Source organism: Perna viridis, chromosome 1 (assembly GCF_037379345.1).
Source record: "Perna viridis isolate PV_CMFRI_1.1 ecotype Kerala chromosome 1, ASM3737934v1, whole genome shotgun sequence".
NCBI lineage: Eukaryota > Metazoa > Mollusca > Bivalvia > Mytilida > Mytilidae > Perna > Perna viridis.
Window position 1 is genome coordinate 47,320,313 of NC_142445.1, and position 144,179 is coordinate 47,464,491.

General features: G+C 32.0%; 5 protein-coding genes and 1 long non-coding RNA gene across 19 annotated transcripts; 4 read left to right on the forward strand and 2 right to left on the reverse strand.

The window, feature by feature from the left end:
* Window positions 1-205: 205 nt before the first annotated feature.
* LOC148629065 (uncharacterized) lies at window positions 206-41,200 on the forward strand. Of its 4 annotated transcripts, none has more exons than XM_088543218.1 (43): window positions 206-396; window positions 2,734-2,846; window positions 3,276-3,417; window positions 3,655-3,774; window positions 5,632-5,858; window positions 6,394-6,494; window positions 8,571-8,621; window positions 9,463-9,717; window positions 9,898-10,080; window positions 10,365-10,615; window positions 11,116-11,953; window positions 12,268-12,449; window positions 14,529-14,594; window positions 16,573-16,647; window positions 17,079-17,296; window positions 17,747-17,921; window positions 18,407-18,632; window positions 19,060-19,169; window positions 20,113-20,339; window positions 21,065-21,232; window positions 22,013-22,237; window positions 23,075-24,642; window positions 25,120-25,209; window positions 25,711-25,942; window positions 26,494-27,471; window positions 27,959-28,086; window positions 28,450-28,519; window positions 28,692-28,791; window positions 30,302-30,411; window positions 30,720-30,837; window positions 31,340-31,479; window positions 32,395-32,666; window positions 33,401-33,545; window positions 33,965-34,158; window positions 34,354-34,497; window positions 34,802-35,042; window positions 35,615-36,155; window positions 36,628-36,918; window positions 37,278-37,427; window positions 38,139-38,255; window positions 39,279-39,383; window positions 39,742-39,893; window positions 40,786-41,200. In XM_088543218.1, the coding sequence occupies exons 2-43, from the start codon at window positions 2,766-2,768 to the stop codon at window positions 40,996-40,998; spliced, it is 10,020 nt and encodes a 3,339-aa protein (XP_088399344.1). In that variant the 5' UTR covers window positions 206-396; window positions 2,734-2,765; the 3' UTR covers window positions 40,999-41,200. The 4 variants fall into 4 exon arrangements, with proteins under 4 accessions (XP_088399344.1, XP_088399341.1, XP_088399356.1 ...); XM_088543215.1 differs by having other exon boundaries at window positions 207-396; window positions 28,689-28,791; XM_088543230.1 differs by lacking the exon at window positions 14,529-14,594 and having other exon boundaries at window positions 208-396; window positions 28,689-28,791.
* Window positions 41,201-42,259: 1,059 nt separating this feature from the next.
* LOC148629066 (3'-5' exoribonuclease HELZ2-like) lies at window positions 42,260-81,773 on the reverse strand. 7 transcript variants are annotated; one of them, XM_088543267.1, is made up of 19 exons: window positions 81,454-81,628; window positions 80,490-80,537; window positions 73,660-74,151; window positions 71,826-71,871; window positions 70,982-71,076; window positions 70,239-70,451; window positions 69,529-69,565; window positions 66,662-66,789; window positions 64,650-64,709; window positions 63,858-63,882; window positions 58,820-63,515; window positions 58,101-58,186; window positions 57,703-57,840; window positions 55,611-55,748; window positions 53,994-54,658; window positions 52,755-52,982; window positions 52,373-52,529; window positions 51,841-52,008; window positions 42,260-50,821 (listed from the first exon to the last, which is right to left on the reverse strand). In XM_088543267.1, the coding sequence occupies exons 3-19, from the start codon at window positions 73,966-73,968 to the stop codon at window positions 50,697-50,699; spliced, it is 7,314 nt and encodes a 2,437-aa protein (XP_088399393.1). In that variant the 5' UTR covers window positions 73,969-74,151; window positions 80,490-80,537; window positions 81,454-81,628; the 3' UTR covers window positions 42,260-50,696. The 7 variants fall into 7 exon arrangements, with proteins under 7 accessions (XP_088399393.1, XP_088399414.1, XP_088399363.1 ...); XM_088543288.1 differs by lacking the exons at window positions 80,490-80,537; window positions 81,454-81,628 and adding an exon at window positions 81,665-81,773; XM_088543237.1 differs by lacking the exon at window positions 80,490-80,537.
* On the forward strand, window positions 81,720-106,285 carry LOC148629067 (uncharacterized). Of its 5 annotated transcripts, XM_088543329.1 has the most exons (14): window positions 85,008-85,087; window positions 88,831-88,880; window positions 89,309-89,425; window positions 90,150-90,293; window positions 90,910-90,970; window positions 92,683-93,235; window positions 94,031-94,159; window positions 94,789-95,281; window positions 96,231-96,351; window positions 96,537-96,629; window positions 97,675-97,816; window positions 99,791-99,838; window positions 103,179-103,201; window positions 104,184-106,285. In XM_088543329.1, exons 2-14 carry the CDS (start codon window positions 88,874-88,876, stop codon window positions 104,200-104,202), a joined length of 1,950 nt encoding a protein of 649 aa, XP_088399455.1. In that variant the 5' UTR covers window positions 85,008-85,087; window positions 88,831-88,873; the 3' UTR covers window positions 104,203-106,285. The 5 variants fall into 5 exon arrangements, with proteins under 5 accessions (XP_088399445.1, XP_088399455.1, XP_088399427.1 ...); XM_088543319.1 differs by lacking the exons at window positions 85,008-85,087; window positions 103,179-103,201 and adding an exon at window positions 81,720-81,832; XM_088543301.1 differs by lacking the exon at window positions 103,179-103,201.
* Window positions 106,286-116,273: 9,988 nt separating this feature from the next.
* LOC148629068 (uncharacterized) lies at window positions 116,274-117,765 on the forward strand. The gene is made up of 2 exons (XR_015914855.1): window positions 116,274-116,530; window positions 116,646-117,765. It is a non-coding gene; the product is annotated as an uncharacterized LOC148629068 (long non-coding RNA).
* A 12,843-nt stretch (window positions 117,766-130,608) lies between these two features.
* On the forward strand, window positions 130,609-134,754 carry LOC148629069 (uncharacterized). Its single transcript, XM_088543404.1, has 6 exons — window positions 130,609-130,706; window positions 131,070-131,168; window positions 131,695-131,829; window positions 132,386-132,436; window positions 133,488-133,617; window positions 133,924-134,754. Exons 2-6 carry the CDS (start codon window positions 131,109-131,111, stop codon window positions 134,040-134,042), a joined length of 495 nt encoding a protein of 164 aa, XP_088399530.1. The 5' UTR covers window positions 130,609-130,706; window positions 131,070-131,108; the 3' UTR covers window positions 134,043-134,754.
* Window positions 134,755-139,495: 4,741 nt separating this feature from the next.
* Window positions 139,496-142,447, reverse strand: LOC148629070 (uncharacterized). Its single transcript, XM_088543403.1, has 6 exons — window positions 142,319-142,447; window positions 141,881-141,949; window positions 141,485-141,619; window positions 140,946-140,996; window positions 140,065-140,194; window positions 139,496-139,914 (listed from the first exon to the last, which is right to left on the reverse strand). The coding sequence occupies exons 2-6, from the start codon at window positions 141,938-141,940 to the stop codon at window positions 139,796-139,798; spliced, it is 495 nt and encodes a 164-aa protein (XP_088399529.1). The 5' UTR covers window positions 141,941-141,949; window positions 142,319-142,447; the 3' UTR covers window positions 139,496-139,795.
* Between the last annotated feature and the right edge of the window lie 1,732 nt (window positions 142,448-144,179).

The window sequence follows — 144,179 nt, forward strand, 5'->3', positions numbered from 1 at the left end:
ATGATGATGTCGCTGGCGGGGTCACAATATTGGTTACCTTTTAAGACAATTAGTATTTAAGCGCGCGCACACACACACACACACACACATATATAACGTCTCAGAATGTGACGACTCTTTGCTACACACACACACACACTCACACACATATATATATATAAACATATATATAAACATCCATACAAACAGATTGTTATTAACCTGGTCAGTTACTACAGTTTCGTTGTATTATATTACGACTTTCATATCTATAAATAGTTAATAAGCTATATTTATGACAGTCATTGTTGAAGTCGGGATCGTAAGCCAGATACTGAATTTTTCACTATATCAAAGAGTTATCTGCTCTTTGTTTACAGCGGTGATTCCGAACAAGCAGTGACAAGATCGAGAGATGTATGTTTTTTGTTCTTCTGTCAATGACAGCACTGTTGATTTAATATGAATAAGAAGCATGTAAAATCTATCTGTCTTTCATATTTAATGTTTTACATTTTGTAATTCATTCACTGCATATTTAACTGACATAAAATCACAATTTTTATCAATTTCAGTCAATCAGTGACAGTGTAGGAAAAAAAAAAGACATTTTTAAAGGGAAAGACCATGTTGTTGTGAACGTCATAAATATCGAACGTAATCTGTTAAATATTCATAAAAATTCAATTGGAACAACTTAATTTTCTTTTCTTAATTAATAAATCGAGATTTATAATTAGGAAATTTGAATTTCCCATGCCTATGAGCGCCACCATGACCGGTTGAACTATGATGTCACAAATTCGGTTTGTAAAGTGAAAGTAAATAGGTAATTGACTACGATGCCTGAAGAAATCGCAAATTTGGGACTTTTCCCCTACAATTTCAACCCAAAATGAATAGAAGAAGAGATTGAGGCACAACATGTATAAGCAAATGTCAGACATCATCGACAAACAATGGGATTTGTAGCCAGATGACTAATAATTGTAAGGAAAATCATATGGCTACTTTCGAAGAATGTTCATGTTGCTGGTAGAAAAAACTTCTAGAACATTTCTCTTTTATCATTCGTGCAATCATAAGCTTGACAAGTCATCGTGTTATGGTGATAAGATAAACATGATCGTAGAAATATTTACGGAATATTCTTTGTTTACATATTATTTGCAGTACTTGTATCAGTACCAAACTGACTTAGTGACGCCAATTGGAAGCTATTGGTAAAAATCATTAAAATCTGGCTATCATCTTCCTTCAGATAGGAGAGTTCTGCAAGATGGCTATCCCCTTATATTTCAAGGATTTCAAACTTTGCATAGCCTTGAGCATTTTATAAAAGCGCATTTTGCATTAAAGGTTATTTGTTTTTGTTTAAGTGGGTATGGTTTATCATAAGAGCCCAACTTAATGCAAAGGTGGTCTTTCCCTTTAATGAAGTGATATTGATATAACACATTAGACTACCATCGTTAAATTGTATTTTTGTTTAGTCATTGAATTTATATTACAAAAACTGCTAATTTCTAATAGTATTTACTTACATAAACATAAGCCTTACTAAAAAATTGTCCCAAAAACATTAAAATTATAATTTGGAATAATTATAGCATTATCTTATTTATTTTTTTTTTAACATACACAATTTTTATGCAAAAAGTACACATACAATAATTGTATACATTTATTGTTGGCAAGACTTGAATACATGTATTGTGATCGCCAAGTACAGGTGATCCTAATAAGATAATATGATTTAGGCTTTGCCTACGAGGGACAGAGCTATTGTACTCAAATTACATTTCACTTCATTGATAACGCACCGTTATATTGCTGATATCACAAGCAACAGAAATATACTAGACCTCTTATAAAAAATGATGTGCATCTGCATTAAAAGTTCAATCACATCCTAACTGCATAGCTCACTACTGAAGTACTCCACTCTTGACAGACAGAATTTGAGTCATTTACAAAGTTAATACAAAGAATCAACATATGCAGGATGTCACTGATGCTTTGTTCCTATAAGACAAATATACTGGTGTACATGTCTTTGCAGTTATACATAAGAACTTAACTTTGTTACAATCATGGAACCCATTTCTGTGTGGCCTATGTTTTTGCAAAACATTATATACACTGTTTAAAATACATGTAGAACAAAGCTAAATTAAAAAAAAAAATTGTTAAAATGGTAAGGAAAATCACTCACTGAAGATGTTTTCCTATAACTTCACTGATGAAATTAAAAAAAAAAAAGTGATTGTAAAAATCATCAAAATAAATTGACCTTCAATTTAAACCAAAAAAATTGAAATAATTTCTTTACTAATGCCTACATACAACATAATGCAAAGAAGCGATAAATACACTCAGGAACTCAACTCACAAGATCTATTACATTATGTGATAAGGCTTTGAATTTAATCAAAGTGGCTGCAGCATCTGGTGAATATAGGTCACAAATGGATTATTTGGGTATAAAGAAGAATTTTCATACAAGACTTTATTCTTAAAATTTACAGGACATCTGAGAGCTACAATAAGGATGAGTCATCTTTGAAAATTTGATTAAGCTAAACTTTGATGGAGTGTGTGGGGAATGCATTATATGCTTCTTTTGGATTATTCCCTCAAATTATCTTAGGTAAGAGGGACTGGCAATTTATACCAACAAAAATTATATTTTTGAGTCATAGGTTTCTTCAGTAAGTTCTAGATGTTTTACTTTTAAGGATTAATTTTCTACAGGTAGTCACCAAAATGTGCTTAAAAGATTGAAGATGAAGTTAGAGCTTGAAGTGTTAGCCTCAACTAACATCAAAAGGAAGAAACCATGGCCAAAGATATTTTGGGTCGGAGAGGTAGAATTTTTTTTTAGATACAGATGTTTTCCAGAGTACACTGATAAATGCAGACCACATTGAAGGCTCTTAATTCAATGCCAAGTTTTGGGTCATAAATAATGGGCTGGTATAAAGTTGCAACAAACATTATTTATTTGGAGGTTGTAAGTGCATGTATTTTATAGGACTAGTATCAATGAATAGCATCAATATTTTACTAGAATCAAATTTTTTTAGATGTAGTAATTTCTTAATTTGAGTTCTACACATTGTCTTTTTACTGTTTACACTCAAGTATTAGTCAATTAGTAAACTGTACCTCATAAATGCATTTGATAGATATGTGTTTATAAATATAATGAACTAGGTTAATCTTTGAAGTTCTCCCTTTTTATTATTTGGGTAAAATAGCAATTTTATGAATATATGAATTTTATATTTTAAAAGGAGAAAGAAAGCCTGCTGCTTCTTGATAATCAGTCCCACAGATTAAGTGTGTTGTATGTTCCTTCAGGAAACACCAAGCGGAAAATAAATAAGTTGTCTCCCTTGCTTGATAATGCAGAGATAATTACAAAGACAAAAAATGGTATTAATATGTAACTTATATTTGTGAATAAAGCATAAAGCTGTAGATAATTTCTGTACACATATATAGCATATACCAAAATTAACATCACAAAAACAGGATATTTAACTGAAGTCAGTAAACACATTTTTGAAATGTTAAAGTACAGTAAATGTCCTATTAAAGCATAAATTTATTTATTTTGTTTATAACACGTATCAACATGATATATCATTTAGGTTTTATATCTATTTTTAGGACGCTATGTTGTTGGCTTACTGAAGAATGGAAAAGTGTTTTTATGGCACAAAGACCAAGATATTCTTAAATCCATTCATGGCCTTGAAACCATTATTTCACAAGAGGATTTTGTTCATGGTAAACTATTATCTGCTCTTGTTTTCAACAGTTTGAATAGGGTATGTAAGTCTCGTTTTGTGACTGTGATTTCACTAGGATAGGGCCCCGTGCAGGTCCGGGTGTTAAAAGAATAGGCCATAGTGGTGCACCGTGTTGGGAAAGATGCCACGTTCCTCGCATGTTAAAGAACCCTACTATGGTATTCTCCCGGTGTAGGAACCATAGGGCTCCGCCACAGGAGGCTAAACTGCCCGACCCTACCCACCTCTCCCTATTTCCAGTGGCAATCAAAATTTATTGACCCCATTGTCCTTGTGTCCCATCCCTTTTTCATTTCATCTTCATTTTATCATCCATTTCATGTTCATCGTCTGAATATAGCTGAAATATTGCTGCTCGGACGTTAAACCCAACAAACAAACAAACACTAGGATAGGTCCTAGTCTACCATTTAAAGGCATGGAGATTTGTCATTTAGAGATCACTGACTTGAGTGTTAAGGGCAAATATCTTTTTGTGTAAAAAATACTGATAAGAAATGACAAATATCTATTTCTACTTGATAAAGGTTTTAAGAAAAATATAAAATAGAAGATTTTGCATTATTACACAGGGTTTCGATATGCTGGAAGTGAACAAAATGCTGATTGGTAGTTGGATTTCAATATGTTCTACATTGGTAATTTTGGTAAAGAAAATGAAACTAGAACAAGACTTGCACACCCTATTCCACAGATGGTTGAAGACAGGACTCTGCATTATACTCCCATAGCCCATCTAACATCATAATCATTTTTATTTTGATATTTACTTTATGTTGTTCATATGTATTTTGTCTATACCAATATATCATATATTCTCTGAAAATTTGCATACTGTTCCTTTTTTCCCTAAAGAGCATCATTCCCTTAAAAATATGACAAGAAAGTTATAAATGATGTGGTACTTTAAATTCAGAAATAACATTATTTTGATTTATCATTTTCTACAAATGTTGAGTAAAATGCTTGCAGGATCAAAAAGGGATTAATAATGCAAGTTTAAATTTTTACACAATTTTTTGAAGTAACATACTGTAAAATTTTGAAATAAAAAACACGTCACCAAATATAATTTGAATATAAATGAGCCTTATTGTAGATGATTTTTTAAAACACTTTATATAGATTCCATGCTTTTTTTGACTTTCACAAGATATTATAAACTGGTACATAGATTGCCTTAAAAATTTATATAAAGAACACTCATATGACATTTTTTTCAACGGGTCATAGTTTTCCTTTCCTCGTTTGTCTACCCCGGACTTGACTTTTTATGAGCAACTCGGCGGGTGATCTAGAAAAGCTTACCCTACCGGTGCACCTGGTCCATGCTCCCAGTTTTTAGTGGAGTCCGAGTTGCTCATTTACTTTTGTTACTTTGTATGTATGATTTTAGTTACTTTATGTTCTTTGTTATGTATGTCTGTTTTCCATGTCTGGTCTTTGTCCCTGGATTACATTCTTTTGATTACCGCTATAACCTTGGTTCCCTTGATTACTCTTTCATATTTCAAAAAGTAAATTGGGGGTCACCTAACTTTTTTTCTTTCAATATTAAAAAAACTTCAATTCCCATTACTTTTTCTGCCAATTATCACCCCCCAGAAAGACTTTTTAAAACAAATGGTTTTAATTTTACCATATATATATCTTACTGTCAAATATTCTTTTTATATAATTTAAAGATGATTTGTTTACATTATTTCAAAAACTATTTGCTCATTGAAAATACATATTTCTGTATGATTTTGCAAGATGATAGAAAAGAAGATTTGATCTAATTATATTGAGATATTACTAAAATGATTTAGTTAACTACGTTTTGTTATTATAGGCAAAAGTGCTATCTTTTCATCAGAAGATTGTGAGCACATTATTGTTATACTTGGAACTACACATATCTACATCTGGAACAGGGACCAAGTAGAATCTGTACTGGAATCTAGGGTACCAGAAGTTAGAGGAACCTGGAACCTAGTTACTGTTCCCCAAGAGGCTGGCATACCTAAACATGATGATTGCCCAGAATTTTGTGTGGAAGGAGTATTCTTTACCCATCAGGTAATAGAGTGTCATGATGTATAATTTGATAGATAAAACTTTGATATAATGAGAATGCTTTTAATTTTCTGGTTTAACGTTATCTCAATTCATAAAACTTGTTAAGTTATCTTTAGCTCAAATTTTACTACTATTTCATTCTTAAAAAAATCATTGAAAATAAGATTTTTTACTACTTTTCTATGACAGTATATGCTAATTTGTTGATTAAAAGCAGTTGCAATATTCCTGTGGATAGCATTGTTACTTTTATAATCTGCTTGTCAATTAAGGTGTAAATAAATATAGTAATATTACTATCTGTACTCTGTCCATCTGTAACATCCCTCTGAATGCACCAGAACTAACATTCTCCTATGATGTTGGAAGTTTTACTTGGTACATGATGCCTTTAGAGAAATCTATTTTCCCTTTTCAAAGTCAATGTCCAATGCCTTATTTTCATATTGCAAGGGGTGCAACACCTTCTGTGATCTTCTTATTATTATTTTTATTATATGAAAAATAACTTTTATCATTTTATTGAATGTTACAGAACTTGGGATACTGCAGCCAAATCTCATTTGTTTTCAACAAAGACAAAGGAATCAGTATTGTAACTGTCTTACTCAGCTTTAACACAGATGATAAAAAACGGTAACAAACATAGCATCACTTGTTTTACTTTTTAAACCTGGTGATCTTTGATAACAAATAAATATCTGACTACATAACTTGAGACATACTTTACTTACAGTAGGTTGACCATGACCTATGACCTCGTTGAACTTGAATTTCCCAATGTTTTAAGCTCCATTGTTACAAGTTCAATATATGAAATCATTTATCCAAACTGTTATTTACATTTACCTTGGATTATTCCAGTTCAACAAGTCAGAGGTCACAGTGAACTCATTGTAAGTAAGAAGAATTTTATTATCATTTTTTTTTAAGTGGCCTCTTCCCCATTTGATTCAAGGTCAATTTCATATTGTATCATATTTTTTACAAGTCTTACATAAGTACTAGAAAGTGCATTCAAATTGATACTTTTATATAGTGCAGGAATAGATATATCCACATTTGTTTTGTGCCAGTGTAGAAAACAATCTATTTTCCTGTTGTTTTCATACTCAACTCTCCTTCAATTGAAATGATGGAATAATGTAAAATTGTATTGTTTCTCTTATGTTAAAAGGTCATTCAGAGACAAATTCTGGTGTGAAAAAGTGAATATATATATATCAGTGATATTTGTGACTGAGAGTGAAGTTTATCTTAATCTTTAAAATCTTTTAAAGACGGCTTGATGGAAATTGATAAAATGAAATATATACAAAATATACATATACTTAATGTGAGAAATCATATTTTAAGCAATGAACTAGGTTGTGTTAAAGCACACATCAGATGATGTCACTTGGCATACAACTTCTACATGTTGTAAGCGTTATTCACACAATTCTATATTTTCTACTCAAGTGGTGTCATTATTTCAGAAAGTCATAGGTTGACATATGATTAGTGAATGTAACAAACTGTCTTAACAATTGTCCTCACCTTCTACTTAGGTAGTGCAGTACTTTTGGGAAGGGAAAATGATGGGTAAGGGTAAGGGTGTAAAGTAAGCAACATTCATCAAATGCATTTTGATTATTTTTGAAAGAAGACTACAGAACATGATTATTAAAAGATTTCTCTTGTTCTTGAATATCATTGGATATATGATACATGTATTTGAAAGCCTGCACAATTTATTTATAATAAAGAAAGCCTTTGTTTAAATTATTTCCGTCATTAAATAAATTATCTTGTTAGGAAATGTGATTAAATACGGTTTGGTTTATAGAGGGACTTCCACATGGAATTTTATAAACTACAGTGTGATGTTTACTCTGACTTATCTCCCTTTAATAAGTATCTCTTCCTTGATTAATGTTTCTGTTGATTTGTCTCCCCTTTTATCAGTTTTCTCTTTACGATTTTAATATTTCTCTTGTTCACACCCTTCATTAACACATTCATATTTCCAAACTGAGTTGTTTAGTTGTTATTTAAAAATAAATCTGAAGGCCACCTAAGTCACTAACTAACTTGTTTATTGTTTGACTGCAACATATTTAGAAATCTCAGTTACGATCTGCTATTTACAACTGAAAATATCAATGGTTGTTTTTTTTCTATTATCATATTTTATTCGAATTTATTTAGATATTGTTTTTTTTTTTGGTAAAGTTTAGTGAAAGATGGTATTTTATAAAAGTGGTTCAGTGTAAATAACATGACAATGTAAGCTTTGAATTTATTTGTAAAACAAATTACTGGTACTTATGTACATATTGCAGTGTCATAAACATGTAGTCAAAGTGTATCATAAGAAAAGCAAAGAAGCTACTTGAACAGTTTTATTTAAAAGTTCCACTGAATAAATTTTCTAACTTTGCAGAAAGCTTTTTGAATGCTTAAGTTACTCATTTGTACAATGAACTACAAAAATAGAACACTCAAATATAAATTAGTATCAACTATTGTTTCTTCCTTTAGACTGTTCTTAATTCAGCTTTAATTATGTTCTTAATTCAGCTTAAATTATGTTCTTAATTCAGCTTTAATTATGTTCTTAATTCAGCTTAAATTATGTTCTTAATTCAGCTTTAATTAACATTCACTATTTTCCTTGCCTTCACCATGTGTTATAGCTATATATACTTGTATTGTGATGTCTTTTGGCAGCATAATAATTCCAGGCAATACTCTACAAAGTGAAAATTCAGAATCTATGAGGTTTGGATAACACTGAGTTATCAGAATATGTATTAGAAGTGAATTATCTAATATGCACGTTTTAGTTCAGGTTTACATTTAGGGGGAGCATTGTTTTACTAACACACATAATTAGTTCTCTGTTGCACATATTACATGACTTTGACTGTGTTAGGTGTTAGTGATAAATATAGAGTTTTTGGCTTTGATTCTTTTCATTTAAGTAGATTTTTGTGTTACTTTTGTGTTTATAACATATGCATGTTTTCTGTGTTTGAATTTTATAGCACATTTTGTTTTTATCTTTCACTGCTTCACACCATTTGAACTTTGAATTTTTTGTGTGTTAATTTTAATTGACTAAATTAAAGAAATAAATATTAAGGTAGATAGTAAAATATTAACTTTTACTTACGTATCTGAAATACTAGCTATATATTAGTAACATTATGCTTTAGTTTTTGACCATTCCTTCCTTTTAATTTATGCTAACAGTTTATATTATTAGCAAATGCAGTAAAATCACTCATTTAATGAAGCATAACAGTCAGCTTGTTTTTTTTAACCAATGAAGTTTATTTATTTGTGGTATTTGTCATAGAAACCAAATTTATTAAATCAATATCATATCCTAAATTTATAATATAAATACAGCTGACAAGCTAGACTCAGGGGTGATTTTGTTGCCTTTAATGTACTGGTTAGAAGTATTAATCACATACAAATAAACTATTAATTTGCCTTTTTACCTTTGTGCACTTCGTTTAATGTGATATTTTTGTATTTTATTTTTTTTTGTGATTCAATATCATGCTTTAAAAGATCTCCTTTGTAAAAAAAAATCATTCATTTTCTATTCTAGTCTTCCACCAGTGAATGTAGAATGGACTGTTATCCAGTACCCTCTGAAGCTGATACACCCAAGCTGTAAACCAGTCTATACCCAAGGTTCATTTGTTGCAAAATATGCAAATAATGGCCAGGTGATAGCTGTTGCAGCCAATCAGGAGAATCCTTTACATACTGGTATCCTGTTTGCATCACCATTATGTGACACAGTACTCCCTGTTAGTCTAAAGGGATGTGGATGTAGGGATCCCTATACACAGTCAGGAAGGTATCAATAATCATGCTGAAGAAGTAGAAATTTTTCTGAAAGATATTTGTCTTACATGTTTTGCAACTGATATTCAAATATCCAGGCTGAAAGTTACAAATATTTTTTTTCATATTTAAAAAAGCAATTAAGATTTCATTTTACTTCAAACTTAAAAACATGTAGTTTTATTTCTTACAGGGATTTTTGGATATCAGACATGGAATGGACATGTGACAACCTATTTTTAGCATGTTCCATTAACAATGGATGCATCTGTTTACTAACACGATTAGGAGAACCTCTGATTATTCAGTTGATTGGGCAGTCCATGGACATGGGACCATCACATTTTCTACCCATTCATCCTCTCATTATTGTCAGGTAAATATCACATATGATGACTTAGAAATACTTTATTAAAGTCTTACCTAATGGTCTTTTATAAAAATACATTAGCCACTCATTAAAGAGTTATTAGAGATTACAATAACAACATCAAAATACTTAATATATATAAAACTTATGAATTTAATTTTGGATATGAAGATGTAAAAAAAAACATATTTATAGAGTTAGATTCATGTTTTATCCTTGAAGCAACTAATACATAAGTGTAATTGCCACCATTTTGTTACTATATGACCAATATCAATTTTCTGTTTTAGAGGAGAAGAAGACTTAGTACATTCCAGTCCACAAGCTCAGAAGTTCTCCATCTCCACCCATCCAAACCTTCCAATTGTTCTCTTCTCAGACGGGTTCATGGTGACAGTGGTACAGCTCAGAGCAGATGTTACTTGTATCAGAATGATGAAGAAATTTGTACTGTCATCTGCCAAACATTTGAAAGAGATATCTGAAATGGCTAACCTTGATGTGACCTTGACTGATGCTTTCAGGTTACCTTCTGAAAGAGGTACAGTCAATATCCTGTACTTATACTATTGCACTTATCTACCAATTTATATAAAATTCAGACATGGACAATGGTAGAGTTGATTCATATTGCAGAAAAACTCACCAAACTATGCTTTTTCAATCTACATACATGTACATCATATTTCTATGTACGGTAACTGTACTCTTTTCTACATACAGATCTTTACTTTGGAGGAAACCGATCAGTCATCTTGTTTCATGTACATTGTACAATTTTTATTTTTATCTCATAAGTGCAACAACCAAATAAAAAAACTAAAAATGTTTATGTGGTCTGTAACTGTTTCTAAATTAAGAATAAAAGTAAAACTTTGAGGGTGTATGCAAATCATAGCACATCAGACACAAATTGAAAGATTAAAACCTTTCTGTCTAGAATCACTTTTACAAACATGAATAAGTTACATGTTGTTACATCAAGGTAAAACATTTTGTATAAAGCACTGAAATTCTGAAATCTTCGATTATTATTTTCAGATGACATATCAGCCAGATCTGGAAGTAAAAGAAGACATTTTAAGTTTGAAGATGACCATGGACAAGATCTTGATAGTGATAACAGCTTTTTAGACCATGAGGATCCGTATACAGGTTTGAATGCTGGTAAAATAGAATTTTCAGAGGCAGGTCTCTCTGTTTTGGATTCAGGGGACTTCAGTGGACTTTCAAGGATAGAAATTTTATTGAAACATATGGAGATGGCAGAAAATGCTTTGTTTTCATCATGGAAATTAGCTACATCATATACAGATTCATGGCAGACTGATATAGATAAAATATCAAAACAAGTCTCTCATAATTTTATCAAGCTATTTACAATTCTGTTAGAATGTAGGGATATTGATACTATTCTTTCCCATCACAGAAATGTATCTGTAGCTGCTCAGAATCCACGTTTGTTTAGTGTCATAACAACATATAAACGTGCCATGGAACTTCTTAGATTTGACATCATTAACAAACATCTGATGCCAGTTTCTCTTAAGTTAGCATATGACACCGTCAATCTAGTGTTAACAAGTACAGAATTACAAAGAACTGATCCAAGACTTAAGACACTGTCAGGATGCTATGCATTGTTAAAATTTACTGAGGAAATGTTGAACAAAGTTTACACCTGGACCCATGGGGATGAGATTTACTCAGGATTACCTTTGGAATCACGATCAGATCAGAAACATGCATATCAACCAGCTGTTGTGACAAATCTGTCACCAAGGTCACACCCAAGAACCAATGAAGTGGACTATGCTGCTGTTGAACAGTTATCTGGAATTGTCTCCCCTAGACATGTAAAACAATTACCTGGGAATAGGTATGTTTCTCTTTATAAAAAATGGATTCAGAAGAATGAATTATTATGGTCTTTTATTATATAATTGTAGAACGTTCTTGTTTTCATTTCACCATTTTTCATGTGTTTCTGATTGTGTTTCTAAATGTACCTCCAATATTTTTATCATTGATAAAGTGATGACTACTTTGAGTACTATATGAATATGATTTGAAATGAAAACTTCTCACTAATAAATCAATTTCATGCTTTTAGCATGTAAGTTAAATGTATTTGGTGCATTGCAGTTAAAATGATGTGTATACTTTTCACTTATTTCCTATTTTTTTTTGTAGGCTTTGTGGTAGCTGGAAGTTATTGTACAGATCTTTAATACATTATCAGAAATACTTACAACAGACCCCTACCTCTGGTAAAGAGAAGGAGCAACTGATGAATCTCATGTTTGCTGTAGAACAAAACATCAAACAAAGTGATGGAAGTGTACCTAGTCCACGTACACCTAGAATTACTCAAGGTAAGTAGTGTATCCTGTTAGCCATAGGTGTTAAGTCTTAAGCTTTCAGCAGGGACCTCAAGATATTTCGTGACAAATTCATCATTCTCCTGCTTACCTGCCCATGTAAGAATGTGAGATTTATCTGCAATTTGTGGAATTTTCTCCTGTCTTATTTGAATTTTCAGTCTAAAATAGTAATTTATTACTTTCAATTCTTATAAAAACATTTTGCTTAAATGAAAACGCGAATGGCTCTAGTGAATTGAATATTTGAATTTGAAGTCTACTTCTGTCCATTGCTCCAATTTGACAGTGAACGACAGAAATGTAGAAAGTTACTTCCCTTTGCTTAAAATTATGAAAAAAAGAGTCAAAGTCAGGAAAATGAAAAAGGACTATAGGATAATTTTCATCATATTAGCATAAGGTTTACAGCCACTGAATCTCTAGGAGTAAGGTGTTACTCTTCCCTAGTATGCATATCATTGAATAAATAGAATATAAATTAAACATATTACCACAAACAATATTCAAAATTGGTTGTTTCTATACAGAAAAAATTGGAAAAAATATGTTTTTCACCTGATTAGAACTATGTAAATCTACATGAAAAACTCATGAAAATCATATGTAATCAGCTTAAAAAAACTCTCTCTCTCTAGTCCTTGTTATGCACGGGGGCACATAGGGCAACTACTAGACTTCTCCATTTTTCTCTGTCTTGAGCAGTTTTCTCCAATCTCCCCAAGTTAGGCTGTGATCTCTCATTTCCTTTTCCACAATTCTTCACCAGGTGTTTTTTGGTCGACCAGGTTTCCTCTTCCCTTCTGGTGTCCATCTAAGTGCTACCTTAGTTGTTGGCTGGTTTTCGTAGCACATGCCCAATCCATTTCCATCTTCGCTTTACAAGTAAAGTTCTCATATCGTCTGTATTTGTTTTTTCATGTAATTCTACGTTGGTAATCTTATTTGGCCAGAAAATCCTCATGATCTTTCTGAGGCATCCATTGTGGAAACTCGAAAGTCTGCATATATCTTTCTCTGTCATTCTCCAGCATTCTGCCCCATAGAGTAGTACAGACAGAACGCAGCTGTTATAGATTTTTATTTTTGTCTTTCTACTTATGTCATTTGTTTTCCATATGCTTTGGAGGTTGATGAAAGCACCCATAGCTTTACTTAGTCTGGCATTTATGTCTTTGTCCGCACCACCATCTGATGTAACTATGCTTCCAAGGTATGAGAATGATGTTGTGTTACTCAGATTATTTCCATCTATCTGTATTTGTGCTGGTTGTTTGGTATTTAAGGACATATGAACTAACATGAAAAACTCATAAAAAATCATGTTTATAACTAAACTAATTATTTCATGAAGAAACAAGTGAATAAAAAGTCAAATGGTTATTATGTACTTTTCATGGAACTTTGTACAATATGTGTACAAAATGTGTATACGAAAGAAGTATTGTTTTTTTTTCTGTTTTTATGCACACAAGAAAACTTATATTTCCACATTGGTCCTAATTATATATTTCTGTAAGTTTTTAAACATATGAAAACATATGTTATAACTTTTCCCAAAATACGTAGAATAATTGTTCTAATATTGAAACATTAGGTATTCCTGTTTTTTCAATTGCTTGGGGTGTAAAGTTAATTAGTTATGAAAGATTAGTTTTATAAGAAGAGCACCAGTAAGTGATATCTAAAAGAATCAATAGAATATGCAAAAAACTTCATAACTTAAAATTATAAAGTGCACAACTTTGTCATTGTATTTGTTATGGTCTGTAGAGATAGCCTTCAGAAGTATCTTAACAGATTCTGTATGCTGTTATTTTATCTTTGTTGAATCTTTTTAATGTCAGAAATCTTTGTTCTTTATAAAACCTGTACACATACTGTAAGGTATGACAGTTTCTATGTGTTAATATGGAAACTCCTAAGTGATAATTTTTGGAACATGTTTACATGCATAGAGCATGAGATACTTGTAGATTAATAAGCACTGTATGTTAAACAACCTTCCGGACACAGTAATGAAAATTATTTAATGTTTAAATAAAAGAAACTTGTTTTACATATTTATTACAGAATTTTTGAATCAGACATGGCCGCTATCTGCCAGTTCGAATTTGGTTGAAGAATTTTTTATTATTTGTAAGATGATTTGGGATTGGGGTTAGCTACAGATGTTTGTTTTGCACCACACTGTATATCTGAACTAGAAAAAAAACTTGTTACTTAATGTTTTGTGTTTGTTACATCTTTTACACTGATAAAACTTGCTTAAAAATGAATTGTCTGGATTCCAATATAAATTTCAACTGAATTGGGAAAATACTTTTGTGAAATTTAACATTCACTTTTCTCATTGGCTTTTTGTGAAACTTGTCATGAATTTCATGTGAACTCGTGTCAAGATATATCTGATTTGTGGTGACTTTTAAACATACATTTTAATTCATGTTAATGATGACTTTAACTTAATAAGTATTTAATTCATTTTTGTTATGACTTTGCTTTAATTCAGCAGGTGTTCCCTGATTATTTTTCTGGAAAAGTAAAGTATTTATTTCTGGTAACTTGAACTATTTTCCTAGAAAATTAATGCCAACTTTCAGAAACGTAAAACGCTGCCTAAAGAATATTGACAATGCACAGAAAAATTGCATTAATATAATAACTGATAACTTGAATAAAGTGACTGATGCCATGCACCGAGTGGATTTTTGTCTCTGTACATTATGCACTTAATTGGGTTTTGTGCGTACACATGGTTTTAGGAATTTATTTAGTTTGGTTAAGATGTATAAAATATTTATGGAAACGATTGGCAGTTTTTATCTGTTGTTAAAAACTTCAGTAACAATTATTGTTTTTTTTTCTTATTTGGCTATTGTTTAAAAATTATTTAAAAATTCAGAAACTTATCAATATTAATTCTGTTGATTTGGTGAAGTTTCTAGTAAAAAAAGATAAGAGGGCAAACAAGTAATTTAAGCTGTTGTTTCTTTCTTTAATATTAGAATACGGAAATAAAACAATTTAACAATGTCTTTATGAATTTTTGAAAAAAACATACAAATGTCTTCATTTGAAACAGACATATTTTTTTTTTATTATGGTGTTTTTTTTTGCTTGAAATGTCAAACATCAGATCGATAGTTACTCCATAATTTCAAGGTTTATTTCATCACCATCATATGTTATATTTAAGTGGCAATCTGTATAAAGATCAGACGGGAGCTGATTTATACATGTCAAAAACCTACCAAACTTGTTTTTATTTCTTGTTCAGAAACAGCTATAGACCACATAATCAGTCTTCACTTTTCATTTAATTGTTACACTTTTGAGATAAAAATTATACAAATTGTACATGATTTGGCACTTTGCAAGAGTTATTGTTCTTGATTTTGTTTGATTTGGTTGATTTTAGTGGGAGATAAATTTATGATTTTCTCAAAGTACAGATCTGAATACAGAAAGGACTGTCGTTATGTGAAAATATAGGATATGTAGATTGAAAAAGCATTGTTTGTTTGGTGGGTTTTTCTATACCATGAATCACTTTACCATAGGCAGTGCATGAATTTTATGTGGACTGGTACTGTAGCTAATTTCCATGATGAAAACAAAGCATTTTCTGCCATCTGTTTCAATAAAATTTCTGTCCTTGAAAATTTTGATATTGGTACTCCATAATCTACACAAATAACATTTAAAAAAAACTAAAAACATCAGAATTATTTCTCAAGTCACGTTTTCATTTTGTCTTCATATTGAATTGCATTATTCTTCATATACTATAAACGAACTTGTTTTCACAGGGGATTATTTTTAGCTAATTTCATCATGAAGAACAAATTGTGAATTAAATTGCTGCAAATAAGTTTCTTTATTACAAAATTACAGAACTGATAAGTCAAATGTAATAGTCATAGAAGAAAATCTATTGGTGTTAGACAGAGTGCAAGTCACAGAAATAAAAAGCAGGGAAATTTAAATTGATTTTCTGAAATGCAAAAATGGGTATCTGCAAAAATAAATTGGTTTATAGTACTACCAATTTTGTTAACTTTTGCCGAAGCCTAAATTTAGATTTAACAAAAAAATATTGTTTTATTATTAACAGGTGAACATTTCAGTCTTGGAGGAAAGCATACCATGGCAATAGATGCTTGGAGAGAAGAACTGAAAAATATATCAGGTACCCTATATCTCATAATTTATAAGATTAACACAATATTTTGTTTTATAACAACTAACTAGTATTATTTCAATTTAAGCATGTTTTGGCAACATATTTCATTTTCAGGTAAAAATTGTGGTATGCACAGAATTCAGTGTGAAAATTTATTAAATTGCTTCATCTTGACAGATAGCAATGATCTTGAAACACAAAATATTTTATTCACAAACAAAATATAATTACAAAAAACAAAACAAAAAAAAAAAAACTGCTTTATCAGATAATTATGTATGTATACATATATACACACTTTCATTTCATTCCCAAAATAATTAATATTGATAAATAAGTAAATATTGGCGATAAATATTTTTTTATTGTCCCTACAATGAACCCATACATATAGCATAGTAATTTCAACCTGACAAGCCAGTATTAATGCATTCCAGATCATCCAGAAGATGTAGAGAAGAAGAGTCAGGTACTACATGCTGTGTTATACACCCATCTATTGAAGGATCAGTTAGGTCAGGCTATTGACTTTGTAGATGAACTGATTATACACTCTAATGTAATGTCCTCACAGAATCTCAGACTGCCTCAGTTCAAACCTGGAGGAGAGAAACCCTCACTGATGACCATTGTTACTGATACCATGAAATCACAGGTACAGTATTCCTACTGATAAAGGCAGATTGGCTTTGTAGAAACATGGCACCCTTCTTTTGTAGAAAAATGTTTACATGTAATACTGTTTAAGGTTTGTCAACATGAACTCTGACCTTTAATAATTATTTTTTTTCAGTGACAATGATGTTAAAGTGAGGAGTACAGTCAAACTTGTCTAAGTGATCGTCTGTATTCATCAAGTACCTGTCTTATAAGAGTATGATTGAGTATGTAATGCATTCTATGTCAAATGAACCAATATATAAAGACCTCTTTTTTATGTGACCATGAGTTTGTTGTCCCTTGGGTGGTCACTAAATACAGGTTTGACTGTATGCATATAGCTGCAGAAAAGTGATTCAATATTTCCAGTCTTGTTTTAAAGTATAAAGGTTCCCTCAATTACACTATGGAAAATTCATGATCTTTTTCATATGTCTAATTTCAGCATTCAGATACAAAGACAATGGTTCCCTGTATACACGACAAGTCTGTACGTCAGCTGGTACAGAGCATGGCGCGATTTATGTGTTCCTATTTCTGTAACCAGTCTGTGTATATTTTTCCTCCTCACAGCCCTCAATCAATACCATGCATACACATGGGCAGTGATAGACAGAAAAGTAAGATGATTTCTTCTTTATTTATATTATCATGATATGTAACTAGAGCTTATTCAGATGGTTGATATGGAATCATATTTTGTTTTCTCAATGACTATTTATGATAATAATGGTCTCTGTTTTGTATGATACAGATATAAGATAATTTTGTTTAAAAGAAATATACTGTAAATTAAAAACTATTGCATACAAGTAACATTTATTATTGGGGTTTTGAATTTTTTTTCATATGCTAGAAAGGAACTTTAAACTTTATTTTTATCATTGCAATAATTTCTGAAGTTGTTGACTATTGCTTGCCTTACTTACAATTTCTGTTAATTTGGAAATTGTTGTGATTTGAGGAAAAAAAACCTGTATCAGTAGTGTGAGATATTCCATAATGTCAGTTTTAATTATTGTGATTTTAAGTAGCTACTATTTTTCAATAGTCATATGATTGCATTAATTTCTGAATTTTTAGTATCTGTACTTATGTTTTTTAGACAACAGAATAATACCTAAGTACCATGAGGACATTAACAATGTGATATCCAGGGATGGTCTGAGTAAAACATGGACTACGGACAGGGCCATGGAATACCTCTTACTGAGTGGACTGTTATGTGAGGCCACATGGTTTGCTGATAAGATGGGAGATTGGAAGGCAGGACTCTTGTTGTCTGTGGCCTGTATCAATCATAGAATAATGTCTCCTAAACTGTATAAAAAGTGAGTATCTTCCTGTCAGGAATCAAATTTGAATTTAATGAGGATTATACCCCACAACAAAGTTTTGAGGGGTATATAGGTTTCATGCTGTTTGTCTGTTTGTCCAAACTTTTGTTCAAGCAGCTTACAGCATTGTTATGAAACTTTGTGGGGTGTTATATAACCTCACGGATGTATGCACACTGTCAGGAATTTATATTTGGACAAAAATTGTGGAAATGAGGGATGTTGGACTTAAATGTATTGAATTTATATTTTATATTGTTAAGACTGCACTTCAGTAGTTCTTGATCCACAGATTTAGTGACTAATTAGGACAACTGTATTATAAATTGATTAAAAATGATTTAAAAGTTGATATAAAATTATTTCAGAACTATTTTAGATGTCACATGTATTTAGATTATTACAACTGTTTATATTGTAGGAAGATAAAGCCTTTCATGTTACCAGATAACCTGTCACCTGGTGCTATACTTCAGGATAAATTAGAGGCATTGATTCATCTGGAGAAAGAAACTAAAGAACAAAAACAAGGTAGCTGTACTGTGGCTTTCAATTATCAGAATTCATAAAATAAAAATGTCTTGTCAGTTCAGTTAGAATGACACTTTTATATTAATTCATTCATTCATTCACTTTTTTGATAATTTGTCTTTATTTAAAGCTGCATTAGCTGTCATTTTCGTTAAATTTTGTTTCTGTTAAAATATACCTTAACTTTGAATTATTTTGACTAAATTTACTTTTCCTGTATAATTTCATTTGATACCCACAAATAAAATGCATTAAATACATGAAATGGGTGTCTATATATTTATTATCTTGCAAGACCTAGATAAATTCATATGCATGTGACTTCTGTTGACCTTAACCCGTGCATGTGCTGTAAGGATCACTTCTTTAAAAACAAATCTGATTGCAAGGTGAAAGTGGTTATTCAACGGCAAGGAAGATTGACGGACATCGAAAGTTTGAATATAACGCAAGGATCCTTTTGAAATTTACATATTGTGATATAATGAGGCTCAAATATGGTCATTATTTATTTGAAAACTAATCAAGAAATAGATGGAATGAAATGAAAACAAGACACATGCTTGCCTGAGTATCCATTATTGTTATTTTTACCAAGGTTAAAGTATTTTTAACCCAGGTGAATGTCCTGTCTGCAATCTTTGGAAGAAATGGCGAAAAATAATTAGATCAGAGCTGTCGATCTTTTCTGATTGAAAAAAAAAAAAAATTTATTTTCACAATATTCTGTAGGTATTATCGACATTTATTGCTTCAATTACATTACTACAAACTTATTTTATTGAATCAGCAAAATTCAATAGAATCAGAACTGAACAAATTTGGCAGCTAATGCAGCTTTAAAGCTTTTATTTCAACAGTACTTTGATTTATGAAGCTTAGTAAAGTAACATTTTCTTTGTCTCCTATCTTTACTTCATTTATTGATTGATTTTGATTACAGATTTCATACCTATAAATAATGAGACCAACATAGTGCAGTTGTCAAAGACTATGGAGGACCTACTGAAGGCTGGGGTCATTAGTGGTGTAGAAATCATGCCATGGTTACTTTCTAGTCTGGTGGATAGATTGAAGGGAGTTGTAAACAGACTGCATCCTCTGGTACCTCAAGGCTTCTACCTCCCAGCACCACCACTATATTGCCCTCAACCGTCTGACACAAATGAGGTGAGAATTGGCAGGAGGTGTACTGCACCCTCAGGGTTTGACGTTAATATTTTCTGAACCTTGTCCTATCGGGCAAGTTGATGAAAATTCTACTTGCCTCAATTAAAATCTAGGTTGTCCTTTAGTAAATGAATGTTGAAAAATGAATAAAATTTGGTTGTCCTCTGTGCAAGTATAATTGAACTTTTACTTGTCCGTAGGGTAGTTTCACTTGTTCCAGGTAATAAGACAACCTTGATAATGTCATACCCTGACCTTCTGGTTCCTCAAGGCTTCTATCCCCCCTGCATCACTGTTATTCTGCCTTCAACTTACTGACTAAAATTAGTAATGAAGTAGGTGCTAGGTCAATAAATGACTTGATCCTAGAAACCTCCAAGGACAACTGTTATACTGTCCTCAATATTGTGACCCAGGAGCAGGATGAATGGAGGTTGTTAGTCTAGATTGAAAGTAACCTTCATCCTCAACTGCTCTAAGTTTACAGACACAGAAGAGGTTAAGAAAGCTGAATACACGTCATAACAATTTTCTAACTTTAATATCTTAAGAGTATCTTTTTTTACACCATCTTCACCTTAATCAACTTATAGATTCTGAATTAGGGTGAGTATTGCAGATTTTGGTAGATATAGTTAAAAAATTGTACTGCTCAGTTTTGATAAGCAGTAAAATAATTTATGTCTGAATGATTATAACAGCTGATGGATTTGATTTCATTACAGGAGTCTGTATCAGCTGATGTAGACATGGAAAAGAAGCTGAGATATGAGATATCTTCAATGGTCCAGCTGATTCTGGTCGTTCTGAATGCCTCACACGTATCACTACCAGCTACCAGGTGGTACATACAACAACTAGTCAATGTACAGGACAAGGCAGCACAGTTTAAGGTTAGTATGTGGAAGCCAGTAAAAAAATTTAGTGTCAATATCCAGAGCACTTAAAGCTAAATTTAAGGGAATATTGTGGCTCAGTGTAAAGTTAGTATACAGAAGCAAGTAACAAAATTAAATGTCAATATCCAGAGCACTAAAGTTAAATTTAAGGGAATATGGTGGTTCAATGTAAGGTTGGATTACTGAACATGACTGCACATTTTTGATTATGGGTACTTATAAAAGCATTCAGCACTCAATGTACAGAAGATTAATTGGCCAATATGGACATATTAACAAAAGTTATGGTCTGTAAACTGGGTTTTATACGGGTAGAATTGTTGGTCAGTTTATGTCAAATAAGTGAACAAAGCAGTTACAGTTTCAAAATTTCTGTGGCAAAGTTATATGCTAGGACTGAATTCTGCAAAACAAAACCAAAGCGTCAACAATGGGACAGTTCAAATATGTCAAAATCCAAGTGCATGACCTGAACCTGAAAACAGGAAACAAAGACGGTCTACAAACACAATCTAGTAAACTGAATAAAGTTGATTACATATTAAATTTGAAGCTAAAAGAACAAGACAAAACAACACAAAAAATAAAACAACTAAAGCACTAGCATTTTAAAAATCATTTGACAGAATACCTGATGACTAAAAATATGAAATGAAGAAGAGTTTTGATTTAAATTATCAAAGACTTTTCAAACAAACTGATCTTTTTTATGTGTTAAATTATATTTTAAACAATTACACAAGACTTACAATTTATTGTGTTTTTATGATCCAGGTAACAACAGAGGGACCATGTACAGAGTTACCAGAGATATTACAGCCATACAGTAACATACCCTCCTCCCTGTCAGAGGCTGAACCTGGTGTAGTACAGATCTTATCTGGCTATAGAGACTTTATCACTATACTCTGGTTACTGCATGCTAGAGACACATTGTCCAAGAAACTTCGTCAGAAAGAGAGTTATCTGAATGACATGAATTATCAGGATTATCTCAGGGTAATGATTATTTCTTAATGCTATAAACTGTATGTTGATATTAAGGACTGGTAGATATTGGATGCTGTATAATATTGTGTGGCAAGTGTAAAATTTTGTGATTTTGAGGCAATAAAGGTATTTGAAATATTTTTGGTTTATGATTTTGACAAATGCTGATTGATGCACTTAGTACTAGAGTAATTTTTTTGCAGAATTTATTTGGCATTTTTAGACTGACCTCTAAAATATGCCAAAATTAGCACCCCAAGAACAATACCTGCTATACAATATTTCTTTAAGGCTTCCTGATATTAGCATTTTCTTTTGATCTAGTTGTTTGAATGTCTCTATTTAATCATACAATTGGACAATAGTAAATCAAATTGTTTCTTGTGTTAATCATCTTCAGTTTGAATCACATGTATCAGGTAAAGGGTATTACAGTGACAATAGCTACCATGAAAATATTGACTGTGAAAAGAATGGTGAAGAGGTGTATATAGCAGTACAATGGGGGGCATTTTTTACAGAATAGAAGCAATTTTGAAGTTGAGACAGGAAACATCACAGTGAGCCTGTTAGGATAAGGTGTGATGTTCTGTAGAGACATTCAAAACTGACACTGTTCTGTTTATCAGGGACATCACAGCTGATCTGACATTACATTGTCATTGGAAATTGTCAATATTTTTCATTATCACAACAGTAGCCTGAAATAGAAATTAGCAGGCAGTAAGAACAATTGAAAAACAATAAAGTTGCCAACAACAAAATATTCTGCTACTAATAGTTGAAGCATTGATTGAATCAACATTATAAGAACCAATGATTATTTATTTAAATTCTTATTTTTAGGCAAGTTGGGATGATAAACAAGGAGACAAGTGGATGAAGGAATGTTTTACAACTCTGCAGTGGGCCATACATATGATTGCATTTAGTAGATTTCTACCTGAGGAGGAATGTGTCTATAAGATAGCACTTTCACTACTTCAAGAACTGAAGCCTTCTGAAGATACTGCTGACATACTGGCTGAGTACTTTTATGATGAAGAGAATCTTGACTCTGAGGTTCAAGATAAACTGAATAAGATAATTCAGGAGTGGCAAGGAGTTATGATTGAACCAGAGGATGATGGTAAATCAGCAAAGCCTGATCAAGACACAGCTGAAATGAATGAAACTGACCCTGACAATGAAGGGAGAAAATCAGTGACTTTCTTCCAAGCTTCTCCAAGAGGTAAAACTTTGTCTGTGTACTATTTCAAGCAGTGCGAGGTAGTGTGTAAAGTGCTAAAGAAGAGGAGGAAAGTGTTTGGTGGATATGAGGAATTTGTTTTTGATGGTAACACAAATCCAACTGATGTAAGTTCTAGTCTAAAAAATAATGGCCTTAATCCTGGCTCTAGGCCATTTGAGGCTAAGCTGTCATTCTTAGAGTTTCTTGATAACTTCATTGCTGTGTCTTTTACAAAAGTTTTTGATGATGAAAGGGAACAGAAGGTTGTTATACCTCCTTTGTTATTGCCCTTCTCTGATGACATTTGGAACATGGAAATGGAGAATCTTGTTGAAAGGTCCAATTTGCCAGATCAAGAAAAGAAACAAAGTTTAATTGTCATGGCATCACCTAGGGCTCAGGGACCTCCTAATAACAATGTTAGTCCTAGTCCACGAAGAGATGGTTGCGTAAGAAAAGGGTTGTTCAGAAGTGTTAGTGAATCAAATGATGTTGGGAAGAATGGGCAGGGAGGTTTGAATAGGTTTATGAGTGAAGGTGGAGGACTAAATCACATTCCAGAAAATGAATTAGGAAAGGAGTATAGGTCACCAGGTCATTCTCCAAATAGGATGAAAGGTAAAATGACAGGATTAGTATCAAGGTTCAGTGAATCTGAGATTGTACTATATCGTGATCCATCTCTTGATCAGGACACAGAATGGACATTAGATGTAGACTTTGGTAAGAGATACCATCACTTGCAGAATGTATTACATTGGTTCTCAGAGTGGGGTAAAAAGCATCATTCTCTCGGCCTGGAATGGAAAGGAGAGAAAGATTTATCATTTAGACCTAAGATGAAAATTGATGCCCCTGTTGAGCTTGTTGTACTTACTGTATGGCTGTTGGACAATAAGTATACACCTTATGGTAAATCTTCACAAAGATCATTGCCTCCACGGAGACAACAACAAATAAAAGAGGAAGTAGTTCAGGAAATGAAAGTATCAGCTAGTATGAAAGAGAGTGCAAAGATGTTACAAAGTAGTGGTGAATCTACACGAAGACGATGGCCGAAATCTAAACAAAAACATAATATTTCTTTGAGTCTTCAGAGTAACAATTCTGAGAAAGACTGGGAGAATGAGTATGATCAAGAAGCTGAGGAAGTCCACACAGAATATGAAAAAGTTCTAGATGTGTAAGTTATTAGTTGTTATAAAAGTGAATTAGAGGTGTAGGAAAATAATATGAAAATAAAAATACTTTGACCAGTATGGTACAATCAAAATTGGTGGCTAATCATTACCATGGGGATAACAAAAATTATTTTTGTATTAAGGATAGCATTATTTTCCTTTGAGATAGTGAGAAAGCAAATATTCAACATTCATCTATGACATACCTAATACCAAGACTTAGTATAAAAAGAAAAAAGACTTCAGTATTTAGATTGGAAAATTTTAAAACATTTAGATAGCTGGTGATATAACATCTTTTCAGATATCCGTTAAAAGTAAAAATTTGGTCTAGCTGTTTCAGTTTGTAAACGTGTATTAACTTTGTGGATGTCTTACTATATGTAACATAATAACTATATATGTAACATAATAACTAAATATATATTTTAACAGCAGTTTTTTAAATCCTTTCAAAGTTAATTTTGAATTTGTTACAGAAAAGAGGACAGCAGTTCATTAGAAGTTAGTTCTTTAGAACCAGATGAATATGATCCTTCTCTTAGATCTACTCTCTCTTATATAAAAAGGTAACTTATCAATTAATGTTATGATTGATTATAATTATTGATTATTAATATCACATTATTACTGTATAACTTAACAAGTAGCATCAAGTATTGCCACTTGTCTTGTTTATAGCTGGTTTAACTACCAGGAAGTACATTCTTATACATTCAAATATGTGGTGTGTCTTTCTATAAAACTAATTTAATTTAATGAAAACCATTGTGGGACTGTTTTTAGTACATTGTAATGGTATTAGCCTCATTGTTTTTGTTGGTTTAACCCCCAATTTGTTAAATTTTATTTGAAAGCACAGATGATTAAATGGCATTCATGAATAAAGAAAACTAGTAATGAAAGTTAATTGAATCATAAAAAATGATACCCACAATTTCCTTACATCTTACAGTACTAATTGAAATACATGTAGTAGTTTCTATAGACATTTGTTCTTGACATTGGGATGACAAACATTGGTAGGAACGCTAGACAATTACACAAGACGTGTACTAATTTAAATCCAGATCAGGTCAAGCAGGTGATCGTGGCAAAAGTCCAAGGAGAGATAGGTCTTCAGAGAGCAGAAGATATCCATCTGGTGATAGAAGACAGTTTTCATCTGATAGGAGGTCATATGACCGACAACATTCAAGGGAGAGATATCCTAGAGAGAGCTCATCCAATAATGTCATGAATGGTGATTTAGCTAATCAGTTACAAGACGTTGTTCGAGGTGAAATGAGAAAAATCATGGAGGTACAGACTATACATGGGTTTACATTTAAACACTTTGTTCAAATAGATAACAAAGTAGATAAACTGCTGTTGTCATATACATTTGTTGATACTTTCCACATATACTGTTCTATAAATGTATTAATTTTTGTGGTGGCTAAGTTTAGGAAGTCTATCAACTGAACATATTTATTGGTATCAATTTTGACAGTTTTGAAAAATGAAAAGGGTTTCACAGTGAAAAAAAAATTGTTCACACTTATTTATTCACTACAAAAAAAGAATAAAATCTACACTCGGAAAATTACTATGTTACAGTGTGTTATAATCTGAATCAAGAATACTATGATATTTCAAAAATAGTTCTTAACATGAACATAACACTGGACACTATTTATATATGAGACCTCATGGAATTATATGTTATATTGTTGGAAAACTCAGGCAAAAATGCTGTTAAACTATCATTATTGTTAATTAAGACAAGTTCTGTTTTTCAATTTAAGTGTTCATGGTGAAAACTTGTGCTATGTTACAAAAGTATCTAACTTGAAATTTGGATATATTTCAAGGCACAACACAGAAGTATGATGGCAATGATGAGTGCTTTAGATGGACACACACTGCCTCCAGAACAGCACTACTTTCACCTTCAGGGCAGAGGATATGATGGCTCATCAAGGGGTCATCATCATGATCAGAGACATCAAGATGGCTCGCCAAGGAGACATCAAAGTTCCCATGAGGCAAGTCTAAGGGGAAGAAGAAGTCCATCTAATGAAGGAACCAGAAGGGGTGCTTCTGAATCACCAAGAAGAAGAATGCCTGTAGAAGAACACATGACCAGGAGTATGGGGATGGATGAACTACATTATACTCCTAGTGGAAGGAAAAAATCCCCTGGAAGAGGCATATATAATGGTGCTTTTAAAGAACTTCAAAATCTCAAAGAAACAACAAGCAGACGGCAAAGTAAATCTCCACATGGTCATCAGTCTTATAGATCAGAGGTCAATAAAAAGAATTATGGTAGAATTGATCAACCAGAAAACTTCAGCTTTATACCAAAAATGTTACGCCTACAGGCTGAGCGGGATGAACCAGAATTCAAACTACCACCAATACCTGTTCCAGCTTGGGAAGAGAGACCACAACAGATGCCACCTCAGATAGGGAAGGACTTTGGTATGCCTCTTTTATCTGTCAATGCAGCTTATACTGAATCAAATCTCTTTCCTGGATATCACAGACTTCCCCAGGGACCTCCTCCTCCACCATTTGGTCTCCATTCCCAACCTCCTCCTGATGACAGGCCATTACCACCGATGTATCAAAACATGTTGCAGAGGATAGATAAGAGGGTTAGTGATGGTCCACCTAAAATTGATATGCCTCTGCTTAGTCTACCCAAGAATAAAGATTTGCTGGGTCCTTCAGATGTTGCATTTGGACGTCTTCTTGATCCCAACTTAATCATCAGTCATGAACAACAGATTAAACAGAAGGAACTTTTAAGGCATAAAAACAACTTGGACTTCTTAAGATCTCAGGTAAAGTATGATTACATATACATTTGTTAATACCATAAAACATAACATTGATGAAAACAAAGACATCCAATCTAATGTTAATTAATGTACGATAGATCCTGATTTATCTTACATGGTTTCATACAAGTTAACAAGTAGATTCACACTTTCTACACTTTAGATTTTTGGTAGTTTTGACCAATCAAATGCAATGTTTTTCACCGTGCCTGTTGTTCTTGATGAAAATCCTTGTAAGAAATATATTCTCTTGGCTTCTCCTCTCAAGAAAGGAATACTTCACATCCGAAAAGCTAGATTGTAAGAATTTTTAAATTCATTGTGGAGTGCTCCTCCTCTCTAAAGAAGGAATATCTATCATACAAAATAGACTGGATTGTCAATTGAGGCTTGAAAGAACCTTAATCTCTTCCTATTGGATATCTAGGTGCTGGTAATATTGTAACATGATAAAATATATTTTTAATCTACTGGTCTTTTGATAAATCAGGTAGAAAATTTAGAAGAGTTAGAGAAGGCGGAAGAGGAGAGGGGGAAGAAGCTTTTATCTGTTGATCTAAGGAGACAGGACATGAAAGAAAAACATGAGGTGGACAGACAAGAAAGGATGGAAAGAGGGTATTGACTCTTTTTTAGGAATAATTGTATTGTGAATAAATACTGTAAAGCCAGATTGTTCATAGGGGCAAGGTTTTTTTTATGTATTTAAATGCACACTGCTGCATTTAAGGTCTTATAATGAATGTGTGTCATGTATCATAACACATAGTTTTATTCTTTTAATGTTGTGACAAAATTTGAAAATTTTTTTTTAAAAAGGACTATTATGACTTATCCAAGCTTACATCAAAGGGAATCTGTTATTGAGAAGAAGACAAACCAATCGTCTTAGTTACAAGGATTAATGAAAAAGAAGCAATATATTCATAAGATAAGGTAAGACGAATAAAATAATAAAATGGATGTTCATATCCCTTTCAGGAGGACCAGAAGAAGGAAATCAAGACCCCAGAAACCTGCAGTGGCAGTGACTGATAAACCTTCTCATGAGGTAAATATACTTGTAATTAATTTTAAGTTAGTATAAAAACTTGACGGTTTTTCTCAATTATTCCTGCTGAAATCTGTGTTGAAATCCTTTTTTACCCATGTCCAAGTGCTTTTCTCCAGTTTAAACTGGAATTTTTTTTATAACATTATATTTTATGTGTCTATTTCAGCAGACGACAGATGATAGAGAGACTCCTGCAGATGGCAGCACTGAGGAAGTAGAAAGAGAATTATCTGAAGACCAGATACATGATGGATATGCCATTAAGCCAGGTAAGGATGTATGATTATTTTTTACCTTTGTGAGTGAACATAGTAAGAATCCGTAGGAATTGAATGGAGAATGTATGTTTGAACTGAAGCAGTAGTCTTGCGGTTGTATTTTGCTAAGATTTCTGATTCAATTTTGACAATTCTTTTTTAAATTGTGTTTCTTGAAAAATTCTGTGTTAAGAGCATTTTCAGTCTAAAGTGGGTCAAGGTGGGGCCATACCATAAAAATCTACTTTTTTAATTCTGGTATGATTTTGAATTTTTTTATCATAGGGTTCATACATGCATTGTTCGATCAGCATTGAATATTGCTGACCCTTTATTGAATAACACAGGATCAAAGGGGCCAAAACTTCATTTTTTGGAAAACTGTATTTAAAAAATTTTCATCTCACTTTAATGACTTTGTTTGTAAATTGTTCCTCTTGACAATAGCTATTAGAAATATGTATGCAAATTTTCTTTATCATTCATCATTTTTGAGAGAATGGGGTACAAAGTGATTCATGAAAGCCCTTTTTACATAATTGAATTTCAAAATATTGTGCAACTTGTATCTAAATGGTTGTGTCCATAATGAACTGTAAGTCCTTAAGTTAAAGAGTGTTAAACTAATATTGTGTTCACACTTGCACTGAGTGAACAGAGTTCAACTGGCTGTGGTCATATCATGCTGCACTCAGCAAATATTTTAATTGAGCTATAGTTTTTAAAATTTGGTTGGATGTTTTATACACTTTATGGAGATGGGCAGGGTCAAAGGTTTTATTTTCATATATATTGCCAAAATTTGAGTTACCTCAATTTACCTATTGAATTAGGTAAAAATAGATGATACATGGATTTTCTGACTGTATCTTCCAACAGATTGTGAGCTACAGCTTAATTTTACAGGATGTTTATGCACATTATGGAGGTGTGCAGGGCATTATTTGTTTGATTAATACAGTTTTCTCAAAATTATATCCCACTCATGGAATGGATGGTATATTGGAATTACCTTTTTTCCCTTGCGTATGTCATTTAGATCATCCCAGTTTATTTGCAATTATCTCAGCTCCCACTGGGTGGCTTTTTTCAAATTTTAGGCATTCGTAAGCAATTTTGGGTGCTGTCCGATATCAACTTCCTGTTTTGTGGGACTTTGCCATATTTCACTGTAATGAATAATTTTTAGTCACATAAATATTGGCTTGCAGCGGATGGATTGGTTTCAGATTTTGTGTGTTGCTTTATAAAGATGGGGCATATGTTGTAAGAGATTTTGGGTTATGTCCAATTTCAGCTTTCTGTGGGTATATCTAGCACTACACAGACAAGTTTCTGAGGTGGTCTTAATATAAGTTTTTTAAGGTTTTAAGTAAATCCCATGCTTGAATGTGGATGGATGGAACCATCTTCTTTTCTGGCGTCTTTCAGAAATGATGACAAATGTCTTTTTTACCTACTTTTTAAACAATTGTTTTTGTTAGTAATTTGATATGAATGAATCATTTCATTACTTTTGTAGGATCCTATGAAAACTATCTGCACATGGATGAACAAGTTGGATTTGAAGAAGATACCAATGCTAGAATACAATATAGAACAGCTATGATACTCAAAAAGCAGAGGAAAAAGGTATGAAAAATTTGTATATCATGAGAAATTTTATTAATCCAAAATGTTAGCATGTGTGTTTTGAATAATTAAATATTTTGTTGTTCTATTTAAGGCTTTTGTTGTATGGTATTACATGTAATACATTGACTATTCTATATTTACTACAGATAAAAAAAAATAAGCATGAACAGCTATGAAATTTTGTTTTAACATTCAATCAATTGACTATGTCATTTTCAAAGTAACTCGAAATTCTTAGATTCCTAGGGCCAATGGTAATTATTAAAAATATAATCTTTACTATTATGGTTAATTTACTGTCACAGGTTGATTTCTCGACCATGACCCACAATGTTGAGGATGTTGAGATGGAAACAGATCCTGCCATGGAGAGAGACTATGTTAGGACTGCAGAGGCTGCAACATCTATAACTAAAGATACAGGTTAGCTCTTGGATATTTTTCAAAGATTCTGTTATATATTGATTAAAATCTCAAAATTTATGAAAATTCATCAAATTGCAATTAATTTTTAATTTTGTTTTAAGTGTATAATATTTAGTTAATATTTAGCAGGAAATATTATATCATTATACCCTGCTATGGAAGTTTTTGTGATCATTGTGTCAGTCTGTCTGTCCTTTCATCCACAACTTTTTCATTCAAGTTTTATCTACAACTATTCATCACAGTCACTTTATATTTTGACAGAAACTTTGTACATGTTTATGCATGCCATCATATGGGGTTCGATTTTGGAATGAACCCACATTTACTTCCTGCTTGATGACTATGTTTATAAATTGACCATATGGTTATTTGGAATGGGAGTAAGAATATTCTTTATATAGCTTTGCTTTTTGCACTTTTTAGCTGTAAACATATATTTTACCTCATTAGGGTGCTATTTTTGGGAAATAATCTTGATCTTCATTCATATAAACAGGTGTTGACCCAATACAGGAGGCAATAGTGGAGTATAACAGAGCCAGACAAGGCAATGCTTTACCTCCAGATATATATCTAGGTCTTAGGTTTGGTGAAACAGAGGAGAGACCAACATCTGATGTTACTACTAAAGGAAAGGTAAGAAAAGTTCAGAGCTTAGAAAAGGACCGTGAAAGTCTTTAATTCGTGGATACCAATATATGTAGATTAGGGAAGAAACACAGGTTTGTTGGTTCTTGAATTCAAGGTTTTGAGGTTTTCATTATACATATCAATGGAAGTCTCCTTTATGTTGGGAACCTAATTTTGTGGTTCGAAAACCACAAGAAAATTGGTACCCCACAAACAATAGTACTTTCACAGTATTTAGAAAATACACATTATGGACTTCTGTTTTATGTCTAGATGTCTACCAATTGACTTTTTATGAACATATGTTAAAAGAGATTAATGAGTTCAGTTTACGACAATTTTATTTGTTAACTCTACAAAAGGGATAGGACAAAAGTTTTACCAACTTATGAAGTCTTCTCCCAACAATAATATACAATGCATAAATTAGAACATTGAGGGCATGCATAAAATCATCATGAATATTAAAAAAAGACAATTTTGAATTAGATTTTACAAGACAATGAAGAAAGAAATAAAAAAAAGAAAAGAAAAACAACAGTACAATGAGAGAAAAAAAAAGAAAAACAACAGTACAATGAAAAATAAAAAAAATAAAATTCCAGTACAATAAAAAAATAATAAAAAAAAAACACCAAAAAAACACCAAAGTTTCAGAACTATATGTACAAAACTGAAGAGAAACATAAAGTGGACGGGTGGATGCACTATTCTTGTGTGACACTGATTTTACCTCAATAATAATATTAGGTCAGAAATCTCTTTGACCTTTTAATAAATATGAAGACACTATCAAAAATAAGTATATTTTCTTTGTACGTTACGTTTCTTTGATTAATGAGTACTTCTGTGTTAGTAAATAATGGCATTAGACTTCCCTTATCTAAATACATAAGTTTATATTTCTCTCTACTTTAACAGGGAAAACCAAAGGGAAGAACTTATCTCAATGTAGTGGACCTTGATGCATCCGCTCTTCTAAATGATCTTCATGAGAAACCTGGTAAGGAGGAAAAAGTACAGAATGACCTTGCACTTCAACCGACATCTATGACCTTGACCTCTGCTAGAGAAGGGTTAGAGGCCATGGAATCAACCTTGAGAGAAGCTTTAGAGCCTAAGGTTGTTCGGCCATTTAAACAGGATTCTCTTACTGTCAAAATGTTTGAGACTAAAGCCAAGGATCATGACAGGTAAGATAATCTTCTGATGTATGTAAAGCTTCAATGGATTAAAGAATCGAAAGACAACTGGAATTAATATGAGGCAGGTGTAGCCTGTAAGAGAACAAACTTTAAGCTAGAGTGGATTTTTTGGTGATGACCAAAGTTCTAATACCCCTAGGACGCTTGTGTGTAGGCTTAGTTGTTCCATATGTTCATATACTAAACTAGTTTACTCTACATTCAGTTTGTGTTTCTCATTCGGAACTAGTTGGTCATTATTCCTTCACTAAATCCATGAATCCCGGAAATTTCAGTGTGATATGATTTTCTGTCAGACTGATATCAGGCTCTCAGTGCTTCTAACGTTGTATCTTGAAGTTGTGTTTATTACTGTTACAAGGCATTCCTCCTCTATAACGCTTTCAATTTATGATATTTTACTTCATGTAATTAATTTTTTACTACAGATTAAGATTTTTAGGCTTTCAATTTTCAATTCCCTAAAACTAAATTTTTGCTAGGAATTCTGAATTCTGTAGTGTGCTATAACTTCTTGAAATTTTCAAAGGCATCACTAATTCACCATTCATTGCCAATACTCAATATTCCAATGAAATATATAAATTTTGTGATATTACCTTACAAGGATCAATTATTACTTACGCTAGGCAGGTTTTAAATGTAAAACAAAAGTTCTTAAATGCTGTATTTTCATGAATACATGTAAATATATTCCAACTTACTTGTCCAATGTTGATCAGGCTATCTGTAGCTGTAATGCCAAGGGACAGTGTAATAGGAACCAGAGCCAGTATTATCAATAGACTGAGAGACATGAATGAACAAATACATGCTATAGACCAAATGTCTGAAAATATCGAGAAAGGTTTCCATGGGACTAGGATGGTAAGTGTACATGGTTTGGACGTAGTTTCAGATTTTTTTAAATTGAAAAAAAACTACCCATATAAAAAAGGACCTGGACATAAGCAGATCATCAAATTATTCAAGACTGTTCCCTGTCTCATTTTTAAATTAAAGTTTTGTGTGCAGTTTTAAAGATAACTAGAGAATGGACATTTTCAAACAGTTTTAAAAATTATTGGGTATTAAATAAGTATGTAAGAAATGAAGTTTTAGCTAAAATTCCAAATTATTTAAATTTTACATTAATTTTAAGGCGTGGCATCATAAAATTAAAAATTTTCCATTACTAAAATGCAAAATATTCTGTTTATGTAGTAACTTCCATTCTAGGAGGGCTCATTTAAATGTTCACTATTGTTCCAGTATTGAATGAATAACTGAATCACTTGTGCTTACAGTTAATAAGTACATTAGAACATATGGCAGAAGTAGAGGACACCGGACCTCTTGTGGCAGATGACAGAAAATCAGAAACATTGACACCCAAGAAATCACAGAGGTCACCAAAACGTAGTGCTAGGTCTACGGCTAGATCTACTGGTAAATCTACATCTAGAGGGTCCTCATCTCCTGTACAGGACAGAAATGCCAGGTAATTTCCATGCAGAACATTATTATTCTAAAGAAATGAAGTGGTAATTTTGCTGTTTTATCTTTTGAAAACATGAATCTATTATTTGACTTAAGGACATGTAACTCGATTGCATGTTATGCTTATAATTAGACTTTTCTCAAAAAGGAAATTCAGTTAGTTTATACAATGACAGTGACCTAATTATTTTGACAGCTCCCATGAAGCAGTGAAGATATCAGGTCTGAGTGGTATTAGTGATATTATTGGAGAAATGGTGGAGAAAGGAGACATAGATCTGGAGGAAGCTGGCTTTGAACCTGATGAAGCACAATTTATAGTGGAAAAAATGAAACACAGGTATTTTATGATTGCGCAATTGAATCAGTTCAACTTTATGCTGTCTTTGGCTGGAAGTTTTTTTTTTTTATTTGCTTTAAAACATATAAAATATTCTGTGTAAGCTATTCATATTAAAATGTACGTTTGCGACTATGTCTATGGTTATATTTGATTACCTCCTTAAATTCCAGGTAGTCACAAATTTAATCTGAGAATTTTGTAATTTTATAAATCATAAACTCAGTTAGCTTAAATTTTATTAGCAATATCCATGATATAATATTAATGTCAATAATTAATCAATACTCAATCGTTGGTTTAGTGCTAGAAGAACTGATAGCCCAGCACAACGGGAGAGATTGAAGAAGAGTCTGGAGAAGTTAGAAGTTTATGCCAGGACTCAGGAGGACATGGATGATGATAGAAGTGCTGAAAGGAAGGAAGAACTGAGGAGATGGATGGCAGAGAAAAGGGCAGAAAAAATGGAAGAATATAAAAGACATTTGCATGATCTAAGAGAACATGAGCACAAGCCTTTTAAAGCTCTTCCAGATACCTTTAAGGTAAAATAAAACCCTGAATGTGTTTTTTGTATGACCATAAAAAATATTTGCAGTGGTATAATTGTCCTTTATGTCATCCTTAGACACTGGATTTTTGTAAAATAAATTTAATATTATTGATGGATCAAAATGAAATTTTGCAGCTAGGGTGTGATGGAATTAAGGATTTTGACCTCAATTATTTTGTCCTGAGGGGCCAAAAAGAGTAAAACAGGCATTTTATAAGTTTGATATATAATGCTTAGTTTTTGATCAATGTCAATGGCTGTATTTCTTCAAAATCCCAATTGAGAGGTGTATCAAGGATGGAAGAAGTATTTATACTTTATCAGGGATCAACATTTATTGTAATATTAAGCTGCTTCAACAGAGCATTTTATTATGTTTAATTTTATATAACCTCCGAAAATTGGAAATGTATTATTTTCTCTCTGAAATATTTTTCTAAAAAAAAATAACAGATTTTTAAAGGATTTTTGTTTTAAAGTACCTTAATTGAGCATTTGCAAGTTTATGGTAAAGTGCTTTACAATTTTCAAAACATTTCAAATTTATGTACTTTTATAATTTAGGCTACTCATACCCCAAGTGACCTGAAGGATAGAAAAGAACAAAATAAAATGGATATGACCAAGAGGATGCAGGAAGCTCAAGAGCTCATTATTGAGGCCCTGAGGGACAAGCCAGAGTTACCACCTGAACCAGCATACAGAGAAAGGAGTCCAAAACGTAAACAAGGAATGAAGGATACTAGCCCAAGCCGTACCAGAAAGATTTCTCCTGCAAGAGACAGGAGTCCAGTGGGTTCTAGTAGATGGCAGAGCCCTGGTAGAAAGGCAACTGAAAGATCAGCTGTGACAATATCTCCTAAGGTTTCCAGAAAATTTTATCATTCTGATCAGAGAATACAGGATAGACCAATGAGACAACCCCAGCAATCCCCAGTGAGACGACAACAGCCATCACCAGTGAGACGACAACAACCATCACCAGTCAGACAACCAAGACCACAACCAATAATGGTACAGCCTGCTGCAGAGCCTGTTGTACCTAGACTCAGACTGATTGACTCAGATGAGTTCATGAGAAGGAGTCAGGAAACAACTGGTACTGGTATGTATATATAAAGCTCAAACCTTACGGTAGTTGTGTTTTATAAATAGAATTAACAGTATAATTATGTTTTTGGGCCAGCTACAGCCTGTCCTATGGTATGAGGATTTCCTCACTGTTCATTAAGGACTGGTGGGTGGCCTTGGGCTGAAATTTTCATCCTGGTGGGTTTTTTTTCTCTTTGACATATTAACTATAGGTTGACATACTTATAGGATACAGTAATAATTCTACTACTAATTATGGTAGTTTATGTTTGGCACATCATCAAAATGGTTGTTTGAAGGCATAGAGCAAGTTTATCTAAACTAGGATACTTGATAAATAGTACTGTTATGCCCATAATAACAGACAAATAAACTCACTTTTTCTCTCTCTATTATATACATGTACAACAGGATTAGAAAAGTCAGATTTAAAAGAAAAAAAAATAGTCTTACATGATTTTTAGTCTACATTTTATTTTTTTCAGGTGAATATCTAGCTTATGCAAGAGCTATGGCTGACATGGATGCTACCCAAAGTCATGAAAAATATAAACCTAAAACAAGACCAGCATCTCCACCACCTAAACCTGCTGGTAAACCCTACAAACCTAAGTCCTTCAAAGATCTGGTGAGGCTGCAGGATCCGTCCAAACTCAGGAACAGACAAGCTTCTAAAATACCTATACCATTGGATTACTTTGATGATTACCCTAGTACTGAGTATAACAAAACTCCTAGGGAACGTAGTCCCGAAGAGAAAGGAGAGAAAATATATGGTTAGTTAAATCTTGTCCAGTTTATTTAGATTATTTAACAATTCATATTGTTACTTATTCTGCTGTTAAAAATGAGAAATTTTTGAGAAGGTTTGATTTCTCTATTAGAAGTCTTCTGACAGGAAAATAAAGCTGTTATGAATAATTTTATCTGAGAATATAATAAGTCAAAACCAGAGTCCATGAAAATCTAGTATAGAAACTGATTTACAGTTCTTATTGATTTATCATATCCTCAACATCAGAAAGTTACCATGAAATATTATCTAATCTTTAAGATCAGCAGACAAGTATTTGGCTACACCTGATTGTAAGAAAACTTTTTATGGTCATTGATCTTGGATGTTGTCTTTAATCAGGTTCAAAGAGAGCACCAATGTCCAAAGAAGTGAATCCATCTCCAAGAACTGTCAAGACCTATACAGAGAGACTACAGGAAATGAAGTCCAAGAAAACATACAATACACCCATTGTTCCAAGATCTCACATACTTGGTGCTGGCAGGACTGGTATGTATGAATAAATTTGCTTCCTATGTACAATAGCTTTTAGAGAGAATAAAATTGATTGCCCAAGAAACAATATTGCCTAAAACTTTAATAATGCCTGGATCCTCATAGGAAATAATTGATAAAAAAAAAACTTGTACCCAAGGGCACTCTTCTGTAGATGTACTTTCAAGACAGTTAGAGTGGAGAAATGCTCCTAGATGCACATGGGGTCTGGAAGTAGGCCAGAGCATGTACACAGCAGCCTAGACAATACTAGGACACATTCTGACTGAGTTCTATGGTCAGGTATCCTGAAGGATTGGCTCCGCAACCAACACCAGTTGGTTCTACTAACATCAACCGCGAGAGACCTTTATAGGTATTCAAGGTTGTTAAAAACTCCCAATCATCATCACCCAAGGGCAGTCAGTTTATTGATAATGCCCTCAACATAAACAACTATTGTGTTTATTTCATTGAGGAATCTGCCTCCAACATTCTAATGCATTTTAATGAATACCATATGATCATATTTTAACTAATAAGAATTTCTCTCTAGTATGGAATAACAAGGAATACAATAGCAAGAGTGTATTACTTTGGATCTGTTTCATTAATTTACCACTACTGTATTTTACAATTAATTAGAAGAGAGAGATTTAAGATGTATGTTAGCTATCACTGTTCAAATAGAGGATCACCATCATTGATAATATCTCTATATTACAGTAAAGATTTCTACTACTATGATGAAGAGAAAGACTGGACCTCCTCACAAACCTATGACCTATGTGGAACAGTTACAGAAACTCAATCAAGGTGCTCCTAAAACTACGTCAAGAGCAGGTAATGAATCGATATGCTTGAGTCTTAAAAGTTTCCTTAATGTAGGATGAAGGTGTGAAAAAAAAAATCCAAGATCTTTTTATGATGCAACAAAAAAGTGTCACATTTTGATAACCAACAACCAGAAAGTTTGAGATACACTATGTGAAAATATTCTTATTTTACTATTTTTGAAAGTTGTCTTTTCATTTATCATTTTGACTTAACAGTTTAAGCTTATTCTGACATCTTGCAGCAATATTTTCTTTACACGTCAAAAAAAAAAAACCAAAAAAAACATGCTGATAAATTTTGATTTAATGCAAAAAAAAAAAACAACTTATAAGTCAAAGATAAACAGCTTTGTTTTATTTTATATGTGTGCAAATAAGGAAAAACACATTAATTTGATTCCTAAAAAAAAATAAATTTTGTGGGAGATAATTGGCAGGTTAAACTTAAAAAGATTTTAGTTTTTGCAGTTAATAAGAGAAATGATTATTGTCTTTGTTTTTTTTTTTTATAAAAAGAGCCAGAGAAGTGCTGTTTTTACATTCAATTAACTACAATAGAATGATTAACTCATAAATTTGTTGCTTTATATTTCACATAGAGTAAAGTTGAGAAATGAATGATCAAGTTTACTTACCTATTAAGACTATTTTGATACATAATAGGTAGATTGCATTATGAATTGTCTTAGAAATTAATCATTGCTGTTGTTATATTATTGAAGATTTAAGTCTTTGTACAGTCATGATTTTACTTGACTATTATGGTAAAAGGTTTCTCAAACCATTAATCCTACAAGGGATGATTTTTAACGGCCATTTTGTAAATTTATGTTGATTTATACTACAGTGCATATTTTGATGTCAGCCTATACTTTAATGATTAAATGTGGTTAGTAAACAATCTTTAATCCTTGTTTCACTCCATATTAGAATCTCTTAATGTCCTAGAAACATGTAACAATATAAAATTAAACTAGAAATTATTCAATATTGAAATATATAAAATTGGTGTACACAAATATATTTGTAGGTATGAAGACTTATGTGAAACCCCAAACTTTTATGAAATCACATAAACCTATCCACAAGCCAAAGACCTATGCAGAGCAACTACAGACATTACAACCACATAAAAGTAAGTTACTTTTTAATGTAATTGTAGAGAATGGTGTGATCTGACTTTGTGGAAATACACGCCTCGAACAGGCTTTATTTCTTTCTCTTAAAGGTTTTTAAGCTGTGTTAAATATAATTATGTAGAATTTTGTACTCCTTATCTTTTAGCAATAAACTAATATAGTTAAAACAATTAACATAAGGGGGTCAAATTGAAACATTTTTTCTCAGAAAGACTATTATTTACAAGGTACTGAACAAAGCCTTTTCCTTGATTTCTCACTATACCTAATTTGTATGAAACACATAAGCAAAGCAGACTTGTTCCTCTTGTATTGTTTGGTGACCAATTGTCAAATCTTTCATTGCCATTACAGCTCAGAAAATCTCCCCAGCCAGAAAGAGAGCAAGACCTTATCCTGGTCCATATAAAGGGGAAGAACAATGGGAAGGTGATTCAGTACTTAGTGACTGGTCTGTGGATGATAGAGTTAAGAATATTCTGTATGGTGGAGAAGAAGCCAGCACTGTAAGTTATAATACAGGTTAAATCCAAAATAATGAGAGCTTAAATTTTAGTTGATAACCAAGACAGTTTGGAAATTAATTCTTTTGTATGAAATGAAGTACATTGTATGTATTAATTTTCGTGTGTTCTAATTTTCGCTATTTTCATGTGGACAGAAATTCTATTCATTATACTGGAAGGAATGATATCAAAGTATAAGTGAGTTACTGTCTGGGAGGTTGCCTTTCTATTGATCTGTATGTCTACATTTCTTATGGACAGAAATCCTAAACTGCTGAAATAATTTAATGTTTTTTTGTCGGAAGGTTAAGTGTCATATGTTGATATACAATGAGGAAAACAATTAATTTCCCAATCCATTGGTCACATTTCTAGTTACATCTGTGTTGTTCAGAAATGCTTATAGGATAATTTTAGAAAAAGTTAATAATGAGTGCCAAAGAACACCAAGATTTAATGAGTGTGGCAAGCTTGTTCCATGCACAAGTTAAACCTCCAAGGGTTCTCAGCACCAAGAATTACACACATTTTGGTAATTCATGATAACCAATTGATTCTCCTCTTTATTGTATAGATTTGATCAAGAAACATTTTTTATTTTCATTTAAGATTTGGTGGATTGATACTGACATCATATAGAATTATTGTCACAAGAGAAACATGTTCACAGAATTTATTTAACAAATGAAATTATCCAACTTTGATACACTGGGAATATGGACAATTCTCTGCTGTCTCTATAATAATTGTTTTATATTTAAGTATTAATTTTATTTCACAGGTAGCAGTCCAAAGTTTACTGTTAACTATATATATATATATATATATATATATATATATATATATATATATTTATATTTACTAATTGTTAATATTCATTTTTACATTTCAGATATATGGAAGTAGGATGTCATTATCCCATGAATACCCAATGTCAGAAAATGTCTCTGATTATTATGACGATGTCATGGGTGAACATTACACAGATTCCGTTGACATTGATGAGATCATGCAGATTGCCGACATTGCCTCTGTAGGTAGTGGTGATGTCATGAGTGTGATTGATTGGGACGCTGTGGATGACCTCATCAATGATGCTGTGTGATTAAATTAGGACCAATAAGGAGTTGTATTAGGCAGCAGATTAAAACATTAGAAGCCAACTGTGATATCTATATTCTTTGAAAGTTGACTATTGTGTATAATGTACAATAATTGATTTACAGCAATGACTTTCTAAATTATTTTCTGTTGTTGCATTTATGCATTGTGCTAAACATTATTATGTGTAAATTTTGATCTGGCTAGACAGTTTATTCTGATGTTAGACAGATTATCCGTCCAAAATATTTTATACCCTAGTAGTTTTGCCATTATTTAAATAAATATGAAACAATTGTATTTAAAAAAAATTAATGCACAATTGCATTAGAGAATGGAAGAACTCCTTTAAGTTAAACCTTATCACTAAGTCAAGTTCAGGATATTTTCATCAAGCTCTTATCATAGGACTAATTTGTAAGCTCATCTGAACTGTGAGCATATTCAGTCACTTTGTGTCCATCATCCATAAACTTTTCACTTCTTGCTCAACAACCTGAAAATACATTGACAGATTTTGACCATATTTTGCAAGAATGATCTAATCTATGAAAGAGCCTTTACAAACACTTCACTTTGGGTTCCATTTGATTAAACAAAATACATATAGCTTCTGATTGGCTAATTTTCAATGATGAATTCCTCTAAGTCCACAAGTGTCGGTGTTTTTAAACTTAATAATGTCCACTTTGTGTATCTCAGCAGGTGGCTGTGGGTGTTAAAAGTTGCACAAAAACCACCATTGGCATAAATTTCTGCTTAAGTTAAACCAAGGTTTGGAAATCTTAGCAGGAATGATGTAAGTGAAAACCTGTTTATATTCAACTTGATTTAAAATACTTCCAGGTGAACGATTTATCTGTAGGCTCTTTACAGCAAAGTTTGATAATATATAAGAATATTTAACTATGTTCCTTGTCAGTACTACACCTCAGGAATGGTCTCAGTGAACATTATTGGGAATTATTAGTAAATGTGGATGAAGAAATGTGTTTTCAGACGCTTGCTAGGGAAGGAGTTTACATGTAGTCTTCAAGTGTAAATGGTGTAATTTAAATATGAGAGTATTGTCTGGGACTGACGTTAAATACTGCCCCATTGCCAGGACAAGTAAAATTACCATTTAGGCAAGTAAAAGTTTAATTATACTTGCCTGAATGACAAGGTTCACAAAATCTTCATGTCAAGTCCTGGTTATTGCTAGTACAGGTAATTGTGGATGGACAAACAAACAAACAGATTAATGAAATAAAAAAAAACACAGCACCATGAAATAATTTAATTCATCAATACAATACCTCATAGGCAGTTTTATTATCAAAATAGATATAACAAAAGTTTTAAGTACAGCAAGATAAATTTATAGTTCATTAAGCAAGAGGTACAATCGAATAAATTGGGCACCTTATTATATGTATCCTGACACTTAAAAATTCACTTAAATTTCAATTCTATGAATATTAATATTTTAATACTGTTAAGGCAGACTCCCATAGATAGGCCTTGGATACAGTATATAAGATGTCATAAAGAAAACCAGTTTATGGGAGCAGTTTATAACATCATCTATAACCATATGAAACTATTATTCCTGATATAATATAAAATAGTATACTGATACTTTTTACAATTTTCTTTGTTTATTTTGATTCATCAGCTGGTTCATTTAACAGTAAGGACTGCCTCACTTTCAAATTAAGAATGTGACATTTGTTGTATTTTTTTTCAATTTTCCATCTGTTGTATTTTTTTTAAATTTTACTACCAAAAAAAAAATATATATTTATATATATACTTAAACTACTTGTGGAATACACTGCATTATTGGGATTTAAAAAAGCAACAATTTGTTAGTGATATGTAAAAGGACAACAGATGTCAGACGATCAAAATGTGGAACTTATAGAAATTTACGAAAGTTGAAACACTTTAGATTAGAAAAATACATGTATTACATGCAATATTTACAAAGCATGTCTGTGAGCTGGTAAATAAAATGTGCTTGCAAAAATAAACAGTAAAGAAAAACCAAACAAAATAAACAAACAAAACAAAATAAAAACAGTTAACTACATACACATATTTATCAATACATGTATTTATCTGAAAGACTTAATAAATAAATATCAACAAAATGACCTTCAGTGACTTTGATCTTTTTCAACAACACAAAAGATTGTAAAATTCCTTATTAATCCCGGAAAGGCTGTAGTTTTCAGTTTGATGTTTGTCAAACAGGATCATGTATTGCTAATTTTTGTATCATTAACAAACAAGACTGTACATAGGGAAAATTGCAACGTGTGTCTGTCATGTTTTTCATATGTTTAGGACGAAATAACTAATTCATTAAAAATGTAAATAAAATTCCTATGGTTAAATATTTGCACTTGAGAAAGATGAAAACAGTATGGTTGTTGTTTGATTTATGAAAACAGATGCTTCCATGTGTTTTTATGTGTACTAAAACATTTACATACTAGTCCTAAACATGTTTCCATGTTTTATAACACATGAAATCATATTGCAATTCTTCCTCTGTGGTTCAGATGCCAAAATACTCTACAGGTAAGATTGAACAAGGTTTTTATAGTTTATGTAATATTTTGATTACCAATGACTCTTCTACATACCTCCAAAGTGGGTCATAAAAATATGAAAATTTAAAAAGTAATGATAGATCTGGTTGATCAGTAAATTTTTACATCAGATGTCATTTTTAAGGTTCTTCCAAAGTCAATTCTGGGACACATCCAAACATATTTCAGAATGTCAATAAATTGTAAGCATAAGCATTCTGGACAGTTTTCATACACTGCATACTTCATAATGCACTTCTTTACTTTTCTCATAAGATATGGTGCCCTGATGCTCAAATGGAAACATTTGTTCGGCCAAAACACTTGAAGTTAGACTACCATAGAAACATGTTTCCATGAGACAACCAAAACAAACCGGAACATAGAAACATCGTTTGTTTTCATGAGACAACCAAAACAAACCGGAACACAGAAACATGTTTGTTTCCATGATACAACCAAATCAAACCGGAACATAGAAACATGTTTGTTTCCATGAGACAACCAAAACATTTAAACTGGAACAGAAACATCTATGATGGTACAGAAACATCTATTATGATACAGAAACATCTATGATGATGCCCCTACACATAAAAGATTTGCCTACTGATACTATAGATTTATTCACTTTCCCAGTGTTTCATTTTTAATCCATTCAAGCATTTGACTTATTTTGCAATTACTGGAGAAAAAAAACCATCTTTGTAATGTAGAAATTTCATTAACTCAGAAACAAAAAAATAAAATTTGAAAAAAAGCTAAAGGGAACTTACCAATATGGATGTATACACATTCTCAAAATTGCATTTTAACTGGTGCAAAATCTTTGGAGTAATCATGCAAAAACTTGTGGGAAAGATGGACAGACAGATAGGGGTAAAACAATATGTCCCCTCCAACTTTAGTTTTGGGGGTACAAAAATCAAAATAATTTTCATTAAATGCAACATTATTATCAATCAAACATTGGGAGAACACAAGTTTACATATATTTTGCCATGAAATAGGCATTTGACTTGCCGGTGCATCTAAAAAAAAAAATCTGAAATCACTTTTAAGAATATGTTCACATGTTTCACATAAACAGAAGAAATATATTGAGAAGTATGTACTGTATACAAGCATTACAGATGGTTTCAGTCTATAATACATTGAAATAAAGAACACATTGACAATTTTTATGTGTATAAGTGTGTGGCAAAGATTTTGGCTTAGGAAGAACCTTAAAGAAAAAATCTTATGTTCTATATTCAGATTGATAAATCATATAATTATCTACATAAGAAGGATTAAACAATATCAAAGAAAAATAGTTTAAACAATATCAAAGAAAAATAGTTAGAACAAAAAACAAGAATACTAAAAATCACTGTTGCTTGGCTCTTCAAACTGGCTAGTGGAGCACCTTATATGTCTCTTAAAAAACAGTGAAACCTGTCTAAACCAAAAAATTTTTTATCCAGACACTTTCTGAAGTCCCTTCATATTAATTTAAATGGATTTGAACCCCGGTAATCTGGACACCTGTCCTAAATTATTTTCTACAGTCCGTAAGGGGTTTGGATAAGGCAGATTTCAATGTACTTGTAAAACTGGAAGGCTAGAATTGACTCTCCAAGAAGGATGTCAATAAAATGAAAAATTATCACGAAAAAGGAAAAATCAATTCATTTAATTGCAAATTTCCTTTTTTTTTTAATTTTAGAAAAGTACATATGTATAATTGAGAAAGTGAAGTGCCAAAAATAGTGAAATCTATCCCAGGATAACCCAAAAACCTATCTAAGACAGACACTTTTAAAATCTCCTATGTCAGATTAAATATAATTTGAACCTCAGTAAACCAAACACCTGTCTCACAGAACCAATTTTTGATGGGGTTCAGTTTAGACAGGTTTCACTGTACATAAAAGCAGCATGAAATAAACATAAAACAAGAAATACAATGGAACAAAATAACATTTTTGAAATAACAATTGCATTGTAAATTTAGGAAATAATATGTGTACTCCTTTTTTAAACAAAAATTATTTTGATTATTGCTAAATTAAAAAAATTGGCATAGTGCTTCTTCATTTCCTTTAAGCTGTTTTATAAATAGGGGTGTTTTTCTTTTGCGCCAGTACACCTTTTGCGCCAGTTAACATTTTCTATTTTCGTAGTTAAAATGTGTCAATAAATTAATGATCCTTTATCACCAGAATACAGATAAATTTAAATTTGGTTGTTTGTCAAGACATATTTTTATTTTGAAGAACACTTTTCAATTATACATGTACATTGGTCAATTCTATGATATCAACTAATGCAGGTCAGGTTCGGATAACAAATTTGAGACCTTTTTCAAGAATAATAAAATTAAAATGACAATAAAAAAATAATAATTATAACAAATAATTGATAATTGGTTTTTACTATGGAAATATTTTAAAATATATATATTTGTATTTTTTATGTTTACTATCTGTAATTATTCATTTCTAACTCACTTTCTTTATTTTATGATCCTTTTACTTTAGATTTGAACCTTTTTGATATTTAATTTCCTAATATTTATATTTTGTGCAAAAGGTAGTCTTTTTCTGGTGGAAAAGGACTACATGGAAAATTATATTTTGGGACAATTTTACAGCGATTTTTTAATCCAATTGGCAAAAAAAGGACCATGCCCATAAATAAGGACTAATTTCAGTCATAATTTGTTTGCAATAACAAAACAATCACAATAGAAACATTAACAAGTTAATCACAGGCAGCTTTAATAAAATACATGGTATAATTGATGAGTAATCTATACATGGATTTTTTTGTTTGATGGTTTACATTCCACTCTACTGATAGAATTGGTGGCCCATATTTTCTAGTTTTCTATTTTCATAATTTATGATTTTTTTTCTGGTTTAAAATTTCATGTTCTATGTCCAAAATGAAACATGAACTGTAACAAAACTAATGCAATTTTCTTGTAATTTCTCAACTTAAGAAAAAATAATTATGACAATACAATGCAGTAAAAAAAAATTTCTTCCATTTTTGAACTGTGAAAAATAACACTATTTATCATATACATCTAAGATTAATAATTTTAATTCATTTCTCCTACTTAAGAATTGTTTAAAGAAACTGTTTAAATTAGACTTATTAAAGCCATATTTTTTGTTAGTTGATCACTGTTAAAAAAGGAGTACCTTCTGTTATGCAGTCTGTTACACTTAAACCTGAAGATTTGTGATCCATTACTATTTTGTACTCTGTGCTTCATCTCAGATGATTTTATACCAGACAAACCAGTAGTACATTATAAAAGTAGTAATCTGCAGTTGCTTTTTTGGCAGATTCTGTAAAGTGAATATATTTGTGGGAATCAACTTTTTCCTGGTTTGAAAAAAATATAGTCAAACCTTGGTGTGTCGAACTTTGATGAGTTGAAATCTCAGATAACTCAAACTTATTTGACAGTCCTGGCAAAAATCCCTTACTCCCGATACAATTTTACCTCTAATGACTCGAACTCAGATAACTGGAGGATATCAATCAGTTCCCTCTGTAGGTCTTTAAGGTTAATTAACTCGGATGTCTCAAAGTGAGCTAATTAGTAGGAAAACTGATTGCTTTATTACAAACAATAACACAAGTTTGTTTTTAATACATTCAGCATGGCTTATGTAATTACTCATTGGCACCTGTTAGAGGCCTGATTTGTGTATATGATTATTACAAAAAAGCTTGTGTAGTGGAAAAAAATGACCTTGAAAAACCACACTTTGGAAATTATAGGATATTTCGATAATTTCCTAAGTGAAAAGTGAATGATAAAGAAATGGTGGTAAAGTTTCTTTGTTGGAATGAATCTGATCATTTAATTACATGCAGAACAGATGATAATAATTGATGTATTTTTACGACTACATTTGTTTCGCTAGTAAATCTGAAATTTAATTGTTGTAACGTTTTGCACATGGTTTGACAGCGCTCTCAATATATTGAGTTATACAAAGCAATCTGTTATGTGGAAATGGCATTTTGCCATAAAACATTTGACGTTGCTCAGAAGTTATAACATATTTAATACACAACACATAAAAACTATCATCCCAAAAGAAAAGAAGACACCACGAAGTACCCCGATAAATAAATGTATGTACAAGCAAAACAGCATGTGCAAGGCACTAAAAAAGCAGAAACAATCCAGGACTAATACACTTTCGTATTATAGTCAACTTCGGATGACTTGAACCTCAGATAACTCGAACATTTTTGCCTGGTCCCTTCAACTTCGACTTCACAAGGTTTGACTGTAGTGTTATAAGTCAATTTCACGGGGTAAAATTGTTCATGCTTTTATGTTCACCCTAAAAAAGCATAAATTAATACTTTTACAGTTATTCTTGAAAGTCAGTTCTTACCAATTAACTGAAAACAAGCCAAGTCAAAAGATACAAAATGACTGAGGGGCAAAAATGGGCTTCATTAGCTAAATAGAAATACTTTTGTCTCTGTCTTGGCATGTGTGTACTACTAAGCATTTCATTACTCTGAATAATCTTAATACTGAGTCATGTTTTTTAAGTAGCTAATTTCATAAATTGTAATTTATGAAGGGATATAAACAGTCAATATACATAAAATGATGAACTAAGTGGTGAAAAAGGTGCCCAACTCTAGACAATAAAAAAACAATTAACTTTATAAAAAATATAGGATTTCAAATCTGAAGCAGGATGAAATTTGTCTTAACAACAGACACTCCACCATCACCAGTTCTAAAATAGTTAACAAACATCACTGATAATTATGAAATAGTTCACAGAGATTTGCACTGAATACTTGTGTCAGTCATTTTATTGCATATTTCACAGAGAAGACTCTGGAAAGTGGAATAACCTAAGTCAATTAATTCTTACAAGGATACAGCTCCTTTAAAAATAATACAAAAATCTACTCAGGATTCTTCGTGATTGTCAATCAATGAGTCATAAAAAAAATGTTAAAACATTAATATAAACCAAAATGTAATGACTATCAAAAAACAAAACCAAAATAAAAACAAAAACAAAAACATGAATTGCAAAAATTAAAATAAATAATAGCACACCATCAATATTTCAACAATGTATCACACAGCAGTTCAAAAAAGTAATACAAGTAAGTCAAACACAACAACCATACACAGACATGGCACTGTAGAAAAAATACAAAATTTTACATATAAAAATACTTAAGAGTATAGAAGTAACAAAAACCATTATGTTTTTTATAGAGTGCTCAACTTTAGCAACTCTGTGAACTAATTAAGTAGCACTCCAGATAAGAATCATGGAAAATGTGATTCATGGTTGGAAAGCTTACATATTTTTATTTTTGATATTTTGTTTAAAATGTTATAGTAAACAGAAATTTACATGTGGCTTTTTATATAAACCTTGTTCTTTGGAGATAAAAATTATATAGAATGTACAGTAGAATTTAAAATTAAGGGAGATAACTCTTTAAATGACACTAAGGTCTCACTAACCACTTCCGGGTCAAATGTCCCCCCCACCCTATGTAGTACCAAAAACACACTGAACCTAGACATATGCATTGTAAGTGCATTATTTGTGAGAATTATGATTAAAAATAGTCAAAATAAAGCTGAGAATGTGTATTTTAAAATCATATATGTAATTAACTACAAAATTGTAGTAATTTGCCTCCATGCTTTGAGTTAGCAGAACAGGTAAAAATGTGGATTTTCAGTATTATTTATTCAAGTAAATTTTGTGAAGAATTTCTACTATCATTGTACCATTAGCATAATGACTTTGGAAGCCTTATTTTCCAAGCTTTGCAACGTTATGCAACTTTAAGATGTCATTTGTCCTGGGAATTCACAGTGAGACTTTGAAAATTACTTTTTTAACATGTAAAGTAATGGAAACGTTAGAAGTGGTTAGTGAGACCTAAAATACAATAGAAACTGTTGGATTTTCCATGTGGATTACCTCCTGAGAGCTGACAGATTGGAATGAATTATTAGACTTTTCATCACATAGACCTATAAAGCAACTTAATAACAAAAATAAAAATATGTAGCTGCTTTGGGAGTGTAACACATATTACAAAATTTGCATGCTTCTTACAAAGACTACTACTTCAACACTAATTACAACAAAATTACAAATGGCAACAATTCATGCAAATTGACCTAACATGTGACTAGCTAATCAACAAAATTATGACACATTGAAAAAAAAAGATACATATAAAAATAGACACGTTTGAAAGAATGAAGGAATTATGACAACATAACACTTAGTTTAGGGAATAATTCTGACATGGTCTATTAGTCATTGTAACTGGACCAATATCCATCCTTCAAAAGATTTGATATCCACCTCTTTAAAACAAAAGCAAAAGTTTGAATCTTCTGTGAATGACCAGTTAAATGTATTTGCCTTTTCTTTTTTTTTGTGATAACAACTGTACAATTTATAATAAACAAATTATGGCAGCCCTAAAAATCAACACCAACATCTGGATCCTAATGTTGACTTAATTGTTCTTGCAAATTATACCATATCTGAACCAAATCCAGAAAAAAAAAAACAAAACAAAACTGACAAACAAAAAACATTAAGTTTGAAAGACATTATTTTAGACATGTTTCACTGTATCAAAGAAATAGTGGTACAATCTTCATCAACCACATTATTTTGGTTAGTATTTTGAATTGAATTATAATAAATTGAGAGTCCTTTGTAAGGACTCTCTTGTTCTGTAAAGCTCAGAAGGCTTATGTAATACTTATTGCTTCTTATTCCTTTGCATAGATAATACAACACTGTCAGGTATATCACAGTATAAGACAAAATAATAAAATTTATTCTTATGAAAAAATGTTACCTTGTTGTAAGAAATTTTTACAATTTACATTACAAATAATTCGTTCTACATGAAACATAATGTCTGTGCTTATTAAAATAAATACATGGAAATGTGTTTTAAATATAAAATAGCATGTATCTTATCTCCTATAAGTAGCACTTACGATGAAATGAGTTTCAATGTTCTACTATAAAAAAAAAGAAAAGAAACATCTCCTTTAGATGTAGTTACTATTAAGTAATAACCTTGATGATCACTCATTTAAAGCACTTCTTCTTATTCTTGGAAAATCTTTTGCTTGAAAGTAACAGTCTTCCTTTTTATACTCTTCAAGGAGTTTTTTCCAAACTTCATCACATTCCAAAAGATTGCTGTTTCCTGCAAAATATGAATGTAACACATACAGAATCATGGCCATTGTAAAATCAAGAAAAACATATGAGGTACTTTATTAGAAAGTGCTCAGGACTGGCATAATTGACATTGTCATTCCCAGATTCAAACTTTTTCTCTTGTTTAAAAGAATTGGAAATAAAATCATTTGTGGGATTGGATAGTGATCCAGTTACAATTACCAAAACACAGTCCATGATTAAAATACTGCAATGAGAACAAAAGAGAGTTGTTAGAGTTACAAAAGTTTTTCTTCTATAGAAATTATAACTGGTACCATAGTAAATCAAAGAAACTCATTTAGCATGCTCATAATACCCCATGTGCCCACATTTGCAATCTTTAGAAAAGTTCAGTAATAATACGGTAAAAAGTGGCTCCCTTGACTGACTCCTGAAAAAAATCTATTCCATGCAAATTTTAGTTGCTACTAACCATTCATCTAAGTTTAGCCAAAATCAGTCAAAAACTAGAGGTGCTATTCAAGTGACAAACCTAAATAATTCATATTTTTTAACTACCAGTATTTCCCCTTGACCAATCTCAACCTTATATCTTTGAAAATCAATCCCATTGAAGCTAATTGTTGTATAAGTATTACATTTATTACCTCTGTAAAGTGAGTTGATAATACAGGAATATAAATATTCTAATGACTCCTTTTATCAGTAACATATGAAATACCATAAAAGAGTAATATAAAAGAGTAATTTCATTCAATCCATATGTGAAACTCCAAACAACAATGTAATTTTATAACACTTATATAGCTACTAATCATTCACCATAGTTTGAAGAAAATCTGAAAAAAACAATTTAGGTGCTATCCAGACTACAACATGACAGACACATGGACTGACGGGTCAAAAACATAATATCCCTACAATTAACTGCATGGGGAATAAAAATAAGAAGATTGAAATATCAAGAAACTGTCCAAGATTGTTTATATTAAAATCCTTAAATGCATTTCTAAAGCTACATTTTATGAGTTTAATTTTTACCAATAATGACTAATCCTTTTCTAGCCCTTGTGAGAGCTACATTGATTTGATGTTTGTCTGTAATGAAACCTAGATTCTGTATACACCATCCCTCAGTAGAGTTCTTCTCTATTAGGTATTTAGGCAGTGATCTAACCAGACTGAATATTACATAGTCCCATTCTCCACCTGTAAAGTGTTGATTGATTGTAAGTTAATATCTTTTGGCAGATAGTTTCTGGGTAAGCACATTTGATCAACCAAGAACACCATATTGGTACAACTTACAACATTACATAATCACAATTAACAAAATTTTTCTCAGGAAATATGCAAATTCGTTACAAATGTCTATTATTTTGTAACATGATGAACTAAACCATACAAAAATATTTTGATTCACTAACATTTCATATCACTTTAAACTGAATTAAATGGCTTGAACGAATAACAGATGGTCAGTCAACTTCCTTCAAACAGAATTACAGATCCAGAAACACCGATACTGACAAGTTTTTGATAAGTTTTACTCCTTATTCTACCATGACATTACCTTGGCTTGATACTACAGTGGTCACATTAAATCTCTCCTTTTTAAGGTTTGTCAGTGCATTCCTCAGTTCAGTACATTGTGAGTTATATTGAGACATTATGTTGATATTTGCTGGGTCAACTTTTTCTGCTTCTGTCATATGCTTGAAAACTTTCAGCTAAGTGTGAACAAAAATAAGGAACAATATACTTGAATCATATTATTTTGGTAGAGGTAAAGACATATTAAATTATTATGGTTATCTTAATTTTATAATTCATTAAAATGACCTGTTTCTGACATTATGTACCATATTTGTTATAGCCTGAAGTTTTTGCCTAATTTGCTCCATATAACTATTGAAACCATGATATCCCAGAATTGACATTAACAAAATACTGACCACCTGCTCCACTTCTTTCTTATTGCTCCTCGACTGTTCATTCCCTTCCTTAGTTTTGACAGTCAGAGTTTCTTCCTCACCCTCGATGTGACAGAACACATGTGGTATATGATTCTTTCTGATCTTGGGCCACATTCTCAATGGTTGGTGTGATGTACCTATCCCAGCAGCAGTCTTAAGCTTCCCTTCATAAAACTGATTGGATGGAAATTCACAGATACTTGGGTGCTGAAAAGTGAAGGCAATATAAAGTACTGTGAAAACACTTTAATTTATTTCATTTTCTTGTACAGGACCTAAATTGTGGATTTCAGAAAATGCATCACAATTTTTAATACACTTTCTTGTAATTTTTGGTGTTTTTGATAAAATCAATAAAAAAAAAACACTATTGGTCCACTATGATCAACAAGAAATATGTGAGTGATGGCTCACAAATTTCTTGATCATAAAGTACCAATATCATGTTTTTGTTGTTAATTTTTTTGGAAAATGGATCCCATCATATGGCATACCCACAGGAAGAATGTGTTAAAATTTCAAGCTGCTGAGAAAAATGCGAAGAAAATTTTAACTAAGTCCTCGGTAAGCAGGAAGTTACTGTTACAAAAATGAATCCCACCATACAAGAATGTGTTAAAATTTCAAGCCACTGTGATGGGTAGTTGCAGATGCACAGACACAAGTACAAAGGTAAAACAGTATACTGCCCTTTCCTTTGGAAGGAAACTTTAATTATCTGTTTACAGTACTAAGCAACTGAAAGAGTAATGTAATCAAATAAGTGGTTTACTTAGAATATGAGGTATTGTGTTATGATAGTTTAAGGCTTGTTCAGATTATACAATTTGTTGCAGGATTTGTCTACATGAAGAGCAAGGCAGATCTAGGACTTCTATATAACTATTTTCAACATGCTTGATCAACAATGATTCCTTAAACTGACACCATTTTATTCAAAGCCATAAAAATAATAAACTACTATACTATAACACATGATACTCCATGCAGTGTCCAAAATCACATAATCCTATAATGTAAAATTGAAAGATGTAGTCCATGAAGGAAAGATTTTAAAATAAAAAACAGTTCTATAATTTCGTTCAAGGGTTTTTGAGTTATTGCGTGACTTGTGGACAATCAGACAAAAGTATACCATAGTATGCACGTCAAAAGACAGGCATATAAAAAGTGAGCCCTTAAGGTATTATTCTAGCTTTCTGTACCAACATAACATACCATTCTGTACTGTTCCTCCAACATCGTCATAAGCTGTTTGTCTGTAGAATATCGTTCAAACAAGGACTTCTCCAAACCAAGTTCTGCGGCCTCTCGACATGATATAATAGGTCTCAACTGTTTATGATCACCAATCAGCACTACCTGAGAAGCATGAGTTGCTATTATTGGAACCATGCTCTCTGGTTCAGAGCACATACCACATTCATCTATGATAACTTGACCAACATGACCTTTGGTTACTTCTAACAGTCTTGGGCTAGCTGCCATTGACGTGGTGCAGAAAATCACATCATATTTTTCCAATTCTTCCTTAGTGGCTTCATTAAGGATCTTCTTGTAGCCATAGATATCTTCCAACTTGGTTTCTACAGGTCGTCTTTCTTCATGTGGCAATTTTTCATTTTGAGCAATAATTTCATTATCTGCCATAAACTTTGCATCATACTCTTGCAGTTTATCAGCATTGGGTTTACCATCTTGCCTTATTATATAATGTAAGACAAAACCCTTTTCTTTTAACTCGGCATCAGTCTTCGAATCTCGTAATGATCTGCTTGACACTGGAACCCTTCCTGGTACAGGGAAATCTTTGTATTCATAGGCACTTGCATACATTCTTACTAATTTAGGAGCCTTATCTTTCAATTTATTGACCACCCATCCTTAAAAATATAGCAATTCAGTAAATAAAAACAGATTGTTGATAAGTTGATAATAAGTAAAATTTTTATAAAGCAATATATTACTATATAGTAAACAAACAGATAAGACATAAGTGGTGTGTGCAAGTACAGTAATTATTGGTGCTTTTTAACTTTTCCAACTCATTCAATATCATTCTTTACTGCAACCCTTGTTGTTGAGCATTCAAAATGCATTGACTGTATATTTACAAGTGATAAATGGCCATTGACTACATAAATCTTTTCTGTTGTCACAAGCATTACATTGTTTTGAAATTGCCTGGATGTTGTCCACTTTGAATAAAAAAGGTTGGTTACTTTGCTTAAAACATCATTTTTTTTATTAAAATTTTGTTGCAGTATAAAAACAATAACAGTGCACTGACTTGACAAAACCTTTGATATATGAATTTGGCTGGAGTTGGTAAAAATGCTTGGCAGATTTTCCCCCCAGCACTACTATTGTCTATATAAGGTGAAACCCTTTGAAATTATTGGTACCTATATCAGGTTCCAGATACTCTATATTAGATAAATTCAATTTGTGTGAAGATTGTGGTGGCATCTTGAATCAGATAAGACTAATTTTGCCTCTGAAGTCTTTATGCCAAGGAAGCTATTTAGACATGTTATTTCATGTTTTTTTTTCTTTCATATTGTTATTTAATAACAGATTTTACTAGTGTTAAACCTCACTAATTTTCCTAATGAACACATAATTTCAGCATTTCCATATCATAGAAACCACCAACTTATCTTAATCTATAGCTATAACAAGCAATGCATAAAAACCCAGAATTAAAAAGTGGAATCCCTCTATTAGCCAAAGATAACTGCAATCCAATTGCTTGAAGAAATCACTGAAGTTGACTAGCTTTTTCAGAAGTTAAAGATATAAATTTAAAACCATTATCTTTCTTATTTCACTCACTTGCTACCAAATCAACTGACTTATTAGATGGTCCACAAAATATCAGTTTTCTCCTATGACCATTCTTTTCCTGAAACATCTTATTCAGTTTGGTGAATAAGTAAATCAGTTTTACGCCAGTAAATGATTTCCCTGTTCCTGTGAAATCATAAAATAATTCAACTTTATTTACCTTACAACAACTGAGACAATACTGCAATCTAATTAATTTTCATATTTCTGCAAAGAACTAGATATGATTTAATTGTATGGAAGTAGCATTATTAAAGCAATGTCCTAAATCAATGTGGAGTCTTGATCTCCATGCCAAATCTTAATTATAAATGTACTAGTTTGTTGATATTTTAAACAAGAGGCTCCCAGGAGCCTTAATTGCTCACCTGGTTGAATTTTGCTTCTCAAGGGCAATAAATTTATTATGAAGTTGTCCAACAATTTTGACTCTGCCAGCACTCCACAGTATTGTAGAACTGCCTAATTTTGGTCTTGTAATCTGAGGCTTTGTAAAATTTATCACTTTAAAAAAATGTCAAGCATCTGTAAATCTATATATCTAGAAATAGCTCTAGCCAAGGCCTTCAGGATGCAGTAAAAATTTTCTGGAAAAAATTACCCACAGCATATAGGGTTACCATAGAAACCATGCAAAAATATGCGAAAATTTGCAAAAAAGTTCATAAAATCAGGTTTAAAAATATCAAATTTCCAGCAAAATATCTGAAATTTTTATTTCATCCCCTGAAACTGTTCAAACTTTTTCCTTCGAAAACCCCTTCCTCATATGGGCATCGCCGGTTAGATTTTGAGCTATTTCACTTTGTAATCCACTTATTAAATTTAGCATGGTGAAAAATTGACTTACTTTCACTTTCACAATGAAGTCAAATAGTCATTGAAAAAAAGCCCCTTCAACATTGAAAATATATAAAACATTGCAAAATACTTTTAAAAGTCCCCTTTTTTCAGAAAAAGTTTTACCAACAATAGATTCTTTATTTTTAATCACTATAGCAACCACCGGTTTCCATTTACGTCATTTTTCATCCCTAGCCAAAAGTGGGAAACTAAACTAAACTGTGGAGTGCTGGCTCTAGAAAACTTTGGTACAACTTATTTGGTACAACTTACCATAAGGATCATTTCAGCCATTGAAAGTTTCTACCTATTAAAGTTTAAACAAAAACATCATTTTCCTCCTTCAAAGGGCAATAACTCTTACAAGTTGTCATCTGACAAGTTGTATCCCTGAAGACTGTTTTTAGTCCTAATAATAAGGATCATTTTGCTAAACCTAACAGTTTTTGAAATATATGCAAAAAACTACTCTCTTACACCCTATGTAATATATTTTGTAACAGCAGCCATGTTTTTCGACAGATCAAAAATCCCCACATCAGTTTTATGCAGGATACCCCTAGGAACATTCTTACCCAGTTCCAATTGGTCAAGTAGTGTCAGTTGAAAGTTTTTGAAAGAAATAACATTAAAAATCGCCAAAAAAGTGTTGAAAAAGGGCAATAACTCCAACATGGCTTAAAGGATTAAAATGGCGGCCATGTTTTTGATGGATCAAAAATCCCCACATCAGTTCTATGCATGATACCCCAAAGAACCTAGACAGGTGAGCTAAAAAAAAAGGTTTATAGTACAAAAGAAAGTATCGTAATGATATTTGGAATTGTGACTTCTTCAACTTGAATATGTTTGTAATTCATTTCTATCATGACCCAAAGCATTTGCAGATATCTTGCACATTCCATAGGAAGAACATTGAATCAATCAAACAGACCCTGAGACATACTAAAAACCAAATATTTAATGATCTAGCTCACAGAACAACAGTCTGATGGAAGGAATGTCATTCTACTAAGACACATTACTCTGACTGAGTTATAACAATATTTCTTATATTCACTACAAACTTCAAAATCTTTGGTAAAACTCGTTCCGGCCTTATTGACCAAAGCTTTTATTGAAACAGAAAATTGGTCAAATTAAGATTCATTGCTAAAATACAAGGAGCTAAAATATCAATAAAAATGAGTGCACTTAGTTCTTTGTTTACTTTAAGTGGCTTGATTACCAATAATACCTGGTGGGCCTTGTATCAAACTGAACTTTGACCTTAGAGCTTTCCTGATGGCTATATGTTGCTGCTGGTTGTTAGGTGGAAAACCAGGTACATCTATCTCATAGCCAACTTGTCCACACAGACTCCTATGATCAGGGTCTGAAAATTAAAATTATGTTTTACTATTCTATTAACACAAATTACCAGTACAAATAATTATTTTGACAAATATAAACAAAAGATGTATCAAAGGTGTAAGATAGTCTTCTAGGCATCTCTCCCTAGACTTTCTACAAACCAGTAATGCAGAAAACCCTTTTATAACAAAGTTTTATATTGTGAACTTTGAATGTAACCCAGTTTTTTTTAATTATTCACACTGGAGACTTATGTTTCCAACAGAAAATCTATACACCTACCTGTATCTGCAATAGGACTTCTCACTGCTATGTGTGTGGCCAAATCACTTGCTTGTGGCAAAAGCTTTATAAAACATTCCATTCTCCTGCAAAATATTTAGTACATACTGTAAAAGTATAATTATTCGTGGGGTACCAATTTTTGTGGGTTTTGTGCATTTGGAAAACCACGAAATTTGGTTCCCAATGAAAGAAAATATTCCATTCATTTTTATGACAGAGTTGTCAAATCCATGAATTCAAGAATCCATGAACTGATCATTTTCCCCTAAACCATGACAATTGCTATCCATGAATTAAAGTACTTCCACAGTAAATCAATATTTCTAACTGCTTTCATATTGATATTATTAATTTAAAGTTAAAAAAAAAAAAAAATTCTACTTGGTGAGTGTTTCTAAAAAAGGCAGAAGACACCTAGCTTGGTGACCCAATTAGCACAAAGTTGCTCATGTTTGTGGCTATAAACAATAATGGCTCTGAGGATACTCAAAACAACACTACTCACTCGCTGCAAAATTAATGAAAGCTGTGAAATATTTTAAATATTAATAAGACCTATACATTCAGTCAGTAAGAATTAAGTATTAGTTTACTGCTCAAAAGGTGTAATATCCAATTATTACACCACTTTATAAAAAGTCTACTACAAGGGTAATATAATTTATTGATTGTAGTAAAAAAGCGAGATGTGAAAGTTATCAATTGTTTCCTTTTACCTGAATACTTTGGACTTCAGTATCAGCTCTAAAGAACATTTGTCATCAGACGTAACTTTCTCTACTGGTGGTGATGGACTTTTCTCATGAAGCTTGAAGACAAGATCAAGTTCCAAAACTTTTTTCTCTGTCCCTCTCCTCTGACTAAACTTTTTGGTTCTTATTTCACGAGATTTTATAAAGCTTCCATGAGCCACCCAAAAATACTGGCTGTTTTTTGGCAAACAATTGCCTGCTTTTGCTTTAACATTGTCTGGCAGGGGTTGCAACAGCTTTATACAAAAGAAATGTGAACTTAATATTTCTGTGTACTCAGGTTTCCTATAGTTAGAACTGTGCTGTGAACCTTCCTCTTTTGTGTTAGGTATGGTATCAGTATTTTGCAATGAATCTTTCTGTAAATCTTCACAAAGACTATAAACACTTTCTGCATCATCCATAACTTCACATTCCTGCTTATCTAACATATCACCATTGTTTCTTCCATTTTCATCCCTAGTTCCTTTCCCCTGTTGATCAATCCCCTCACCAAAATCCTCCCCATTACCTTCAACATGACAAGAACTGCTTTCCCTCATCTCAAGAGTTGACGACTTCCTTGGTTTAACTACAGACATATTGACATCAAGATCTCTGATATCACAGTAGCCCTTCGTGAGTTTCAATCTGCCCCTTCTTCCTTTGAAATCAATGACAATGTCATTAATGACTGCAGTGTCCTCACTCTGTACAGCACCCACAGTTGATTCCATTTCAATAATAGGGATCCATCTTTTGATGTAGTCCTCTACACTTAAGTATCTATCTTTAGTTGGATTCTTAGCATATCTTAGCAATGTTTTAACAGGGTTATCAAAATGGTCAATGCAAAATCTGACATTATTGGTAACATTAAGTACTTGAGGCTTAGGAGTAAGAAAGCCTCGATTAATATCTGCTGATAACTGAACCTGGACAACTTGACCATGATGATATGGAACTTGAAACTTGCACCTATGCTCCACTATAATTCCTTGTTTGACTTCTGAACTCACATCAGTCACACTTCTTTTAAAGGAGCTTATAGTCTGTTTGTCTAACCAGTAAGTACGTTGATTCGAGTTGTAGTCAAGTCCATCTGTAAACTCTGGCAATGGAGGCAGAAGAGGTATATCATCAACATCAAGCTCACTACTTGTTTCTTTCATCTTAGTATTTGTTTTCAAGTCTGCATGTTCCTGATCACGTTGGTAAATGTATTCTATGCCAGACCTTCCAGTTTGACCATTATAATTTGTTTTTTCTTCTTGAACAGCTTTGTTTGTAATTTCAGCTTCCATATTCTCATCTGCACCTTTAGTTTTGCTATTTTGATTTTTCTGCTGTGCCTCACTAGTTAGAGTAGCATTCATTTCATTGTTTGCACCTGTTGTAACAATAGACATTTCTTTGTTACCATGACAAGTATCATCAGTTTCTTCTTTATTTGCTATATTGTTTTCTTGTTTATTGTTCTGTGGTATTTTGCGAACATCATAATCTTTAAAATTTGTAAGAAATTTTTTGAGATGTCTATCCTGACCTCTCAATAAATATAATAGCATTTCCTTCCAGTGTTCCCTGTACCTCAAGAATGCTGTGTTCTGATGAGGGTAAATTCTAAGATATGGTGAAAAATTCTGTCTATCAACGTCAAATCTGCTTGGTTTGGGCTTCCTGCATGATCTATGTGTATAACTGTACAATCTTTTCTCCCACTTCACAACCACCATACCTCTCTCCTTTTCCTTATCAGTCATATTGAGCATGTCCACATCACTGCTTAATTGGGGTTTACTACCAACATCTAATGTGTTAAATTTAATTTCCTTCCTAGTTGAGGATAATTTCTGCAATCCTGGTATAAGAACTCGTATACCTCTATCGGACATCTCCTTCACAAATCCATTGAACAGAATTGGGTGTTTTTGCAGGTATCGACCTAGTATGAACTGTTTGCAGTCTTTCTTAAACTGGTTGGCTCGTTTAGTTGCATCATTCATTCTGCCACATAAATTGGATATTTCTTGGGTTTTGTAAGGACTTGGGAGATTCTTTATCATGGCTGTCACAAGCCTATGTATGACTATGTCACAGTACCTTCGAATTGGGGATGTAAAATGTACATATCTGTTCTTGCGTAAAGAAAAGTGACATGACTTTTCCTTGTCATTTAACACATTACCCGAGCAAACATATTTTGAAGATTCTTGAAACAGAAGCCATTCATTAAATGCCAAAGCCTGTTTTGGATGGAAGAAATCTGAGCATATCAGTTCCTTAATTTTACATATATTCATGTTTTCTTCATCTTCTGTAGCTAGTTGAACCATTTCATCAAAAATCCATTTCTGTATTGGAATTAACTTTCTCCGACGACCCTCTGGTGGTGAATTTTGTACTAGGATTTCACCTTCTGGAGTCATCATGGATTGCAAGCCCATTACATGATGTATGTAATGTTTATTTATTTCATACCAGTTATCAAAGACTTCATTCACTGGATGAGGTTGACAAAGAAGTGGAACACATGTTGGATACCTTCCACATAACATTTTAGCAATACATGCATTTGTAAGGATCATAAATTCTTCCACCAGTGAATGTGCTTGATAAGTCTCCATAGGATTTTCTTCTTCACTAATGTCTATTTCAACAGGCAATGAAAGTGATGCATAACCTAACCTTCCTCTTTTCAATTGCTTAGAGAGTTTATAAAGCAATTGTATATCATTTTGAAGTTCTCCTGGGACACCAGTCTTCTTCTTATCCAAAATATCCTGAACTTCTTGATATGTAAATTGTCTGCATGATTTGATAATGGATTTCTCAATAGAAGGATCTTCCTTTGAAAATCTGCCTTTTTCCTCAAATTTGAAGAAAATAGATGTAACAGGTTTCTTTTTACCTGGGTGTAATGAAAACACATCACAACTTAAAGGTTCAGGAAGCATTGCATGTGGACGGAATCCTCTCCCAGGATAAAATGTAGTGCATCTTTCCTTAGCCTCAAGGTCAACAGAATCATCTTTCAAAACCAAGCTACTCACATCAGCTATATGAACTCCAACAATGAAAGAACCATCTTCCAGCTTCTGAATCGAAAGAGCATCATCTAAGTCTTTAGATCCAGGTGGATCAATAGTAAAAACCCTCAAATCAGTCTTGTCATTATGTTTATCAGTTTTAAAGGACTTTGCTGCCTCTAGTACAGAATTTACTCCATCAACACCTAACTTACTGTACAAATATGGAACTTGATGTTCTTTAGATATTATTCTGATGCCATCATAAGGATTCTGAGAACTTTGGATGACATCAATTACAGCTGCCAGTGGATAAATTGTGTTTTCTTTCCATTTTAGAAAAACAACTATAAAAAGTAAATTTTCTCTTTCTCCTTCTTTGACATCATGATATCTTAAAAAACTCAAAGTACCTAGATCATTATCATACTTGTAAACTTCAACTCTAGATTTTTTCAGATGCTTGTGGTTCTTGATAACCTTGGGATGTAAAATATGAAGCTTCGGCACAGTACGACAGAGTGGTTTCATTAAATGTCCCTCTTTGAGATCAATGAGACACACGAACACTGGGTGATCAATGTCTTTATAGCGATGTCGTTCTACAAGGGACTTGACTTCCCCATGTACTTTTCCACTACTATTTTTATTATGATAAAGCTGTACAACAACAGTATCATCTGTAAAAGTCATTCCACATTTGGATCGACCTGAAATTTCAATTTCCTGAATTTCATCATTAGGTTCCAAAGGTTTACATACAGACAAATGTGCAGATTCAATATTTATAGAACACTTTTTATAGATGTGTTTTGTATGCTCATTTTGACACTGTTCATCATAATTTCTTTTGCTTATATCATTGTAAACAGTTTTTCTTTTCTTGAAATAATATGCTCCAAGCTTCTCCACATATTCTGGATCAAGTTGTAAACCCTTCTGAAAACATTCTTTCTCCAAAAAATTTCTTGGTTGAAATTGTCCTGAGTGATAACTTTGACTCCTTGAATAAAACGTAGGTTCTTCCCTAAGGAATTCTTCATCACTTTCCATATCTAGATCTGATCCAGACTCATACCAGTCATTATCAGACTCAAAAACATCAAAGTCAGAACCACTGAACTCATCTGGAGAAAAGTTAGCCCTGGAAGTAGCAGTACGACTCGTAACTGATGTTACATCAGACTGACTTCCATCAAAATCAGGGTTTTCCCTGCTGTATATTGTTTCACTTTGTAAATCATCAAGACTAAGGCCTGTTAAACTGCATTTCTGTCTTCTTCTGCCATGCTTTCTCAACTTTTCATTCTCCAAATTCCATTTTCTGATGTTATCAAATTTGTTTGTCAGATTTCTGTTTAAAGTATCTAACATTAAAGGGCTGCTAGATGATGTATCTGATTCATCTACCCACAAACCTTTCTTTTTCCTCAATATCTTAGTTTTCCTTCTGACTTTCCTCTTCCTGGAGGATATTGATGTGGAACTAGATCTACTACTCTCTGATACTACAGAATATTCAGATGCAGAAACACTTTCTGTATCAGACCACTCATCTGTAAAGGCATCACCTTCAAAATTATCACTGCCAACCAAATCTAGAATTTCTCCATAGCTGTAGCCAGATACTGTTGTAAAAGTTGTTTTAGACTCTGAAAATGGTAAATATGTATCATTAGTACAATCATACAAATATAAATAATGCAATTATTAAAGATCACAGCAAACTCAATCCTGTATTGTTATTTGGTACCATTTATGATAGTACTGCCCTCAAGAACTATGGAGAAAGGATTGTAAATTAGAATATAAGGACCATAGCTTTGAAATAATACATGTGTTTTAGTGATTAATGGACTTACTTAACTTCACTGAAAGGATTAGAGCAGTTAAATAAGTAAAGTACAAATAATTACAATCATTATCTTTGAACTACTTCATGCATAAAATCTAAACAAAATTAAATTAGGCAATTGATACTTTTAAATAAATACCTTGACTGCACTGTTCTGTGCCAATCTGAAATTAAACATGAATGCCTATTCTAATGTAAGAAATAAACAAAATGTCATCAGTTCATGTGATAGTATGAACATACTTGTTAATCCTCCCTCTTCTTTTTGGGTTAATCTACCTATTGAGAAAGTCTCCCACATGGTAGACACAAATCTCCCTCTTTCACAAATTTTTCCTGTCAAAACCTCCCTCTTAGCAGAAATATTGCAGAATTATGTTCTAAATGGCTTATCAAATTGATATAAATACAATGTTCATGTAACATAATAATCATTGAGAAATAATCAACAAATAATTAATACTTTTATTGTACTAAATACTTGAATTTTTATTAGCAATCCTTAGTAGATAATAGATTTCATATCTTTGCCTTATCTTTGTACTTGGATTTCTAGCAAAAATATCCCTTTTGCTGTAAAAAAAGGTTGTCACATTAAATCTCCCTCTTAGAAAAACTGAAAGCTTAACAGGTTTATATATATACAGAAATGTTTCTTAAGTAAGATTTCACATGGAAATAATATGTATTACCATATACTTTTTGTTTTTGTATTTTATTGTTTTTTGTTTTTCAGTGGTTTTATCAATAAAAAATTATTTTTAATCGCTCTTACTCATTGGTGCAGGTACTCACTGAATGTGCTTATGTTTAATTTTGTTCCCAAATTAATATTTTAATTAGTTTCACTATGACTCTCTTGTTTTTATTTTTTCATGTGGATGTATATTAATAACTAAAAATTCAATCATTTCCCTGTTTATGTATTTACCTGTACATTTTTCAGCTGCACTTGAATTAAAAGTGAATTCAGATTAGTTTTCTGTTGTTCCTGTCAAAAAAATATCAAAACTACTGGTTTACATAAGTAAATAACTAAAATCAAATGGCTATGATCTTTCATAACTTTTCACTAAAAGAGTGAAAGAACCTTAGCAAGCATGCTCAAATAGTGCACATGCCTTCCTAGTTGACACTTAGTCTAAAAAAGTGGATTGTCTCAAGTGATTTTCTGTAAATCAATCACATCCAAGCCCTTATGGTTACCAAAACTTCATGAAAGTTTGAAGGAAATATGATAAAAAATGAAGGCACCATCAAGAAAAAAATACAGCAGTCCATCTACAGGTGTTGTCCAGTCATAACACACTGTAAAACGTATAGATTTTTGGAACTGCTAATTTGTATGGATTCTGTCATGTGAAAATATTCACAGGTATCAATTTCTGGGGTTTGATCAGCATTAAATAGTGTTTAAAATCAATAAAGCTAGTATTATTGTCCATCCTAAAAATGAAAAAAAATAGTGCACCACCAAAATTAAAATGTTTACAGTAGTAATGATGGAAAGACTGGTCACTGTTTAAATTGATTTCATGGGGTTAACAACATATACTAGAGGAAAAGTAGACAAATCTGCAAAAATGTATATATTGTATAAAAACTGCAAAGGAAGTTTTTTACAAAGGCAAACAACAAATGCAAAAAAAAGCTTTGCAAAGTGAAGAACTATACGACTGCAGTGAAAGAATTTTGATCAGTTGAAGCAAGTGTGGACACAATATTAGTTTTTGACATACTTAAGCATAATATGTATGTATTGAATGTCAATCCATACTACTGATCCAACTAATTTTGTTCCATTTCACGTTTTCCAAAATTGTTTTTTAAATTTAATGTGCATTTACATCAAAATACCATTTGACAAAGCATTTATCCTACACTTTAATTATACTCAAATAAAACCAATTTTAGCTTAAGAAAACAATTTCCTTGATAGACACAAGATTTAAAAAAAAGACACTTTTATCAATTTGAATTTTTCCACCATTTTTACTTGGTTAAAACCACTGTTTTTCACTCCCTGTTTAATATTAATGGTAAAATATTAATGATAAGATGGAGAATTTGACTGATAAGTGTGTTAAATGGAGCATGATTAATACATTTTATACTTCTTGATACATTACTGCAAGAACTGAATTTCCTAAATGCAAATTTATTACTAAATATCTTTCAAAGCAAATAAGGAGTCCCTCAAATCTTCAGATGATTTGAAGAAAAGATCTTAATTTTATTTGCAGAAATAATAGAATATTACTGAACTGAATAATTGCAAGAAACCATATTTACTGTTTATAAAAGAGGTATTGAATGATACACAAAGGAAATACATTTGGACTATATTTTTGTGTAGTTCAGAAATAGTAGGAAAGTTCCAGTGATGAACTGGCGACATAAGGTATTTTGATCCTGAAAAGTTGAATTTTGGCACTGTCCAACTTTGACCCCTATAACTAGAAAACAAACAAAAACACATAAAATCTATACTGATACATTTGTACCAGAATTAAATAAGGTACACAACAAAATTTTTTAGTCCTTTTTTCTAAAACAGTACGGCAACAACGTCTAAATTAGATATGAACCTTTTTTTAGTGGTTAGTAAAATCATATCAAAATTTTAGAGCAATTGGTCAACCACAACTGAAGTTATCACATGGAAATGAAGTGTCTCAGATGTAGATTATAATTGCACCATAACAATATACAACTTCAAATTTTTTGTTAAAAAAGTATAAAATAAAATAAAGACAAAATTAGTAATCAAAATAGAAAAACAAATTTATCATCAATATTAACAAAAAAGATCAGAAACAAATTAGCAATTAGTACTTCATCATGAACTTGGTTCGACAACAATCCCATACAGGAAATATCAATTGAACTGCTCATGAGTTTGGGAAAATTACAGTTAATGTGTTATAATAGAAAGAATCTTACAGAGACATCTAGTTTCATGCAATGTTCAGCTACACCAGCAGATTCAGGAAATTTTTCTGTATGGAACAAACACCATGCCCAAAGAACCAGCACATCTTGCATTTTACAGTTTTTAGGTTCACGCCATACTGAAATCAAGTACATTTGTTTTAATGTTATGAAATCTATCAAAAGAAAAATACAATTGAAGGCAGCTAAACATACTATAAACAATAATTGGAAATAAAACCTAGTTTATTGGTAGGCAAACATGAAGTTGCACATGTTGTCTTACTAGGCATACTCCTATTCAAGGAGAAAGTTGATATCAGGGAGATATATGCCTCACCTATATGAAGCCATGCAACAAATTTGAAATAAATCCATTCATTGGAAGTTGAGATAAATGCAATGAACTTCAGACAAAAAGATGGCTGCAATGGAAGATGAAACAAGAGGATCCCAGGAACCTGAATCACTCATCCAGTTAAAATTTGTCTTTCAAGGACAATAAATTTAACAAGGAGTTGTCCAATAATTATGACTCAAGAAGACTTTGGTAAGACTTATCATAAGAATAATTTTAGCCATTGAAAGGTTCTTCCTATCTATTATAGTTTTCAAGATATTGGCTGAAAACTGAAAAAAAAAACCAAAAACATCATTTTTCATCTTTCAAAGACAAAACTCTTACAAGAAGTTGCCTGACAACTTTGATCCCTGAAAACTTTTAAAGGCCTTATAATAAGGGTCATTTCAGCAATTGAAAAAACTGAGCTAAACCTAAAGGTTTTGGAGATATATGTGAAAAACTACTGTCTGACCCCTATGTTTTATTTTTAGTAACAGCGACCATGTTTTTCAACAGATCAAAAATCCCCACTTCAGTTCTATGCAGGATACTCCAAGAAACATTCATAACAAGTTTAGTTCCAATTGGTTAAGTAGTGTCAGAGAAGAAGATTTTTGAAAGAAATAACATAAAAAATAGAAAAAAAAAAAAATGTCAAAAAAGGGCAATAACTCTTTGACCACAGATAGATCTCATCACACTGAGCACTTTTACCCATGACAGAAATAGGCTTAACCTAACAGTTTTGGAGATATATTCAAAAAACTATTGTCTGACCTCTATGTTCTTTTTAAGTGATGGCGGCCATGTTTTTCGATGTATCAAAAATCCCCATATCAGTTCTAGGCAGGATAACCCAAGGAACATTCATACAAAGTTTGGTTCAAATTGGTCAAGTAGTGACAGGGGAGAACATTTTTGAAAGAAATAACATTAAAAATAGCAAAAAAATGTCAAAAAGGGCAATTACTTCAAGATGGCTTCATAAATTAAAATGAAAATTTGACCACAGACAAATCTCATCACGCATCATGGCAATTTCTAAAAAGATGATTCCATGTCACAACTACACAAATATTTTCAAATTTTCTTTGAACTATTCATTTTTAAATTTTAAAAGTGATGTTTATTGTATGATCAAGTACGTTAGTACAATTAGTGTGGTTTTGATTAAGCGAAAAATCATCATTAATAACAGGGTAACAGTTAATTTTCAAAGACTCAAGGAAAACAAGTTATGACCATAACAAACCAGAAGACTGAAAAAGTTTATGAAATTGACACAGCTGTGGTATAATAGCTCATAAAATAGGAACCAAAAGGACTTCAGCATGTTATCCCAATTTATTTCAGTTTAGCTAATTTTTATATACAATATATCCAAATAAGTCTCAATATACTTAGAAAGTTTGGCTTAATGAAATTCAACTAGCAGTTATATCAAAACAGTTGGTATAAAACACATTTAGAATTTCAGAACTTTTTAATGAATTTATAAGATCAACTAGAAATACTGTGAACCCTGTCAAATACCTTCACCTCCCCCCCCCCCAAAAAAAAGTAAATAAAAAAAAGCACAAAAAATTGGCACTATTGTAACAAATGGTCCGTTTTCAACAGAATTTCCTTGGCCATTTCCGCCTTTTTTAAAGAGTGAAACTTCATAACATGGAAATGTAAAATTTGACATTTATACGAATCATAGGGAGCTTACTTCAATAGATATGAACAATTCACCAACGTTTCATAAAAGTTAGTGAAAGTGTTTTTGAGTTATTGTGCAAAAACTTGAAAATCCCCCGCTTTTTAAGTGTAAAAATTCATAACATGGACATGTAAAATTTGACATTTATAAAAATCCAAAGGGAGCTTATGTCAATAGGTATAGACAATTCACCAGTTTCATAAAAGTAGGTGAAAGTGTTTTTGAGTTATTGTCTGAGTTGTTGACGACGGACAGACGGACAACGGTATACCATAATATGTCCCGTCTTGGATGGTATAAAAACTGAAGTGAAAGTTCATTGACTTAATAAGTGTAAGTATTTGTAAGAATCAGGCAAAATGGGAAAAATCAGAATTATGCATGTCAAAAACCACCGATCTGACAATAAAATTTTACTCAAGGATGCTTTCTCTATTTGAAAAGACCATTATTTGGTTTCTGCATCACTGGATTTGCTCAAAATTTTTTCAACTGAATGTTGGAAAAATTAGGTTTTTGTCAGAGCTTTTTTTCTTGGTTCTGATGGTGCAAATAGTCAAATTAAACTTTCAAAACAGTGTATTTTTCCATGCCATTTTACACCCACTGCTTGATTCTTACAGAGACTGACACTTAATTGATTAGGCAGCTTGATTTCCGCATGAACACCTCTTGATACTATACAACTTCTATTGATTTTGAGGAATAGGAAACATTTCAAATGTTGGCACCACAAAAGCAAAACACCAGACAAGATCATTCATAACCTGGTTTGCAGAGAGTTTTAAAAGTATGAACTTGAAAAAAAAAAAAAAATAGAGTAAAACTTACATCGAGTCAAAGCTTCAATAGATTTGTCATATTCCTCCTATAAAAAATAAATGGTAAATCTTAACCACAGAGTTTGCACTGTCAACTTTTTGTAAATAGTGCTATGGTCAATTAATTACATGATTTCTAAGTTAAAGGTAAATATTCCTAAATATTTTATAGAATTTATCCATTCTTGAGTTGTGTATTTTTTTAAAATATCTTCTGATTTATCAATATTCAGAAAAATGAGACAAACAGTCATATTTAATTAATAATTACCAAGATAATTCAATAATTTCTAATTCTATTCCATGAATCAGCATGATCATATTGCAGGAATAACTGACATGTTAATATGCTCCAAAATGTAGCAAAATGGTAGAGAAGTAAAAAAATTAAGGATCTGATGTACTAACTGCTTTAAAAAAAAATCCTGTAAAGTGTCAGAAAAGCTTTCTAGCATGTGAATTTTCTTCCACAATATCATGGCATCACAACTGAACCTATGAAATAAAAGTCTGACCAAAATTTGATTGGAGCAAACAGCTACAAGACTACATTGTAATTGGGGTATGAACTTATGTTTCTTTGGGCATGTTTTGGTTTCACTGGTTTCATATCATATGAGTACAGCATTAAGTGAAAACATGTTTTTAATGATCTATAGTAAACAAAGGTTTAATTAGAATTAAAAAAAAACATTAAGAAATGCTAGTAATAAAACTTACAAGATAAAAATGACATCTAGCACATGTTAACAAAAGTGTATAAATCATCTGTTGTAATTCTGTACACATCTTAGACTGTTGGCATGGTTTTAGTAGCCCCAATAACTTTCCCATGACTTCATAGGCTACAAAGAGCACTATCCTTGTTCTCAATTTCACATTACACAGGTCACTGCAAATCTTTACTAGATTTGAAGTTGTCACCAAAAATTCCTGCAAAAAGAGTAAACACACTGTAATTTATCAATATTTCTATTGCTGCATCTTTACTTTGGCCTATGCAACAACACATCATTGTCAAACATGACACTGCAAGACTAGGTGTTGTCATGCTAGGTAAAAACTCAGTCATACAGAATGTTGATATCAGACAACAAACAAAATTGTTTATAACATATGTCCCATCTATATAAAGCCACATACAAAATATGAAATCAATCCAACAATTTGGACAAAATTAGAGCAGACTGATGGAATGACTGATGGAAAGACTAACAAGCTGATTCCAATATACTATCCATTTTTGGAGCAACAAGCAGTTTGCTAGATTACCACAATGGTACCAAGGCAAAAAGGTAGCAGAAAATGAGAGGCTATTTGTTCTATGTTTATTCCGATAAAATCCACCAAACACAGGTCTTTACTTTCTATAACATGTTTCATCAGATAAATGAAAATTATTTTCAAAAATAAGATAAAATATTTATGCAATAAATCTTTTATACATCAGATGCTACTTTTACCTCAGAATTTTTCCTAAAATCTTTGTAGATCTCCCTCCAAATAGTTGATCCAATATCATTGTTGTAAAGAGATGATGTACCATGCAGAATCAATCCTATAATTAAACAAGATTTAGTTTTAGTTTTAAATCTATTTTTTGGCTTATGTCATATGCTGTAGAAACACACAGAAAATCAATTTAGGCAACAGAATATTCACCCTTACCCAAAACCATCACTTGAAAAGCATCAATTGAACATTCTAATAAGATCTCCTATAAAAATGAAACAATATATTACCAATATATCTACCACTGTGTTTTCTTATCATGTTAGAATAGAAATAATTCATGTTAGGTATGATGTTGTACTCATTGACACATAGGTTGTATTTTATATCTGGCTAATACTCAATATAAATTAATGGAATATAAAGACCAAGCCCATTTGTAAATGAGAACAATACTATACCCCAATGAATTATTTCTTAATTCACCCTTATCCAAAACCTTCCATCTCATGAACATGCTACTAACAAAACAAGGAGTGTCAACAACATCCTATACTTGTAAATTCTCTGAAATATGAAAGGTGTGTGTTGTATGGAAGTCTCACATATTTCAGTTGGTCTTAACATCAGCCATATAACACTATAGCAGTTTTTTCTATCAACAGTCATACATTATTACAAATAGCTCTGTCGTTCTTTGGCAAAGCCTTAAATCATATTCGATTAGACATTTATATAGGACACACACTTTTTATCATTGCTAGAGAGAAAGCTTAGTAAAAAAAAAAAATACATAATGGGCATTGACACATATCCTATTTCATATATCTTCTTCAATTAAGGTAAAATACAAACCTTTGTAAAAACAGGATAAAGTCTTCAGCCTATCTTGGTCTTGAAGCTAAAAATTTACAATATTCAATAAATTCCATTACATGTATAATAAGTTATACCCATACATGTACTGATAACCAGTCCTAAATCTGTAATGTCATAAAGCATTTGGATAACCAAATACCATGCACCATGTATCACATTTCTGCAAAAAATTCCTCATCAAGGTCAGAAATTTTTACAAAGAAAGAGTAATCAAGGGAACCAAGGTTATAGCGGTAATCAAAAGAATGCAATCCAGGGACAAAAACCTGACATGGAAAACAGACATACACAACAAAAAATGTTAAGTAACTAAAATCATACATTCAAAATAACAAAAGCAAATGAGCAACTTGGACTCCACTAAAAACTGGGAGCATGGACCAGGTGTACCAGTAAGGTAAGCATCCTCTGCTTTTCTAGAAACACCCGCCGAGTTGCTCATAAAAAGTCAAGTCCGGGGTAGACAAACGAGGAAAGGAAAACAATGACCTGTTGAATAAATCAGTTTTCATGGTGCAGATGGATACACTATAACAATCCACGAGTTCATGATGACGACCATAAAACTTCTGTAGTGATGACTTCAATCTTGTAGCAACATAACCCTATTCCAGAAGCCTATTTGTTAGAGTTCTAGCGCGATACAAAAAGTCTGCATAGTTTCAGCAAGCTCTGGCATAACGTATGAGTTGTGATATGAACACTCCATATGCAGGTGCTGAAGGGATGTTGCCACAGATGAAAGGAAAGTTGACAATTTTGAATGAAAAGTCATCACGTTTGTCATAAAGTTTGGTCGATAGTTTTCCTTTACCATCGATTTCTAAGTGTAGGTCAAGATATGAGGCTGACTTCACACTGTCTGTAGTATCCTTTATCTCAAGTTCTTTGGGGTAGATGCAATGTGTCAAATCCTCGAAATTAGGATTGTTTAAAGAAAATATGTCATCTATATAGCCGAAACTGAGATTAAAGGATCTAGCCAAACAATATTCTTTGTTTCGGATCAGATCAGCTATAAAGTCAACCTCATAAGAGTGAAGGAATAGGTCAGCAAGTAAAAGAGCTCAATTTGTTCCCATTGGAATGCCGACCGTTTGTTGAAAAACATGTCCACTGGACAAATATGTTGTCGACTAAAATTCCAGCATTTTGTAAACATCTTCCTCTGTATATTTGGAAGATGATTTGGAATTATTTCTTACAAAGTATGAGGAATCTCTACCAAGAACTATATATTTGTATCTAGTTGTACCATCTTTTTTGGAAAAACAATGATGTATAATGCTTTTAAGTCGGGATTTTAACTGAGTATGGGGAATAGAAGTATACAGTGTTGAAAAATCATAGGTTTTAATGCTATTATATTCAGATAATCGTCTTGAACTGATTGTCTCCAAAAGATCTTTCAAATTTTTCAGGATCCACTTTGAATTAATACCACTATGGGAGTAACAAGTATTGTGGTAGGACTGCAGACCCTCTTTGACAGTTGTGAGTATAGAAAGAATGTTAAAGAGTGGCCCATTGAAATTTTGGATATCATTAAAAATGGTGCATTCTCAAAATTTTAAACCCAAGACCAATGCTGGACAAATCTAAAAATAAGAGAGATATTTTTTTAATCATTCGAATGCTTTATAAAATATGAACTGCCCATCATAGAAAACAACCAGCTAAAGATACATTTAGATTTTTTTCCTTTTTTTCAATATTAAGATCAAGTGTAGGCATCATGCAAGTATGAATGCTTTTGTATTTACATAATTACATACTGTTAGTATATAGACACTTTCAAATGTAATCTCACCTTTTCCACAAGAAAAACGCAGCATTGTTTATATTTTTCAGCAGCATCCTTGAGTTCTTCATTTGCACTTGGTTGAAAAAATAATTGATGATTGCACTTATACCTATCAAACTCTGTGTTCAATCTTGTTATAAGAGCATCAATGGACAACCTAGCATCAGCTTCATTGCCATTCTTAAAATAAAGCTCTGCCAATTCTAGTAACTCTTCATCACTTTCAGTCTCTACAATTCTATAGGGCTGAGCAGCTCCACATTCAGACGGTACTTCATGAATTTGTAGTTGTTCTGACCTAGGTTTTGCAGCCATAGTTTACTTTTGAGATGATTGTAAGAGTCTTGTAAATGTTTATTTTGTGAGTAGACTGAAACAGTCCTTGTAAAAAATTCTTCATCACATTTGTGTAAGTTATTTGTCATTTTTGTAGTTCAAGATCAAGAATTTGATCCATAAATCAGGTTATCATTCTCTTCTGTTTCACACATTCACTACCTACAATAACAAATCTTCAAAGTCAACTACCAGCACCAGTTGTAAAAAAAGTATAAATGAGATGTATTACATCATAAACATATTTATACCTAAATATATTATAATCTATATACAATATCTAATCAAATACAATAGGAGAAATCTAATCTTTCATCAAATCAGACTGAAGTGTAATTTGATAAGGACTTTTTTTAGGAAGTTTTCAACTTCACTAAAATAGTTACTTTCACTTTCATTGAGATGAAATTTCAACAAAACTAATTACATTTTTTAGTGAATGGTCCAAAGTCATTTTATAAAGAAAATAGGCAGTCTAACTAAATACTTTAAAACTAAATAAAACTTTAAAAAGATATCATGAACAGACAAACAGATGGACAGACCAACAGACAAAGTGCATTCCAAGAATTTGTTTACATAGGGTATAATAAAAAATAATAAAAAGCTTTGCCTAGCACAGCATTATACAACCACAGCCAGTTGAACTTGGGCAAGTGTGGACACAATTATTAGTTTTTGACACACTTAAACATAAGGACATACAGTTCATTATGGACACAACAACTGATTTGGATACAAATTATATAATATCTTGAAATTCAATTGAGTAAAAAGTTCTGCTTTCAGGGGGCTTTCATGTATCACTTTGTATAACGATAAATGATAGAGAAAATTTGCTAGCATATTTCAAACCTGTTGTAAAGAGGGGGAACTTACCAAAAAAAAAAAACCTATTAAAATGAGATAAAAAATTTAGAAAATACAGTCTTAAAAATATACATTTTTTGGCCCCTTTGACCTCTTCTTACTCAAAAATAGTGAGAAATATTCCAACACTATTTGCAGGTATGGAATTCCAAAGAATCCAATGAAAAAAAATTTCAAAATCAGACCAGAAATAAAAAAGTTGATTTAAGAGTGTTTCCACACTATGGCCCCTTTTAGATTGAAAATGCTAAATGCTATTTTAAATCTGATAAATATTAATAAAAACCAATGAGAATATAACAAGAAATGTCAAAGAGACAACAACACCATCAGGATGAAAATGTCAGTCAAAGGCCACCCATTGGTCTTCAAAGAACACAGAGGAAACCCTCATACCACAGGGCAGGTACTCCAGCAATGCTAGAGGTTGTCTGGCAAGCTATTTTTTGACTTGGTGCCATCCTAATGGAGGAACAGAATTCCAACCTCTTATGTTGTAAGAGTACAGGGCAGGATGCAGCTGGCCCAAAAACATCATGATACACAAATGCAGTGAAAGAGTTGCCACTATATACTCAAATAACATAAAAATAAACTAAAGGTGAAAATGAAACAAAACATACAGAGGCCAGAAATTCCTGATTTGGGACAGGTGCAAAAAATGCAGCTGGGGTAGAGTACTTTGGCATGATCAAATCCCTCCCCCTTCAAAATCTGTCCAATGTGGAAAAAAATATTACACAAACACACCTAAAATCAGTTAAAAAGGCCTGAGTACCTTGTTACAACAGAAATAAAGAAAATGAATATAAATTACACAAATGTACAAACTAAGGACTACTAGCAGTTATCTGACATGCCAGCACCAGACCAGTTTAAACCTACAAAAATTATGTCCCCATCGTATGTAAACTTCCCATGTGGGGTTGAGAACCATGCTACATCATAAGTCATACAATAAGGCACAACCAATGTCATGTCAAAAAATGCTTTTAAATATAGTTTTTCAATTTCTATGTAAAGACCCTATGAGCGAATCAATGTTAATACCAAAAAATGCTATCATTAACAATTTGACAACAATATCATAACTATGTCCATTACGAATGAGCCTATTCAATGGTTTAGTTAACTTATTGGGTGAGTATCAAGCTTTCCGTGCTTTGCACTAATATTATCATTAAACAAAGGGTGAGACATATCTGCACATATTAATCCTTTACATGTATATCTAAAAATACCTTCTTTATCACATTTAAATAAACACCTATTTTAACCCTTTTGACCCCTTTTTGCAGAAAATAGGAAGCTTCCTCTAGCAGAGAGTAATAATATAACAAAATTTCATGATATTTGGTTCGCTCCAACTAAAGTTATCACAAAAAAAGGAAAAAGTTAACAATGACAACCATGATGACATCATAACATAATATGGACGCAAATTAAAATATCAAAAGCCTTTATCAGAAGAAATAAATAATTCACAAGCTGACAAGGTCATGGTGTTGGGTGGAAGTGTTTAGGAATTTAATGTCAAAAGACTTAAATAGTATGAATTAAGTCCTATAACTCAAAAATGAGAAATCTAATATATATATAAACAAAATCAAGAGAGCTTATACAATTAGAAAGATACTAAGTGAAACAAAGTTTCATGGAATTGCCTGAAATATATTCAGGTTTAAGTGCAAATATGAAAAAAAAACCTACCTTTTAAGGAATTAAATCCCATGAACCAGAAATTTATAAAAATCAAAAGGGAGCTCAAATCAATCAAATGAAACAATTCTCAAAAGTTTCATGAAAAAGCGCAAACACTATTGGGTCATAGTAAGGTTGGGTCATAACTGTGAAACTTGACCATTTTTCATGAATTGAGTCGAATAAATTGTACAATCACCACTTTTCAAAATTTGAAAAGAAGTTTTCATCAGTATAAATGATCAATTCACGAATTTTCATTGAAATTCTGCATGGTTTTTGAGTAATAGCCAAATAAAAGTAGAAAAATAACCACTTTTTTGTACAAATAAAGTCTGAGAAATTAAAAAAAAACCAAAAAATCTAAAATCAATGAAAAAATGGAAAGAAACCACACATCAATCAAGAGAAACAATTTACTAAAATTTCACAAAAATTAGTGGAAGCATTTTATATTTATTGCGGAGAATGTGAACAATGAATGGACAGACACCAGTATACCATAATAAGTCCCATCTTAAAAGACAGATTATAATAAATTGCTGTGATCAAAATCTATTTCAGTGGTTTATCATATAAATTACAAAGTTCAAAGGGCATTATATGGCAGAGTCAAACTTCATGGTTTATATATTTTAAGAAACAATTTAATGACAATTGAAAACATCAATGCAATATTTCACATTTAATTTCAAGTTCACTCGAGATTCATGATCAAGTCATTTCATTTGTTCGTGCATGTCAATGAACCATGACAATATGAGTTACACTATAATTTAGCTCTTCTACATTTGCATTTGATGTTCTTACAACAACCTTTACTCTTCAAGCAAGGTACCCTGGCCACCAGTTTTTTTATATAATTTGGGAAACAAAGCAAGATTTGCCCAGAAGGAACTTCTTCCGGTTTGAGACATGCATCGTTTAATTCTACCAATGATTGTGGTTAAAACAGCCTGTAAGTGCACCAGCATGTGTTCCGATGCAATAACCAAATTCTGTAACTTCCTGAATAACACCTCTAATATTGGTGACATGCACCTATGCATTCAAAACCTTTTGGATTAAGTCATCAATTTTAGTTTGGGTGTTTAGTACATTGCGCTGTGTTGTATTGTTTCTAGAAAGAGTAATCAAGAGAACCAAGGTTCTAGCTGAAATCAAAAGATAATCCAGGGACAAAGACAAACATGGAAAACAGACATACACAACAAAGAATGTTAAGTAACTAAAATAATACATACAAAGGAACAAAAGCAAATGAGCAACTCGGACTCCACTAAAAACTGGGACCATGGACCAGGTGCACTGGTAGGGTAAGCAACCTCTGCTTTTCTAGGAATGATACACCATAACAATCCATGAGTTCAAGATGACGACCATAAAACATCTGTAGTGATAACTTCAATCTAGTTACAACATAACCCTGTTCCAGAAGCCAAACTGTAAGCGTGATAAAAAAGTCTGCATAGTTACGGCAAGCTCTGGCATAAGATTCTAGCAGAAATCAAAAAGAAATTGACAAAGACCAGACAGGGAAAACAGACACACATGACAAAGAACATAAAATAACTAACATACAAAGAAGTTCCAATAATTCTTAGAAAAACAAACCTATCCTGCTGGTCAACCATTCTCAATATCAGACCAAGCACAAACTAAATCCTCAGTTTTATCTCAATGAAAAGTATATGAATTAAATTTTGTTTACCAAGAAAATATTAACAACAGGTAATGGAATAAAAGGTGCAAATTACTTTTACCCTAAAGTCATTTAATTACTTACATAATGAGACTACAGATATAATTCTATACAAGTTGAAAATGCTTTTTGGCTAATTTTTGTAACCATAATTTGTCCAAGCTTTACTTAAGTCTAAATACATATTACAATTTGTACAATGACAACTTGTACACAACAAATACATTTCTTCTGTGTAACTGTTACGAATGAATTAGTTAAAAAAAATTATCTGGAATATGAAAAGCGTGTGTTATTGTGTGCGTATGGCACTAAACTAGTTTAAAACTAAATTCGGCAATGATATCATATGGAAGTCATGTAAAAGCTCTAGATTCTTTTTGATCTCTTTATATAGGTTCAATGTGTAAATAGTTGAATATATCAATTGCCACTAATAAAGATGATTGTGAATGAGTGTGAATGATTTTAATATTAAATTACTTTATAATAAATTTGAATAGTGTATTCATTTCATTTTCACCACACTATTTATGTATTCATTATTTGTTCTCTTTAGGTGGACAGTGAAGATGTAACAAAATGTAATTATTTACAAGGCATTCGCACCTCATGCAGGGTATGTAGTTCGTAATATATTTACTGTTTTGTCAGTTTTGTACTTATAGTAGTTCTAGTTATGGTCACTAGAATATTGTTAAGTTCTGTTTTATTTATAATCAAAACATTATGTATTATTTCTTTATTTCACCAATATTTAACAGTAAATTAGCAATTTGATGTATTTGATAAGAAAATGCATTTGTGAAACTGCTTTTTATTTTGTGTATGTTTCATGTTTAATTCAGAATGCAAAGTAACTATTTTTAACCTTATGTAAAATTCATTGAAATAGCATATTATACATGGATGTCATGAATTGGTATACTCTAATAAAGAATTCTATACTTCTCCCTGGTTTGTGTATTTAAGTACTTTTCCGTCTAAGAAGCAGGCAAAATGTGTATAAAGTGTGGCACACGAAGAAAAAATACACAGAGATTTTATTGCATTATCCAAGTATTTATAACTCATAACCTCGAGAAATCATTGTCAAAGTGTTTGTAAAGTTTGCCTTTTTAGATATTTATACTTCAAATTTAGAAATTTAGAAAAATGGCAGGACAATTTTCCAGAACTTTTTCCTTAAATAAGCAGTCAAAAAATATCTGTGTCACAAATGCTTCAGGATAAATTTAAATAGCTTCATAGTTGTTTTCTAGATGTATTTGAATATGTTTCAGGCAAATAAGACCAAATTGAGAAAAATGATGTGCACCCATTGCCTGAATCTTACAGAGAATGGTACTTAACATGTTTTACATCTTTTATTTTTAAAATTGCACTAAGTATTCTTTATTATTATTTCAGTGTTTTTTATTGGGAATATCTATCAACTAATATGAAGAGAATTAAAGACTTCAATTCAATACACCAACTTAGTCACTCCAATATAGCCTGCTCCAATTACTACCAATAAATTCAGCAAATCAAAAATTCCTTGTATTATGCACAACCACATATCATGTCCTCAATACTTACATAGATTCATTAATTTTCAAGTCAGTGTTCAGTGGTATATTTCATGACTTTTTTTTAAAAAGGGGCCTAAATCAAATTGTGTGTTTGTTTGTTGGGGTTTAATGTCCGAGCAGTAATATTTCAGATATATTCAGATGAGCCTAAATTAAACAAAATTCAGCATATAAAAAAGCCTGTTCATTGCTCTACCACATTTTCTGTTCTCACTTACCTACACGGTTTCATGACATTTGGTGCAGTAGTTTCCCAGTTGCACTTACATAAGTGAGGGCAGACACAGACATAAGGACAGAACAAATACAATATGTATCCCCTCAAAGTGTGGTGGGACTTAAATATAGCGAGCACCGTGAAGATGTGTGAGCTCTACCGTTATTACATGTACGATCTAAATTTCCATTAAGGTTCCCCAACATACTAACAAAAAAAAAGTCATGTCCCGTAGTAACAAAAAGTGACTGTCCTTACGGAGAAAATTCATCGCTTCCTTAAACCAAACAAATAAAAATAGATATAAGATTAAGTTTCAGTAAAAATAAATTTATCTTTTCCGGTAGTTTTCGAGTCTTTCTTTCTTTTTTTTTACCTTATTAAAAGAAGTGAATATGATGTTTTAAAGGTTCGGGAAACATGTGGATGTACATACTTGTATCTCCGCTGTTCCACTGTCGCTGTTGTCAAGAACCTAACCCTTCTTGGAAAAAAATATAACTGATTATATTATAAAAATTGAAGCATAACTTTCCTAAGATAGGAAAGGCAATCATTTTCTTGTTCGGAATTTGCAGCTGAAGTCTGAATTTTGTTTACGTCACATGATATGTGTAAAATGTTCCCACCACCTGTGGAGAACTTTAATATTTCCGGTATCTGTACAGATTGATCTGACCAGCTACAACTGAAATGAATGTTGCCAGAGGTGCCCTTTAAATAAGGGATAAAAAAATGTAAAGTACTGCGAAGTGCTAAAGTTATCGACCATTTTGAAAGCCAAAGGGAGGTATGGGGTTGGAATTTTGGGGAAAAATTTTTTCAATTTATTCATTTATTGAAAAAACCCTCCCCCATTCATTAACAAGACTGATTTTCAAATAGAAATATTGATTTTGCATGCTGCTTAAATACAAATAAAAATATTGCGCTTACAAAGCAAAAATTTTCATCCAGGTTGACGCTCCTTTGTAATGTCCTTTATTATTTTTACAAGTCTCGCATCGACAGTACTTGTTGAAAGAGTTGTCCAAAACATTACACATTTTTATAAGTGATAGTCCTGTCTAGTGGGTGTATATGCTACCTGGGGCTGGAGGTTGTCTGGCAAGCTATTTTCTTACTTGGCACTGGGGACCCCAAGGAACGGAATTCAATGTATTACTTTCAAGGAGTAGTAGGAAAGAAGTTAGTAATTGAAGGACAGATTTCTACCAAGTTGTTCAAAACAAAGAACGCCACCCAGAACTTGCAGAAGTATGAGTCCTATGACTACCGAATGATGCCAGCTCATTGAATGTTCATGTACTCATGATTAATAAATGCTGTCTCATTGGAGATTCAATTTAGTGTCAACGTTTAAATACTTAAGTTACTTCATTAACATATAAGCAATTTACGCTAGGCAACTATAGATATACCATCCTCTTTCGTTTTCAACTCGTCTGCATCTGATCAATATATATGTATATATATATATATCACGTGATAATTTCCCGAAAACGATGGATGAAAAATGAAAGTAGACATCGAGGCTAAAAACCACTAATTCCACTTCCCATAGGCTTCTATGCTAATTTCACAATATTCAATGGCTTCTCGGGACTTTACCTTAACTTTAACCTGCAGATGACTATATATCAGCATGATTCTACATATGTCAGCTCACAATCCTCAGAATGGCATGTGGGGTTAGCAGACTTGCAGTGCAGTACTGGTCACCGGAAGTGAAGGGTCTATAAATAGCATGGGAAATCCCAGTGTTTTCACAAGATAGGGGTATATTTAAAAATCATTATGGAGATTAGGCTTCACATCACAAGAAGCAAAATGCACCTATAAAATGTACAGAAATGTTTTTCCTTTCAGAAACTCTTTAAATTTTTAAAATAAGATGAGAACTTTTTTCACAGCACTAAGAGGAACAGGGGTAATTTCTGCGTAGGACTATTTTTGCGTACGTTCCAAATGCTCATTGGTTGAATTGGTGGTCTGTAACCTCGATACATCGACTAGCTGCACCCTGGCTTGTATTCAGAACAATTACCTCTGAGTATATTAACTTTGAACAACAAATAAAGTGACACATCAAGCCTACTTTCATTTTCAAATTTTCGTTAACGTTGCAGGCAGTACATGTATGAGGTAGATTTTACTGAAAAAATATATGGCATCAAATTAATTACTGTTTTGATACAGGGTACAAAATAAACTAAGATATGCAGTAAAATATGGATAAATTTTGTAGTGAGATCTGAAACCGGAAACATGACAATATATCATATTCATTCATTAAACGTAGAGTTCTTCGTGATGTCATCACTTGTAAACCTGTGATTTGGTTTTGGTTGGCAAAAAAAAAAAAAAAAAAATGGGTGGCATGGTTGTCAACTTTAAATCATCATAACTTTTTCACTTTTTCATTTTTAAAGATAATTAGTAAGAGTTATAAATTCGCATACAAAATATAAATTACATTAGCTAAATGAATCATTTTACAGAACCAAAATTATATATGAAATAACAAAGTTATGAAGTTTTGAAAATTGGGATTGTAATCATGGATTTGTCTATTGTTTATTTAGTTGTTTATTTGCCAACCAATTTAACACTTAGGGATATGCAAATTAGAGAAATATGACATCTCTTATGAGATTGGTGAACTCTCCTATACAATGAAACGCGTCGCTTAGTGAATAAAATCAAAGCATGTAGGCCTAAAAACTTTTTCGTGGTAAATCATTTAGGAAAACTTAGTTTGATGATTGACAAGAACCATGCACAAGCCGTGACAGCTATTAATTGGGGTTGCTTCCACCACAGGGGCTTGCTCCCACTATCAAATAAGCAGCCCAACCAGTGGCGGAACCAGATGGGATGCAAGGTGGGTGCATACCCTTTTTAATAGCAAATTTGTCGTTTTCATTTGTAAAACTTACCTAAATAATGGCAAATAATGTCCTAGCACCCTCTTTTTCTGAGGAATCCCGGCCGAGTGGCTCCCCTCCTTTTCAGTATTTTGAACTTATGAACCAAACTTTTCAAGCATTTATTACCTTTGGGTCTGCCTATGCAGTTTGTAAATTACACGGATATTCATGATACAGTAGGCTATATATATATGATATCGAGAAATCTAAAAATTAAAATTAAATCATTAATTACGCTGCCTACAAAAAGCTGGATCAGGCACATGTCAGATCGTGTATTTTAATCAGATTGACATTATTGACAAATTGACAAATGTCTAGATACCCCGATAGGCTAAAGCTATGCTATAGCACCGCAAGAAATGTAAGAAGTCTACCCAGCTTAGATCTCGAAACCCTTGTGGTTATAGAAAGCGCTTCCAAGACTCTGTTATGAACTCCATAAAAAGCGCATTGCCATCATGCTCTACATATATGTGCTAAAATGAACACTATTACTCAAAATATTATATATATATATATATATATATAGATACAACGTCTCAGAATGTGACGATTCTATTCGCTACACTGCTCCATCGGATCAAATTGATACAGGGAAGATATGTAAACGTATAGAAAGGTCTGAAAAATTCCCAACGATGTTAGAGCTGTCAAATTTGCGATGCAAATTCTTGGTCGTTCAATCCGCGGGACTCGTACTCGTACCGCTGTGACAACTACGGCAACACCGTCGGAATAAAGTCCAGCGACCTAGACCACTCGGCCAGCTAGGCGATATTAAAATATAGCTTTCGCTGGCCGGGTCATTCCTCCTCGTATATATATAAACAGGCATGCGATGTGTACATATACTGTGCGTGAAATCGAAAATGAACATGTGTGCTTAAAAAGAACATTTTAACTACATGCCAACTTTGTAACATTTTAACTCCGTGCAGTAAATACAAGCTTTTAACTTTTTACCTTTTTGTGTGAAATGACATTTAAACTACAGTTATGCTAATGCGAAATGACTTTTATGCTACTGTGTGAAATGCCTATATATATCCCATAAACTTTTCTTATAACACAATGATGATGTGAACATCTTTTAAAACTTTTATGTGCCAAACGATTTGTTTTATTGTGACTAAACCGAAATATACACCCTTTAAACTTGGACCAGGGACTTTGACAGGTCACTCCTACAACAAAGTCTATATAATGTGTAAAAATAATTGTAACTCCCCGGTCTTTGTACTGGTTAAACAGTAAGCCTATAAGATTTGACACATGCATACTGTGTGTTGAGAAATTATTCAGATGTTAGATATGTTATATAAGTTACAAAATTGGTAAATTGATTAAGACTAAGTTGTGATGAAAATACTGAGGAAGGGTGTGTTCTCAAAACAAAAATGTCAAAATTTACCAGTAATAATAAATAATTACTTATAAATGTATATTAATTATCACTAATTGTCACAGGAAAAAAATAATGATACTGGTCAACTTCTAACTGTTTCTTTAATCTTTTAATTGGTAGTAAATTTATATGGTTTAATAAACAGAAAGACACAATGATTTACAGCTTACTAATGTATAGTTTAGGAGAATAAAAATTTTGATATTTCTTTCTCAAGACATGGGTACAGTTCATTTAGTCATCATTTTTATTATCCCTCTAATATATACTCCCTGATTGGACGCAAATATAATATGCAATGAAGGTTTTAAGTGTGCAAAGCAATTTTTTAATCCAGTTGGAGTGCCGGAGTGCTCCGAAGACGGAGGAAACTATCTGAACTAAACTGAACTTGCCCAAATTGCCCAATATTTGCGCATGTAACACAGTTTATACAACTAAAGATCACAAAACCCACAAAAGAATCCTCCCCTGGGACCGCCACTCTGACAAACGGGAAAATATGCCATCGGTAAGCAAGCATGCATAAATATTGAATATTTAACGAACACGGTATTTAGCTTTTTTTTTCAGACATTTTGTTGGTTATAAGCCTTACTTTGCAATAGCCAATCAAAATCATTGTTTCATTTTGGAACGAAATTTAATTTACAAATTTAGAATTGGTCGTATGTCACATGTAACAAAGATAAACTTGTAAGTGTATGTAATCCACAACTGAAGTTTTTAATGAAAAAGATAAATAGGAATACCCCATTTTGTTGTGTTTCTTAATTAAAGATTTTAGATGGACCATGTGAGTCTGTGACGAATTCTGGACCCTCCCAGTCCCACAACTATCTTCAGATCTTTGTCTTTGACACTGTCACTTGTATACGGAAACTTGTACAATACAGCTTAATGTATGTGTCAACAAAGTTGATATAACAGATCCTCTCCTACTGTTAAACAATGGGCGTGTTAGTAAACGTACATTAAACACATGCAGGATTGAAATCTTGATTCTTTTCCTTTCACTGAGTGACCTACACAATGTACACTTACGTTAGGTACACAGGATAGGAACACAGACGCACATCACATATTATAGGAAGTCCCACACATTCATGTGGGTCACAGAACTTTGCATTATCAATAAATAAATGTAACTTTGAGTACAAATAGCCCCATCTCTCATCTTAGCAAAGCCTAAAATCATATTACATGCACTACCTGTATTGGGAGACTATACTTTTAAGTAATTTTTTGGCAGTGGCAGCTTGTCCACGCATTCATGGAGGGGGAGCCTCTACAGGCTAATCCTCCACATATCTGGTTTGCGTCAATAACACATGGTATCCTGACATAACTGACGTAACAAATGATGATAAAAATTAATTCAGAATTATTACAAAATACACATTCAACAAACTTTAAAGATTATTTTAAACAAAGTTTGCACATCCAGAAAGATTGTTTTGGCACATGATTCAGTCTAGCACAATGTTTTTAAATCATACATGTAATGCTGCCATTCCAGACAGCAGGTATGAAACATATCCATTCACACTGGTCCTTCTGTGTAGAAACTAAAATTTTAAGAACATTTCATTCGGTTTTTAACACATGGGATATTTATATTTTCGGCCAAGATTAATAATTTTTTTATTAAACATCTGGTAATTTAAAAGACGATGCATCGACTTCGGCACCAGTCATCATAAGTTTTGTGACTTGTCTGACCAACATACAATGTAAAACCAGTCCATTTTCAAATATACAGTCAAACTAGTATAGAACACAAAGAGAAAATTGTACAGTGTATTAAATGTGAACACAGTTCGCAATGACATTAATAATCGTATATTTGCAGATAAGTTTGTAACGAAACAGGTGTTTCCGCCACGATTCCTTATGTTTTTTTATGCAAACTGAATGTGTGGACAATTAGCCTGAAGAGGCTCCCCGTCCAAGAATACATGGACGAGGAACCACTGCCTAAATTTTTAGTATAAGATTTATATAAATAAAAACTGAGTAGATTGATATTGTAATTAAGTACTTTCAGCACAACTCAATCATGGCTAAAAAGATTTTTTCTTTACATGTGTATACATGTCCAGTTTCCTCTGGATCTAACAAAGATTAAATTCAATTGTTTGACTGATGTTATGACAAAGGTTGATGTAAAGGTCAGGTCAATTATATTCTGCCTCAGTGCACATATTTTTTATTGTTACATTGATTGGAAGGTCACTGGATAATTGGCATTAACATGTACCAGTCTCTTTTGATGGTCAGTAAAACCAATCAGATAACAATAGACTTATTTAACAAGTTCAGTGCCATAGGGCTGATCATTGGCCCAAAGTAGTACTCCTTTCAATGCCAGAGGGCCCATGCATCGGCTCCATCAAAAACTTGTTGTTTTCTTGGCGTCACAGAAGCAAGGCCTTTGTTACAACAAAATGTGACTGAGAGGCAAAATGGGAGGATCCATAAAGGAAAGTTTTGGTAGTTCACCAGTCATTTTATCAATCAATTATATATTTTTTTTAATTTACTTGGCTGGATGACTGGTGGACCTAAAGTTACATGAATTCAATAAACAGTGTGAATGCATTCATTTAAATATTTGAGCCTTTGCTAACATGAACCTTTTCCCAATTAATTCTTTGTCTTTTAAGATTGTAATTGAGCCGTTATTTGATTTATATCAGATGTTAGAAATAAATGTTTGATTTTTGTCCTATTTTTCTATTATCACTTTTTCTACGGAACGGAAAGCCACCTGTCTGGTACTATTCCCTGCATCCCAAAAGAAGCTGCTGGTGTTGTTTGGTCTAGGCATGCAAAACTCGTAGAGGAAGCTGATATCGGAGATCAACCAAAATCACTTACAATTTATGCCCCATCTTTATAAAGCCACACCGAAATTTGAAATAACCCATCCATTGGGAGCTGAGATAATCAGAGGGAATGACAGATGGACAAGGTGGTTTTAATCTTGTTCAGTGGTGGTTAAAAATGATAGAATGAAATAAAAAATAATACCAATGAATACACATATGGAGGTGGATATTGGTCACTTTTTTTATCTTGAATTTTTTTAATTAAAAAAGAGTGGCCAATGTAAATTTCCATACACAGATCATAATTTACTGTGCGTAAGTTGATAAGATTAACAATGTAAATTCTATATTCTGAAAAAATGACACATATAAAGTGATGTAAATAGAAATGATAAGTTTTTTAACCATTGTACATTCATTTTTGTCAAACTTAACTGCCTCTATCCGAACAAACACACTCTTGGCAAAAACAAAAAGGTGAAGTGCTCCCTTGAAAAAAAGGCACAATCGGTATTGTCTTTGTCCGTGTATTAAATGGATCGGAAATTAAATCAATCGTAAGATAATGTTAATTTTAAAATCTGTCAAAAGCTTTCATAATTTGTTAGTTAAAAACAATAAATATATATATATATATATGGATGGTGTGATAGGTAGGATTCACCATGCTTGTATCATGTCAGTCTTTCAATGTTTTGTTTGCATTAGTCCTCCTATACTGCATTACATGTGAATGTATGTACGATGCAGTAAAATTATGACCACGCATGCCTGTAAAAGGGAGATCTTTCAATAAAAGTGTTCATATATTTTGAAGCTTATTGGTGAAACTCCTCCTAAACCTTTCATTGAATGGAAAGACAATTGGATGAAAACTAAATAAAATATTATTTTTACCTGTATTGGGTGAATAGTATTTTCCATGAAATCATTTTTGTCTAATAGTACTCACTGCCCTTCTTATGTTTTTTTTTCCAAAAAAAAAAAATATCTGTATTACATGTACAATATAAGTTAAGAGCCTACAACAAATGTAGGTAAAGTGAGATAGCTTCTTTTTTTTCATTTATTTTATTTCTTTCCTCTCGACAGTGTCGTTTGCATTTTGTTCATTTATGTTCACATTTTGTAATTGTTTTTTTAATGTTTAGCTTAGCTGTCTTGTCAATATTTTCAGACTTTTCATCAATGGAAAAGCAATTTAAAAAAAATGGTAATTGGAAACAAGTGCTTGGTATCATTCCATCCTCTTGACGCCTCTTATCGGAGGCAGCATTGTAACATCATACAGTCATTGCAACGAAACGTCATAGAATAAAAGCTCAGAAAACATTTTTGAAAATATGTCTGGCACTCTCTTAGAGAAAACTCTGGCAGTCAAAGTGTTAAGCATAAAACTGGATACTTATTCGTTATTAAATCTATCCATCAGTTTGAATTTTGCTAATACTTAGTAAACACCCTTAACACAGGGAAAGATCCCTCGATAGAGGGACACTCACCGTTATTCGTGTATAATAACTAAATTGAGGGTTTGCTCCCAATCTGTGACATGTTGCATCTTATGTAATTGGCTCAAGGCAGCTTAAAATGTCTTTTTTTTTTCAGCTGGGTCAAGAAGTAAGATATTGTTTGATGTTGAAATTACATTATGGATGGTTAGTAAATTTAGTTTAAACAACTGGTTTTAATTTTTTTCGCAAAAAGTCATGATCACTGCTGTATACATGTAATTAGAAATTTTGACAGCAATCTTACGTTCACATGATTTTGCAGTTACCATGGTTACCATAATGAATATTGTGAAATATAAGTTAAATTTATCTTTTCTTTAAGTAGTTCAAAACTTATTGTCTACAGAAATAAGATTCAGCAAAACTTGAGTACTCTTGCTCATTCACAACAGTTACTGTACAAGTTATATGGCATGACCTATCTAACCTGTTTTAGGTAAAAACCTGTCAACATCTTAATTTATTAACATGAATCTGGTTTTTGATTATATTACTTCAATAAAGAATATTAGCAGTTATGTATTTTTTAATACCCTGATATATTTATTTTTTCATTATAAAATGTATTTTAGATTGTCCAATTGGAATTCTTGTTGATTTATCAGAGCCTACATCTGCATCATTGACTTTATCACCCTTGTCATTAGAAGAAGAAGAAGAGGACAAAGAAAATGCTATTCCTCTGACAGGTAAGAATCATAGGGCCCCCTTATGCTTGCAAAGTTTAGGTGATTTTATCGAAAAACCTGAAATAACTGGAGCATCCCCCTCTTTGGGATTTCTGGATCTGCCACAGAAAATTTATTGATTTTGTATTGGTTTCTGCATACATGTAAATGTGAATTAAACTTTTAAAAGAAATCGCAGCTCAAGATGTTGCAAAGCGGAGCCAAAAGTGGAGAGCTGTATGGCAACGTAGTCCAGAAGTGATTTGTTGCAAAAAGAATGCAAAGTAACAATTAGATTCACCAAAAATTATTTCATAAACTAAAACAATGTCATGAACGTCTAAAAATATGACTAAAACAGCAGTATGTACTAAATGTATGTTAATTTATGAGAGCATTATATTACAATCACTGTCATCCCTTTTACTTTTGTCTCAAACTCAATTTTTAAGACAAACAATATTAAAATGATAAATATACGTATGCATTTAGGGTTCAATACACATTATATACTTTAATAATAATAATTGTTTCAAAGAAATACGAATATTCCATGATCTGTGCTGACTATGGCTTAAAATGAAACCAAATTATGCACAAGACTTATGGGCAATGCCTACTCCATATTAATGGATTCTTTTTGTTTCATTCAATTATTGATATAATTAAATGGTATTTTTGGTCATATATGAATTATTTTTTTTAGAAAGAAGTGTTCATGTTTACATTGTTTCTGTGTTTTTAGATTCAATAGAAATAGAACGAAGTGCTGATGCAGAAAGGAGACTGAGTCTTACATTGAAGAGTTCAGGTGATATTCAAAGCAGAATTTTATGTGATGTTACTGAGCAAACTTTACAGAGCAGTGCTAAGAAATGTGCGAGTCCAGGTATTAACCCTACTTGTTTTGTTGTAGTTTTTAGAGTCTGTTTATCACCATTAACCTAAAACTGCCAATAAGTTTAAATAACATTTAACCAGATCCAGGCTTATCCAAACGATAACTAAGAACCACACAAGCAAATCTGTTCAAATTTTGACATGATACTATAATTCTTTTGGCCTTGGAATGGAGGTCAAGGTCAATCATTTCAAGTATTACATTTTCTGTTCAGAAGTTATGGCCCCTTTTCTCGTCAAAAATTTTAAATGTCAGGGTGTTTTTTAATCACTTGATCTACTTACTCTATACTTAGATAGTTATCTACTTAAGGTTAGCTTGTTGAACCATATTATTAGTCATAGGGTTTGGTGGTGATACCATAAAAGCCATAGATGTTCAGAATAATAAAAAAATGAATTTAATGCACCATGTATCATCCAACTAATTTGCACTCTTATGAGCTCCTGATGGATAGCCCATATGATCACATATCACTATTGCAACTTCAGATATTTGCAGGGATGAAATGTTTATCATGAAAACTTACAATGTTACACGTATACTCATATACAAGAAAATAATAAGGTTTTAAAAATTGTTTTACAAAAAAATGTTTTTGCAGGTCTGAGGCTGATTGACGATGAAATATTTGATTTTGATATTGCAGTATCCCCAGGAATAAGGTAAAATATATTTCTTAGAATCCTAAGAAACCTTTTGTTTGGCTAATTGTCAGTGGTCTTTGATAACAGGTAAACTGACTGTCCAGTTATTGCTATTGCTATATACCTACAGATAGTCCAGTCAATCTAGCCAAATTTTATACTTAAAGGAGAAGACCATGTTATTGTGCAAGTCATGAATATCGAAACTAATCTGTTAAATATTCATGAAAATTAAATTGAAACAAAATAATTTTCTTTTCTTAATTAATTAATCGAGATTTATAAATAGGAAATTTGAATTTCCCACACCTATGGGCACCACCATGATCAGTTGAACTGTGATGTCACGAAGTCGGTTTGTAAAGTAAAAGTAAATAGGTAATTGATTATGATGTCCCAAAAATAGCAAATTTGGGGCTTTTCTCCTATAATTTCAACCCAAAATAGATAGAAGAAGAGATTGAGGCACAACATGTAAGCAAATATCAGACATCATTGACTAACAACAGGATTTGCAGCCAGATGACTAGTATTTGTAAGGAAAATTTTATGACTACTTCCGTGTAATGTTCCTGTTGCTGGTAAAAAAATTTGTAGAACATTTCTCGTTATCATTCATGCAATCGTAAGCTTGACAAGTCATCGTGTTTTTTTGATTAGATAAAAAGGATCGTAGAAATATTTGCGGAATATTCTTTGTTTACATATCATTTGCAGTACTTGCATCAGTACAAAACTGACTTAGTGACGTCACGAGCCAATCAGAAACTATCGGTAAAAATCAATAAAGTCTGACTATGATCTTCCTTCAGATAGGAGAATTCTGCAAGATGGCTATACTCTTATATTTCAAGGATTTCAAACTTTGCATAGCCTTGAGCATTTTATAAAAGCGCATTTTGCAATAAAGTTTATATAGTTATTTATTTTTGTTTACGTGGGTATGATTTATCATAAGAGCCTATCTTAATGCAAAGGTGGTCTTTCCCTTTAATCTAAAGATAAGCACAGAAAAATTTCTAACTAAATCTAACATGCAGAAACCTCAGAATGAGCATTTTAAATTTCCTTTGCAGATAACCATTGGAAAGGGAAGATAACTATGTAAAAATACTTTACTACGAATTCTTTACTTTTTCCGATAAAGTAATTTTATTCATAATCTTGAAAAACCTTAAAATGGTGACACAGCCTTGTAATTCAATTCATCCTTCATTGATATTATTACTTAAACTGTTTAAAACAATAATGACGACAAAAACTGTAGTGTGTTTATTGGATATAAAATTCTCAAATTGTCAGTGTAACACAGTGTTTCACTCATATCAGAATTAATTCACTGTGAATGTAGTGTATATTCATGTTATACACTTCTGTCAACACAAATCTTAATTTCCCCACTATCTACCAGCTGCCCTTCTCAGTGAAGATTATGTGGATGGAGGTACAGTGCCTCCAGCTAACATAACTGAGTCACCATTTCAGATATGTTTGTAGTTTTATTTCTGCCTACATCTCAAACTACATTTTTGTATATTAAGTAATTCTTATAAAGTTTAATGATATTTCAGTTACAGGAAAAAAATAGAATTATTTAAATAATGCAATTTTATCTTAATTTTACTTTTGTGGAGACATACATGTAGTGGAGTCAGAGTGGAGCAAAATAGTGAAAAATTTAGAAATTAAAATTGAGGTTGATGGTAATGAATATGTATTTAAAATTCCAGGGCTGAAGAAGTTTCAAAAGAAGATGATGATGAAGTGTTTTTTGGTCCAGTTTGTTTTACTGAACAATTAAAAAGAACTGCTATACAAGATGAAGAGATTCCTCCACTGAGTCCACTCAATGCAGAACAATTTGCTAATATGGTGAAGGAGGCAAACTATGTGGCTTATAGAATTAAAAATTCAAAAACAAGCTCAGGTGAAGATTCCTCACCTACTGTTAAACCTAAAAATAGTTCTTCAGCTGATGAGCAGACAACTCCATACACAAGACGCCACAACCGTTCAGGTACCTTTACGAAGTGTCAGAGTCCCTTGGAACTTTTACCTGAAGATGTAAGAAAGATTTTACCTGTGATAGATGATTCTAAAAAGAAACTACCCTGTGATAACAAGGAATCTAATGTAAATGGTGCTAATTATAGTGATAAACTTAATCAAGAGTTAGTGAATAAAAGAATTGAAAACAATAGATTGAATAATAAAACTACTGGAACCAGACTAAAACCACCCTCTAAGCTACAGGCATCAAAATTAGTTCAGCCATCATTGAAGGTAAGGCCTAGACATTATTTCTCTTTTCTCCTAAATTCCATGGTTGCATTTTATTTTGTTTTCAAGTTAAAAAAATGTGGCAGTCATGGTTTTTTAAATTTTTTTCTTACATTTCAATGTTAGTGCTAAATGATTGCCAAATGCTAAAGAAAATGACCTGGTAATAATAAAAACTGCATACCGGTCACCACAGTGGCAAAAGAAATTTGAAAGTAAAATAGTTTCCAGTATTGGGAGTGAAAATTTTCAAACATTGTGAAATAAATTCCGTTTTGTTCTAATTTCTTTTTACACAAGTTGATCATCTATATCACTATTCACTGTTTTGTTGATATAAATAATATATTTAGGCATTAGAGTTTTCTCTTGCTTAATCATACATTAAACACAATTAATGCTACATACATAGAATGCTTATAATAATCTCTGAAAGTATTTGATTAAAATGACTTTTTTTTTGTATACAGCAAGTATACTTAAAAACAATTCTTTCCTTTTTTATATGGCTTATTCAGTTTCAATATGGCTAATGATTAGCAACTTTGGCTAATAAACAAAAATGTCTACCGCTAACAAAGTATTTTACCTACATGTAGCAATTAAAGTAAAACCTACTTGTAATGTGTGGAAATGCAGTGTTGATTAATCTTCTTTGGAAAATAAAATGCCTAATTCTAGTTTGGATTGAATCATGCAAACCTTTTGACTAGATAGTGTACATTTGAACAGATAACCTTTGACATTTTAGCATTGAAGTTCATTTGAAAATTTTAAATGTATTTAATCTGTTTACAGTATGGAAGCAGCTGTGAAAGTCTTGAAGGGAAAGATAGTAGGTCATGTGATGGGGAGTCAGATACAAAATGTAGTGTTACATCTGACTGTAGTGATGTACAACCCCAGCCTTCTAATATAAAACAGACAGTAAGTAATACCTGTATTTACAGACATGGTTTTCTTCCATTTTATAACAGAATTCTGCCTTCCTTATCTGAAAGTTATGTTTCTCTTATTACTGTATATTTCCAGTTTCGCCTATTTCCGTTTTATTTGTTTGCTCCATCAAATCTTGTCAGTATTTAATAACTGGAATGGCTTTTCATCAATTGAAAGACAAACACTGTTCATATAATTGACAAAAGCAGACAACAACTAATATCTAAGAATTAGAAGACATATCGTTTATACCATGAGGTAACCAGCAGTAATGTATTCTATGTTATTAGGTACTTTTCCAAATAAGATTGTAAATTAACATTTATAATGTGCTAATGAAATTAAAACTACAAGATGATATGTTTTGGTGTTTAACAAGACAAAAAAAAAAAGCTTGTCCTTTATTTGACTTCAATTTAAAAAATAATCATGACAATAGTAGTGAGTAGTAAAAATCATAGTTGGATATCAAATGCCACCAACCTAAAGTTAGAATACTTTATGTTCATAGAACAAATTTTTTCACATACATCAAAACAACAACCTAAAAATACCAAACACTTACTCATAAAAACTATTATTGATGCAAGCTTCAGGAATTCCTTTTTTTTGTGTAGAAAATGCAGAATGTTGGGAAGACAGGGATTGCAAAAAAGTCTAAACTTGTAATGCCAGGAAATCATTTGAATAGATCATCTAATTCTTCTCTGAATTGTTCTTTGAATACATCCACCACTGAAAGCAAGAAGACCTCAGTTAAAACAAGTAGGTTATTAGGGCCAAAGACAGGCATTAAAACAGCTATCAATGCCAGTACACCTAACAGAGCACCACCTAAAATAAATGGATCCACAGTTACAAAGAATACTGAAAGAAGAAAATCTGGAGAGTCAACAAGAAGAAGTTCACCTAGATTAAAAGCTAAGCAAGGAAATGACGTAAAGAAAACTGGAGTTCCAGGACTGAAAGGACCAATCACCAAACTGTCACTGATGAAACCAGGAGATTTACAAAAACGTTTACACAAACCATCTACTGCTACAGAGAAAGGCCCTTTAAAAGCTGTCAAACCCATGGAAAATCTGAATGTTTCTGTCAACAAAAAGAATGGTTTGTTTTACTGCCTTGCTTAGCTATGATATGATTTGTCATTATCAAGTATCATTTACTTCCTGCATGAATATATTACACTGAACAGGACATGTGTTAATTTTTATGGACCTATAATTTTGATGACCAAATACATGTAGTTAGCTTTTTAAATTATTAAAAAGAATATAATCAATTTGTTAAATTTGAATATTAAGTTTTAACCAAAAAATTTATTCTTAAAAATTATTTTTTGTACAAAATTTTTTTGTTTGTTTTGCACATAGTAATTTTTCTTTCTTGAAAAGAAAATCATGTCAGATGAGCATTTTAAATACCAGTACTATATGCTTTTTATTCAGTTGAATGAGAAGTTTAGGTTTTCTATATAGGTATATTAAATTTAATAAATTAAAGTAATGATCTTAGGAACAGTAAAATTGTAATATATGGTCATTTAACAACCTGTTTAAAAAAATAACATATCTGGATTCCCAACTCCCAAGCTATAGTTTTTAAGCATTGATGCAGAAGGGAGGCTTTTTTTTATCAGAGGCAAATAGATAAAAAAATTTTTGTGAAATATTTTATGATTAATATTTTTTATATAGTTCAAACAGTTCTGTACAGAAAATGTGCATGTGGAGGAAAATTTTTTAATGATACTCCATGGCATCAAAACCTTGCTTGAGTAAACAATTTGGCAGGATATTAGTGCCATGGTTTATTTATTGTCAAATAATTGCATCTGAATCTCAGTTGAATGCCCTTGTGATCTATTGACAAATTTTTAAAATGGAAACTGTTTTCTAGACCAGATATGAAAAAAAATCTGGATTCTTTTTTTGGAGTGCAGAATTATGCAATGCAGGAATGATGTAAGAGATGTGGTGTTGCCTGAGAACCTAGACTATTTTGAGCCCTTTTCTATACCTTAATAGGAAAACTCTATGAGTGTTTATTTTTACAGATACAAAAGTACAGACATCCAGACCCTGTAGTACTACATGTATATCAACACCAGTGAAACAAGACAAGAGAGTCAAACCTACACTTCTAGCTAACAACTTCACAACACCACATGCTTCAGGGTCAGTGCCTATTTAAAGATGAGTAACAGAAGTTGAAAAAGAATATGTCCTTTTAAACGGTTATGCAATCATATGAAAATTTACTTCACTGCGATTGGTTTTTATATTTATTTTATAAAGTTAAAGAAGTTGTTTTTGTTTTGTTTCATTTTATTTTAGTATTATTATTGTTGAATTTTCTTCAGTTCTAGTTCCACTAGTACACCAATGTCTTCCAGAAGGAAATCATTTTTACCAACTCCACAGAAATCAGGGTCTTTTAGTTCTATTCCTGGAAGGTATGATCAGCAATATTAACTACTACTCTTAAGTTCTGAGTTTTTACAAAATGTAAATATCTTCATTTAAAACTTTGATGTAATAAAATACACATTTAGTCAAATGAAAGTTCACACACAGAACATGTTAATAATACATTTAGTTTTAGTTTTGATATGTATTTGACATACTTCATAATATCACCATGTTTATGGGACTAACTGTGTCTGATATGGACTAAATCAAGTATCATAATTATACAACTCATTGAAGTGATGCATTTTTTCAATGAGATAGAAACATTGAAAACTTGTGTGATGTTGATAAAGAAAAAGATCCAATGTTATTACTTAATGCAGCACATTTCATGGTAATAATTCCTAAAGTTATTTTGAAAAATAGTTTTGTAAATACTGAAACGGGCCCTCTAAATACAGAATTGGGCATTTTTACTGCCCCTTTTGATAATAAAATGATTTAGTGTTTTAACTTTTCTTTGTTGTATCTTTTTATGCATAACCAGCCATGTTGGTTGGGATACATATTTTTATTGTCTGTATATCAGGCTGTTTCTCCTTATGCCATGTTCATTACATGATCTCAGGATGCATTGAAATTATATTTTTTTCCTATTAAGGGGAGATAATTCATATCATAACTCACATAATGCACTAAACGATTGCTAGGTTTTTATTAAAACAGCTGTTAAGACAAAAAAAGTTGATGTTATTTTTTGTCGGCAACTTCATGATGTTTCCACTGTTCTTTCTGTCTGATATTTTTTATGAAGCTACTGTCGTGATGATGAAAATATAGGCAGTATCCAATGACAGTGTTACATTAAAATGGACTGTGACTTTGCCAGTAAACAGAATATGCTCAATACAGAACATGAAATCTTGTCATTTCAGGCTCACTGTGATATTTTTTGCCATGACTTCAAAAAAAAAACAAAAAACTGCAGAACACTTCTTCTTTACCATTATCAATTAGCTAGAGGCCTAAATGTAGGTATAGGTATGAAATATAGGTATGATATTCAGTTTTGTGTTTGATATCTTACAGTCCATTGACCAGAAGGGGACTAAGCAGTTCATCCTCTAGACGTAGCCAGGTTTCTTCATGCAGTAGTATATCAGACTCTCCAGTCTTCAACAACAGTATCAATAGACCCACTATAGGATCAGCCAGAAAAAGTGTAGCCAGGGTATGTATTTCTTTGTGAGAATCATGCAATCAGGGATTTTGCTACTCTTTTATTGCAGCCGAATATCAGCTGTTTCCCAAAATGTTGAAAAATGTTTTTCCCATAGTAAGGAAAATTCCCAATTGTCAGGCATAATTTATTTGAAAACCAGGTAAAGAAACCAGTGAAATGTTCCTCGAGAACTGATTTCTTGGCCAGGTAACAAAGAACTGGGAAAAGTCTTAACCTAATGAGTATTGGGAGTACACATTTATGAATTTGGTATCAGTTTTCAGTTTCAGATTGGCATATGACACGTTTCTGTCCCCCATACTACATTTCCCAATGTGTTGAAAATTTGGCAAAAATTTCCCAAAAATAAAGGGTTAGGACTGCTTTTAAAGAAGGCTAAAAACCACTAATTCCACTTTCCATAGGCTTCTATGCTAATTTCACAATATTCAATGGCTTCTATGGACTTTACCTTAACTTTAACCTGCAGAGGACTATATATCAGCATGATTCTACATATGTCAGCTCACAATCCTCAGAATGGCATGTGGGGTTAGCAGACTTGCAGTGCAGTACTGGTCACCGGAAGTGAAGGGTCTATAAATAGCATGGGAAATCCCAGTGTTTTCACAAGACAGGGGTATATTTAAAAATCATTATGGAGATTAGGCTTCACATCACAAGAAGCAAAATGCACCTATAAAATGTACAGAAATGTTTTTCCTTTCAGAAACTGTTTAAATTTTTTAAATAAGATGAGAACTTTTTTCACAGCACTATGAGGAACAGGGGTAATTTCTGCGTAGGACTATTTTTGCGTACGTTCCAAATGCTCATTGGTTGAATTGGTGGTCTGTAACCAGAAGGAACAAAATCACTGGCAATTAAGACCATACATACAAAATGTGAAGGTTTGCAAGCCACTTTAAAAAAAAATTAGTGGGAGGGTGGCTTTTTTATTTTTTTTTTGTCAGAAACAGATAGACAATGCTTTTCTGTGAAATATATCATGATATATACTGCTCAAGCTGATAAATATGTATTATACAGTTCAGAAAACCTGCATGTGGAGGGAAAGTTGTGTTTGATACTCCATGGAATCAAGATCTTCCTAGAGAAACAGTTTTGCATAATATTAGTGCAGACATGATTTTCTTCTGTTTTTTTAACAGATTTCCGCTATTTCAAATCTAGATATTTGCCTTTATGATTCTTTTTCTATTGTATATTTACTTCTGATTTTTCCAATTCTACTTGCTTTGTTTGTTGACCTGGTAAAATCATCTCTGTTAGTGGCCATGCTTAATCCTGTGTTAAATAACTGCATCTGCTGAAGCATTTTGTTACCGTCAAGCATGCAGATTTTATAAAAATGAAACTGTTTTCCGAACCAGCACGAACAAATTCTAGATTTTAAAAAAATTTATTCTGCGAACTAATGATTGGAGACACAGGCGTTTTAGGGATGTTGCAATGCCTTATAACCTACGTGATTTTTTATAGCCTTATATGGATGAATAAATAAAGCAAGTTTCTTTAAGGTTATGGCTTCGGCTATATAAAAAATACTTTAGACTGATAAAAGACCCTCCCGCATCAGTTATGTCTGCCCCACTTGGGTGGGGAGACATATTGTTCTTGGCTTGTCCATCTGTCTGTCTGTCCATCATAAAGTTTGTCAGCACAACTCCTCCTTTCAGTTTTTTTTTATATTTGTCGAAGTTATGCTCCTTTGAGGTAAGAAATTTGCCAAAAGTCCTCATAAATTACCTTGTCAGTGCAACTCTTCTGAAACTATTGAACCAAATTTTATGAAACATGGTATGTAGCAAGAACATCATATGTACCTGAAATTTTTATCCCATAATTCATGTATTCAGTCTTTATAAAAGAACTACAGAGGTGGGCCAAATGGTTTTAGGTATTTCTTTCATACCATTAATCAAAAACTGTTATTGTCATAAAATACTTTTGTTTTTTTAGATTTCCAGTTTATCTGAAGCAATTGATAATTCACCCAGTTCTATTAAAGTAAGTGTAATATTTTAGGTTTAATGAACATGATTTAACACTGGGTTCATGTAACAGGGCTGAAATAAAATTTAGTTGTTTCTACAAAATAAGGTTTTGGTTTCATAAAAAATTCACACTGAGATTTTCCTCAAATCCTTCAGATTTTTTTTTTAAACCTTACCTTAGGGCTGTTCCAGTAAAACATACATGGGACCCGGGGATGGCATTTAAAAAAAAAAATATATACTTGGTTGTGGGTTGGTGGAAAATGCATCTATGGCATGGCACTGGGCTCGGAAATTCGCTTCTGTGAGTCGTTGTTGGGAAAATGAAGGATCATTCTGTTGAAAGTTGTTTTTTACTTTCTCGAAATGGTCCAAAATGAATCCTATCATTGTATAAACCTATAGTATAGTTGAGTTATGTGCTTATGTTGCCGGAAGTTTGCGCCATTTTTACAGGTGTTCCGCCCGGAAATCGCCCCGTGTTTGTTTTGACATTATTCTTCCGGTATTCTTGGGGTTTTGCTTCAGAGCAATGGTGCGACCCGAGACGCAAAAGAAAAGATGTCAACTTCCGTTGTTTGTTGATGTGGTTCATAAGTGTTCCTCGTCTCTTGATTTTTATGTAGATTAGACCGTTGGTTTTCCGGTTTGGATAGTTTTACACTAGTAATTTTTGGGCCCTTTGTAGCTTACTTTTCGGTATGATCCAAGGCTCCGTGTTGAAGATCGTACTTAGACTTGTTATTATGGTTTATACTTTAAATAAATTGTGACTTGGATGGAGAGTTGTCTCATTGGCACTCATATTACATCTTCTTATATCTATTCAGTGTGTCTAGATTATCATCAAAGCAGCTCTTCTACAATTAAACTTCTTTTGAAACTGAATTTGAACAGTTGTTAAATCACTATGTAGTCACTGCATATTGATATCAAGAATAACCCGTTCCAAAACTTCAAAATGAACGGGTATGGGCTATGGAGTGAATGTGTAGGTGACAAAAACACTAAATTATCAAAGGACAGGGCCTTTACTTTCCGTTCTTCATCTTAGAAATTGTCAGAGAGTCTACAACAATGGACAAAATTTCCATACCCTTAAACAAGATAGTCCCCAGTGTGCAATTGAGCAGAATTTTCCATATTGATCAACATCAATATTACTCTCTTGTTCCTCACCTGCACAGAGTGCATGCAAAGTTGAGTGATGCTTAAATACAGCAGATTTCCAGCTGAAAGTGCTAGGTATACAAGAAGAGAAGTTTTCTTGAAATCATCGATCCTCGATAAAACAAATGGATTTTAGGAAACTTCACACAACTATCAAGGCAAATCATATGGATACACACAGAAATTTCAACTGGTTAGATGAGATACAAAATAGTTAATGGTAATACACCAGTTTCATATACAGTCACTGTTGTACAGTGTGGATCAATAAAACTTCTGCATTATCTTCTATTTCTCTTAAATATACCAAATATCATTGATCTGTGATATAAAGTGGTTGTTAAAAATTTGCTATGGACAAATACTCTCACAATTGCGAATACCAGAAGGGTAATCCCTATATTCTGGCCTTCTTCGAGTTTGCTCTTAGACAAGACAAAAATCAAGATTTAGCTATGCATTGAAAAGAGGATATGTGTGCATAAAAATGAATGTTAATATATGAAATGATTTTAATGTACAGATATGTGAATGCACAAAAGGTAAAAGCATAAGTCTATACATGAATATATGCAACATGCAAGAAATAGGCAAAACAGCGAATATAAATATTTTCTAATCAGTGTCTTAGCTAGGCAAAATAGAGGACGCAGTGCCCCGCCCTATGCCATATTACCTCCTTAGTGCCTATTTATAATTATCTGAAGATTACACTTTTGTTAATAAATTAAACCAAGCCAGTTAAGAAGTGTCACCTTCATTTACCATATCCTGTAGTAATTAACCCTCAGGTATATCTTGGGTAATTATTAATGATCATTCAGCTGATCAGGGTTGTCGGATGACGATCATTTACAAGTAGAAATTGGATCCCGATTGGACCTATCACCATTTCATGGACAGCCAATCATTGGTTAATAATTATTTTCTTTTGTAAAATTAATTTTAAAAATATTTTCAAGTTGACAGGTCTATGGTATGTAGAACCATGGGTGTAAACAATTGCATGTTGCATATGTTTGTTTATTCAATATGTCAGTTATCTGTGTCAGTTCAATTCTTTTTAAAATTTCCAATATCGTCAACAGTACAGGTAATTTTTCAAAAGTTATAATTGCGTTAATTAGAGACAATAATATGATTTTGAAATTGAATTGGAGCAATATTGAATATTTGTTGCATTTCGTGCAACATTTTGCCTCATAGTATAACATAAATGTTGAGAATCACTTGCCCTTAATCTCCTGTATGGTGTGATAGTATACTGCTTTAAATTCTACAAAAGTAATGTTAATTTTTGTCTACACATCATTCTTGTATTATTTAATAAGAATACATACATACAAGAAAAGCAAAAAAAAAATGAATAAAGATATTTCTGTTCCTTTTTGGTTGAAAAAACATGCTACGTGTTAAAGTGTCCTCTTCCCTGCGCGCCCTCTATTTTCAAATCCTAGCTAGAACACTGATGTCTAAATAGAATGAAGCATTCATGAAATCATGCAATGTCTTGCTATTATCTGTATGAAATACATGTATGTCACATGCAGGTGAAATATATAAAAAATTAAAGAATCACCATGAGAATACTGTTAAAGAATATATATGAATTTTAATATACAGATAAATGAACACAAGCAGTAAAAGCGCTAGTCTATACATGAATATGTGCAATATGCAAGTGATAGGCAAAACTACAGAATATGTATAAATGAAATGAAGCATTCATGAAATCATGCTATTATCTGTATGAAATGTATCACTTGCAGCTGAATAATATAAAAAAATAATGTATCACCATGGGAATGCTGTTAAAGAATATTTATAAATTTTAATTTGCTTCTGTTGGTGCCTATAAAACTTGGGTTTTTACCTCTATGGGTGGGTAGGAGTGGAAAAATATCGCTTCTATGGGAGGTTACCCCAATTTTCAAGTGCCTTTCCCCCATCCCATGTATGTTTTACTGGAACAGCCCTTAGGCTTAAAATACCTTGATTTTTTATGTATGATTTTTAAGCAATTCAATTTATATACCTTAATATTCAATAATTTAATCAACTTTGCTGCACTATTGAATAACATTTTCATTAATTTAATGGCAAGATTAGATTCAATAGTTGATAACTATCCAGGTATGTAAAATTATAAAATGTTATCCGTATTTTGTTTGTTAATTTTATAGATTGATGGAAACATCAAAAACAGGTAAACAAGCATCACTGCTAATTGCTTATTCTTGTGTGTATATTATAGCTACATCATTTTTATTGGTATAAAGGATTTACTGGTAATTAAAAATTGCATGGTCTATGAGCTGACGGCATATACTCACTATTATCATTTTCTCAATAATCTGGAAGGTCTACAGAATAACTTTATATGATCTACGTTTACAGATCAAATATAAAAAAAATATGGCTCAATTTCAGGTGCTATTGATTCTTTTGGCCAAATTAGTAATTGAATAGATACTTAGTAAAATAATCTTATTTGAATTTTAATTGCAATCCATCATTTTTTTATGACCAAATATTCAAATTTAGAAAAAAGTGATAATTTTCTGTAAATCTCTGTAAATAGCTTGGTGACTACCATTTTTTTTTATATATATGAATATTTCAAATTTATGTCTGTAAAATGTATAAGTTTATAAGAAAAAGTAATTTCTTTGATTTTCATTAATACTAATCTATGTGTTCATTTTTGGGCATTTTTTAAGGCAAAAATGGGCCTCATTAGCGGGGAAAATTTTGAATGTTACTATATGCAAGCTGCAGAAGATATTTTCTCCACTTAATGCCACCATTTATGAGAAAAGGAGTCCCCCTATTTTCTTTTCATTTTTGGAATAATGGTAAAAAATTGTTCAACATATATATATCAAAAAATTTAATTCAGGCTTCTTAAATGATCAAGCCACCTTAATTTAGTAATTGTATTATGTAGTGATTCTTTTTGAATGATTAAAAGCACCTTCCATTAAATTTTTCTATTGATAGTTCGTGATATACTTTCTGTTGATAGTTACAAAGTATAAAACTTGAATGCTACAAAAACATCTTTTATTTTCGTATTGTCACTAATGCTTTTATTTAAGTTGATAGGCTGTAGGTATTTTTATGCTTTAAATACATGATAATACATTCTAGATATAGTGATTTATATATGTAAAATGTCATCTTTTTAGGCTGGTAGACCTCGGGTAGTACATACACCTCAACTACCACAGAAAGTGCAGTCCAAATGGTCTCCAATAAGAAGACAAAAACCTATAAGCAGGGATGAAGAAGTCATCAAATGTACTAAGAGGAAATTATAATTTAATAACTATTTTAACCGTAATTTTAATCTTTTTAAGTTAACGTAATTTTTGAGATACAACAGGTTTAGTGTCCATGTGTTCATTTCTCCTCCTTTGTCATCATATTTCAAACCTGGCCAAACAAAATCTCTTTTAACCATTTTGTAAATTGGTTTGCTACTTCAGATTTAATGAAATGTGAAATTCATGAAACATAAAAATGAATTATTTTTTAAATCCAGGTTAACTCTTCTATTGGGGATGTGTATGTCATTGTTATAGTTGTAATATATAATAATTGTCAAAGCTTTTGTTTGAGCTGTTGTTTTTATTGATAAATTTGTTTTTTCTTTGTGATTTTATTTTTCTATATTTATTTATTAGGGACAGGGTTCAGCTAAGCAAACCAAAAGTTATGATTTTATCAGCATAAACAGAGTTCATATAACTTTGTTTTTCTCATAATTTTAATATGAATCTGATTTTGATCTATGAAATATGTATTGAACTCTCAAAATTAACAAGAAACTATTAGGAGTACAGATTCATCTTCTAAAACAACAATGACATGTATTGCTTTCTATTTGAGTAAAAATAAATCGTTTTTTTTTTTTTATATATTCTGTTTTTTTCTTCTTCAAATATCAAATAAGGATTATTGAGAACCTCGATATGATTTTGTTGAATTTATTTGAAAATTATATAAATGATATCAACAAATTCAAGACAAACTAAGTGTTGGCATTTGTAAAGTCTTTATTCTTATTATGATCATTAACTGAGTGGATGATGTTGTATTTTGTGAGTATTTTTACTTTTAAAATATTGCTTTGAAGAAACAGGAATTGGTGTGTATACAAATCTATATTCTCTGTCAACTGTTATTTTCTAAGTTATAGTCTGAATTGAAGAAAAAAACAAAACAAATGAAAGTTCTCAAATAATAGAAAAATCAGTTTTGTCATAGTTTTATAATATTATCAAAGGACAGTTTTTGTTTGTTTTATCCACTTGATGTAGTGGATGTAATTTCTATTATGGTGGCAGTATATAACAACTGTTAGTGGCAATATAATTTTAATTTTTTTTTAATTTTTACTTCAAATAAGCAGAAATTATTGTTATATTAAATAAATTTTACATGGTTTGCAACATTTCCAACTAATCTTTTTGTATTGGCAATAACTGTCTGGATAATTTTTTGTTACATTGGTATATTCAGAATCATTATTATTTAAATGAATAAAATAAATATTGATGACCAGAAGCATAAACAAATTAATAGGCAACTATCAGTTTATTATAAATGTATGTTGTTAAATTCAAATTAGTTTTTTGGGGAAGGATTATCAGTTATTAAAGTGTACTAACTGCTAGCAATTATGATTAGTTAACGAACTTAAAGAAAACACTTAATAATTTGTACAAAAATGTGTTTTAAACCCTGAATAAAAAAGTTCTTGGTACTTTAATTCTAAAAATAAACTTATATGCATATAAATCATTTGAATTTATTTGAACTTTTGTAAATATGTGTTATCATATGAAAACTTGCAGCTGAAAAAAAAATTCTTACCATTTTTTTTCGTTTTGCATATATACAAGGTTCAAATTTTAGATGTATGCCAGACTGCTGAAGAGTTGTACATGTATCTGTTGTGTTATACATGTATGTCCCTGTTTATTTATCAGTAATCAGAATACCTTGTAAAGATTATTTTATACTTGTCAAAATTGGAAATAAGATCTTCCAGTAGATTTGTAACTCAGATTCACTGAAATCTATTAGTTATTCAGATTTGTAACTCAGGTTCTCTGAAATCTATTAGTTACTCTTTATACTCCTGGAAGGACTGTCACCAATTATAAAATGATACAAATGTGTTTCCTGAAATTAATTTTTCAGTTTGGAAATTATTTTGTTATCAGTATGATAGTATTATCTATGCTAATCAGATCAGTAACAAATCTATAAACAGTATCTTCCATTTCATTTCTTGTTATTTTTTATGGCCATCTGCTACCTTGATATATGATATCAGGAATGGGATTGTTCTGCAGATTCTGCCTTTACAGAGCTGTATTTTACTGTTGCACTATTTAGGTTTTGATTCTCCAGGACCAAAGTACCTTATGCCACTGGTTTATGCCAGGCACTTCCCTGCTGTTTCTGAACGAATATGCAGAACATAATCCATGTATAATTCCTTTTATATCAATTAATATCTCTTTTGAAATCAGTAAATATATTTCAGGCACTTATTCAGCTTAATAATATTCTATCATTCCTGCAAAAAAATTAAGAACTAGTTTTAAAACCAAATGAAGATTTGAGGGACTCTTTTTGGCCTTAAAAATGTTTAGAAATAAATTTGCTATAAGGAAATTTATTTTTTTGCAAAATGTGTCTAGAGGGGTCTAATGTGTTAAGCATGTTCTGGTTAACACACTTATCAGTCAAAATCTTCAATCCTTTCATCAATATTTTATAGTTGATAAACAGGAAGTGAGGAGCAGTAATTTTAACCAAGCAAAATTGGGCAGAATATTCAAATTGATAAAAAGTGTCTATTTTTTTTTTTTAAATCTTATGTACATCTAGGAAATATTTTTTTTAAGCAGAGTTTTGGATTGTAATTGCTACTTGAATTTTGGACAGGTTTCAGGTATTATGTAATAGGTAAAAAGATACGAAATTTGTAAATGTGTGTGAAGTTGGATTTATTACTATTGATATACAAATCATATACATACCATACATGTTGACCCTCCACATAAGGGGGAGACTCCTACAAAATCAATGAAGAAGAAATGAATCTTCCACATAAAAATATAAGATTTGTGGAAGGTTTTTGGTTAAAATTACTATATTTTTTCTGTGAAAAATATGAGATAAATGAGTTTTAACAAATAAAGTGTGCTTTTATTACGGGGGAAATCTTCCATGTGAACTTCCAAAGGTATGCATATCTCTGAAATCAGTATTAAAGATGAACATTCTGTTTCTACTTTAAAGGGGGAAAAAAATTCAAAATTATATGGGAAATGCCAATTTATGATCAGTTTTTTCACAATAATAAAAAAAATATTCAGTGCTTTCAGCACTTTGATTTTTATTTGACTGTTTATTTTTTCATAATTTATGGTTTTCTGTTATTCATTGTATTTCATCCCAGTTACATATTTAATTACCAGACTGTTTGCATTTTGAAACATAAGGCTATCAGAATATAATTTTTAAGTTTCTTTTGCTGTTTGTCCTGGTAGATATTTGTTAAGATTGCGAAATTTTAATAAACTTGAGAGAATTGTTCAAAACACATTTTAAAATGTTAAAAGGTCTCAAATGTAAATACCATAACAGATATTAAGAAAAGAGTATACATTATGTTGGAAACATGATCCTTACATGTAATTCAAGATGAGTGACCTTGCAACTTTTAAAAAACTGACTGTCACTCCAACTATTATTTCTCCTGATTGTTAGTGCCAACTTCTGTTATTTGAATATTAACCATAGACAAAAACTTTGATAAACCTTGCAACTTTCATATATTACACACTAAATCATGACCAGTATGTTACGGTCTGGACAAAAAAAATTTTTATATTTTAAGTTTTTTTTTCTATATTTTATACTCTTCAACTCATCTGGGTTATATATTGAATGAAGATTGTATTTGAATATCAAATTGAATAACCAGAAACGAATATTGAACAGAAAAGAAAAATTGTTTGGTATTCATTTGATATTTATTTAGAGTTTACATTCTTTAGGTTAACCCGAAATGAATATCAAACTATTATCAAACTGTAAAATTTTATTCTTTGTTATTCAGTTTGAAATTGAAAAGTTTGAATGGCGAATATTGAACATTGAATATCAAACATACTTGATCTCGGTGGCAAGATCACCAACTCACTGGAGGACTGCAGTTAGGTCAAAAACATCATATAATAGTTTCTGCTAAATACAGCTGCTTTTTTAAAACTCGTACAATATGAATGTAAGCAGAAATTGAAAATATAACAGGCTAAATATTCTTGACACTGGACAAATGGTAGGATTGAAGTAGTTAGAACTGCACAACTCTTTTCCCATTATAATTATGCCATTGTTGCAAAATCTGTTCCAACAAGTCATAATTTATCTCTCCAGCTTAAAAAATGTAGAAAGCATTTGATATCCTATATAGTCAAAGAGGTCATCCATATTTTTGTTTTTACATTTTACCACCTATTATAAACATTTTTCTGCTGCCAACCAGTTAGAAAAATGCAAATCGTATCAACAGAATAAATATTATGTTTGCTTAAACATTTTCGCCATAGCAATTGAAAGCATACATTTAAAAAAAAGTTCATTCATACCAACAATATAAAAAATTCACTCATTCCAATTAATTATTATATTAATTGATGATTAAGTAAAAATATATTAAAATAGATTACTTTACTTTTCCACTAAAATTTAAAATTGTAAAATAGAAAGTACAATCTAAGAAATAAAATGTATTTAAAAAGAAACCAAAAGATAAAAGTGACAAAATACTAGTAACGAAATGAACATTATGAAAAAATATATCATGTAGAGATAAAAAAAAAACACAGAAAAACTCTGGTAACAAATTCTTACTATAAAAACCTCTGACATAAAATTTGTGAAGTCAGTGTGCCACTGTTACTTGAATGTTATTACATGTAATTAAAGTATTGAACTTGCACTCTATATTCATGTTACCGAAATTTTTAATAGGTTGGCTGGCAGTTGAAACTAGCCATGTCGTAAATCTTCATACAAGGGACAGACCATTTGTTCAATATTGTTCACGTCTCAAACGTAACAAACCCCGTCACATAAAGGAATCTGTGGCCTGGAATATCGGGGGTATCACCCCCCTTCAAGTCCATAGTACACTCCATATTTTTGGTGTAATTTTACAATTTTATTATTTGGTAAAGTCCAAATTCCATGAAATTTTGAGTACAAAGTACGGGTGCTTTGCAATATTAAGGCCACGCACTTGTGTGCCTGAGTCTAAAGTACCATCTAAAAATAATCAAAATTCCAAATCCTAAAGTGTGTGTGTGTGTGGGGGGGGGGGGGGGTGATACCCTCATATCCTCCCGTATCCATAGCTAGAGGGAGCGATCCACTACGAAATAATGCCATGATTAAGGTCTTTCCAATTTCAATGGAAATATCTTCTTATATTTCTTCTGATTATTGTTTTTATTTCGCACAATTTGGCTGCTTCTGATTAAATCATATCAAGACAAGATTCTGACCATCTTTTCCAATCTGAGATAAGACTTCGGAATTCACCCTGTGAGACGTGATCATTTGCCGGTCCAGAGTTATCTGCCCGACAACGGAAAATCTAATTTAGTAAAAATATCCTAAACTGCTTTACGTACACGAAAGCCGAAAGCTGCATATTGTTCAGAAACAGGGAGCAGCGCCATTTGGCAATACTTCGAAAATATTTGAGGTTTCCCTAGTTACGCGATTTCGCGAGTTAAAATTCTGATTGTCTCTACAACTTTAAAACCGTACGTCAAATGTTCGTATACACGAACTGTACACAATGTCTTTCTGGCATTTTTTATGGGATATTCTTGTATCAATCATATTGTCTAGCAAATATTATTTAATTGTCCCGAAGACGACAAAATATTGAACAAAAGGCTCCCAGGAGCCTGAATCGCTCACCTTGTTAAATTTTGCCTTTCAAGGGCAATAAATTTTACAAGAAATAAGTCCAACTATTTTGACTCAAGAAGAATTTGGTAGCAGTTATCACAAGGATCATTTCAGCAATTGAAAGTTTCTTTCCATCTACAATGGCTTTCAAGATAGTGGCTAAAATCTGCAAAAATTAACGTATTTTTTCACCTTCCAAGGGCAATAACTCTTAGAGTAATCTGACAACTTTGATCCCTTGAGACTTTTTTAGGCCTTAATTATAATAAGAATCATTTCAGCAATTGAACGAATTTGGCTAAACCTAACGGTTTTTGATATATAATACGCAAAAAAAAATACTGTCTCATCCCTATGTTCTATTTTAGTGACAGCATCCATGTTTTTTTTTTGGCGAATATAAAATCCCTACGTCAGTTCTATGCAGGATACTGCAAGGAACGTTCACACCAAGTTTGATTCCAATCGTTCGAATAGTTTTAGGTAAGAATTTTTTTTTTAAATTAAGAAAAAAACCCGTCAAAAATGGCAATAACTCAAACATGGCTGAACAGAATAAACGAAAAATTGACCAGATAAAACACTTGCTGAACACTTTTATCCGTGTCAGAATTTGGCTAAACCTGGCAGTTTTGGAGATATATGGGTAGTAACTAGTGACCAACTTGTTATTCTACATCGATTATATGCCAAAAAATTAACATTTGGGTTTATCTTGAGGTACTTTTTCATGAATAGGGGTGGCAATTTTTTTTACCCAACTGGACTTGCAAAGTTCAAATATTTGTTAGTCGGGCTCATTAGAAAGCTAAGACATTATATACATGTAATTGTGGTTGAATATACCAAGGCTTGTTTTAAGTATGGTATTTGAAAAAAAAATGCCAATTACCGATGAAATGGAAGAAAATATGAAATTCCGAAAATACCCCTTTTTATGAAATCTCATTATTGTCAAATTGAAACTGAAAAATACGCGTCTGAAATGGGAAGATATATTGGATACATCGACAATTAAAATAAAAGTACCCAACGTGTTGTACACCGTTTATTTGCCAAAAATTAACATTTTAGTTCATTTGAAATATTTTTTTCATGGGTAGGGTTGAACATTTTTTCACTTATTTGGAGTTCAAATATTTATTACTCGGGCTCATTAGTAAGCTAAAACACTATACTATTTATCTGAATATACAAAAGCTTGTTTGATATTTTATATTAAAAAAATGCCAATTACAGTGCTCAGTTGGAAGCAAAGACACTGTATTAATGTACCGTGTCACACAAAAAGCTTGTTTAAACTACGGTGTTATGAAAAAAATGACAATAACGGGTAATATAAAAGAAATTCTGAAAATTCCCATTTTTTCGATTTTATAATTATTGTAAATCCCAAAAGAAAACAGAATTGTCTGAATTGATTAGATATGTTGGGTAAATCATTACCTTAATTATAAATGCCTTAGGAGCTGTCTTCCCCATGGATGAAACCATGAACATCACCGGGAAAGTTTACCACAGGCCCTTTTTATTAGTGATGGGGATTTACTATCCACACGTACCCCTAGAATCAATGAAAAGCCCCACGTGCAGTTTCTCAGCAAACATCTCAAACTGTATATTCCTCGAATATATTGGTGAAGTCGTGCATTATTATGAAGAAATCAATTTTTAGTATCAACAATTCATTTTCTTATATTAAAAATTCATCAAGATTGTAATATAAGAATTAAGAGGATTTAAATTTAAGATTTAAAAAAAGACCTTTTAATTAAAGAAATTCATTTTCCAATATTAAGAATTCAATTTCTGATATCAGGTTTTTCTAATAGTGGCGAGATTTACTCATACTCGTCACTTACACTTTCAAGTGTCATGTAATTATTGGTTTAAATTCGCAATATATGGGAATAAAGCACGGATGGTTTTAAATTCGGAAAAAAACATCTTATATACATTGGTCAATAGCTTAGTATCAGAAAAATGTCGACTTCAAGTCAAAATTCAGGACCAGTTTGGGAGGAGTTTGAAATTTAAATTAACATCGTAGCCTTCATGATCACTTACGGAAGGATCAATGATATATATCAAGGACTGGAATCTCGCGCAATTTTACATAGCACAATCATAAATATTTTGCGTTGGGCGATATACAGCGAGATTACCCATGATGCATTACGTTGATGCTGAGTGTGCACTGTTAATGGCGGGCAATTTCCATCGCTTCAACTTTTCATAACGATAAATGTAGGTATTCTGACCCATATGGTTTAAAAAACAAATTAAAATATCCCAACTCATGTTGTCTCCAGACTTTTTCAATGTTTTGTTTTGATTAATACCTCGATATTCGAGACCTTATCAAATTTTCAACCTGGTCCCACTTTCGAAGGCGTACTTCCTTTCTCATTAAAAATTCAAACTTCTTTTTCCAAACCAGATCAATCACATAAAATTAAAAAGAAATGATCAGAAATAGTATGAGGGTGTATACAAGGAGTTTTATACTTGTAGCTTTCCCAGCATTTGTGATATCAACGTTTATACAGACCTTTCAGTCAAACAGCAGCTCCGTGCAGATCCGGGTGTAAAACGAATAGGCCTGCAGCAGCCCTAAGCTTGTCGTAAAAGGCGACTAAATAGTGCTCAGAAACCTAGCCGGGGATTAGGCGCTCTGCCCAACAGAGCAACTGGGATGTGTGCCCCAGGTGGTGGAATGGGGCACGTTTAAGAACCCTGCTGTTGTATTCGATAGGAGTAGGAATCTTCGTGCTCCGCCACAGGAGGCTAAATTGCCCGACCTTACCCATCCATCCCCTTTTTCTTGTGGCAATCAAAATTTGTCGACCCTATTATCCTTGTGTCCCATCCCATTTTTCATTTCATCATCATTTCATGTTCTTTTTATCATCCATTTCATGTTCATCGCCTGAATATAGCTGAAATATTGCTGCTCGGACGTTAAACCCCAAACAGTCAATCAATCAATCAGTCGAACAGGAAAGTGCCTATGTGACCCCGAAATCCTTTGATCTCATTTGCAGTGACTCTAAAAATGGCGGCGATAAATTTCCCGGGAAAATTTTACGTTCCCCCTGCTTCAAAGAATCATTAAATTAATTAAAATCAATTAGAAAATAGCTAAACATAAAATCGTATCATATACAAAAATAAATTCTTCAGCTGAATGACGTAAACAAAAACATTTCAGACGATGCACAGAGTATTTTCACAATGCAATTCTGAAGCATATCACGACCAATATCAATATCAAGAAAACAAAACCAGACAATATTGGGAATCAAAACTCATAACTGAAAAAGAGACTAAATCCAGCCTAAAATACCTTTCCACCAACTCATACAAGATGGGAAAGTGCCGTCAAATTTGGAAATTTGCTCATCCCAACCCAATTGAAGTGGAAAAAGCATGCATTAAGGCTAGAAGCTAGACTGTTAACCGGATGCTACATATTCCAGTCAAACAAAGCAAAATTCAATCACCATGAAATATATCCTACATGCCCTCCCCTGTCATGATGGGCCGGCAGATAGAGAACATTTTCTACTTAAATGCAGTGCTCTAAACTACCCAAGAGAGAATCATTTACAGAAAATCATTAATACCATCAATGATTCATCACTCAATATACAACTCAACTCAGACAACTTGATCCAACTTAAATTAGACTCTAATGCTTTATTTAGTCCTGACAAATACCCAGATTTGACAAACACTATCGAATATAAGAGCAGAAACTTCATTTACAAACTTCATCATCCTCCCAAATCAGGGTTTTGAATCCACCCTCGCACCCTCAAACCCCTGACATCACTCATTCATATTCATTATCTAGATTCTAAGGGGTGGAAAAATTAAAGTTCAGATTTAAACATAATTGGAGAAATGCTTATCCTGAATTTTATAGTGACACTTTTAATAAATAAAAATGTCTATACAAAAATTGACAAAAAACCTGTACATGAATATAACTACAAAAACACATTTCACGGTTCAGTTTACCCATATAAAGCTTTGTTTAAAATATAAACACCCTGAGATATACATAATTTGAAAATTTTGTCACGAACCAAATGTGTTACTGAATGACGGACACATGTTAATTTGTATACTCCCTCTCCTACCAAACAGGTTTATGATTAATACTGATTGCCATTTGTCTTATTCCCCTTTGTCTTAAATCCCATTAAAAAGGAAGATTAAGCAATACAGGTACTGCTATACATTTTATATCTTATACGTGTGTAACAAAGGATCCGTCCTTGTTATACCTGTTTTTGTGTGATCATTTAAGTAGTGAATGCAATGAGATTTAGTGGAAGATGAGATACATATCTCAAAAATATTATATATACTTTTTATATATTGCATTATTTTAAAGTTTAATACAAAACATAGCTCATCGAGTCTATTTTGAAGTCAGGATCCCTTTGAGTTGCAATATTGTTTAGCTTATAAGCAATTTTCCTATTTTGTCAATAATATTTTTATTGAAATAAAATACTTATCTTGTTTCATATTCATCAAATTATGGGGCACTGAATTTCTTTCCTGTAACTTTATATTAGAAACTAAAATTACCATTACAATTCTATAGAACTTCCAGTCCTTTAAAGAGATTTCTTTAAATTTTAATTTTAATTTAATATACAGTTTTATAATTTAATTTCAGAAGTAACACGCTTTCTGATTGGATACAAATTTGTGTCCATCATCTCATAGACCAAATTTTGTATATGACTGTGAGTTCATCAATCCTTTTAAATGGTTTACTCGTTGAATTTTGATACTAAAAATAAACTATAAAGAATGACAAAAATTCTTTTAAAAAACGTTTATTTACTATTTTTTTTAATCATATCAGTCATTATTTGCTCATTTAAATACACGTTTCTATACGAGTTCGATGAAAGATAGATGCTCCACGTAAAAGGGTGTTTGTAATATTATGAGGAGCATTCTCTAGTCGTCATCGGAATATCTTGATCTTACTTAGCAGTTTTATACAATGTTATTAAACCTCGGAAGAAAGCAATATAGCATCATGACACTACATTTCGACCCTGGTTTCCATGGAAAATAGGTGTGTGATTTGTTTCAATGCAACTTTCTATTAACCTTTATTTGTCTGTACACATCTTTTTCGGGAGGGTTTCGTTATCGTGCTCATTTACTACAATTTATATCCACAAAACATCGGTATTCTAAGTGTACAAACATTTCCACGGAGGCCGACCGCCTTAAAACTGCAGTACCTTTTAGGAACAGATTACAACATCATCTTCCGAACACACATAAGTGTAAAGCTTTCAAAATTTAGATGGAACCCTCATCACCGTGTTAAATTAATTAAGTTAATTATTAATATTAACAAATATATTTGAATTGTCCTCCGAAACAATGTATCTTGTGGTCGCGTTTTTCAACAAACGGTCGGCATTCCAATTGGAATTGTGCTCTTCTACTTGCTGACCTATTCCTTTACTCTGATGAGGCTGACATTATAGCTGATCTGATACGAAAGAAAGAATATCGTTTAGCTAGATCTATTAATCTCAGTTTCCGCTATATAGATGACGTATTATCTTTAAACAATCCTAATTTCGGGGATTTGATACATCGCATCTACCCCAAAGAATTTGAGATAAAGGGTACTACAGACACTGTGAAGTCAGCCTCATATCTTGACCTACACTTAGAAATCGATGGTTAGGGGAAACTATTGACCAAACTTTACGACAAACGTGTTGACTTTTTATTCAGAATTGTGGCAACATCCCGTCAGCACCTGCATATGGAGTTTTCACATCACAACTCATACGTTATGCAAGAGCTTGCCGAAACTACGCAGACTTTTTTGTATCGCGCCAGACTTCTAACAAGTAGGCTTCTGGAAAATGGTTATGTTTCTACAAAATTGAAGTCATTCCTACAGAAGTTTTATGGTCGCCATCATCGTGGATCGTTACAGTGTATACATCGGCGCCATGAAAACTGATCTGTTCAACGTTCAAAGTTTTTCTGTTCTCGTTTGTCTACCTCGGACTTGACTTTTTATGAGCAACTTGGTTTTAGTTACTTTGAATTCTTTGTTGTGTATGTCTGTTTTCCATGTCTGTTCCTGTATTACATTTTTTTTATTACCACTAGACTTTACTTAATGGCTTAATAAGAATATTAAATAATATATTTAACACGAAACTAAATCAATTATAAAATAGTAGGTCACATAAGGCATATTAAATTATGAACAAAAACGATAATTGTAGAGATCGAAATGTTGTTTCATTCAAATTTACAGCTGTAAGGGTGTACTTTTGAGTATATTCCTATACATTCCATCTTCATCTCATAATCATAATAATTGTAATTGTAATCATCATGTGACGGTTGACTGGACCGCTCTCCGCTAACGGGTTCCCGCTGCACGGACTTCTTTTATTAAATTGTCATTCTGCACTTCGACTTTCATCAAAGTGGATCGTCTTATCGACATCCTTTATTGCAGGTTAGTCAATTGTAATAATCTTTGTAAAATAATTGATATTTGAATTTAACGGCGGAATATTTCATATATTATTCATTGTTTTCATTCCATTTATAATTCGTGTCCTTTATTGCAGAATTAAATATCATCGTTGACAACTGGCAATTATACTTATTTTCGCCTTGCCCAACATAATCTAATGGTGAGCATAATTTCCGGCGACATTTTGGAGGCTCCAGCGAGATTGATTGCTAAATCGTCAACGCCCGTCTGTTTAGTTTTGGCCCAACGACCATTCATCTATTTACGTAAAGATATTATACCAAGTTCACCAATAATATGGCTCTACGACTTTCGTATATCTACGACTGTCATCATTAGTTTGGCACCGCATTTTCCATTTTATTGTTTTCATGGATATGTTGTAAACTTGTCAACTTTAGTGAGGGCACGATGACTTTGTGAAGTCTATTATAATTCTAGTTTAATCGTCGACACTTCATTTGGTAATGCGATTATATAACTAACGTTGTGTTTTGCAGCTTGGTATAAATTATATCATGTGAGTTACATTACGAGTTTCGCTTGAAATATAAGTGTTAGCGTAAATGATTAGCTCCGATAAATTTATATATACACAGCGCTGTTGTGAACAAATTATACGTATTAATTTCTTGTGAAAAGTCGGATGGATTATGGAGATGAATTTTCCATTCATTGCGCATTCCATCCACATATAACTTTATCAGCTCATTGTAGTTTATTCTGACCGTTATTTTTGATGTCAAACTGTATTCAGAAAATTTACCGTCCATACTCGTCAAGGACATTTACCGTAAATATTATACAATGATATTACCGTAAATACATAAGTACATAATGGCGCTGATTTTTATTTGAGATTGGGTTTTGATGTTGAGAAATATACGGTTTTGGTCTGGAGGTATGACTGCAATTTATTTTATGTGGCTAAGTGTTTTTGACTTTGAAGACAGGTGATGCAAGTGGAATATTGTTTTTGAGATTCGTAACTGGAAGTTAACTTGTTATTGTTGATGAAATTTCTTTAGAGATGGCGTTTACTTGTCTTAATAGGAAGTACTTGTATTCCGGACGATATTTTCTGAGGTTCCGGGCGATGGTGCGAAATATATATGAATTGTTGTTGTAAGATAGTACGAAACGGTTCGGTCAGTTCTGAAAATATTATCTAATTTTGTTGAAATAAAGCTGTTTTGAGGCAGTCCGCACAGAAATTTTAAGTGTTTTGTCATGAAACAGTACACAGCCAAAATCAATACTCAATCAACTGCATTGTTTTTGTCCATATTTATAGAAGCCTATAAAAGTATTCAACAAATCGTGCCTTCCCGATCGGTTTATCTTTTTTCTCATACACTTTGTGGTAATTAAGTTGATATTTATTTTGTTCGTTCATCCATTGCTTTTAAAATTGATTAATATTTTTATTGTAACTTATCTATAAGTTCTTATGACAGCTTTCGGTGTATTCAACAAACAATGTTAATTTAAATGAACGTAACAATGCATTTGCGAATACAAAAATAAAAATCGTTTTAATGCAAATGATATTTAATCACCACTGGTATATTCATGCTGCAATGAAAGATGGAGGTTTAGATTTAACCAATCATTTTGCTTGAAATGCCTTTACCAAGTCGGGGCCATTGGGGTACCAGCTGCTCCGTCAGTGTAATATCTATTTTGTCAGAATTATTTTGGACCTGACTTAAATATGGATCGGATTAGTGTCCGGTAATATTGTTGTTACCCTTTGTTGAAATTTTGGTATACTGTATACGCGTTTCAACGAGTAACCTCTCATCAGCACCATTAGAACAAAATATATCGGAAGCTCAAGATTGAAAAATAAATGATATACAGAAGTAACCAAAAAGCAAAAGTATCGAGTTGGAACCAAATCCAGAGTACCGATGAATTATATCAATACATGTCAAAGGATCTACAACAGATCTATAAAACAAATAAGGATAGGTTAAAAAAGGTATATAAAATGCTAAATGTAAAGATGTGAGCTCTACACTACCAACAAAATTCCAACATTAGGCTTATGCATTTCTATTTTGTACTGTAACTGTACTGTTGTAATGACTACTAGAACTACTGTTCCATTACTGAATTTTACAGTACTGTTCCATTACTGATTTTATCATACTGTTCCATTACTGAATTTTGCAGTACGTTTTCAGTAGTGTCATTTAAAATACGTTTTCAGTACTAACAATGTGAAGCTGGTTACTTATTCGACATTCGTTTGATATTCGTTTGATATTCATTTGACATTCGTTTAACATTCGTTTGACATTCATTTGACATTCGTTTGACATTCATTTGATATTCATTTGACTTTCGATTGACAATAATTTCAATTTCATTAACGTTCAATTTCGATATGAAAAGTAATTTCATAGATAAAAGAGTTGGCGACCGGGGCCGTTTTGACATAAAACTTGTATATTTGCAACTACTTTTACCACCCCCCTTAACCCGAAGTGTATCAAACAGCCACTATATGGGGGTTGTAATGCTCGAATAGAGCAACAATCGACAGCCAATCGATACTTGATTCCTAGAGATTGAAGTCTCTCACCGGGGCTCAAAAGTTGGCGATCGGGGCGATTTTGACACAAAACTTGCATATTCATATTTAGGATCATCAACCTCGTATTATTACAAAATACAGCTGTTAATCAAATTGATTCATTGAAATATTGGCAAGTTGAAATTTATTTGCTTACAAAGACAACATATATTCTACGTTTCTCCATAAATTGCGATTGATATTGGGCTAGTGGATCAAGGATATTTCATTAAATTCATACATGTCAAAAATTGTACAGTCGTCAACTTGACCTGACTGGCAAACATAAAAGTATCTTTCTTTTTGAAGATGGTCAGCGACCGCTCATTTTCAAAGATGTCTTTGCTTTTTATAAGACTAACGTTTAACGTAAGAACTCTCTAGCAAGAATTAGGAACTATTCTTTATTCATTAGCCCTTTGATCACCTTGGTTGTTTAGATGTTCCCCTTTGACCATCTGGGTTGTTTAGTTGTTCATGCCGTTGTTTTGTGTGTACCTGTTTGGTTCTTGGTTCATTTGCGTTCTGTCATTCGTTCAGTAGTGTGTCCAGTAATGTCTTCTCAAAGGATTGCCTTTCTTTGCAATTTCAGATGTAGCATTTTCTACATTTTAAATGCTAAACATAAATAAGGATATGGCCGGCTCTAACGTCAAAAATATTTTCTTTGCTATAGTAAAACGAGAGGCTTCCAGAAACCTGATTCGCTCACTGGGTTAAATTGTGGCCTTTCAAGTTCAAAAACCCTAACACGGAGTTGTCCGACAATATTAACTCAAAAGAAAACTTTGCTAGGATCATTTCATGCATGAAAGTTTCATTCTATCTTCAATCGTTTTCAAGATATTGGCTGAAAACTGCTAAAAACATAATTTTTTACCTTTCATGAGCGATAACTCCAACAAATAGTCGTCCAAAAACTTTGATCTCCTCAAATTTGTGTTGGCCTTATCATTAGGGTCATTTCAGCAACAGAAAGTTTCATTCTATCTATCATAGTTTTCAAGAATTGGCTAAAAACATTTGTCATCTTTCAAGAGCAATAACTCTTACATGGAGTCTTAAGACAACTTTGATTCCTCGGAAACTTTTGTGGGCCTTGTAATAATGGTCATTTCACCAATTGAAAGAATATGGCTAAACTTAAAGTTTTGGCTATATACGAGAAAAAACGTCTCACTGACCCCTTTATTCTATTTGTAGTAACAGCAACCATGTTTTTCCACGGACAAAAAGACGTTGAAAAAGGGCAATAACTCCAACATGGCTTTACAGATTAGAATGAAAATTTTAACGCAGATAGATCACATTATGCTAAACACATATATCCAATATCAGAATTTGGCTAAACCTAACGGTTTTGGATATATATGCGAAAAACTACCATCTGGCCCCTATGTTCTATTTTTAGTAACGGCATCCGTCTTTTTGACGAACCAAAAATCCCCAAATTAGTTCTATACAGGATACCCCAAGAAACATTCATACCAAGTTTGGTTCCAATTGATCAAGTAGTGTCATAGATTTCTGAAAGAAACAACATTTAAGATAGCAAAAAATGTTGAAAAAGGGCAAAAACTCCAACATGGCATCACCGATTACAACGAAAATTTTCCCCATGGAATATTTATACCAAATTTGATTTCCAATTGGTTAAGCAGTGCCAGAGGAGAAGAGTTTAGAAAAAATGTTAACGACGACCGACGACGACGACAGACGTTAAGTGATGGCAATAGCTCACATAGTCTTTGGCCAGGTCAGCTAAAATATGGTTAAAAAATAATATATGTTATATTTGTAATACATGTCTAAACATTTCTATTTTATACACTGTATGCATGTGACATACGTGATCAACATTTTTTGTCAATTCTCAACAAATCACATTTTTGTAAAATAATTGCAATATTAGTCATAAGTTATAATGGTAAACAATATTATTTTGAAGGATTGGTGCAATACTGGATGGTAAATTTACCAATCATTTTAAAAATAATAATGTAAATATATTGCATATTAACAAAAGGAACTAATTTTTATGTGAAAGATATGATTAAAGTAGCAATGTTACAGTCGCCCTATTTTATCAACTATTGTTTTTTTTTTTGCACTAGAAGGCGGCTTAACTTTAAGCAGAAATATTTTAAAGCAGTAAATGTTAACCTAACTATATTAATATAACGTGTTTAATAGTAAGATGTCATCGGCCATTGAACGATACTGAATATAACTTAGGAAATGCAGTTTAAAGAAACATATTTCATGTAAGCCTTGACACTTTTATTTAATTTTCTTATTAATATTGAATATTCATGATAAAGGAACTAATAGAGAATATTATCTTTCACATTAATAACAATAAAGTATACACATAATCTTATAACTACTAGATACGAGAGATAGCAATGCATCCAACATTTTAATTGTCTATTTAAGATTGTATACTGAAATACAGTACTATTGGATGGACTGAAAGGGTAGTACAGTAACAAAATTACAAAATGATAATTCCAATCTGGAAATGGAGCTGTTATTGTATATCATCGAAAGGAGGAAAGTTCATTTATATCTATTGCCAGTTTTTAGTGGAATCTGAGTTGCTCATTTACCTTCGTTTCTTTGTACGTGTTAGTTTGGTTCTTTGTTACGTGTTTCTGTTTTCCCTGTCTATTCTTTATCCCCGGATTATATTCTTTTGATTTCCGCTAGTATCTTGATTCACTTGGTAACTCTCATACAACATAATGAAAATAATGGTAGAGAACACTATTCGCACGTATTTTGTCATGTAGATGGTAAAGAAGAGAGACGTCGTCAAAACCGAAGCTGGAAACGAACAATCAAGATACATTGAAGAAGAACACTAGACCATGTGGTAAGTGTTTATTATTCTTATTTACATTAAAACCCATTATTTATCAGATATAAAAGGGAATGACATGTGCTAAAGTGTCTTAAATCATCCTTGACGAGACTTTGGAATTCATGTTGGTCGTGAGCTCTGGATACATTTGGGAGATTGCAAATAAAAGTTTTCTTACTGTCACGTGTGCATTAAAAAGAATAATACACATTCATCAATACAGTGGTTTGAATGTCGTTGAGCTAATAATTCTTTTAAGATATGATACAAATTATGTAGCGTCATGTCTTAACCTTTGTAGGTCCGATTATTTGAACACCTTAGAGATCTTATAAACCATAGAACAAAAGAAGCTGCTGAGCCTCAAGAAACGATCAAGATCATATCACAGTATAACGCCCAGTGTACAAAACTAAGAGAGGCTCTACCAGAGCAGATGTTTCTACAGTTATGAAAAGTCAAGGTCAGTGTACTTTTCATTTTAATAATTTTTACTACAGACATGGAAATTTCAAATTCAGCAGCATTTTCAAATCAGCGAAACAAACATTTGAGCTATTTTTGAAGACTGAAGCAATGTTTTTTTTTTATTTCGATGGAAGGCGATGATGAACTAAACGATTTAAACAACAAAACAAAACAAACTGGGAGTGACATCTAGTGTTCCGGACGGGTGAGCATTTTTCTGCTCCATCCGTGGCACCGCCACATTGAAAGTAAGTTAAGTCCGGTAAGTTCCTAATTGGCTTTGACATATCTTATATTGTCTGTTTCTTTGTCTTATACATAAATGGGTGTGTCAAATAATAATATATATTACAAGACTTTCCCGAATCAACGTTGCAATGGGAAAAGGTATAACCGTTAATAAGGACAACTAATCCTTTATTTTATTCCTTAATATTAGTTCAAAAGAGATATTTGTTCCCCATAATGGCTTAATTGTATGATATTTTAGACTTGAAAATATGACTTTTTGAACTGGTCAGTCAATTAAGTATAATTGCGCAAGATGTTTCATGCTTACTGATCCTCAGCTAGCACGCCAGTCATAAAGTTAGCATCGGACGGATAACTTAACAAATATTTGTCTAGTGTGGTGGACGTGTTTTCAAAAAACGGTCGACATTACAATGGGAACAAATTGTGCTCCTTTACTTGCTGACCTATTTCTTCACTCTTATGAGGCTGACTTTATAGCTGATCTGATCCGGAAGAAAGAATATCGTTTTGCTAGATCCTTTAATCTCAGTTTCCGCTATATAGATGAAGAGTTCTGGGTTGGTGAAAACTGAAAGGTGAGATAACAAAAGAAAGTAACCCAAGTATGAACAAAAAGCTGTTTCGGTATTTTTTATTGCAATTATTGCATATTTATCGAATATTTCAAATAGAGGATTTGGACCCACAAGTTTTGAATTTTTTTGTTTTCAATGTAAGTAGAAATCAAAGCATCCTGACTGGTTGAGCATCCCTTCCTCCCAGAACAATTAAAAATAAAATTGTAATAATATTTCCATGTCCGACATATATGGTTTTCAAAGAAACATTAAGTGTATCAATTTTCTGAACATATAAGCTAACCAAAATCTTTCAAAGTGTGATCCAGTATGGAAGGACTTGATAACTGATTACAGAAGAAAAGGGTGTTTATTCAATGCAGAAGACTTTCCAGTCACAAGGAACGGCTGATTAACAGGTGTATATTGTAAAGGACTCATTCATTAGTGGCATATATACAACAATTAGGTCTCAAAACTTTGAAAACAAATGTTTATCAATCATTCTGTGTCACCTTTACGCCATATACAATGTATGGTGTTCTACCGCATTAATTGTGCGCTGTTTATTTGTGTTTAGGAAATACGAAAGAGATAAAAGTATAATATTTGTTTTATTTCACTTATTTTAAAAGTAACAATTGTACGCTATCAGTATTATCAATAATTGCAGTGGTTGTATTTGTAAAATAAGACTATGAGATTGCTAAACAAACACTATATCTATATCTATATCTATACAAGTCTAAAGGATTGTACAAAAATATCTTCGAGTCTTAACATATTATATATTTATATATATTGTATGTGTAATGCCCTATATTTACTGTTTTATTTTAAAAAAAGATTGTTCCACCGATTGTACAAATTAAAGGACTTGTCATTTTACATAGAGGAAGGATTTGATATAAATCGGGATATTACTTACTACTTGGGTCCTTGCAATACTTATTTATGACATACCTACGGGTTTTTACTACTTGGGTCCTTGCAATACTTATATATGGCACACCTACGGGTTTTTACTGCTTTGGTCCTTGCAATACTTATTTATGGTATACCTACGGTTTTTTTTCTGCAAGAAAAGAAAAGAAAATGATGTATTGTATAACCAAAGAATGCTATCTTTTCAACACACATTAATTTAATCAAGCTGAAGCTTTTTTGTCTTTTTTTTCTGTTAAAACATCTGTTTTTCTTTTATTTAAATACAAAATAAGTGTGTATTGTGTTTACCAGATTCTGTTTTTATACATGTTTATTTGTGCGAATTGTAGTGCATTTTATTTTTAATTCAATTTTGCATATGCCTCTGGAAATAAGCAGCTTATTGTAATGACTTTTAATTCCTGGGTTATACTCCTATCAATTAGCTTTGTGTTAATTTGAATTTAACATGGTATTTGGAACCGGATGAGTACAGTATCTGCTCGTTACAAGCTTGAATTAATGCTTTCCGTTGATTAAAGCAAATGATTAAATAAAGTGATGATAGTTATGAGAATCAAATTTCATTAGTTTTCAATTAGTTTTGAATACACCACCTTTTAGTTAAAGAGGGAAAAAAAGGAAATAGTAATTGTTAAATGTGTGTACAGATGTTGAGAGACGTTTTTTTAATAGTCTTATTGTTCATAAAGTTACATCATCAAAGTTCTCTCTTCTGGTCACAAATAGTGCTAATCTCTAAAACTGCTTATGAAAAAAATTTGCAAAGATTAGCATTAATAAAACGGCAACAAAGACATTTTATCTGTGATTTAAATTTTTTTTTTATAATAGTGCATAGAAAGTGATGATTAATAAAAAAAGAAAATAAATGTAGCCTTGTAATTAAAAAGTATAAAACAAAATATTTACATTGTTTAACCGAAAACAGAAAAAAAGATATCTTCGAGTCTTAACATATCAATAAAACTCTAAATTGAAATGTCACAAATAAGATATTTTGGCGTAGAATCTTTATTTGCAATAAACAATCTAAATTAAAATGTCTTTATAAATGTTACTATGAACACGTTGATTTTTATATGACTTTATTAGTGTCTGTTGCAACCGTATTACACCTCTTTCACTTCGCAATGGCTTCACCTACGAAATATTTTTCCTGCAGTTTTTCGATGCCATTTTCTTTGATTCTAAAAAAATGAAAGATCCTTTGGGGACCCTCAATTCAGAATATAATATAAAATCATTAAAACCTATGAATTTTCAACACTGTATACGTCTATTCCCCATACGCAGTTAAAATCTCGAATCAAAAACGTTATACACCGTTGTTTATCCAAAAATGATGATACACCAAGATACAAATATATAGTTCTTGGTAGATATTCCTCATACTTTGTAAAAAAATAATTCCAGATTATCTGCCAAATATACAGAAGAAGATGTTTTCAGTATGCAGGAAAATTTGATCGACAACATATTTATCCAGTGTCGTGGACGCCTTTTTCAACAAACGTTCGGCATTCCAATGGGAACAAATTGAACTCCTCTACTTCCTGACTCATTCCTTCAATATTATGAGGCTGACTATATAGTTGATTTGATCCAAAAGTAAGGACATCGTTTAGCTAGATCCTTTAATCTACATAGTTTTCGCTATATAGATGACGTATTGCCGTTAAACAATCCTAGTTTCTGGGATTTGATACATTGCATCTACAACAAAGAACATCAAATAATGGATACTACAGACATTGTGAAGTCAGTCTCATATCTTGACCTACACTTATAGATAGATGGTAAAACTATTGACCAAACTTTACGACAAACGTGATGACTTTGTCAGTTTTCTTGTCATCTGCGGCAACATACCTTCAGCACCTGCGTATGGCGTTTTCATATCACAACTCAAATATTATACCAGAGCTTGCCGTAACTACACAAACCTTATGTATCGCGCTCGACTTCTTACAATTAGGCCTCTGGAACAGGATTATGTTCGAAGTCATCACTACATAAGTTTTATGGTAGGCATCCAGAACTGGTGGAATTAATGATAAAATGAACATGAAATTTTGATTTCCGCTAGAATCTTTGAACAACAGCTCTTTTCATTTGTTTACTTGACTACTAAAGCGTCGTGACAGTTTAACAAATGACCAGATGCAAACGATTTATGATTGATCCTTTGTATGCCGTGGTGTAGGCAAGTATTTTCGTTGCCATGTCGGTTGGGAAGAATATCTTCGTAATCTAACGCAATTGAATAAAAGAAAAGATACTATGATTAAAAAGAGAAACACAAAACTACGGGAGAAAAAAGTTGTCCAAGAAAACACCATAAGTAACACATATTAGGTGAAATGATAAATGGAGAAATAATTTGCAATGCTGACCCAACTAAATGCTGGGAATATAAACCAGGTGCGCTGGTAGGGTAAGCGTTCCCTGCTGTTAAATCAACACGTCTTGAATTGATCAAATGATATCAGGGTTCAGAGGGAAACTACAATATTGTGAAAAAATATGGTGTTGTATATATGACTACACCATAACGATCAACAACTTTTAGCTTCGGCAGGCTTTCGCATTACGCTGTATTAAAAATACAATACAAATTACAAGAGGCTGAAGACAATTATAAATAAAAAAAAATTATAGCGTTAGTCGTAAAGTTAAGTTAAGAGTCTCCTCCCTTCGTGAATCTCTAATAGTAGGCGAAAATATAAGGCAGTTATGTTAATTTAAAAATTCTAGTGAACTGCCAGGCGAGCTGAAAAAATCCCCAAATAACAAAAAAAACAAACTCTTTTTCGTGTTCATGTGTGATAGAAATTTAAAACTCCATAGAAGGATTTTGATGGCCTAAAATCGATTCGTGATTATTTAAATAACCTACGATTAGCATTTACCGATGAGCACACTTTTTAGAACAAAACATTTGATAGTCATAAAAAGATCGGAAACATGTTATTGCTACTATTGTCTTATAGCATCGCAATAAACTGCGACCAAATTTAATTGAATTGACAGAACGTTGAAATTTACATAAATAAGAAAAATGCTTAAATAATGATTTTGTTTCTTTTTTGAATGGGTTATTAAATGTCCGTTATAAGAATAATAAGATCTGTTCAATAAATATGTATAAAATGCTTATTCAATCGCAAAATCTCATTTTAATGACTACTAAATGCAAACATACACAATGTAATAACAAGCATCAAACGAGATAATTTTTGAACTCCATACAGATTGATTATGTATTCAGAGTAAAAACATATATACATGTATATATATTTCAAGTTAAATGTTCATATCCGATGTAGCGCACGTGTAGAAAATTGTTTTGACAGGATTTATTCATCAAATATCAATGAGTAATCATATCATACTTTTCTACCACATGTCATGATGACTGATTGTCGATTTTAATCAAAATATAATGATAAATCCTGTCCTTACATCCAAAGAAAATGTTTAGTATAAAGGCTTCTGATCAATTTATTACAGAAAAGTTTAAAATTGTATATCTTCATTGTCCTCTTATATGCTCGGAATGAAACACTGTGTATTTTTAAAAACAGCCAGATAGAGGAAACTGTTTCAATCAGCATTCAAATAAACAAACGCACATCTCACTCTCTATTCATTTTAACATCCGCGTTTTTTTTTAGTGCAGAGAACTATAAGAATATAAAAGTTCCAATCATATGATATTGCAAAGTTTTACGATATGCTGTGCACGTGTTTCAAGGAGTAACCTCTCATCAGCAGCGATATGGTGTACACGTGTTTCAAGGAGTAACCTCTCATCAGCAGCGATATGGTGTACACGTGTTTCAAGTAGTAACCTCTCATCAGCAGCGATATGGTGTACACGTGTTTCAAGTAGTAACCTCTCATCAGCAGCGATATGGTGTACACGTGTTTCAAGGAGTAACCTCTCATCAGCAGCGATATGGTGTACACGTGTTTCAAGTAGTAACCTCTCATCAGCAGCGATATGCTGTACACGTGTTTCAAGGAGTAACCTCTCATCAGCAGCGATATGCTGTACACGTGTTTCAAGGAGTAACCTCTCATCAGCAGCGATATGGTGTACACGTGTTTCAAGGAGTAACCTCTCATCATTAGCGATATGGTGTACACGTATTTCAAGGAGTAACCTCTCATCAGCAGCGATATGGTGTACACGTGTTTCAATTAGTAACCTCTCATCAGCAGCGATATGCTGTACACGTGTTTCAAGTAGTAACCTCATATCAGCAGCGATATGCTGTACACGTGTTTCAAGGAGTAACCTCTCATCAGCAGCGATATGCTGTGCACGTGTTTCAAGGAGTAACCTCTCATCAGCAGCGATATGGTGTACACGTGTTTCAAGGAGTAACCTCTCATCAGCAGCGATATGGTGTACACGTGTTTCAAGTAGTAACCTCTCATCAGCAGCGATATGGTGTACACGTGTTTCAAGGAGTAACCTCTCATCAGCAGCGATATGGTGTGCACGTGTTTCAAGGAGTAACCTCTCATCAGCAGCGATATGGTGTACACGTGTTTCAAGGAGTAACCTCTCATCAGTAGCGATATGGTGTACACGCGTTTCAAGGAGTAACCTCTCATCAGCAGCGATATGCTGTACACGTGTTTCAAGTAGTAACCTCTCATCAGCAGCGATATGGTGTACACGTGTTTCAAGGAGTAACCTCTCATCATTAGCGATATGGTGAACACGTATTTCAAGGAGTAACCTCTCATCAGCAGCGATATTGTGTACACGTGTTTCAATTAGTAACCTCTCATCAGCAGCGATATGCTGTACACGTGTTTCAAGTAGTAACCTCATATCAGCAGCGATATGCTGTACACGTGTTTCAAGGAGTAACCTCTCATCAGCAGCGATATGGTGTGCACGTGTTTCAAGGAGTAACCTCTCATCAGCAGCGATATGGTGTACACGTGTTTCAAGGAGTAACCTCTCATCAGCAGCGATATGGTGTACACGTGTTTCAAGTAGTAACCTCTCATCAGCAGCGATATGGTGTGCACGTGTTTCAAGGAGTAACCTCTCATCAACAGCGATATGGTGTACACGTGTTTCAAGGAGTAACCTCTCATCAGCAGCGATATGGTGTACACGTGTTTCAAGGAGTAACCTCTCATCAGTAGCGATATGGTGTACACGCGTTTTAAGGAGTAACCTCTCATCAGCAGCGATATGCTGTACACGTGTTTCAAGTAGTACCCTCTCATCAGCAGCATTAAAATCAAATACCAATGAAGATCTAAATGCAAACATAGTATACAAGAAGTTATAAAATCAAAAAGTATCGAAATAGAATTTTAGAATAAGGGAAATTTTCAACTATCGCTTTCACACTTAAATTTGATTATTACGTTGTTCAAAGTTTTCAAAAACTGCGACGATAAGCCAAAACTTCTAAGCATTATTTAGCATTTTTCAGAAGGTCAAAATTTTCTAGCAAACATGTGATTTGAGATTCAAAAACACAACAGATCGAAAAAGGTAGATTGAAACTTCACAGGAGAGGATAGATTAAATAAATTGTCAAAAGTACCAAACATCGGGAATTTAAATACGTAAAAGTACTAGTACATGGTCTTGAAAACCGGCAACAAAGACAGAAATCAAAACCATATTGCTTGAGTCATATTTAATCTTTTAAACAGATTCCTATCGGTTATTACGGTAATTAGAGAGTAAAAAAGTAAGAACTTCTTCCTATCTCAATGGTTATACAAGTTTCTGGCGTCGTGAATCGAAACGAATTAACTAGTATTTTTAACTTTAAAAATAGAGGACCATATAATGTAATGGGCCTAACGAGGGAAAGTAAACAACTGAATGACATTCTGCCATTGCAACCATACTACTGGCTTATACTATGGAGACTGTGAGATCCATTTGCATTTTTATGCAGTTGTATTTTATTTTAATACACCTGTTCTAAATCAAAAACCTGTTCTTTGAACGTTTTGTGTGTTGAAGGCTATACGGTGCTACTGTTTTGTGCGTAGTATTTGTATATGTCTAGTTCGGGTTCCGTCTTATGTACATAACAACATCTGCTTTCAAGAGATCCTGGTCCGGGAAGCATAGTTTGCACGACAGCACGAAACATAACTTTTAAATTTATATAATTCATACTTTGTCATTTCAATGACAATGACAATTCGCGAAAGCTGAAATAAGTTTAAAATAATGATTTTCTCACCCTGCTTAGATTTATTAAAGTGTACGTATTATTTACAGGCTGTAGGTTTGAATTAGGATTCGTGGAATTATATAAGTTTCTTAATAAATATTTCATTATCACAACTTTTTAAACTTTAAGAAAAAAAATGTTCTCAGCAGCAATTGGTCAAAATTTGACGAAGACTGCAACAGGGAAGCTATGTGTTCCCTATAAATATCAGAGTGTCGGCTCAGTTATGAATAAACAGGTACAAATCTAGCAGGTAAGTGCAAACATTTGAAGTGCTTCCAATTACTTTACAAAATTTAACAGAAAAGATATATATGGACTGTACAAACTGCTTAAAAAATCGAAATTTAAAAAAGTATTGGAAACATGTTTTAATGTTACAATATTCGTATGAAAAAGGTCAAAGATAACTTGAAGCAAAAACTAAAGACACGACACGAATAATAAAATCTTTTTTTGTGTGTGTGATAATAAGCGTTGAACCTAATAAGTATAATTCTTAAAGCTACTTTTATTTAAATTTCATTAGATAAAAATCTATATATAGCTTGATTTCATTCTATAGTTACATGTAGGTGAAAACATTAGAATAACTATTTTATATCTTCCTATTTAGAGGCAAAAAGAGTAAATAAGATTTTTTCGGGATAGCAGAATGAATACCGCAACTGTGCTATTTGTTGCAGTTTCCATTTTGGCATGCAAAGCATTCAAGGTATAGTTTCATTATGCCTGTAATATTTTCCTAAAGTTAAATTTATAGCGGTTTTCCACGCTCGCTAGAACTGATATATGTACATATTTGTATCCGTTATATCATATTTTCAAATATATTTTCACCAAAATGAATAATAAAATGGCATGCAATCTGGTTGTGCCATTCTTTAATTGGTTTATTTTCAAACATGGAAAAAAGAGTTTTACGTTTTCAAAGTTTCCTACTTAATATTTGAATTTTAAAATTATAATTATAATATAATTGTTCAAACAGATTCAATGAATTATTGTGAAATCCAAATATCAAATATATGAATAAACTTTATCTCTCTACTTATCTATGAAAAACACGTAAATTTTTGACTTCTCAGAAGTCCTTAATTTAACTTTTTATGTAGTTTTCGACGTGTTCATTATTTTAAGACACATGCAAAAAGTCATAATATATCAAAGCATTGCTCTGTAGATGTGTTTTAACTATTTTGCTTGACAGTTCAATAGAAATTATCATTGCTTACTTCCAGTTTGAGGAGACAGTTGTAGCAACTGAAGATGGAGATATTTACAAAGTGGCAAATTTGCATGATAAAAACAAGGATATAACTATAGTGAAGAAGGACAATGAAATCGAAGAGGTACAAACTTCAGCCCAAAATGAGGTACAGGCTACATTATATCTGAGTTCTCTGTTTCTTTGTTTAGCTTTAAAATGAATCGTAAAGTAGCATATTGAAAGAAAAGCATAAGACTCCGTAAAATTGACGATTTCTTTTTTATTTGTTTTTTTTTAATATTTGTCTTGATATAATTTGTTATATTGTATTGAGAACAATGTACAGTCCATCGATTTTAAACGCATCCGCTAAAAATTCATGGCAGCATGAGATAATAGATACAATTATGAAAAAAAAATGTATTAAAACAATATACAATATAGAAAATTGAACTTTAAAAAGTTAAAATTATTTTATTTTAAATGTTGATTATCTTGTCACTAGCTTGTATTCTATAAATAGAATTAAGTAACAATTAAATACAAAAGAAATAAATGAAAATAAATATATAAAATACGAATTTCACAGATGCAAATTCTGGTAGTATACTTGAGACAAAAAGCAACTTGTAATACATTAATTCTCAAAATTCACGATTTTCCAAAATGCAATGTTTTTGTCGCTATCAGAATTTTTATATTGATTTTTTGTTTGATTACAGACTTTTACTATTATTAAGAAGAACGACACATGTTATGTAATGTATGGTCAAGTAAGTTTGGAGCGCTCAGTTGTTAAAATTATCAGTATTTAAGTACCAGTCCACATAAAGTTCAGACACTGCCAATGGTTAAGTGATTCGCGGCGAAGAAAAACCCACTAAAATCGACCAAATGAAACCAAAACATGAACTCTTTAAAGTGCCAATTTCATGTACAATCTAAATCATTTTATTTCATAAGCAAGCGCAAGAACCAAATGAAAAAAAATTAATACTAGTTATGTGACCAGTAACTATTTGAGAAGATGAAATAAATCTGAATTCAGAGGTTTTTTTTACACGCATGAATCACCTTTTGTCTGAATTTAAAAAAAGACTGCTACTTAAGTACTTCTCTGTCTAAGAATCAGGAAAAATTGGTTTGAGTTCTGGCACGTGAAGAAAAAAAGATTTTATTGCATTATCCAAGTACTTATACCCCATAACCTCCAGAAATAACAATCAAATTGTTTGTAATGTTTGTTTTTTTTAAATATTGATAAGACAATCTTAGTTAAAATGCCCTATGGCATAATTAGTAAAAGATATGTACATCACAGTCCTTATAGATGAAATTAAAAATCTTTTCTGTTGTTTTCTAGATGTATTGGATTTTGAGGAAAAAAAGTACAAATTAAAAAAAAATAGGATGTGTCATCTAATACATGATTCTTACACAGAATGGTACTTAAATCACGTATTACTGTTACTTGTTATACTCATTAATATAAGAAAATTAAAATACTTTTTTGTGAGGTGTTATTTCTGTGTGGCAGCCTCTTTTCAAAACTAATTATTAAGAAAACAAATTGAACAGTGATGATGCAATTGATAAACATATATTTCTAATTTTTAGAGCTGTACAGGTACAAGTATTAACAGAACATGAACAAATACAAAACAAGAAATTTAATCAACTTAAAACATGATGAAAAAGGGCCTTGATTAAAATATTTGCTTTCTTTTTGTGATTTACTGCTTGAAAAATCGTTGTTTATAAAAATTGATCTACATCTAATGAAGTAACTGTTCTTGATTTTCTATACTTGTCATATATTTTAAGGACAACTTTACTGAATGTCATGATGCATCCGAAAATGATGACCGTTTCACAGACCTAGAACTACAACGGATCAAACAGGAGTGTGATGGTTACCAGACTGTATTTGTCAGGGCTTTGCCATGTAAAAACGGTAAGGATAAAATCATAATGTCACAACTTTTAACAATACACAAGGATAAGAATTATTTACACTGTTCATAACAGTATGAAATCTAGAAATTGACGCTTCGGTATTGTTTATATTCAATCCTTACTTTTAGTTAAGAATGAAAGAGTGAAAAGTCTTACTGTTGTTATGTTTGTATTAGTATTCAGTATTTTATTGAGGTTTTACCATGTTGTTTCACCATATCTGTTCTTTTTTTCAACTAAGATTTAATATTTTTCTTTGGATAATATTTTTCTACATTTTAAACATTTTCTTTAAATCTTTCAGAGAAAATTCAGAAGAGAGCAATTTGTTTTAACAGAAGGATATGCCGAGTTTATTTTAGAATAATCTTTGGAAGAAGGCGTGTTTTTGTAATCTGTTTTACAATAAGAAAATGCTATTGATTTCAGAAAACATTTTTGCTTTTTCCGTTGACTATATAGACTTTCACAGTTGTTTGTTGCATTTGTATCTTATCTGTATATGCTTTACAAATGTATATATATTCTTTTTTTATACCTGTAGTAGTCCGTAGAGGACTTAAATCGCAAAAAGTCATCATTGAAGATAATTTGTCAAACTTATTTTTATTACTTTCAAATTTAATTTATCCCTTTCATTATCAAAGATAATTAATTGCTTATTTAAAGGGCAACCATCAATTCTGTAAAGGTTTTAAATTAAAAAGAAGCCTGAATATTGAAGTAACAGTTTGTAGAAAAAATAGCATCCCCAAAAAATGAGGAATGGCGAACGACAAATCGTACAACTCATACAAAATACATAGTACACATAGAAAAAAAAAACAAAAAAGCAGGACCCCTACTTAACACCTAAAGTGAACGCATGGGCTGAAAAATGGTGGAAAGTTCCTGCATTTTATTAAATGTTTTGTTCATTAAAGAGGAGAAATATCTATTGTCCAATAAAAAAAAAACGGGCACTCCGTAAAAATCAATTATGGGATTCATACAAGTGTTATACTTTTTGCAACAACGAAATTAATCAAGAAGCAACATATCCTTTTCTTGGTATCTTTTTCCTAAGAAGCTGATTGTTTTGATTGACTGCATGTTACTTTTGTGTATAAATAAAAATAAAAGTGCTGAATACTGATATGACTGAAAAGTTAAAAAAAAATACAAAAATCAAAAACTCTAACGAATGGGTCATGTTTATCTTTAAGGATAAGATGAAGCAAACAAACCATTCAGATACGTGTGTTCACGTATTGTTCAATACTGATCAACAATTTTAATAACAAACAAAGTCTTTCTAATTCACCAAAGACTCGGTATTCTGATTCGAATATCTGGAAGAAATTTGCACGTTCATTAATATCTTAATACTTCAATAGACTAGTATAAAATTTTCACCTAAATAATGTGATATATCACTTGCGACATATCGTAGTTTAATTCATAAAATACATTGATACACTGGTCAATGTCTTTTTTTATGTCTGGAACCAATTGAGGAGAATATTTAGTTATACTGGTCATGGTAATAATTAAGTGTTAAGTAAATATAACAAACTGATATGTGGTGAAAGTCATTACATATCCATCATTGTCGTTTCATTATAATGAATATATAATGAATTATAATCATGAGACAAAATTGTTACAGCAATAAAATAAAGTTGGGGAAGGGATTTAGTATACCTTAAAAATTGTTTAAATGAAAACAATCACTCAAAGATTTTTTAGAATGATTTTTTGTGTTCTGTGGATTCGTCATTCAGAAATAGATATGGAAAAATTGAAAAAAAAGAACAGATGTTGTGATACGCATCAATGCACTATCGTATAACTTTTATTAAAAAAAGTAAATACTTACAAAAGAACACATACACAAATCTTCAATAAGCGAAACAACATCTTTAACTATACTCCAAGTCACCTCAGATTGTTTGCGTTTTTTTGCGTTTATTTTTGTAATTACTCGACGGGTCCTTTCAAAAACTTGGACTATAAGCTCTGAAAGATTCCGACTGCAGCAGTAATGAAATCCACGGTAACAGACCGACTAAGACAAATAAATGACCAATATCTCCAGATTGTTGACAGGCGCATGTCTGCGGTGGTTTTTACTATTTTTATAAGGCCTTAGCCATTCCCTTTAGTGTAAGGTAAAAAATGAACCACAACAGCAAAGAAACACGCAATAAAATTCACTCAGTAATAAATTGAATTCTCCTTCATTGAATACCTCAACAACATCATACAGACAAAATGAGACATTCAGTCAAAAAACGCTGACAGATACTGAAGGCTCAGAATATATCAAAGAATAGCAATACCATCACAATCAGCAGCATTAGATATAATCACTACAATTCCAAACGACTGGATTTAAAGTAAGCAAACGTCAAGAACAAAAAAAGTTAGATTTGATGTAGTGCAATCCTAAAATGATGAGTGAGTGTTTCTCTAAAAGTATAGAATGCTTTTTCAAACGTGGTAACTTGTCTATATATCCATTGGTAGGAGTTGATGGATGTACTAAATTCTTCTTCAGTTACAATTGTATATTCTTATGATTAATTAAGATGAGTCATATGTTGGCGATTATTTTGTTTCTTTCGTAAAACTTTTATTCCTAGAACATAAATATGCTGTTAATCGATCAAATAATGAAGGTTTTTTTTTAATTATTATGATTAACTAAAAAAACAATTAAAATAATTTGAGGTTTCTTTTACAGAACATTAACGTCTTTAACAAAATAATCAAATTGTTTGTTTCAGCTTCTTAAAGCGCATGGAAAATGAATTATGCACTAAGGCACGACAGTAACAACTGAATCATACGGATTTTTTTTTTTTTTTGGATTAAGTCGAATATTCATTAAAATAAGATTAAATAATTAATTAATTAACTTCCATTGATAACCTTGCATTGTTGTTACCCATTCGAAACCTCAGTAAAAAGGTCAAAAGACATGTTATATTTAATTTATGATACACTAGATTAAACAAAAAATTACGGCCGTTTTGAGTGGGTGTGTCCTACATGATAAAACAAATCTTTGTATTACAAGGAAGTTTCATTTGATTGTTATCAGGGAATAACAACCTTGTACAGTTATTTTTATGGAGTTTGGGAATTACGTGCAATATTTAATTCTAACAAAATAAAATTATCAAGCTACGGGTGGTTTAATATATTTTTCAAGAAGGTTGTAATACTTGTTCGATTTTTGAAGCATTTAAGTTGGCGAGCATTCATCCTAATGTAAATACAATTTTTTTTTTGGGGGGGGGAGCTTAAAAGATCTCCTTCATTATTTGCTAATGAAAATAGGATAATATGTCATTGACATCGTGAAATACTTTTCTTGTATTAATTAAACCACTGGTCATAGTTTGGTCGCAAAGTTAAGTTGATATTTCTGTTCTACAACCAATACTCAATGAGAAACAATAAAAGAATAACAAATTGCTTATAACTCTCCATGAAAAAAATGCATTGAAGTGCTTCACTGGCCATTATGTGCCATAGACTTAGGAATTAATCATTGTTTACCTCCGTCAAAATTAAAAATTTCATAACAATCAAAGTTTTAAGTGATTTCGTTAATCAATAGTTTTATACAATACAAGGGATCATACACTATATTAATCTTATATCAGATAAGGAAATGCTTTATTTTCCGTGCAACACTTGTCCATTATTTTTAAACATTCATATCTACTTTTAATATATGTATAAGGGCTACTACAGAACTAAGAAAAAAGACTATGACAGTCCTTCAATTGCAGTTTTTGTTAATTTTGTTAACGCTAAATAATAATAATTTAAACAGGTGAAAAATATTACAATTCTAGAGTACAAAAGAATGTCACGTCTATGAGACCAAATTACTCGTTCACTACCACAAATGAGTTGACAGCTGACCATCTATAAAATAAAAATCGTTTAAGTTTTCCGGTCATGTTATAATTCCACTTCATTTATTTGGTTTTTATAACATTTTACTAATTTCATGCTCACAAAAGAAAAACATGGAAATTCGATCTCACAGTAAAATTTGACTTTTAACCTTTTTTATGGAGGCACACACTCACTTCAAAGACTTAATATTGACTAAATATTGGACCGACGGTCAATCAATGCTCAAAAATAACACTTTATGCAATACGTTTAATACTGTTTGTAATAAACTGCAAAAATGAAAGTTTTTAGGCGAAGAGATCAATTTAATATATTCCAACAACTTATAGTGAACAAGCAGTCAAGGCGTATTCGGTTATCTCCTTGATATGATTGGTAGGTAATTCCGTGTCTACCCCTATACTTGTACAGGTATACAATGTCCTGATATAGTGAAACTTTTGACCTGTTAAAACTTTCATTTGATCCTGCTTACCTATTCCTTCATTCTGATGAGGCTGACTTTATAGCTCATCTGGAACCCAACAGAAGGAACACCATTGAAATAGGCCCTTTAATCCAAGTTTTTGCTATATAAATGACTTATTATCGTTGAACAATCATAGTTTCGGGGATTCGCTACATCGCATCTACCACAAAGCTACCACAAAGAATTTGAGATAAAGGATTCTACAGACAGTGTGAAGTCAGCCTCATATCATAACGTACCCTTAGAGATCGATGGTAAAGAAAAAAATATTGACCGGCAAACGAGATGACTTTTTATTCCGTATTGTCAACTTTCATTTCATCTGTGGCAACATCCCTTCAGAACCTGCGTATGGAGTTTTCAGATCAAAACTCAATACGTTATGCCCGAACTTGCCGTAACTTGTTGTACCGCGCTAGACTTCTTACAACTAGGTTTCTGGAACAACGTAATTTTGCTACAAGATTGAAGTCATGACTACAGACGTTTTATGGTCGTCATCCTGAACTCGTTACGATGTATTCATCTGCACTATGAAGACAGATTTGTTCGACGTGTCAGAATTTTCCTTTCCTCCTTTGTCTACCCCGGACTTTACTTTTTATGAGCAACTCGACGAGTGTTTCTGGAAGAGCAGAGGACTCTTTAGCTTACCCTACCGGTGCACCTTGTCCATGCTCCGAGTTTATAGTGGAGATGCTCATTTACTTTTGTTACTTTGTATGTATTATTTTGGTTATTTTATGTTCTTTGTGGTGTTTGTCTGTATTCGTTGTCTGGTCTTTGTCGCTGGATTACAATCTTTTGATTTTCGCTAATATCTTGGTTTCCTTGATTACTCTTTTAAAGCTATTAATTGCATATTGCTCTCTAAAATATATGTTTACTGTTGTGGATATGGTCTTGTGCACTGACTACCTAGATGAACAAGTAAACTGTCAAATAAGATGTCAATACGTTTGTTTGTTTAGCCTTTGTTGCTATCGCCGCTACAGCAATTTTATGGATGTCACAACAATTTGATTTACCTATATGATGTTTCTATCTCACATATGAGACAGGTTAGCTTCAGTCAAACGTTACGCTTTACCGGATTGACAACCCACTGAATTGACCCATACTATATTTTACAATGTTAAAGTGTTACAGCTACAGAGCCGGACATGCCTATTCTTCCTTGGAACAGCTGATGTCACACTCAGCTTTATGTCTTGATTTTTGTTGATCATATTACAAGCATTTTCTTATCTATGCTGTCTCGTCTCCTTATCTTCAGTTTTTATTTACTTTATTGTCGTATTCTTTGTTGTCTACAATTTGTACGTTCGTATCTGTTTCATACATTTACGTTTTTTCAGTATCTTTGGAATTTTGTGTCTCTGGATTGTGTTTATCTTTTGTTGACACGGTATTTTTATCTGATATACATTCAAAAACATTACTGCGATGGCTTTTACAAAGAGATTACATAAAGCAAATCGGTAACCACAAATAACAATGGACATATTTATTGGCATTGCTTGTTTATATACAGTTTTTCAAACACACGGTTAGACAGCTTGATAGTTATTATTGAAAAAAAGAAGAACAATAAAAACAATTTCGTAATGCTTGTTATATCAGGGTACCTAAACATAATATGAGCAACAGCTAACAATTTGACAATTTGAAACATTATAGCAGTCTATAACATGGATTTGACAGTGACAAATACTTTGAAAAAAGTGATGGAAATCACATAACAGATAAATTGTCAAGTTATATGTATCGTCATCACTGAACGTTATGTAATTTAGGAACATTTGATATAACAACGTTTTATAGCGACGATGTACATTTTTCCATTGTAGCGTACTAGGTAGATTCTGATCATACAAACACGGCGACAGGTTGCTCTTTTCTGTATGGATTCTGCAAAATAATAGTAAAATATTTTTTTTATAAATATTCTAAATACAATTTCATTTCTATTAAGTTTAGTTATAAAGTATTACTTATATATACTATAGATGTAACTTGATCAGCAATACTGCTTTTTACATAAATTTGAAAGCTTCTTACCAGGTTTGCATTTCACGGCTTTAACGTAATCAATGTTGTAACCTTTACATTCCTGGTTAATCTCTTCTACCTCCTTGGTATTGTAGCGTTCGTCATGTTCGAATGCTTTGTCGCAACCGGTCGAAACCTCCTGAAATATTACAGAAAATGAGAAATACAAATTTAAAAAATAAAAAAATAACCAACCAAAAAAACAATGTCAAAAAAAAACCAATAAAAAAATAAAAATAAAAATTAAAAAAAATAAAAAACAATAACTAAACATGATTGTTAATTAAAGCTTATAGTGTAGTTTCTATGAATACTTTATTTTACATTTAATATATTACTTCACAAACTCATGGTATTGACAGATTCTTTTACGAGAATGTTATTGAACACTTGATATTTCGTAAATACTTCTCAATCTTTTCGTAAATATATTTGTTTCAACACATGTTTAGCGTTATTGAAGTCATCACTACATAAGTTTTATGGTCGTCACCATGAACTCGTTGATCAGTATGTTGTATTCATCTGCACCATAAAAACTTATTTGTTCAACGTGTCATAGTTTTCCTTTCTTCTTTCTACCACGGATTTAACTTTTCATGAGGAACTTGTCGATTATTTCTAGAAAGGCAGAGTACGCTTACCCTACCGGTGCACCTGGTCCATGCTCCCAGTTTTTGGTGGAGTCCAAGTTGCTAATTTACTTTTGTTACTTTGTATATATTGTTTTAGTTACTTTATGTTCTTTGTGGTGTATGTCTGTTTTCCATGTCTGGTCTTTGATCCTGGATGACATTCATTCGATTTCCGCTAGTACCTTGGTTCCCTTGATTACACTTTAATTCCAGCGTTACATATACCGATTAAGTTAAGTGTTCATTAGTACTTACTTCATTAAATGTCACAATACAAGTATCGTCCTTTTTCACAATGGTGTAGCGCTAAAAAACAATATAAATATTGTTAATAAAAACTTTTAGCATAAGATAGCTCCTAACCGATAATAAAATAAAGTCAAAGAATGGAAAAAAATCTATATTTATAGAGATCTATGAATTTTCGCCCGTTCCAATTTCTGATACTTGGGTTGTAACATATATTAAAAAACAGTTAAAAAGACCAATTAAATATTAAGTTGGACAAGTCAATATAGATAAACAAAATTCAGTTCTGAGGTCACGAAGATGCACTACCAGAAAAAGCAAGTATCATCGATATCAAAAACAAAGAAAAAAAAAAGCAATACCAAAGGCATATCTGAAAAGAGCTTGCTAAGATAAGCTTTTTACTTTTTTACATGTCTTGATGATCAAGTTAGCATATTGATTGGCTTGCTTGTATATACAGAAAAAGGTAGCAACACGAACCCTTCCTAACTTTAAAACAAACATGGAATAATAAATAGGAGGACTGTTATAAACAAACCAACCACATTGTCATCGGATGATTGTATTTCTAATATCTTTCCGTCCTTCTTTACAATACTGATACTTTTATGCTTGTCTTGTATTGTCTCAACGTCCAATACATCTCCATCTGCTGTCGCTACGGTACTCTCGTCAAACTGAAAAAGTATTTTAAACATTAGGAAAAATATTTTTATTAATAAAATGCAGTTGTCATTCTTCTTTATTGACTTCGTATTGTAAATAAAACTTTATAGTCCTTTTTAGTTTGATTTTTTTACCAAATTTTTAAAAGTAATTTTGTTTAAATAATCCCAATAAAGATCAGGAGCTAGAGTTATTTCGTAGAAGAAATTTCATAACTTAATTTCATAACGTAACCTCAGTAATAAACTTCGATAAAACTAATTATGTGTCACCTCAAATGCTTTGCATGTAAAAATGCACACTGCTAGACACAACACAATTGAAGTCTTCATTTTGTTCGTCTACAAATAAAAATAAAATAAAATCTGATGAAATGCATTCTTTTGACATGTTGAACTATGTGCATCAAAAAGCATTATTTTACAAGGAATCTTTGTTTCAACGTCAGAAGCAGACACGTAGTAAAATTTGGTGTTTTTCAATAATCATAATCTATAAGTATTGTGTTTATTTCGCTGTATGATTTCTAGACTACATTACCCTTCTACAATATTAATATGTCTTACACAAAATAAGAAAAATCTCTACGTCTTCAGTATATAATCTTTCTGGCAAAGTTATTTATCATTCTCAGAGGGAATTGGGTACGACTGGCTACTTCTCTACCATAAGTTTGATGCTAATGAGTTCAATAATATATAAAATCTTACCTTTTTCTTTCCTGTGGCAGATCTGTTGGTTACATATTCACCGTCGCAAACATATATAGCCAACAAAAAGCTTCCTTCTTGAATTGCATCCAATCAATGCATCGAATTGTTTGGTCAGTAATTAACAAAAACATTGCAATAAGAAACATAAACAAGAAGTAATTTAGTAGATTTGTGAGCGTAAACATAGACCATCCTTAGATTAATTTAAAACAAATTATATCATATTTCCATATTACAAAATAAAAAAAACATTGCACCTACCAAAGTCATATATATCGTATAAGCAAATTCATTCAAATGTGCACGAGTTTTAAGATATTGTTTTCATTTGCTGAAAATTTTTTACGACGTTTGAAATGTGTTCTACCGTAGAAGTTAAAATTGTATGCACTTTGTACACATTTTCTTAAAGTCCACTATTTCTGTTGTTTTGTTTCTTTTTGTTGTTTAATTCTGTAATATATATATTTCACATATATATTTTTCGTGTGTAGGGTCAAAGACAAAACTACCAAAAGAAAAAAAAATAAGACGACAAAAGAACTCATAAAATAGTTTAAATTTAAGGCGCCAAGAGAAGTATTTCCGTTGGTGACATGTGTAAGTCTTGTTCCATTATTCTAGTTGTTTCACGCAGTACATACGTTTGGCTTTTTGTAATGTCTGCAAGCCTAAAATATTTTCAGTTTTAGTTTAAAATTTTGTCTATTCAACTGATTTCTTTATATTCAGGTTCATGTTGTCTAGATTTGTTTGATTTCGTCTTTGTAAATAAGATCACGAGTTTCGGGTTAAGTTTTAGCCGAGTTACCATTAATGATACTTCAGATTCTCTGTTAGAGAAGAAACATATTATCAAGATCTTCTGGTGCATTTTTGTACCAAAAAGGGGGCCTTTCTATCATTAACAAAACAAAAAATGTCCTTCAGTTAGAGACAAGGAAGCAGTTACACATGCACGCTTACAGGTGCAGCTTACTGACATTTAATATAACAAAAGGTCATTCAGGGGTAGAACAGGAAGCAGTAATATATGCACGTTTACATGTTCAATCAAATGTGGCGGAGGAAAAGTCTTAACAGATCACCGTTTGTGGCTAGAAACAATAAAGACCCTTCCAACAAATTTTTGGTAGAACAATTTAATAAAAACCTTTATATAATTTTACGATTTTTTTAGGAACAACGATGATTTCAACATGTATACTAAATGTATATACCTTGTAGAATGGTGTTTGAATAAAGCAAATATTGATAATAAAGTATATCCATTTCTTGAACTTAATGTTCATATCGGTAACGGTAATAAACATCTATACTACTAAAGGAAGAGACCGATTTCTTTGAGTCGCAACTCCTCTGAAACCATACAAGGTCGAATATATTTGTGATATGAGCTATAAATGTAGTGTTGTGGTACTCCTAAATTTGTCTTTGAAACAATATTTTTACGGAAAAAACGCAAATTATTCATAAAATAATCCAATTCTGCGTCCGTCATTGGTCCGTGTGTTATAATACGCTTTCACGCATGCTCAATCGACGTACTCTCCGGATCATGTGTTCTACGAGTATTGTACTTTCATTATATAGATATATAGGATCATCAATCACTAACAACAGGAAATGCCATTTTTTTAACATTTAGAATCACTTAAAAATATATAGTACCAAGTCTAAAACGCTTATAGTATATATTTAACTCTATTTCTGTTCGAGCAAATTGCACAGTTCGGATGAATAAAGTGTGAATGAAGCTTTTTCAGTTTGAGTGTTCGTCTGTCTGAAAAAAAGAAATAAAAAAGTTTTCGAGTTAGCAAACGACCACTTTGATAACCTGCTTGAAAAAACATTATTG

Coding starts and splice junctions, on each gene's coding strand:
- LOC148629065 (XM_088543215.1), top strand. CDS start 2,766: ATGAAGTTAGAGCTTGAAGTGTTAGCCTCAACTAACATCAAAAGGAAG. Junction 3,775..5,631: donor ACAAGAGGATTTTGTTCATG/GTAAACTATTAT, acceptor TTGTTATTATAG/GCAAAAGTGCTATCTTTTCA. Junction 12,450..14,528: donor TACACCTAGAATTACTCAAG/GTAAGTAGTGTA, acceptor TATTTATTACAG/AATTTTTGAATCAGACATGG.
- LOC148629066 (XM_088543288.1), bottom strand. CDS start 73,968: ATGGCTGCAAAACCTAGGTCAGAACAACTACAAATTCATGAAGTACCG. Junction 64,710..66,661: donor GCATGAAACTAGATGTCTCT/GTAAGATTCTTT, acceptor TTTTTTTGACAG/GAACAACAGAAAACTAATCT. Junction 50,822..51,840: donor AAAAGGATTAGTCATTATTG/GTAAAAATTAAA, acceptor CATATTTTGCAG/GAAACAGCAATCTTTTGGAA.
- LOC148629067 (XM_088543319.1), top strand. Junction 89,426..90,149: donor AAATGCTATTCCTCTGACAG/GTAAGAATCATA, acceptor CTGTGTTTTTAG/ATTCAATAGAAATAGAACGA. Junction 90,971..92,682: donor GCAGTATCCCCAGGAATAAG/GTAAAATATATT, acceptor TTAAAATTCCAG/GGCTGAAGAAGTTTCAAAAG.
- LOC148629069 (XM_088543404.1), top strand. CDS start 131,109: ATGAATACCGCAACTGTGCTATTTGTTGCAGTTTCCATTTTGGCATGC. Junction 131,830..132,385: donor AAACTTCAGCCCAAAATGAG/GTACAGGCTACA, acceptor GTTTGATTACAG/ACTTTTACTATTATTAAGAA. Junction 133,618..133,923: donor GGCTTTGCCATGTAAAAACG/GTAAGGATAAAA, acceptor TAAATCTTTCAG/AGAAAATTCAGAAGAGAGCA.
- LOC148629070 (XM_088543403.1), bottom strand. CDS start 141,940: ATGAAGACTTCAATTGTGTTGTGTCTAGCAGTGTGCATTTTTACATGC. Junction 140,997..141,484: donor AATCATCCGATGACAATGTG/GTTGGTTTGTTT, acceptor ATTGTTTTTTAG/CGCTACACCATTGTGAAAAA. Junction 140,195..140,945: donor GTATTGTGACATTTAATGAA/GTAAGTACTAAT, acceptor GTAATATTTCAG/GAGGTTTCGACCGGTTGCGA.